This window comes from Mobula hypostoma, chromosome 6 (assembly GCF_963921235.1).
Source record: "Mobula hypostoma chromosome 6, sMobHyp1.1, whole genome shotgun sequence".
NCBI classification, from domain to species: Eukaryota; Metazoa; Chordata; class Chondrichthyes; order Myliobatiformes; family Myliobatidae; genus Mobula; species Mobula hypostoma.
The window spans coordinates 28026144-28158273 of NC_086102.1; the positions used below are offsets into that span (position 1 = coordinate 28026144).

Below are 132130 nucleotides of genomic sequence, written 5' to 3' on the forward strand. Positions count from 1 at the left end.
TATTACTCTTCACAAGAATCATATGTGGGTGCCCATCATATAAAACCATAAGACCAAAAGAGATAGGGGCAGAATTAGACCATTCAGCTCATTGGGTCTGTTCCACCACTCCATCATGGCTGATCCCAGATCCCACTCAACCACATACACCTGACTTCTCGCCAGATCCTTTGATGCCCTGACTGATCAGGAAATGATCAACTTGTGCAGTCTGTGGCAGAGCGTTCCACAGATTCACTACTCTCTGGCTAAAAAAATTCCTCCTTACCTCTGTTCTAAAGGGCCATCCCTCAATTTTGAGGTTATGCTCTCTAGTTCTGGATACCCCCACCATAGGAGGCATCCCCTCCGCATCCACCTGATCTAGTTCTTTTAACATTTGGTAGGTTTCAATGAGATCCTGCCCCCGCATTCTTCTAAATTCCAGTGAGTACAGGCCCAAAGCTACTAAATGCTCCTGAAATGTTAACTCCTTCTTTTCCGGAATCATCCTCATGGACCTCCTCTGGACTCTCTCCAATGACAACACATATGTATGCCAATTGCCTATTCCAATACTTCACTATCTTCCTGTGGAATCCATGAAGATTTCAGAGCTGTTAGGGTCTGACAGTAAGTCATTTTACCAGATGAAGTCAGAATTTACCAATTGCAGAGACAGAAGCTATCAGCTTTTAATTTTCTCTGTCAACTAGATTCTATTCTCATCCACATAACTTACTCAGGGTAACACATAGTGTGCCAGTCCTTGGCAATGTGATAAATTCTGAGGCAAGATTCATCACTAAAAACAACATATTTTCACTTCCATAACATTGCCGGGTTTCACCGTAAGCTCAACTCTTAACTGTTAATTCGTCCAGACTAAATGATTACCAATGTACAGTCCTGTGCAAAAGTCTTAGGCACACTAGATTTTTTTATATGCTTTCAGATGGTGTGACCTCCACACAGCCCTGATCTCAACATCATCAAGGTTGCCTGGGATTATCTGGAGAGACAGAAGCAAGCGAGACAGCCAAAGTGTGCAGAAAAATTATGACAAGTTCTCCAAGATGCCTGGAACATCCTACCAGCTGGCTTTCTTAAAAAACTGCACGACAGTGTATATATGAGAATTGATGCAGTTTTAAAGGCAAAGGGTCGTCACACCAAATATAGATTTGACTTAGTTTTTTTGCTGTTTACTGCTCTTTATACTAATTGTTTGATATATAGGAACTTTGTATTTCATTATTTTTGAAAATGTCTTCACTTTACAGGTATTTTTACATGTGCTTAAGACTTTTGCACAGTTTTTTAAATCTAAATTAGATTTTACCCATTTAGCTTTACAGTAAAAATAAGGAATCCTGCGGTTCTATTTTATACGTATGCTAAACAAGATGTGGATATGGTCAACTTAACACTTTTATTGCTTTCAGAACCAAGCCTTGAAATAGGAGAAGTGTAAAGATCTACTGTCCAAATTGATATTCAAGTTATATATTAGTTTTATCCATATTCATCGTTATGTATTAAAATTATTTTTCAAGAATTTGGGAAACTAACTGTAACATACCTCATCCTTGCCACAGAAGCTGAATCAGAAATCTACTTATTTTAATTGAAAATATACTATTTCACTATTTTCACATAATTATTCATTTCTGCAAATTGTTCAGTTTTTTTAAAATTTGATGTGTGTTTCTTTTTTTCCACATTGTTTGTAAAGTTGCCCTCAATGGAGACCTTCTAAAAGCATACAATCAGGAATTAAATTACAAAGATGCGTGCCAACCAACTGGCTGGAGAGTCAAGGACATCTTCAACACCTGAAATACGATGTGATCACAGCTGCAATGCAATGGTCCCACAGGCTTTAAAAGGGCATCAATCATACCAATGCCCAAGAAGAGGAGGATGAGCTTCCTCCTCGACTATCACCCAACAGCACTCACATCAACTGTGCTGAAGTGCTTTGAGAGGTAGGTTACAGCCAGAATTAACTCCTGCCTCAGCAAGGACCTGGGCCCACTGCAGTTTGCATGCTGCCACAACAGGTTTACAGTGGATGCAATTTTAGTCCCTTTCCGCTTGACCTTGGACCACCTAGATATCAACAATACCTATGCCAGACTGCTGTTTAATGATTACAGCTCAGTGTTCGACACCATCATACCCACAGTACTAATCAACAAGCTTCAAAGCCCAGGCCTCCATACCTCCCTTGGAGCTGGATCCTTGATTTACTCATTGGGAGACCACTGTCAGTGAGGATTGGAAATGACATTTCCTCCTGGCTGACAGTCAACACTGGCGCACCTCAGGGATGTGTGCTTAGCCCACTACTCTAATCTCTCTACACACATGACTGTGTGGTAAGCACAGCTCAAACACCATCTATAAATTTGCCAAAGTCACAACTGTTGTCGGCACAATCTCCAATGGTGACAAGATAGATCAGCTGGTTGAGTCGTGTCGCAACAACAGCCTTGTACTCAATGGCAGTAAGATTGTGTACTTGAGGAAGGGGAAGATGGTAGGATTTTTACACAGAGAGTGGTGGAGCATGGAACACTCTGCCAGAAATGGCGACAGAGGCAGATACATTAGAGATTTTTAAGAGACTCTTAGAAAGCCATATGGATAAAAAGATAATGGAGAGCTAAGGGAAGAGTTGGATTGATCTTGAGTAGGTTATAGAGTCAGCACAACATTGTGGGCCGAAGGGCCAGTACTGTTCTATTTTCTATGTTGTATAATTCTGATTTAAAGTTTAAAGTAAATTTATTAATGAAGTACATAAATATCACCATAACTATTCTTTTTTCTTTTTCAATATTTTTATTGATATTATATAAATTGTGTGAAAACAAATACAAAATTCATAAGGATACAAGTAAATAATACAAATTACATTACATTTAAATCACTGTAGTATGATCACAGTATCCCATATTCCAAATCAATCATGTAGAAAAAAAGATTGAATTATGAAATGAAATAAAATAAAATAATTGTATTTTATTAGAAGAAATCTACCCCCACTACCAAAATGAGCTGGTTGGTAAAAAAGAAGAAGAAAAAAGAAAAATACCTTACCATATGATATTATAAAAATAATGGGTCAGATCCATACTTTAATAATAGTTCAAAGATTGTGAAAGTAATTCAAAAAGGGTCCCCATAACATTAGAAAATCATGTTTAGAATCAGAAATCGAACAACGAATCTTCTCTAGATTAAGGCACAACATAACATCAGATAGCCATTGAACATGAGTGAGCGGGGCGGCCTCCTTCCACTTGAGCAAGATCGGCTTCCTGGCCATAAGAGACATAAAGGCCAATACCTGCAAATTAGATCAGTTTTGTAGCACTATCCTCAACAATACCAAACAAGGCAGTCAAAGGATTGGACTTAAAGCTGACATTGAAAAGTGCAGAAAAAGTTTGAAATACATCTTTCCAGAATTTTTCAAGGCTTGGACATGTCCAAAACATATGAATCCGTGTGGCCACTCCATTAGTACATCTATCACAGTAAGGGGAAATATCTGTAAAAACAGGAGAGCTCGTCTTTAAACATATGAACTCTATGTACCACTTTGAATTGTAATAAAGAATGACACGCACATAATGATGAAGAATTAATCAATTTTAAAATAATCTTCCAGCTCTCTTCAGATATGAAAATCTGTAAATCCTTTTCCCAATCTCCTTAAATTGTATCTCAAGAGGCCTTTTTCAGACCCAACAGTAGACCATAAATGTAAGATATTGAACAATTATCAAAGGGTTTCAGATTAAAAATTGTATCTATTATATACTTACCTGGACTTGTAGGAAATGTATGTAACTATATACTATTCTAAGATTCATTTTCTTGCGGCATTCACAGTAAATACAAAGAAACACAATAGAATCAATGAAAAACTGCACACAAACAAAGACGGGCTCACGACCAATGTGCAAAAGACAACAAACTGCGCAAATACAAAAAAAGACACAAAATAATAATAGCAATGGAATAATAAACACTGAGAACATGCTTTACAATTCTGTATACACTTGGAGGTTCCTATCTGAAAATATAGTATTTGAAAATCCTACATTTATAAATAGCTGAAAAGAAAATGTCTATGCCAAGAGATGCAGCAATGTGAGATGTTCAAATACTGTAATATTGGTTAAAAGATCTTGGCTCTTTCTTTTTCTCTTTGTTCATGTTATGCCAGCATCTATAATTTATTCATTCAACAAGTAATCTTCAAGTATCGAACAAGTCAAGTTTTAGAAACAAGAAAGTCACTGTGAAGTATGTACAGTAAATTGTGTGAAGAAGAGTTTCTCAGCTTTTCATTATTAACTATATTCTGTAGACCTACAAAAGTCTCATGGAAGTGAACGCTAGTTGTTTAATATAATGTTCAATTGAATCTATACTAGGCATTGATTAACACTGACTACCTGTTACTGTTTTTGTTCAGTTCAAAATCTCACTGTGCCTTGTAACAAATGTTTCTTGCTTATCAGCAGTGACCCAACCTCATTAGGAAGGATTTTTCGCCTGTTAGTTAATTGACTCTCATTCTCACCACCTGCCACTCGCGAGCCTCATCTGCACACTAACAGCTCCTAATTGTCATCATACGGACAGCTCACTGCAACAACTTGAGAACATACCAGCAGCAGCGTGTGCAGCCCAGGGTAACGTTTGTTCCACTGAGGTACTGGGAGGCGATAAATGGTAACAGTAACTATTTATCAGGGGACCAGCTGCTTTCCATGGAAAGGAACCTTTCCTAACATGAGGTTATGAATCTTCTTCTTGTTGCTATGCCAAACCTTGGTCTACTTTGGATTTATTCTTTCATGCACTGATAAACAATTGGATAGGGACCACACTGACGTGACAATTAAATGCTGTTTTGAGGGGGGTTGGTGAGAGTGGAAGATTATGTTAATGTTGCTTTATGAACAGTAAATAATACATCTTGGCACCAAGTCATCAAATTTGTACAAGATAAGAACAGGAATCCAACAACAAGACAATTTAAATCTGCTTTCAATATCTACAATGATCAGTCAAAATTCTCAAATAACAATGGCTGATACTATGCTGGAAGAAGTGTACATATTCACTACTTTCTTCTCCTTAGACTTGTGACAGTTTGGAAGTTAGTTACCAGTCGGTGAGCATGTCACATTTCTCATCTCATACGGTAGCACATCACCTGGTGTTCTTGACTTGTACATCATTCACCCCATGTTAAAGAAAGTGTTTTAGAGAACGAAACAAATCATGTTGCAGGGTGTAAGTGGGAGCATCAGAATCAGACGAATTATCACTCTCTTATATGACATGTTGCTCTACGGCAGAGACATACGGCACTACAGTGCAAAATAAATGAACAGTGAAAAAATCTATAGAGGGCTAGGTGTGATGGGACATAGGGGGAGGATACATTTGAAGGCATAGGGTGATCTGGAAAGGGAATGGAAGCAAACTCTGGTTGATAGAATATAATAAAAAAACTGCAGATGCTGGAAATCTGAAACAAAAGCAGAAAATGCCAGATCAGCAGCACCTTGGGCAAGATAAATGGAATTAATGTTTCAAACTGTTGATTTTTTTGACAGATTTCTGCCTGACCTGCTGAGTATTCCCAGCATTTTTTTTTAGCCCAGGTTTCCAGCATCAATACTTTGCCAATCAATATTGGCCAAGTATTGCTGACCAGCACCCTCTCACGTCCAGGTAAAGAGGACATTTCATCATAAAAACATGTAATATAATGTGTGGACTTAAGTATTAAAATCATAAACACAAGAAAGACAGCAGATACTGGAAATCCAAAGCAACACACACAAAATGCTTGAGAAACTCAGCAGATCAGGCAGCATCTATGGAAATGAATGAACAGTTGAAGTTTTGGGCCAAAACCCTTCTTTAGGACTGAAACGGAAGGCGCCAGAATAAATAAGTAGGGGGAGGGGAAGGCGGCTAGCTGGAAGGTGATAGGGGAAGCTGTGACGGGATCCTGAATTACCCCTATGAACTGTGCTCGTTTACCCCTATTAACTGTGTTTTGAAGAAAGAGCGAGAGAGAGAGATGAAGACTAACTGTTGGACTATCACTTTAAGGCACTAGAAGTAACTCCTGGATTTCTGCTGAGTTGGAGACAGCACCGAGCAGCTCGTAAGTTGCTATGGTGACCGAGGGCGTTATTTGATGGACACTCAATGTTATGATTTTCGGCAGTGTGCTGATACTTCTCAAGGACAGTTCGTCTGCTTGTGATTTTCTAACGCAGAGAGAGGAAGGAGGAGTTATTTGAATGACAGTTGATGCTTAGCATGGGAAGATAAAATAGGAGGTCAGATGATAGACCTCAGACACATGTTTTGGACACTGAACGAGCATTGTTGTGCCTGCAGAAAAAGTGGGTCTTGGAGGATCAATCAGGCGGATCGATCCATCGTTCTTGCAGTGGAAAGAGGAAAAGGGTTGACTGGTGGGGAGTTGTCCATGTGTCCACCCTCGCCTGGGTGATAGCTCCACCATAGAAAACTGGTCCCCTTTGTTAAAGTCACAGTCGGTGACTTTTAAAAGATTTTGAAGGACAACGAGAAGGTCGACGGCGTCAGCTCACCTGAAGATTCAAATCTCTCCCTCTCTCTCTCTCTCTCCATCACTATTCAACTCAATACCACGAACTGAAATGAACTGAACTTTACTCATCATCGTAAGACTGTATCTTTTTACCCCTAGACTTAAAGAAGCTTAGTTTTTCATACATATATTTCCACACCACTGATATACTTTCTTATATGTATAATCATTGCTAACCTGTTTGATTTATCTACATTTATATTACTGTATTGCGTAGTTACTAATAAATGTTATTAGTTAATAGCAACACTGGACTCCAAAGTGTTTTCCATCTCTGCTGGTTCTTTATTCCCATCATGGAGTACGTGACAAAGTCAAGTGGGTGAGAAGGGTCAAGGGATGGAGAAGAAGGAATCTGATAGGAGAGGAAAGTGGAATATAGGAGAAAGGGAAGGAGAAGGGGACCTAGGGGGAATTGATAGCAAGTGAGTAGAGGTACAAGGCCAGAGAGGAGAATAGAAAAGAGGGGAGGGGGAGGGAATTTTTCCCACCAGAAGGAGAAATCAATATTCACACTGTCAGGTTGGAGGCTATTCAGGTGTTGCTCCTCCACCCTGTGAATTGCTGTTTATGTTAAAATGAGCTGCGCACGCATGCATTTTTCTCAGGAAATGCTTCTAAAGAAATGTAGTTCTTCAGTTAAAAAGAAGTACTAAATAGACTGTCCAGGCTATCCTTGTGCACTCATAGAATCTAATACCTGCCTTAGATGCAAGGTCTGGATATTTCACATTTCATACTTTTGGTAACACTGCAAATGGTCTACTTCCAAATACTCTTAACTCACACCATTTAAAGTATTTAAGTGTTGGTTTTGTATTTGAATAAAAGACGTGGCTCTTTTGCCCATCACTTCTGTAAGGATCATCCTGTCCTGCTGATATCTTAGAAAATGTTTCTATCCCTGCAGACCAGACCATCTGATGCTTTATTGATACTGATTGATTACTGTCTACAACATTGGAATTATCTTCCCTATGCTCTTTCAGACTAGTACCATGGAATTATTATATCTGGTTGAATCGACAAGGTTTAAAATTTATGTTTCACCCAGAAAAAGTCTTCCTGATAGTGCAGACCTTCCTTAGTACTGCACAGGAACACTGAAATTTTAGTTTAGATTTTGTGCACAATGATCTGGAATGAGATTTGAACACACTAACTTCAGATACGTAAATAAGAAGGTCACCAATTGATGAGACGTGTGATTATATTTTCAAGAACCATGGAGCATGAAGCTGACACACATCAAAATTGCTGGTAAACACAGCAGGCCAGGCAGCATCTCTAGGAGGAGGTACAGTCGACATTTCAGGCCGAGACCCTTCGTCAGGATGTTGTGAGCATGAAGCTGATCCAGTTCTTCATTTAAGTAGAAAATGTAAACTCAAGAAATCCTGCAGAAGTGTGAAATCCAGAACCACACACAAAATGCTGGAGGAACTCAGCAGGTCAGGCAGCGTCTATGGAGGGGAATAAACAGTAAATGTTTCAGGCTGAAACCATTCATCCAGACTTCATCAGGTCCTGATGAAGGGTCTTGGCTCAAAAGGTCAACTGTTTCTTTTCCTCTGTAGCTGCTGCCCGACCTGCTGAGTTGAGGAATTTGATGAGGTCCTGATGAATGGTCTTGGCCCGAAACATCGACTGTTTATTCCCCTCCAGAGTTGCTGTCTGATCTGCTGAGTTCCTCCAGAATTTTGTGTGTGTTGTTAAGCAGAAAGTGCATAGTTTTGAGGTATTTTGAAGCAAATCTTAAATTAAAATGACCAAGAGCATTGCACTGGTGCAGCGTAAAATGAGATGCTGTTACACGCATATTGAAAAGTTCAATGAACGTTGGCATTATAGGCAACATTTTACAGAATCAAGCTAATTGACCTGTGCCATGCTCAATATTAGGCTTTGGCCTGAGGCAACTTGTTAACTTATCTGCAGAGAGAATCGGGTTTCTGCTTCAGAAAACACGTCCCTCAGATAAGTCGTCAGCAATTAAGAGATGCTAAAGAACACGTTTTAGAGCATGCAAGATATCAAGTTAGAGAGTGTAAACAGCAGAGGGGAACAAATCTATAGAGGGGTAGGTGAGTTGGGACAAGAGGTCCCAGGTTTGAAAGTATATGGTGAATTGGAAAAGGGATCAAAGGCAATTCCGGGGCAGATGTATGACTCATCTGCCTTGGAATTATTGTAGCATTATTTCTCCTGGATTCACACACACAGATGTCTTATTTTTAATAGGCAGATTACCCTTGACAGCCTAACACCTGTCTCAGATGCAAATTCTTGATATTTCATTTTCTACCATTAATAATATTGCAGATGGGCTACATTCAGCACAGAATGTGTATGCTATTCACTCACATCATGTTGGATACTTAAATGATCACTTGGCATTTAGATAAGAGGCATAACTCTCTGGACCATCACCTTCTTCAAAGACCATCCTGTCCCAATCCAGGAAAATGTTTCTAAACCAGCAGACTATCTGTTACAGTAATAAATCTGCTATTTTTCCCCTTCCACAATCATTGGTTTCCCTGTTTTAGTCCAAAGGCAGTGTTTATGCATACGTTTCCATAAATTTTATTGTGTTTCTTTATTTTCCTATATATGCCTGCAAGAAAATGAATCTCAGGTTTGTTCATGGTGACATATAGATAGATAGATAGATAGATATACTTTATTGATCCCGAGGGAAATTGGGTTTCGTTACAGCCACACCAACCAAGAATAGAGCATAAATATAGCAATACAAAAACCACAAACAATCAAACAATAAAATGCAAACTATGCCAGATGGAAAATAAGTCCAGGACCAGTCTATTGGCTCAGGGTTTCTGACCCTCCATGGGAGGAGCTGCAAAGTTCGATGGCCACAGGCAGGAACAACTTCCCGTGCCGCCCAGTGTTGTATCTCGGTGGAATATGGCCGAAGTCCAACAGCAAAAAATTCAATATCCGGTCTACAGACACATTCCTCGATCGTAATATGACCCGGATTGCACCAGCTGTTGTTAACCAGAACAGTAAGCACCCAACTCCTTTACGCTTACCGCTCTCAGTGGACTTCCGGTCAGCCCGAACGGTCTGGAAGCCGTCCATGGAGAAGTTTTGATCGGGTATGTCCTCGTGCAGCCCTGTTCCAGTGAAACACATAACGCTGCACTCCCGAAATGTTCTCTGGCGCCTGGCTAGCGCCATGAACTCGTCCATTTTATTACCCACCGAACTCCTCTTCTCCATGAGTCTCTGTTGTCTCAACCCAGTCCTCCTTCCTCGACTTTGTGATCCCCCTCTGCATCCTCTGTGTGTTTTCCTCCAGATTTCAGCAGGGGTGTCCGCTGCTCTGCTCGCTAAACCGGCCGGCATAAACTCGATCAGCTGGTCCCTGGAATACACAACGCGACCATGCTTCTGTCCTTACTTTCTGTCCATATACCTACTTTGATAATAAATTTACTTTGACTTTGACTTTGAAGAACATAGAAAGCAGTGTATAAATTTTTTAACTTTAATAATATCACCAATCTAGGCATTAGTTAAAATGTAAATAACATAATATAATCCATAAAAGATTGGTGGGACATTAAGTTCACTAAATCTTCCCTGCCACCTATGGCTCTCAAAGAAAACGGAGTAGTAGTTTATTTCATTCCTCCATTCACACTGCCCTTACAACAGAGGAGAAGGCAGATTGAGGCTAAGAATTTGGAAGGATTTCAGACATTTCCATATTGCACGGTGTCAGTGACTCTACTCGTGTTACTCTGGAGGCAGCTTAGTTCAGTTTTGCCAGTTATGTGAACCGAAAGAGATTCTCCCGGTCAACATCTATGACCACAGGTAGTACACCATGCAACTTAGTGCTGGCAGCAATTTCTTGCACTCGTCTTGTGGCAATCCTGCATGCCAGCTGTAATTCAACCATCAGAGCCAAGTAAAATTTGGCTACCATATGATGTGATTGATCACAAGGCTAATAATTCCTCCGTGATGGGAGTACAATAAGGAGCAGACAGAGAAGAAGGAGGAGCGAGATGGAGAAGTGGAGAGAAGTTACAAACCAAACAGCCCCCTTGGGCCCATCGGTTTACACAAAAAAAACACATTAAAGAGTTTACAGATAACCTCATGTCCAAAATGTATTCCAACTATTGGCTATTTTTGTAAGACCTGGGCAGATGAAGTAACCTTCAAACAACCTCAGAAACATTTTTTGGAATCATTTCAGAAGGAATCAGGTACAATCCCTGCATAAGTGCTGGCATCACAAGCCAAGACATTTCAATGTCAAATCATTTCAAAAATTATTTTATATTTATATTATAATATAATAATATTTTCATAACATTGAATCACAGTGGATTTAATTTGGCTTTTTTAACATTGATCAACAGAAAAAGACTCTTTCATGTCAAAGTGTAAACAAATCTCTACAAAGTGATCTAAATTAATTACAAATGTAAAACAGAAAATAATTGTTGCATAATTATTCACCTCCTTCAAGTCAGTATTTAATAGATGCACCGTCGGCAGCAATTACAGCCTTGAGCCTGTGTGGATAGGTCTCTATCAGCTTTGCACATCTGGACACTGCACTTTTTCTCCATTCTTCATTACAAAACTGCTCAAGCTCTGTTAGATTGCATGGGGATCATGAGTGAACAGCCCTTTTCAAGTCCAGCCACAAATTCTCAATTGGATTAAGGTCTCAACTCTGACTTGGCCACTCCAGAACATTAACTTTGCTGTTTATAAGCCATTCTTGTGTAGCTTTGGCTTAGGCTTGATGTCATTGTCTTGCTGGAAAACAGAACTTCTCCCAAGTTGCAGATCTCTTGCAGATTGCATCAGGTTTTCCTGCAGGATTTCACAATATTTTGCTGCATTCATTTTACTCTCTACCTTCACAAGTCTTCACTGCAGTGAAGCATCCCCACAGCATGATGCACTCATCACCATGTTTCACGGTAGGGATGATGTGCTTTGATGTTGGGCGATGATCAGCTTACATCAAACATGGTCTGATGGCCAAAGAACTCAATTTTGGTTTTATCAGGCCATAGAACCTTCTTCCAGCTGACTTCAGAGTCTCCCACATGCCTTCTGACAAACTCTAGCTGAGATTTCATGTGAATTTTTTTTCCACAATGGCTTTCTCTTTTTCACTTTCCTATAAGGCTGCAACTGGTGAAACACCAGGACAACAGTTGGAGTCCTGCTGAAGGATTTTGGCCCAAAGTATCAGTCTACTTTTTTCTATAGATGCTGTCTGGCCTGCTGAGTTCCTCCAGCATTTGTGTGTGTTGCTTGCATTTCCAGCATCTGCAGATTTTCTCTTGTTTGTAACAGTTGTTGTATGCACAGTCTCTCCCATCTCAGCCAATGAAACTCCTCCACAGTTGTCATAGGTTTCTTGGTGACCTCCCTCACATCTTGCACGTTACCTCAGTTTTTGAGGACAGCCTGCTCTAGGCAGGTTCACATCTGTGCCATGTTCTTTCCTTTTCATGACGATTGACCGAACTGTACTCCAAGGGATACTCAGTGACTTGGAAATTCTCTTGTATCCATCTCCTGACGTGTGCTTTTCAATAACCTTTTCGCAGAGTTGCTTGGAGTGTTTTTTTGTCTTCATGGTAAAGACTTTGCCAGGATACTGACTCACCAGCAGTTGGACCTTCCAGATACAGGTGTATTTTTACTACAATCAATTGAAACACGTTGGCTGCACACAGGTCTCGAAAACAGATCTCCACTCAACTAATTATGTGACTTCTAAAACCAATTGGCTGTACCAGTGATGATTAGGTGTGCCATATTAAAGGGGGTGAATACTTCAACAATAAATTATTTTGTGTTTTATATTTGTAATTAATTTAGATCGCTTTAATAGAAACTTAGAAACATAGAAAATAGGTGCAGGAGTAGGCCATTCGGCCTTTTGAGCCTGCACCGCCATTCAGTATGATCATGGCTGATCATCCAACTCAGAACCCTGTACCAGCCTTCCCTCCATACCCCCTGATCCCTTTAGCCACAAGGGCCATATCTAACTCCCTCTTAAATATAGCCAATGAACTGGCCTCAACTATTTCCTGTGGCAGAGAATTCCACAGATTCAGCACTCTCTGTGTGAAGAAGTTTTTCCTAATCTCGGTCCTAAAAGGCTTCCCCTTTATCCTCAAACTGTGACCCTTCATTCTGGACTTCCCCAACATCGGGAACAATCTTCCTGCATCTAGCCTGTCCAATCCCTTTAGGATTTTATACGTTTCAATAAGATCCCCCCTCAATCTTCTAAATTCCAACGAGTATAAGCCTAGTCGATCTTTGTAGAGATCCATTTTCACTTTGACACAAAAGAGTCTTTTTTCTGTTGATCGGTGTCATAAAAGCCAAATCCACCATTATTCAATGTTGAAAAACAATAAAGCATGTAATCTTCCAAGAGGGTGAATACCTTTATAGGCACTGTACATAGATAGGGTAATGTCATTATGGTCTTTCAGGAATCACTAGATTCTGGAAGTGTTCCAGAGGACTGGAAAATATCAAATGTCACTCCACTCTTTAAGAAGGGCAGGAAGCACAAAAAATGAAATTAAAAATGCCTGACTTCAGTGGTTGGGAAGTTGTTGGAGTGCATTACTAAGGATGAGATTTCAAGGCATTATTAAGGATGAGATTTAAAGGCAGATAATACAATAGGCCAAAGTCAGCATGGTTTCCTTAAGGGAAAATCGTACCTGACAAATCTGTAGGAATTCTTTAAAAAAATAGCAGCCAAGATAGAAGGTCTTTGATGAAGAGCTGCACATGAGGCTGCTTAACAAGATAAGAGACCTTTTCGAGGAAAGTACTAGCATGAATGGTGGAGTGGGTTAGAAGGTAGAGGTGTTGATCAGCTTTACTGCTTGAGTAAAGTAACTGTTTTTGAGGCTCAAACATGAGAAAAGCTGCAGATGCTGGAAATCCAAATCAACACACACAAAATGCTGGAGGAAGTCAGCAGGCCAGGCGGCATCTATGAAAAGAGTAAACAGTCGACGTTTCATGCCCAAACCCTTCTTCAGGACTGGATAGGAAGAGGAGAAGTCAGAGTAAGAAGGTGGGGAGGGGGTGGAACAAGGTGGCAGGTGATAGGTGAAACTGTAAGATCTTTATTTCACCCTCTCCCTCTCTTCTGGTTTCACCTAACACCTGTCACCATGTACATCTTCCTCCCCTCCCTCCACCTTCTTACTCTGACTTCTCCTCTTCCTTTCCAGTCCTGAAAAATGGTCCCAGCCCAGAACATAGACTGTTTACTCCTCAGTAGGTGCCTCCTGGTCTGCTGAGTTCCTCCAGCATTTTGTGTGTGTTGTTTCTGAGTCTGGTAGTCCTGGCATGGTTGCTGAGTAGCCTCTTCCTCAATGAAATTGAGGCAAGCAGTCCATGAGTAGGGTGAGTAGGATCTGCCATGATAATCCTGGCCTTTTTGCAAATATGTTCCTGATGGTAGGAAGGCTGGTGCTGGTGATGCCCTGGCTAGTTTTAACTACCTGTCGTAAAGCCCTCCTGTGCACCTCAATGCAGTTTCCATACCATGCAGTAATCCAGCATGTTAGGATGTTCTCTACCGTGCATAAGGTTCCCTTGTTGAAAAATAGTAAAGTTTCCAACCTCACTAAAGGCTTCAAGGTTCAAAGATTCTAAGTAAATTTATTATCAAAGTATGTATACAACCCTGAAATTCGTCTTCCTGCAGACAACCACGGAACAAAGAAAACCATGGAACCCATTCAAAGAAAACTTCAAACCCCCAACGCGCAAAAAAAAAGGCTTAAAGGTTCATTTACGACCCATGTATACAACTCTGAAGTTCTTCAATTCTGCAGGTAGCCATAAAACCGAGAAAGAAAAGAAAGGCAGCACCATCACCAACCACCAAATCCCAACACTTGGCAAAAAAACGAACAAGAATTGGAACAGGCACATCAATCCCCCAGAATCCCTCTTCCCGCACAAAAAAAAAACAAATGAAACAGATCAGACACATCAACCCCTCCACAAAAATCCCTCCTCCTGCACAAAAAACAAATAAAATGGACCAGGCACATCAATCCCCAAATCCCCCTTCCCACACAAAAAAAAACAAGAAGGTCTGCTGAAAAGAAAACAGAATATAAAAGCTATGACTGAAATAAAGAGTCTACAGTCCAAAGTCAACATTGAAAACTCAGCAAAACCTGGGGAACGCTCTCTGGGTCCAGCAGCAGGTGTTCCCTCTCTGTTAGAGCCATCAAAAGACGGACTGCCGGCACTCACTCTTACATACTCACTTCGAAGCTTCAATCTCCCTTGTCACCTGAATCGGCAAAAAATGGGAGCTTTAATTGGTGAAATGGAGCCAAACGTCAGCTTGCGCCTTGTCCTGTAGTTTGCCCACCACAAGGTTCCCACACGATGTCTCTGTGTCCCGGAATCCTATCAGATTCAGCAAAGTGCTGGAAGACCCGAACGATCTCCAAGCTTCCACACTCCCCTTGATGTTTCAATCACCCTCATCGCTTTAATCGGCAAAATGGGATCAAACACCAGCTCGCACGCCATCCTGCGGCCTTTTCACCACGAGGTTCGCTCACACTGCCTCTGCCTCCCAGAATCCTCTCAGGGACTGCAGAGAGCAGAAGCACCCAAACGATCGCCAAACAGCAAAACAAGTTGCATAATCACATTCAAGATGAGAAACAAGCATAAGAGACATAAAAGAAGTGAAAAAGATGGTTTTGTGATGTATCCAGAAGATGTCGACCAAAGGAGTGTTGTATACAGGCGCCATCTTGACCGGAAGTCAAATGGCACTAATGAAAAAAAAACACAGAGAAAACATAGAATATGTTTAGACCTTGAAAAGATTCATTATTCACTTCTTAATTCGGACATTAAGTTCCATAAGGTGTGGGGACCTTTTCTTGAACATTTTTGTCATTTCTTTTTAGATTAAAGGTTTATCCTCCTTTTTTTTGTATTTTATTCCCTTACTTTCAGCTTTTTTTTCTGATTAAGTTTTACATTTTTTTTCATGTGAAATATATTACAGTTTAGGTAGTAGGCAATATACTTTTTTCATATTTACAGCTCTGTGGTGACAAAAGTTCTGTTTAACTTTTCTTTACATCGAAATGGTTGGCTTAGAGTTGCGTAGTGGGAGGGTGGGGAGGATACCAACTTTATATGATTTTATTTTGGGTGCTTTTTCTTTACTGTTATAAATTGTATATTAGTCATGCTTGTTTTGCACTGTATAAATCTCTTTTTCGCCGGTGGGGTATTTTTTTGTTGTATTGTAGAAACTCATAAATAAATTAATAAAAAAAGAAAACACAGAATATGAATCACCAACCCTCAAAGTCATCGAAGGCATCCAGACATATTTAGTTTAGCTCAGTTCAGTTCAATCTTGCGCAGTGGCATACATAAACTTCTGGCCGCACAGCCTGTCTGCCTTGATCAAAATTGCACAAGAAAAGGAGTGACCAAATACAAGAAACACACCATAATATGAACTACAGAGATCAGTCCACAAACCGTGCGTGTGTGAGAGAGAGAGAGAGAGAGAGAGAGAGAGAGAGAGACAGAGAGAGAGAGAGAGACAGAGAGACAGAGACAGAGAGACAGAGACAGAGAGACAGAGACAGAGAGACAGAGAGAGAATTCGAGCGCAGACATCTTCCAGTGGGTGCAGGTGATTTTAAAGAATTCTGCCCACCCCTTCACCCTGTTATCCCACCTAACACATTGAAGTGCATGACCAGTGCACCTCTCCCAAATTAAAAATCCCACCCATAGAGATGTTGGGTGCATTATTTGCGATCCTTTACAATGCAAAACTTTGGATAAATAGACTTCATAAAAAGAATTTGTAACACAAGAGGTCAACAAAAACATTAGCGAAGAAGAGAAATTTTAAGGGATTGAAGAAAAATAATGAATCTTTAGACTTCAATGAGACAATTTTAATAAATTCAGTGTGAAGGAGGGTTTATTTATTAAAGCAACTCATCTTCCTTTAGGAATATTGATGATAAATGCAAATAACTGATCTGAATTGTTGCAAGTAATGTTTATATTTGAATCAACAGGAAGTCATGGCACAGATCTAAGTCATTATATCCACTACAGTAAGGTTACAATGTAGAAAATGTAATATTTAATGTTAAAGTAGTTTTTGACACAGCATTAAAGAGACCTGATTAAAATAATTTTGCTTTATGTAACTAATACCGATTAGTAAGCAATGCTAAAAACAATACAATATTTGTTTACCCAGAATTATACAAATAATACTATTATTAGCTGAGATAAAAGTTTTTTAAAAATCAGAATAGCTAGTAATGTTATTCTATATGTACGGTAACATGTTAAATGGCGTGAGTGGTATATGTCAGCGCTGCATTTGAGTCTGTCAGACTGCATTGTCAAATGATTGGCAGGATGACACTGTTTTGTCACTGTTGATTTGGGCCCATCATGTGACACATTGGCTAGTATGCTGCTGATTTGTACCCAATAACAGCTGAAGCTGCATCTGCCATGCTTCATGGGTCTGCCAGTCCATGCTGGGTGACCAGATGCTTCTGTTTATATTTGGCTCATTACTGCCTTCTGGCCAGACTACAGCAAGCCATGGTCTAATATTCCAACACTGGTTTACACATTGCTTCATGTGAATGCACCCATATTGAAATAGCCTTCTGCAATTTACACTGGTTGAAGTATTTTCTTCCATGCAAAAGAAAAGTAAAACAATACATGGTAATATCAGAGAAAGATCATTTGTTTCTTCCTTTACAATAATTCTTTATAATAGATAAAGAAAATTTTATCCGTCATATCATAGAGCACCCACTGAATAGAGGGAAAAATGGCAAGGAGACAGGATTCCTTCCCTAAAAACTGAGAAGCCCTTTAAAGTTCAAGGTACATTTATTATCAAAGTACGTATACATTATACAGCCTTGACATTCGTCTTCTTTCAGACAGCCACAAAACAACGAAACCAAAACAAACCCATCAAAAAAGACCAACAAACACCCAATCTGCAAAGAGAAAAAAAGGAAATCCTGCAAGCAATAAATGTAATAAAATAGAATTTAGAACATAAGTGAGTCCTCAGACATAAAGCCTGGAGCAGCCAGAGGAGTGAAGAGCAGTGTAAAATTTGTAGAACCAGCTCGGCCCTCGCCTCTGGTCGGGACACCCTGCCTTTCCAATTCATTGTTTAAATCATTCACACATCAGTTGTTCCTCGCTCTAGGACCTGGGCTTTGTCACATCAAAATGCTCTGGGCCTGGAGATCACCACCATGTTTCAACCCATACACGATCTTTCCAAATCGGCCTGACACTCTGGACGATCAAACCTTGCTCTCGGTCAAGGTGGATGGGCCTCGAATCCGCCTCTCCTCCACTCTGGCTTTGCTCTGCTTTGCTTGCCCCAACTACGTCTCTAATAAGCCTTGACCTCAGACATTTAGTCCAAAAATGAACAAAGTATAGAAGACAGATTCTAATAGGATCAACACAAAGATTTGGCGTTGATTTTCAAAGAAGTGTGCACAGACATGTGAAACTCAAGGGACCAGTCATGAAAATACAACAATTTGCTTCACACAAAAAGTAGTGCAAGGGAATAGAGGAGTTTTCACGGTGGAGAGGTTAATGGATTAAATTGACCAAAGAATTCCAGAATTCACTCATCCACTGCAAATTAGTGGGAGCTTCAGAGGACGAGCAATGGTATAATCTTTCTGTCTCTCAGAAAGCTATCACTTCAGCATCTTTTCTCTCCTTTCAATCAACACAACTTTGATGTCAAAAAGTCCATGCAATGCTTATTGAGAAAGTAAGGAGGCATGAGATCTAAGTGGACCTTGCTTTGTGGCTTGCCCACAGAAGGCAAAGAGTGGTTGTAGACAGGTCATAATCTACATGGAGGTCGGTGACCAGTGGTGCGTCTCAGGGATCTGTTCTGGGTCCACTTCTCTTCATGAATTTTATAAATGACCTGGATGAGGAAGTGGAGGGATGGGTTAGTAAATTTGCTGATGACACAAAGGTTGGGGGTGTTGTGGATAGTGTGGAGGGCTGTCAGAGGTTACAGCGGGACATTGATAGGATGCAAAACTGGGCTGAGAAGTGGCAGATAGAGTTCAACCCAGATAAGTGTGAGGTGGTTCATTTTGGTAGGTCAAATATGATGGTAAAATATAGTATTAATGTTAAGACTGTTGGCAGTGTGGAAGATCAGAGGGATCTTGGGGTCTGAGTCCATAGGACACTTAAAGCTGCTACGCAGGTTGACTCGGTGGTTAAGAAGGCGTATGGTGCATTGGCCTTCATCAACCATGGCACTGAGTTTAAGAGCCAAGAAGTAATGATACAGCTATATAGGACCCTGGTCAGACCACACTTGGAGTACTGTGCTCAGTTCTGGTCACCTCACTACAGGAAGGATGTGGAAACTATAGAAAGGTTGCAGAGGAGACTTACAAGGATGTTGCCTGGATTGGGGAGCATGCCTTATGAGAATAGGTTGAGTGAACTTGGCATTTTCTCCTTGGAGCGACGGAGGATGAGAGGTGACCTGATAGAGGTGTATAAGATGATGAGAGGCATTGATCATGTGGATAGTCAGAGGCTTTTTCCCAGAGCTGAAATGCCTAACACGAGAGGGCACAGATTTAAGGCACTTGGAAGTAGGTACAGAGGAGATGTCAGGGAAAAGTTTTTTACGCAGAGAGTGGTGAGTGTGTGGAATGCGCTGCCAGTGACACTGGTGGAGGTGGATACGATAGGGTCTTTTAAGAGATGCCTGGATAGGTTCATGGAGCTTAGAAAAATCGAGGGCTATGCGTAACCCTAGGTAATTTCTGAAGTAAGTACATGTTCGGCATAGCATCATGGGCCAAAGGTTCTGTATTGTGCTGTAGGTTTTCTATGTTCTATGTTCTAAGTCAGTTACTGGCACATCACAGTGGTCTTTAGGCTCAAGTACTCAGAAGTCACTGGTCAAGAAATCTAAATCTGAAAGGCAGTAACACACACCAAATCATGGAGGAACACAGTAGGTCAGACAGCATCTATAGAAAGAAATAAAGAGTCTTCATTTTGGGCTGAGACCTTCCAGCAAGCTTCAATCCAAAACGTCGACTCTTTATTCCTCTCCATAGATGCTGCCTGACCTGCTGAATTCCTCCAGCATTTTGTGTGTGTCTCTCTGGATTTCCAGCATCTGAAGAATCTCTTGTATTTATGAAAATCTGCATATTTCTACCTACTTTGTCCCTATCAATTTGACAACATATCAAAGGATTAATAAGGTTTAGTGAAGACTCACTTCCAGAAAACAAAATTAGTTGATCATTTGGTGTGGAAATGATAGGAAGACACCAAGTTTATTATATTTGGCACTATCTAGAGTTCCTGTTAGATATAATCTGCAAATCTTCCATTAAATGGCATTTTCCATGAGCTGATTATTTGGTACATGAACAGTACTTTCTTCCATATAGAAATCCACTGGTGTTCTTTATCTGAGCAACACACATCAAAGTTGCTGGTGAACGCAGCAGGCCAAGCAGCATCTATAGGAAGAGGCGCAGTCGACGTTTCAGGCCGAGACCCTTCGTCAGGACTAACTGAAGGAAGAGTGAGTAAGGGATTTGAAAGCTGGAGGGGGAGGGGGAGATGCAAAATGATAGGAGAAGACAGGAGGGGGAGGGATAGAGCCGAGAGCTGGACAGGTGATAGGCAAAAGGGGATACGAGAGGATCATGGGACAGGAGGTCCGGGAAGAAAGACAAGGGCGGGGGGGACCCAGAGGATGGGCAAGAGGTATATTCAGAGGGACAGAGGGAGAAAAAGGAGAGTGAAAGAAAGAATGTGTGCATAAAAATGAGTAACAGATGGGGTACGAGGGGGAGGTGGGGCCTTAGCGGAAGTTAGAGAAGTCGATGTTCATGCCATCAGGTTGGAGGCTACCCAGACGGAATATAAGGTGTTGTTCCTCCAACCTGAGTGTGGCTTCATCTTTACAGTAGAGGAGGCCGTGGGTAGACATGTCAGAATGGGCCGTGGATAGACATGTCAGAATACAGGAGAATTCCCAGAAAGGGAACACAAACCTATGATACCTGGTTTTAAGGATTATGTATGTGCCAAGACCGTGTACTGAGTTTCTCTTTGCTGCAATGTTTGCAACATACATAAGTGCCTTCTGCTACAACTATATTTCCAGGGTCCCTCCAAGGATGTCCCAATTCATTGAATTCTTCCACCCATCTTCTCTTTATTCAGCCAGTTTCTAGCACAAACCTGCAGAAATGCTTTTAAGTACATCTCCCTTTTAAAAGTTGTTGTCATCTTTAAACCTGATGCAGCCTGTTCCAGATGGCACAGTGCTCCCTATACTCATTAAAAAATACAGGAAGATTAAACTAATTATTTTAGTTAGCTATCCCCTTGGTTCAATTTACAGCCACACTGGGTGTATTTTTATGCATAGCGATCATGTTCCTTATTCTGAATTGGGAACTAGATCTACTGTACCTTTGCTAAAACATGTAATTATATCAAAAGAATTGATTTCATGGATCTTAAAAAAACTTTCATTAATTTACCTAGTTATGATTTTTTTTAAAAAGCTTATATTTTTGAATTTATTGCTTATATTAGTTTCATGTTTTATCTAAATAGGAGTCACTTGTTGTCTATCTTTAAAAATATAATGATATGAAATCCTTTCACTTGCATTTTCTTACTGTAAGCATCATGTTTCACTCTTTACTCCCCCTCTGAACTTTCCACAAACTTCTTCTTGTTCCTGGCATGAGCAGTTCCTGTACTGCTATTTGAAAATATCATGAAATCAGACTATGATGGTTAATAGCCTGTGAAGCCCACGACATCGAGAACCTCTGCAACTGGTTAATGCTAATGCTGCTGGTCACATCAGCAATTCCATACGTCTACTTTCAACAGAGTTGGAAAATGCCTCAGTCCCGTTAAGAGCCTAGAGAGGATGAGGCCAATTGTATCATCCATCAAAAAATGGCAGACTGCTGATGAATTACAATGACTTTATGTGCAACTGTCTTGTCTCACAAATTGCTTTCAGATGGCATTGGATAAGTGAGTCAATTAAAAATTATAAATGGCTGCAGCTGACCAAATATTGTCTTCCTCCATTTGTGTTAGTAGAAGTCAAATAATGTGGAAATTATTCACATTATAATAGTGACTGCTTAAAAAAATACTGTAGTACTAATGGTATGCCCCTTATAAAGTCTGCAACTGCTACTTCTGCCTCTGCACTTAACTATCTCTGCATCTGATTCAGTCCATTTGCTGCAGAAATTGTTATCAAATTAAATCAAGTTTAATTACTTTCAAACCACACATAGATACAGCTGAATGAGACAGTATTCCTCTGGGGCCAAGGTGCAAAACATTCAAAATAGCAAGAAAACATAAAAAATAGTGAGCAAAGAAGCATATTCATGGGAAAAAAATATTAATATAGTCCAAGACCCTAAGCGACAATGTCCGGTGTTACAGTCTCCTGAAGTGTGGAGATGCACACATCCAGACTGTCATTCCACCACTCAAACACAGGAGGGCAGCACTGATGCAAGAGGACAGGCCCCAGCCGAGCTCAGACGCCACACTGTAATACTTCCGCGTCTTCTCACTCGGTCTGCAGCAGCAGGCAAGCCCGAGGCTTGAAGCCTAGTCCTTGTTACAACCGAGGCTACACAGCTCCCATCTCGTCTGCGCTTTGCTCCTGGGGATAGCATTCCATCCTCTATCCTCCATAACCAGAATCAGAATCAGGTTTATGAGAGGCAGAGCAGTAGCGAAGCAGCTAGTACAATTGCTTTTCAGCTGGAGCTGTAAGATCAGGGTTCAATTCCCACCTACAGCCTGTAAAGACTTTGTACGTACTTCCTGTAAATGTATGGGTTTCCTCTGGGTGATCTGGTTTCCTCCGACATTCCAAAGACGTATGGTTAGGATCAGTGAGTTGTGGGCAATCTATGCTGGTATCAGAAATGTGGCGAAATTTGTGAGCTACCCAGCCAAATCCTGACAGATTTTATTTTATACAAATGATGCATATTTCACTATACATTTCAATGTATATGTGACAAATAAAACTATACCTAATCTAATCACTGATTTATATATTCTGCATTTTCTCGCTTTGCAGCTGTCCTACAGTACAAAGACAAAAAACTACTGAAAATGACCTAGTAATTAAAGAGTGTATTAAAAGAAATAGCGTAGACATGTTTATGGGTTTATGGACCATTCTGAAATCTGATTGTAGAGAGGAAGAATCTGTTGCTAATTCATTGACTGCGGGTCTTTAGTCTCCTGTGTTCCCTCACTGATGAGAAGAGGACATATCCCAGATGGTGAGAGTCCTCAATGCTGAATGCCACCTTCTTGAAACATCACCTTCTGAAGATGACCTTGATGGCAGGCAGGGTAAATTGGTAAATGACAGTCCATACAGATCAATTCATTGCAATGATGCACTAAGCTGGTACAAGGTAAAACGTTAGAAGCGTGGAGAAGTTACTCTACATAGAAAGTACAGTGTCCGTAGACAGAAAGGTGCAAGGTCACAGCTAGGAAGATTGTAATGTTCAGAGCTAGAGAAGCATTCAATAGTCTTATGACAGAGGCGTAAAAACCGTCCCTGTGCCTAGTGGTAAATGCTTTCAAACTTTCGTACCTTCTGGCCTATTGAAGGGAGGGAAGAAGAGAGAATGTTTGGCATGGGTGGAATCTTTGTCTGTTTTACTGAGGCAGTGAAAAGTGTAGACAGAGTCCATCAAGGGGAGATTAGTTTCCATGATGCGCTCAGCTGTGTACACAACTCTTTGCGGTTTCTTGCAATCACGTGCAGAGCAGTCACCACACCAAGTTGTTATGCATCCAGATAGGATATGCATCAATAAAAACCGGTGAGCGTCAATTGGACATGGCAAATTTCTTTAGCCTCTTGAGAAAGTAGAGACACTGGTAAGCTTTTTTGCTTGTGGCATCAATTTGGTTGGAACAGGGCATGCTATTAGTGATGTTCAATCCGAGGAACTTGAAGCTCCCAATACTCTCAAACTCTGTATTGTTGATGTAGACAAGATGATGTGCACCACTTCTCTTCCTGAAGTCAATGACCAGCCCTCTTGTTTTGCAGACATGGAAGGAAAGATTGTTGTCATGACTCCATGTTACAAGGCTTCCTATCACCATCCTGTATACTGACTTTGCATTGAGATACAGCCTACTATAGTGCAGATGGAAATGTAGTTAGAGTAGGATCTGTCCATGCAGTCCTGAATGTGCAATTGTGCCTATGGTGAAGATGACCAAGTCTACAACCAGCTGCAGCCTGTTGCGATCCTAAGCATTGGACCCTCCATACAAGACTGGTCTCTTCAATTCCTGCTCTACTTTTCATAATCCCCATAAAACATGAGCTCACTGACCAACTCAGCCCCTTCCATCTTTGCGTTCAGTGTTTGTCTTTTACCCTTCTTAAAGCATTTTGGAACATTTTTTCTAGATTTAAGCCGGTGGTTGGCAGATATGCCAATGTTATACTCATTGTGCTCTCCTCGCTGCCTTGAGAGGATGGTGTTGTGACCATAGTGACTGAATGTCTCATTGGAACATTTCAAAAGTCCACCATGTAGTACGAGCTCTGTACCAGATACAACAGGAAGAATTAGCCTCCACTACTGAAGGGCCTTTTGCAAAATATATTATTTTCATGTCAATCTTCCATATTTAATTTTCTCCTGCTAACAATCATTTTGTCACCAGATTTGTTAAATTACTTGCTGCTTTGTCTGGTAGACTTAAACACAACCTGTGCATTACTCAACCAGTATCTTATACATCACACTATTCTCACCCGCATCTCCTCCATTTCCCAGACATCTGCGCTCAACCCATCATCCCACTACCTTAACAGGGATAGAGTTCTTTTTGTCCTCACCTTTCACCCCATGAGCCTCTGCATCCAACACATCATTCTCCACAACTACAGCCATCTTCATCAGACTCCAACCACCAAACACATCTTTACCTCCCCTCCCCCTGCTTTCCACAGGGATTGCTCCCTCCATGATTCCCTTGTCCATTTGTCCCTCCCCACTGATCTCTTTCCAAGCACGTATCCCACAAGGATCCCACAAGCAACAGAAATGCTATACCTGCCCCTTCTCCTCCTCTTTCACCTCCATTCATGGCCCCAAACAGGTGAGGTAACCCTTCACCTGCAAATTGGGTGAGGTTGTCTATTGTATCCGGTGCTCCCGATCCAGCCTCCTCTAGATAAGACCCAACATAAATTGAGGAACAATTTTTTTGATCACCTCGGCTGCATCTGCTGAAATGGATTTTGCCCGGTAGCTAACCATTTTAATTCCTATCCCCATTCCGTTCCAAAACATCGGTCTATGCCCTCCCTATCTGCCATGATGAGGCCACTCTCAGGATGGAGGAACAACACTTCATATCCCATCAAGTTAGCCTCCAACCTGATGGTACAAATATCAATTTCTCCTTCTGGTAATTTTTTCCCTTCCCCTTCCCTTTTCTTCTATTCCCCACTCTAGCCTCTTACTTCTTTTCCTCACTTTCTTATCACCTCCCCCTGGTGAACCTCCTTCTTCCCTTTCTCTCATGGTCCACTCTCCTCTCCTATCAGATTCTTCCTTCTCTAGCCTTTTACCTTTCCCACCCACCTGGCTTTACCTCTCACCTTCCGAGTAGTCCTCTTTCCCCTTGCCTCATTTTATTTTGGTATCTTCCTCCTTCCTTTCCATTCTAGAAGAAGGTTGTTGGTCTGAAACATCAACTGTTTATTCATTTCCATAGATGCTGCTTGACCTACTGAGTTCCTCCAGCATTTTGTGTTTCTTGTTGTGGATTTCCAGCATCTGCAGAATCTCTTGTGTCACATCACATTATGCCACTTTACATGTGTACAGTGAGAGGGCAAATGGAGCAGAATGATGTCCTTTAATGCTTAAAGGTTTTCTCTTCCGTAATTTTAACTGTACCCAAAAATGGTTGATTATTTTGAATGAGTAATTTGAGAGATTAAGTTTACCGTTTGGAGGATTTAAATTCTAATTTGTAAGCTATCCCCAAGATTTGGAAAAGCTAGAGAAATTCAATGTAAAAAATATCCACCCATTTTATTTTTTGACATACTAGTTTAACTTGTAATATCAGTATGGAATAAATTTATCAAACACAAAATGTTCCATCTGTTTGGAAGCTGTAGCAACAGTTCTTGCCATTCAGTGAGCGGGTATAAATGCCAATGGACTGCTCATCCATCTGCACAGAATGAGGCCACTTTCATATTTGTGTGTGACCGTACATGTTTTAATTTCAGGTCATGCTAACCAAAATGATGCACTAGCAGTGAGCAGATGGCTGCAAATGCAGACTGCCTTAATTAACCAACTGTACAACGCGGGGGCTGAAGTCTTAAGCATATTGCAAATACCCTGCTGTAACCAACTGCATAATATGCATAACTGAAACACACAAGGAAATATCCCACATCATGATACTCGGAGCTGTGGGGGGCATCATCCAGTCTCTCCTGCTCACAACATACAAGTCCATTTCTTTGGCTTGGCTGAGCTGAACTGCCAGCATCTGTAGAAATGGTGGCTGTCAAACCAAATTAGGTTCCACGGTTCATCAGTGCAACAATTCAGAGTTGGCACGCCCAAGGAAATGTTCCAAACAGTGAACTGGGATCAGCCTGTGGCTTCACAAGAAAAATGATGGGCTGATGACTCAGTATGATGCCCAGAATCTTTTAACCTCCACAGTTTCATATTAACTTATTAACACAAACTGATCAAAAGGCAGCTTTTGGAAACAATGCGAGATGCAACCAGCAGGAATTCTTTAAACAAAAGGGCTGCGATTTCTTCAGTAATGAAGGAATTTTCAAGTCAGGGTTTGCCAAAATACAGCTGAACTCTGAGTTTGAAACAGCATATTCGAACTGTATTTTTCACTCATAATTTTTGTTTGAATTTCCATTTTACTGTGATAATTATAATGTTTTCAGTCAGTGGGGAAAGATTACAATAGCTATTTCATTAACCACTTAAGTCTTTTGCAGTCTATTTTCTTCCAGTGTTTCCAATTTTATTCATGATTTATTGCCTTTGCCATCTTCAGTGAAGTTTCCTGGAATGAGAGGGAGCAATAATTATTTTCCCGTTTTCCTTTATCTCTACACGTTGAGAGAATACTACATTAAAAGTGTTAGCAAAGCTTAAAGATAGTGATAAACAGCTCGAAGTAAACTCACTTTGAGCAGATTCTAAACACTGACCCATTTTCCCTCAACTGATTTCCCTGCAATTTTTTCTCCTTTTTTTGAGAAATGCTAACCAAGAAAACAGCTTTTGAAAAGATTTGAGTTTCTCCGCAACACTCCATGCTTGGTGAATTTTCTTTTTCCTTTTACACTTGGGCACAGATGAGTGAGGAGTCACACACTAAGGACTCACAACACCCAATTAACAGTGTGCCAGGAAATAATGATAGAGCCGCTGTCTCACTGATAGGGCTGCTGTCTTGCAGCACCAGAAACGCAGGTTCAGTCCTGACCTCGGATGCTATCCATGCTTGGAGCCGGCTTGCACACCCTGTGACCGTGTGTGTTTCAGTCCCTGGATGCCCAGCTTCCACCCATACCCCTCAATGATGCAGAGTTGGTTGGTTCATCAGCCACTGTTTATCGCCCCCTTAGGGTGCAGGCAGTGGTGGAATCTGGGGGGAGGTGATGAGTGTGTGGAGAATACACTGGAGTGTACTAGCTGGAATTTAGAAGGATGGGGGGGGGCTTGTGGGGGAGGAATCTCACTGGAATCTCACCAAATATTGAAAAGCCTAGACAGGGTGGACATGGAGAAGATGTTTCCACTAGTGGAAGAGTCTCGGACCACAGGGTAAAGACTCGGAATAAAAGGAGGTCCCTTTAGAAGAGAGAGGAAGAGGAATTTCTTTAGCTAAAGGATGGAGAATCTGTGGAATTCAACTGTGGAGGCCAAGTCATTGGGGATATTTAAAGCAGAGGTTGATAGGACCTTAATTAGTAAGGTCATCAAAGGTTATAGAGAAAAGGCAGGAGAATGGATTTGAGAGGGAAGATTACTCAGCAATGATGAAATGGATGAGCAGATTTGATGGGCCAAATGACCTAATTCTGTTCCTATGCCTTATAGTTTTATGGGCCCAGCTTAGTCAAAGAGTTCAAAGAAAGCCTAGAGATATCACACTTGCCTAGTAGAAAAAGATTCATCTTGATGAATAACAATATTAAGAAGATAATCAAGACAGCACTCCATCTCTGCTGCATCTGCTCTTAGGAAGAGGCTTTTCATTCCAGAATGAAAGACATATCCTCCTTCTTCAAAGAAAGGGGCTTCGCTTCCTCCACCATCAATGCTGCCCTAGACCACATCGGTTACATTTTGCGCACAGCTGCCCTCACCCCATCCTCCCACCTCCCCACCAGGGGTAGAGTTCCTCTTGTCCTCACCTACCACCCCACCAGCGTCCGCGTCCAGAACATAATTCTCCGTCACTTCCACCATCTCCAATGGGATCCCACCACCAGACAGATCTTTCTCTCCCCCCACTTTATGATTTCCGCAGGGATTTCTCCCTCCGTGACTCCCTTGTCCATTCATCCCTCCCCACTGGTTTCGCTCCTGGCATTTGTCCTTGTAAGCTGAACAAGTGCTACACCTGCCTCTATACCTCCTCCCTCACTACCATTCAGGGTCCTAAACAGTCCTTCCAGGTGCGAAGAGACTTCACCTCTGAGTCTGTTTGGGTCATCTACTATATCCAGTGCTCACGGTGTGGCCTCCTGTATATCAGTGAGACCCAAAGTAGATTAGGAGACCGCTTCACTGAGCAGCTAAGCTCCATCTGCCAGAAAGAGTGGAATCTCCTAATGGCCACCCACTTTAATTCCACTTCCCATTCTGCATGTCAATTCACAGTCTCCTCTACTGTCACGATGAGGCCTTACTCCGGTTGAAGAAGCAACACCTTATTTTCCATTTGGATAGCCTCCAACCTGATGGCATGAACATCGATTTCACAAACTTCTGGCAATGCCTCCCTCCCACTTCACCATTCCCCATCCCCTTTTCCCTCTCTCATATCTGCCCATCACCTCTCTCTGATGTTCCTCCATCTTTTCTTTCTTCCATGGCCTTCTGTCCACTCCTATCAGATTCCCCTTTATCCAGCCCTGTATCTCTTTCACCAATCAACTTCCCATTATTTATTTCCTTCCTTCCCCTCTCCCGGTTTCACCTATCACCTTGCGCTTCTTCCTCCCCTCCCACCATCTCCTAACTCTGGCTCATCATCTTTTTTTCTCCCGTCTCGGCCCAGAACATCAACTATGCTATTTTCCATTGATGCCACCTGGCCTGCTGAGTTCCTCCTGCATTTTGTGTGTGTTGCTTTGGATTTCCAGCATCTGATATTTTTTTTGCTGAATATCTCTATTTTTTCACGTTTCGTCAATTTTACCGTTCATGATTACAGTATGGTAGACTTCCATGGCCTATTAAAATCTTTGCCCATCTCTATTCATTCTTCAAGCCTAAACCTATACATCAAGCCTATAAATCAAAGAATGGGGAGTAGCTTGCAGAGTTTGGGGTGGGGAAAGAGGTAAAATTACAGATAAATCCTGTATCCTTACATTTATTTGATATATGAGGGGTGATTGATAAGTTTGTGGTCTAAATTTCTGCATAATCACTCAAAGAGTTGAACTGCATGTGCATGTAAGGAGAGCTGTATAGATCATCTCCTTCTACCTTAGGCCACGAAGTTATCAATCACCCCAAGCTGTGGACCACTTTCTGGAGGTCCAAGACACTGACTTCTACAAAGAAGGGATCCGTATGCTCCACGACCGCTGGACTAAGTGTGTAAATGTCGGAGGGGATTATGTTGAAAAATAAATGTGCTGGGCTTTCTAAAATTGACTCCTTCTACTTTAGGCCACGAACTTATCAATCACCCTTCAGATAATAGGATGCAATTTTTGAAATGGTTCAGAAATGGTTAGCTGGGATGATTTCTTTTCTTGAGCAAAAAAAATCCAAGCCGCTGGAAGAACTCAGTGGGTCACGCAGCATCTGTGGAAGCAAAATGATAGTGAACATTTCAGGTCAAGACTCTGCATAAGAACTCTCGTGTCTCTGATTTCATTTTCTCCTGTTTTGGTATCCTGAGGTCAATCATACTGCTCAGCTCTTTCTCAGCAGAGGCCAATTATCTACTCATCCCAAAGAAGTGCAGGGTGGGATAGGTTGATTGACAATTGTAAGTTACCTTTAATGTGGAGATGAGTGTTAGAATCTGGGAAGTAAAGATAGGAATGCAGGAAGAATAAAATATGTTGTTGTAAATAGGAACTTTATAGGCAGCAAATACTCTGTGCCCCAAAGGGTCTGCTTTGGTGCATCACAACTCTATAACTGAGTTCTGACCAGGAATTAAATCTGATACCTTACTGCACCATATTCTTTACTACCATCCAAATTATTTTGCTCACACACATAATATAAAATATATTACTTTTACTTTTCAATGGAAATCATTAGTCTCTGTTGTAGCCAAATGTTGCAAGTAAAAAGGTGTCTCAATAGTTCTTCTTCTTCCTCTTCATGTGCCTTGCCCATTACATGCTTGGGCAATCATGGCTCTCCACATCAAACAATCCCTCGCAGCGTCAATGATATCTCACACATTTAGATTTGTTAGTTCTTTCACAATGTCCATATACTTTCTTCTTTGCCTTCCTCTTCCGCAATTCCCAGGCATATGGCCTTGTAATGTAAGGCATTCTATTTCTTCCTTTCTGATGACATGGCCCAGGAAATTAAGTTTCCCCTCGTTTAATGTTCTCATTAAAAATCTTTTTGTATGGGCACGTTGGAGTACTGTCTCACTAGTTACCCTATCTCTATATGATATTTTCAGCATTCTTGTAAGAAAACACATTTCTGTTGCTTCTAAGTTTCTTTGGAGTTCTGGTGTTGTAGTCCATGTTTCGGAAGCATACAGCAAGATTGACCAGATGTAACATTTTAGTAGCCTAAGCCTTGTTGTCATAGAAATGTGTCTGTTGGTAAAAATAGGTTTCATTCTTTGGAAGTTGGTTTTGGCAACGGCAATTCTTCTTTCTGTTTCTACTTTACTTCTAGCAATTTGTGATATAAAGCTACCAAGGTAATTAAAGCTGGTCTTTTGTTCAATCTCTTGGTTACCAATATATAATTGGCAGTTGGGAGTATCCTGCTGCTTTGATATTACCATACATTTGGTTTTTTTACAGTTGATAGTTAGACCAAAATCTGCACTTGTTTGTACTACTTTGTCTAGGAGGATTTGTAGGTCTTCTGCAGCACTTGCTATTAGGGTGGTATCGTCTGCATATCTTATATTGTTGGTGTTAACACCTCCAATTTTTATCCCATTTAGGTCTTCTATTTCTCTGGAAATCATTTCACTATAGATATTAAATAATTCTGGTGAGGCAACGCATCCCTGTCGAACTCCTCTTTGAATTTTAGTCCAACTGCTTATATTATCAACAATTTTTACCGCCACCGTTTGGTTCCAATATAAATTTTGAAGCAGTTGTTGGTCCCTTCCGTCAATGTTTAGTTTAGCGAGAATTTGAAATAATTATTCGTCCTGAAGGAAAACAACATCAGATTCCAGACCCTGTATCCAGCTCGGCTGAGAGTCTTTTACGACGAAGGGACAAAAACTTACGCTACGGTGGAGGAGGCAACGTCGGACCTGGCGGACCGGGGACTACCTATTAAAGTTATCACCCAACCGGAGTCGCTACTGGAGAGGATTCGGCTGAAGTCGTGGCAGTTAGTGGGGCGAGGACAGTCCACTCGAACCAGAGTGTCAAACTACAAGGAAAAGCTGCAAATATTCAGACGCGAATGTACAGAGAATACAGATTAATTAAGAGAAATGACTGAAAAGAGTAAATCGGACTTAAAAGTAAAATGAAAACTGGTAACTGAAAATAAACTAGGTGGAATAACTTGAATGATAGCAATATGGTGGAGATATAAATAGGAGAAAATTCTCTATGATTATTCAAACTGCTGAGGGCCCTCTAACACAGGGTGAAGATAGAGGTTATCCCTCTGAACTGAGGCGGGTCGGTGCTCAGGCCTCACTGTGGGAAGTCGGGGAAAATTTTCAAATGTTATACGTTCAGAAATGTCTAGGGTGTGGTTATATGTCTTGGTTTACTGTTGAGAAGGGATTGCTTACTGTTTGGTTAGAAAAGGAGAGTGCTTTTTTTCTACTAGAGAAAAATGCAAACTGAATTGGTAAAAATAATTTCCTATAATGTTAATGGGGTTTTGAATCCAATTAAAAGAAATAAGATTATGTCTAAATTGAAAAAAGAGAGGGCACAAATAGCTTTCCTCCAGGAAACACATATGAGCCAATCTGAACATGGAAAATTAAAAAGAATGGGCTTTAAGCATGTATTTTATTCATCATATAAATTGAGTCACAAAAGAGGGGTAGCTACTTTAATATCAAGTACTCTTAATTATGAACATACTTCAGAGACTAGAGACAAAGAAGGACGGTTTGTAAAAATCACAGGAAGAATAGAAGGTACAGAAATAACATTGCTGAATGTTTATGCTCCTCCAGGTAGTGAATGGTCATTTTATAGACACATTTTTGACCTAATGGTCAGTTCTCGAGGGGTAGTAATTTGTGGAGGGGATTTTAATATTAGATTAAATCCTATATTAGATTCTTCAAGAATAGTTACTCAGAATAAACCTCTGACTCGGAAAGTGAATTCATTGATGGAGGAGTTGGGAATTATAGATGTCTGGAGGGAATTACACCCTACTAGTAAAGATCATACATATTACTCTTTCCCTCATTCAGCCTATTCAAGGATAGACTATTTCTTTATCTTAAATACAGATAGACTCAGGATAAAAAACTGTAATATTGCAACAATTGATCTGTCGGATCATAGCCCAGTCTCTATGTCTCTAATCCTGGAAAGGAAAATGAGGAAAACACTATGGAGGCTAAACTCACATATTTTATCAAATCTGGAATAAATGGATTGAATATATAACCCCAATGCGAGCAGACTTTAGATGACTCTCCTAATGATATATATTGCTCTTCTCATCAACACAGTAATATTGCTAACATAAGCACCCCTAGTCTAAATGTTAGTTTTTTTTTTGGAAAATAGAGAATTAACACAAGTAAAGGGAAAGATTTGGGAAAGGGATAAAAAAAAAATGAAAAAATTAAGTAAGTAAGTACATAGGGATTGGATAATTATGTCTGCGGGCAGGAACAAGCACGAACAAATTGGGATATAAACACCTACAATGGTTGGTATATAGGCTTGTATGCAACATTTTGGACCAGTGGAAATGGTCCAGAAGGGTTGTATGGAAACTATTATTACCATTTTTCTTAACAACTAATTTCATTACTTAGCCTAATAGGTTAGATTTATCACAGTACATAATTATCTATTTAAATGTTTATTTTCTTTTATATCATCTCAATGTCTACTTAAGAATGTATAAATAATTGTGGTTTTGTACATATAAAAAAATGGAAAAGGTTATATGTGTGAAAAAAGTACATGATAATTGTGAATTCCTTATCCAAATAAAAATAAAATTTAAAAAAAAGAAATAATTTTTCATGTTGCAATTTGTTGAATGCTTTAGTGAAATCAATAAAACATAAAAAGACATCATTTTGATATTCAATTGCCCTTTCTGAAAGCATTCGTAGTATGAAGTTTCTGGCCTTAACTTGTTTTTAATTCGACTCAGAACAATTCTCAACAAGATCTTTATTATGTGACTCATAAGACTGATTGTTCTATAATTTTCGCAGTCAATAGTTCCAGGAATTGTTGGCAGAGTATTTATATTTCAAGGGATCATCAGGCAATACACCAGACTCATATATGCCATTAAACAGTTCAAAAAGAATATCTATGCCCAGATCTTCTAGGGCTTGTATCATTTCCACTGAAATTCCATTAGGTCCAGTGGCTTTACCATGTTTCATGCTTTTCATTGCTTTAGTTATTTCTTCTTTGGTAATAGGTGGGTCAGAATTAGGGTGTTTATTAGGGTGGAGGATAAATGCGTGGCTGAGGGATTGGAGCAGGGGGCAGGGATTCAAGTTTTTGGATCATTGGGACCTCTTTTGGCGCAGGCGTGACCTGTACAAAAAGGACGGGTTACACTTGAATCCTAGGGGGACCAATATCCTGGCAGCGAGATTAGCGAGGGCTACTGAGGTGACTTTAAACTAGAATGGTTGGGGGGTGGGAATCAAATTAAAGAGGCTAGGTGTGAGGAGGTTAGTTCACAACAGGGGGATGGGAACCAGTGCAGAGAGACAGAGGGGTGTAAAGTGAGGGTAGAAGCAAAAAGTACTAAGGAGAAAAGTAAAAGTGGCAGGCCGACAAATCCAGGGCAAGCATTAAAAAGGGCCACTTTTCAACATAATTGTATAAGGGCTAAGGGAGTGGTAAAAGAGCGCCTGAAGGCTTTGTGTGTCAATGCAAGGAGCATTCGTAATAAGGTGGATGAATTGAAAGTGCAGATTGTTATTAATGATTATGATATAGTTGGGATCACAGAGACATGGCTCCAGGGTGACCAAGGATGGGAGCTCAATGTTCAGGGATATTCAATATTCAGGAGGGATAGACATGAAGGAAGGGGAGGTGGGGTGGCGTTGCTGGTGAAAGAAGAGATTAACGCAATAGAAAGGAAAGACATAAGCCGGGAAGATGTGGAATCGATATGGATAGAGCTGTGTAACACTAACGGGCAGAAGACGCTGGTGGGAGTTGTGTACAGGCCTCCTAACTGTAGTAGTGAGGTCGGAGATGGTATTAAACAGGAAATTAGAAATGTGTGCAATAAAGGAACAGCAGTTATAATGGGTGACTTCAATCTACATGTAGATTGGGTGAACCAAATTGGTAAAGGTGCTGAGGAAGAGGATTTCTTGGAATGTATGAGGGATGGTTTTTTGAACCAACATGTCGAGGAACCAACTAGAGAGCAGGCTATTCTGGACTGGGTTTTGAGCAATGTGGAAGGGTTAATTAGCAATCTTGTCGTGAGAGGCCCCTTGGGTAAGAGTGACCATAATATGGTGGAATTCTTCATTAAGATGGAGAGTGACATAGTTAATTCAGAAACAAAGGTTCTGAACTTAAAGAGGGGTAACTTTGAAGGTATGAGACGTGAATTATCTAAGATAGACTGGCAAATGACACTTAAAGGATTGATGGTGGATGTGCAATGGCAAGCATTTAAAGGTTGCATGGATGAACTACAACAATTGTTCATCCCAGTTTGGCAAAAGAATAAATCAAGGAAGGTAGTGCACCCGTGGCTGACAAGGGAAATTAGGGATAGTATCAATTCCAAAGAAGAAGCATACAAATTAGCCAGAGAAAGTGGCTCACCTGAGGACTGGGAGAAATTCAGAGTTCAGCAGAGGAGGACAAAGGGCTTAATTAGGAAGGGGAAAAAAGATTATGAGAGAAAACTGGCATGGAACATAAAAACTGACTGTAAAAGCTTTTATAGATATGTAAAAAGGAAAAGACTGGTACAGACAAATGTAGGTCCCCTACAGACAGAAACAGGTGAATTGATTATGGGGAGCAAGGACATGGCAGACCAATTGAATAATTACTTTGGTTCTGTCTTCACTAAGGAGGACATAAATAATCTTCCAGAAATAGTAAGGGACAGAGGGTCCAGTGAGATGGAGGAACTGAGCGAAATGCATGTTAGTAGGGAAGTGGTGTTAGGTAAATTGAAGGGATTGAAGGCAGATAAATCCCCAGGGCCAGATGGTCTGCATCCTAGAGTGCTTAAGGAAGTAGCCCAAGAAATAGTGGATGCATTAGTGATAATTTTTCAAAACTCGTTAGATTCTGGACTAGTTCCTGAGGATTGGAGGGTGGCTAATGTAACCTCACTTTTTAAAAAAGGAGGGAGAGAGAAACCAGGGAATTATAGACCGGTTAGCCTAACGTCGGTGGTGGAGAAACTGCTGGAGTCAGTTATCAAAGATGTGATAACAGCACATTTGGAAAGCGGTGAAATCATCGGACAAAGTCAGCATGGATTTGTGAAAGGAAAATCATGTCTGACGAATCTCATAGAATTTTTTGAGGATGTAACTAGTAGAGTGGATAGGGGAGAACCAGTGGATGTGGTATATTTGGATTTTCAAAAGGCTTTTGACAAGGTCCCACACAGGAGATTAGTGTGCAAACTTAAAGCACACGGTATTGGGGGTAAGGTATTGATGTGGATGGAGAATTGGTTAGCAGACAGGAAGCAAAGAGTGGGAATAAACGGGACCTTTTCAGAATGGCAGGCGGTGACTAATGGGGTACCGCAAGGCTCAGTGCTGGGACCCCAGTTGTTTACAATATATATTAATGACTTGGATGAGGGAATTAAATGCAGCATCTCCAAGTTTGCGGATGACACGAAGCTGGGTGGCAGTGTTAGCTGTGAGGAGGATGCTAAGAGGATGCAGGGTGACTTGGATAGGTTGGGGTGAGTGGGCAAATTCATGGCAGATAAATGTGAAGTTATCCACTTTGGTGGCAAAAATAGGAAAACAGATTATTATCTGAATGGTGGCTGATTAGGAAAAGGAGAGGTGCAACGAGACCTGGGTGTCATTATACACCAGTCATTAAAAGTGGGCATGCAGGTACAGCAGGCGGTGAAAAAGGCGAATGGTATGCTGGCACTTATAGCGAGAGGATTCGAGTACAGGAGGAGGGAGGTACTACTGCAGTTGTACAAGGCCTTGGTGAGACCACACCTGGAGTATTGTGTGCAGTTTTGGTCCCCTAATCTGAGGAAAGACATCCTTGCCATAGAGGGAGTACAAAGAAGGTTCACCAGATTGATTCCTGGGATGGCAGGACTTTCATATGAAGAAAGACTGGATGAACTGGGCTTGTACTCGTTGGAATTTAGAAGATTGAGGGGGGATCTGATTGAAACGTATAAAATCCTAAAGGGATTGGACAGGCTAGATGCAGGAAGATTGTTCCCGATGTTGGGGAAGTCCAGAACGAGGGGTCACAGTTTGAGGATAAAGGGGAAGCCTTTTAGGACCGAGATTAGGAAAAACTTCTTCACACAGAGAGTGGTGAATCTGTGGAATTCTCTGCCACAGGAAACAGTTGAGGCCAGTTCATTGGCTATATTTAAGAGGGAGTTAGATATGGCCCTTGTGGCTATGGGGATCAGGGGGTATGGAGGGAAGGCTGGGTCGGGGTTCTGAGTTGGATGATCAGCCATGATCATAATAAATGGCGGTGCAGGCTCGAAGGGCCAAATGGCCTACTCCTGCACCTATTTTCTATGTTTCTATGTTTCTAATATCTGGGGGTTCCCCTCTATTATCTTCAAAAAGCTGCTCTATACAGTATATTGAATCCACCTCTCACATACTTTATAGTAGTACTAGTCATAGTCATACTTTATTGATCCCGGGGGAAATTGGTTTTTGTTACAGTTGCACCATAAATAATAAATAGTAATAGAACCATAAATAGTTAAATAGTAATATGTAAATTATGACTGTAAATTATGAAATAAGTCCAGGACCAGCCTATTGGCTCAGGGTGTCTGACCCTCCAAGGGAGGAGTTGTAAAGTTTGATGGCCACACGCAGGAATGACTTCCTATGACGCTCTGTGCTGCATCTTGGTGGAATGAGTCTCTGGCTGAATGTACTCCTGTGCCCACCCAGTACATTATGTAGTGGATGGGAGACATTGACCAAGATGGCATGCAACTTAGACAGCATCCTCTTTTCAGACACCACCGCAAGAGAGTCCAGTTCCATCCCCACATCATCACTGGCCTTACGAATGAGTTTGTTGATTCTGTTGGCATCTGCTACCCTCAGCCTGCTGCCCCAGCACACAACAGCAAACATGATAGCACTGGCCACCACAGACTCGTAGAACATCCTCAGCGTCGTCCGGCAGATGTTAAAGGACCTCAGTCTCCTCAGGAAATAGAGATGGCTCTGACCCTTCTTGTAGTCAGCCTCAGTGTTCTTTGACCAGTCCAGTTTATTGTCAATTCGTATCCCCAGGTACCGTATTTGTAATCCTCCACCATGTCCACACTGACCCCCTAGATGGAAACAGGGGTCACTGGTACCTTCACTCTCCTCAGGTCTAACACCAGCTCTGGATCTGTCAGTATGGATCCGTCTCCTGATCTTGTGCATCCTGTAGAGGAGGTTTTCTTAATTCCAGTAATTTCCTTAATTTTCTTGTGCATTTCTTTGCTGCTGTTAATATGGCCTTCTATTTCATTGCATTTTTGATTCAGCCATTCTTCCTTTACAATGTTGCACAATTGTCTGGTCTGCCTGTCTGCCTCTCTGTATTGCATTTCATTATTCTTCACTAACCTTCTTTGTTCCATCAGATCTAGAATTTCTTGGGTTACCCACCCCTTGTTGGTGTGGTGGATTTCTTGTACTGGGATTATCTCCTCTGCTGATTGCTGTATAGCATATTTAAATCTGTCCCAAACAGATGTTGTTTCATTTTCGTTGAGGTGTGCTTCTACAGATGTTTTGAATTGTTGCTTAAGTACACCATCATTTTCATGTTCTCCCAGCATGTACTTCTTTGCCTTTTTTCCACGTTTCAGTTTCTTTAATTTTGTTTTAATGGTAGCTATTACTGGATGGTGACCTGAACCACAGTCTGCTCCTGGGTAGGTTTTTGAATTTGTGATATTATTTCTAAAGCGGCCATTGATGGTAATGAAATCTATTTGATACCTTGTTCTATCTCCAGAGCTAATCCAAGCACACAATCTATGTGGATGGTTTTTATACCAAGTATTGGTAATCGCTTGGTTGTTTCTGACACACCAGTCAGTAAACCCTCTCAATAGTTACATTTGAATGGATGAGCATAGATGGTGATATTTGGAAGTTACTTGTAATGTTTGTAAGTCAGGATCTTCATAGCAGCTGCTGATTTTATTAGATTGGCAATAATGAAAATACTCGTTTTGCTGTTGGAAGTACTGAAGTTTACAGTCAATATGAATGATTTGATTAGTTATTTGAAATAATAAAAATAAAGATAATACATATATTTTTTATTAGAAGCAGACTATCTTTGACCTGGTATATTATGCAAATTTAACAAAGAAAATACCTTTATTGTAATGAAATTGTTCCTTAAATCTGATATATACTTAGTTAGAGATAGCGGAACCTGATGTATGGTATGGACATGCAACAGAAGCTAAGGATCTAAGGTAATCAGTGGAGAATAATGGGGAAAGTTTCCTAAAATCGATGACTCCATTTGTAAGCCTGACTTGCCATTGCCCGCCTCCTCAAAAGTTACAGATGGCACTCACAGCCCATTGGATTTCACTGGGACCACAATTCAGGAACAGTCTATTTGGACAAAAGCTGCATGTCCCAGAAGTGCAGATTACTTTTTTTTTGTGTGTTTCAAACCAAGCGTGGACTTTATGTGCATCTGTGTCTTTCATTGAACGGAGGCAAAAGGAGGACATTCAATCAACTCAAACCAACAGGAAACTTGTTTGTTGCTGCTTTTCAGAATGAGGTGACACTTGTTCATTTGATCACTGAGCAATTACTTCCACACTGGAATCCAGTCAGTTTTGTCTTGTATGTTATTGTCGTGCTTTGATTAGAAGATGTATTGCTTGAGTAGGTGTCTGTGGAAGGCTGAGCAGCCACAGTTTCTGTTATTCTTTCACTGATGTTAATGCTTATCATTGCACAACAGACAGATGAGACTATCTTTTTGGCAGCTTCCCTTCCCCTTATTAGCATTGACTTGTGCTGTTTTGGGAACGCCATGCATTTAAACAGCAAGAATTTGCCTTTGGTGCCAGTAAATTAGTTTGCAGAGAGTTAACTCTTGCACTGGAGTCGAATCTGATGATGAATATGAATTTATGAACATGCACAAAATAGAATGTAACAGAATAATGTAACTCAAAATCATAACTGTAATCAAATTACATGGAAATTCTTTCAATAATCTGTCCAATTCGATTGAATGGTGTAATAGAGTAAAGTGGATAATTTCATAATTTCCTAACATGTCCATTTCAAAACATAAGACATGTTAAAGTAAATAAATCCATATTCCAGTTTCTTTTTTTTTGTGTATACTTTCACCTATGCTTGTCTCTCAGAAAGTTTCCCCTGTGGTGGACCTGGAAAGATTCCTAGTACTGCTGACCTGCTACACAGGCCCTCCCTCGGCACTTACCACACTGAATAGCAATCTCTTACAGTAAATCTAAAGGCTCACTCCCTCTTAAACATCTGTTTAAAAACTGAATTATAACTCTGTTGGAGTACTAGCTCACTCCCTGTCGTCTGCAAGCTCTCCCTTCCATGGAACGAAAGAAGAATTTCAATGTTTAACACTGAGAAAATAACAAAAATTACTGGAAGTACAAGAGGAAGCAGAATTAGGCGGCACAGCAAGTCAAGTTTTGCTGCCTGATCGGGCCAGTGACCCAGGCTCAGCTCCGAGCTCCGAGCTCCGAGCTCCGGTACCTCCTGTGCAGAGTCCACACATTTTCCCTGTGCCTGAGCAGATTTCCTCCAGATGCTTTAGTCTCCTCCCACGTCCTGAGGTCATGCAGTTCCATAGATTAATTGCCCATTCTATGTTGCCCCTATTGTTTAGGTAAGTGGTAGAATCTGTAGTTGTTGGGAACGTAGGGAGAATAGATTACAGGGAAAATTGATGGGGGAATGGAATTTCTTCATGAGATTTAATTGACCAAGCACTCTCCTTCTATGACTAAGGATAATTAGAATTGAAAACACACATGGACTAAGATGTTAACTGTCCTGTGCTATCACCAGTGGGATCATTAATCTGCCACCTGTCCTCAGGAGTTTCAGCCCGCTTATGATCAAGACTCCCTCGAGGTGGTGGGCCAGCAGTGCTAAAGCACCACCTCCCACTGGTGAGCTTAAAAACTTGGCATCTACCTCTATCAGAGTTGTTGGTCGCTTCCATCCAACAGATAGCCTACTCTTCGAAAAACATAGAACATATGGAATAGCGCAGGAAAGGAAAACTTAAGGCAAATGTCATCAGCAACACATACAAAATGCTGGAGGAATAGCAGGTCAGGCAGCATCTATGAAGGGTAATAAACAGTCAACTTTTCATTAGAACTGGAAAGGGGGGGCAGAGGCCAGAATGAGGTGGTAGGGTGGGGGGGGGGGAATAGTACAAACTGGCAAGAGATAGGTGAGACCAGGGGAGGAGAATGGGGGTTGCGTGGGGGAGGGGTGATAGGTGGAAGGACTGAAAAGGACGGAATCTGATAGGAGAGGACAGTGGAGGATGAAGGTGGGGAAATAGAGGGAGGTGACAGGTCAGTCATGAGGGTGGGCGAGGGGAAGAGAAGAACTGAGAGGGACACCGCAATGGGGGAAAACTAAAAAAAGAGTGGAGTATCATCAGTGATTACAAACAAATGCCATCAGCTTTGCCTGTTGGTTGGCGGCCGGGGCCGGGGTCGAAGTGCTTGGCAGAGAAGGTGCTCGGTGCTCAGTGTCAGAGAGCTGGTGGGAGGCTCGAAGTTTTCGAACAAAGAGTCGGCTGTGGTTGAGTGCTTCCAGGGTGCTGCATCGGCAAGTTTGTGGCGCTGGAGGTTCACGGCAGGGAGAGTTTTTCTTCCTTCTACCGTCTGCGTGAGATGATGGGGCTATCGGGACTTTGAGACTTTTTTTTACCTGCCCATGGTCTGCTCTTTATCAAATTATGGTATTGCTTTGCACTGTTGTAACTATATGTTATAATTTTGTGGTTTTTGTCAGTTTTAGTCTTGGTCTGTCTTGTATTTCTGTGATATCATACTGGAGGAACATTGTATCATTTCTTAATGCATGCGTTACTCAATGACAATAAACGAGGACTGAGTGTCCTCATAATCTGAAAAAGTGTTGGTGCCAGATGGAGTGCTTTGAGCATCTCAGAATCTACTAATCTCCTGGGATTTTCACACACAACAGTATCTAGAGTTTACAGAGAACGGTGTGAAAAACAAAAAGCAAAATCCAGTGAGTGGCAGATCTGTAGGTGAAAACACCTGGTTAATAACAGACATCACAGGAGATTGGTTGGACTGGCTCAAACTGACAGTAACTCAAATAACCATGATTTATAACAGTGGTGTGCAGAAGAGCATCTTTGAATGCACAACGCATCAAACCTTTAAGCGGATGGGGCTACAGCAGCTAGGAGGCACCTAATAAAGTGGCCACCAATAAAGGTCTCTCAACTTTATATTGATGGAGGAGTAATTAAAGTTTTGAATTTTGAATAAAGAACTTTCATCACATACATGTATGTGTGTATAATGGCTTTAATCAGAGGTTTACCCAACTCCAGAATTTTTAGAATTTTGTTAATTCATATGCAAAGCTGGTAGCCCTACAGTTTCGGTGCCACCTTGCTGTACACGTGAGATAGAACATTTTTCTGTTGATCCTCCTTCATTAGAGCTGTTTTCATATTTTGGATTAATTAAGTCTAAGCTGAACATTGAATGAAATTAATGTTGAGCACCTGGAAATAATTAATAAGAAAATCATATTAGACCCAAATTTTTTGCACTCCGAAATAATAAAATATATTTTATTACAGTATTGCTCTGATCACATTTTAAAACTAACATTGAACTTTCTTAAAATAAAATGAGTGACTTTTCCAAAATAATAATTTAAATACTAAATATAAATTTATAAACACAACAGGTACAATATTATATTTTGAGTTGTTTTTTTCTCTTTCTGGTGTTTAAATCCTTGGACAGAGTTTCAAATATTTTCCCGAGATCTTTAATTCACAAATTATTGCATGCTATATCTTTTTTTTATTATTAAGGAGATTTTGTAATAAATGTCTTGTAATCATTAAAGTGTGAAATATATCTATTCATTACAAGATACATTAAACCTTGTTATAATTACGGGCAGCACAGTAGCGTAGCAGTTAAAGCAATCACTTTGTAGCACCAGTGATCACTGATTGGGTTCGAATCCCACCGCTGTCTGTTAGGAGCTTATACGTTCTCCACGTGATGACACCGGTTTCCTCTGCATGCTCCAGTCTCCTCCCACATTCCAAAGTCATACCTACAGTTAGGGTTGCTGAGTTGTGGATGTGCTACGTCGAGTCCAGAAGTGTGGCAACACTTGCAGGCTGTCCCCAGCACAGCACAAACAAGGATACTAAATGGCGCATTTCACTTGATGTACATGTGACAAATAAAGCTAATCTTTCTTTCTCTTCAAAATTACAAAGAAGCAAACTGCAATGAGCTTGTGAGCTATCAATGAGCTATGAACCCTGAAGCCAGCCTACTATCTATACACATCCAAATAAAACACTGTCTCTTCTCTTGGCTGAAAATGCATTCATTATTGATTTGCTTCTATAAGTTTGCCCATCATTATAAAATAATAGCATATAAAATTAATTTTGTAAGAACAATAGTCATGCTCCATTCTAATTAAGTATTTTAATCTGTCTAAGTGTCTTATTCCCAAGGAAACTGTCCTTTAATTGGAAGATATCGAGGGCTATAGCTAATGAATGCCAGGGTGATCAACAGTCCATTACAGACTGGCGCTTGATTAACTCAAATTACCTTCAGTTCTTTCTTTCCTTTCACCTGTGACACCAATTACCAATAGCAACCTGTGGGATATGGTGCTTTACTCAAACCATAATTACCTCTTACATTTTTTACATGGAGAGATAAAAAATAGTAAACTTAAATAAAATGTTTAAACTCAAGGATATAAGAGTTTGTCTATGATGAGGGTCACTAATTTAAGATAACTAAATTATTCAATTATTTATTGAGATTCTGTCACTGACTACTTGTATGAGTCAATGTGCAAATAAAAACCATGGAATTCAAACCCTGTGCTATCCTTCTAACATCAGAATACTGAGGGAAATTATATCATGCAAGCGTCATGTTGACTCACATTAGCTTACTTTTTGCTATTAATGAATCTAGCTAAGGAATTTCTGGTCTTAATATTCATTTATCAATAGACAGTGCCTTCAACATTAGTTTTAGAAAACATTTATACAGTACTGAAAGACTTAAATATATATATGTGTGTGTGTGTGTGTGTGTGTGTGTGTGTGTGTGTGTGTGTGTGTGTGTGTGTGTAGCTACTGTGCCGAAGACTTCTGCATAGTACAGTTATAATTTTATGTACTGCACTGTAATACTGCCGAAATAAAAACAAATTTCATGTACTATGTGAGTGATGATAGACCTGATTCTGATATGGGTCTCGATTACGGACTGAGAGAGGGAAGGGGCAGGGACAGCACTCTATCTGGCATATACTCATAGAGTCATAAAAATATACAACATAGAAGTCCTTCCGCCCCCTGAGTCCATATTGACCATCAATCACCCATTTACATCATTTATAAGACCAGAAGACATGGGAAGATAATTAAGCCATACAGCCCATTGAGTTTGCTCAGCCATTCAATCATGACTGATTAATTATCCCTCTGAACCCCATTCTCCTGCCTCCTCCCAATAACTGATGATACCATGATTAATCAAGAACATTTCAACTTCTGCTTTCAGTATACAGTAGCTATCTGTGACATTTAATTTCACCACTCTCTGGCTAAAGAAATTTATCTTCATCTCTGTTCTAAAGTGATGTCCTTCTATTCTGAGGCTGTGTCCTCTGGTCCTAGACTCCCCAAGTATAGGAAACATTCTCTCCATATCCACTCTAACTAGTCATTTCGATATTCAATAGGTTTCAATAAAATGCCTCCCCATTCTACTAAACTCCAACAAGTACAGGCCCAGAGCCATCAAATGCTCCTCATACATTAACCTCATCTTTGTCCTCATTACATCTTTTTCCAAAAATCCCAAAATGATAATATGTCATATCGGAAGTTATTTCTTAAATTGTGAATAAAGCATTTATGGTCTTAGAGTGTGCAATGAACTATCTGAAATTTAAATGAATCAATTAATTTATTTTAAGGAATGAATTCCAGGCTTGGTGGATGAATTTCAGTATTTTTATCAACAATTGAATAGAACTTTTGCAACAATGAAAATTATAACATCTGCCAAATTTATTCATTTTTAAATTATATCGCAGAACAGCGTAGCATCTTTTTTAACTTGGTAATTACAAGTAAAGTATGCAAAGACACCAAAATTGATTAGGAATAATTTAGAGGACACCAGGGAACAAGCAAGGAACCAGACTCATTTGATTGCTCTTCTTAAAGCCAGTACAAATTCAATAGATCAAATAACCTCCTCCTGTGCTATGACAATTTTAAATAGAATGAATCTTGCACTTTGGCACTCCAATACAGCTCATTTGTATTGCTTACATATAAACACATACGTCATAAATCATACATTTTGTTGGACAACTTTCATAGATAAAAATTGGTTATTATTACTGCAAGGCAAATGTGCAAAAGTTAAACTAAATCAGATTATTACAAAGTTCTCAACAAAAGGAAAAGATTGGACCATAGAATAATAGAACTGCACCTGTTACTTTTAAGCAGGACAAGAGGGAATTAATTTACTTGATTACTTAATTACTATATTTCTTTCCTAATTCAACACTTTCCAGTGCTTTAAACCAACCAGCATTTCTTCTCACTGCCCAAACCATCTTCCCCACTCCCTCCCCCCTACACTACCCTTCCAGTCCCCAACATCTCACCCAAATACACAACAGGCTTGCAATCACATGGGAGCAATTTAAAGCCAGTGTGATGGATTCTCAAAGGATGCAATTCAATCTCCTGCAAAGTACTGATGCCAGATCCTGTACTACTGGTTGCCAATTTTCTACCTGCTTGATGTAACCTGGTTCTGTACTTAAAGAGAGAAATTACATTTTCCTCCATATGGTAGAGGAGTTAATAATTACTTGCTGCTTCCTTGTGCTGCTAAGTTATTTTAACACAACTATCTTTTTATCTAAATCTATAGCCAGATTTTCCTATCACCGAGATAGCCTCCCGGTGTCATTTAAAGTGTTTACTGAGAGCTAAAGTGACAAGCAAATTGTAATTGCGGACTTGAGCTTCTAGTTACCTCACACTTTAATTTGCCACCCTAATTCCACCCTTAAGTATAGGAAACATCCTTTCCATATCCACTCTAATTAGTCCTTTCGATATTCGATAGTTTTTAATAAAATCCCTCCTCATTCAACTAAACTTCAACAAGTACAAGCCAGGGCCATCAATGCTTCTCATACATTAACTCTTTCATTCTCAGAATCATTCTCGTGAACTTCATCTGGACCCTCTCCAATACCAGCACATCCACCCTTAGATAAGGGGCTCAAAATCGTTCACAATATTCCAGTGACCAATGACTTATCGAGCCTCAGCATCACATCCTTGCTTTTATAGTCCAGTTCCTTCAAAATGATCCTGCACTAATCCCATTCTCATCAACTCTCCCCAGATTCTTTCATTGACCTACATACTAAAGACAGTTTATAGCAAGTCTTCAGGACATGTGAGGATACCACAACATCAAATCACAGGGAAAATGTGCAAGCACCACACAGGCTGTACCTGGGTCTCTGGAACGTTGAGGAAGCTTCTATTCCACATGAAGATTAAAGGATATTTCAATACTAGTGCAACCAAGCTTCAAAGATTCATTTTATTATCAAAGTATGCAGAATGTAACTCTGAGATTTGTCTTCTCCAGATAGCCACCAAACAAGAAAAAACATGGAAGCCATTGAAAGAAAAGCCATCAACACCACCCCTCATAAAAAAGAAACATAAGCTTGCAAACCCCAAACCCCCAACCCTCTCCCTCACAGAAAAAACTAAAATACTAACAGATCACCCACACGAAAAATGCCAACAAGAACATCAACCCCCAAATCTCCGACCCCTCCCTCGCACAAACAAAGCTAACATATTGCCCACCCAAAAAACGGCAACAAAGACATCAAACCCCCACATGCCAATCAGCAGCAAGAAAGAAAACACAGAAAGACCGAGGGAGACCAGTATGAACTACTGTCCGCACCAATAATGACATAACTCTTAGAGTTTCCATAACATCCTCCCTCAGCATCGGCCACTGGCAGAGAACGACTACCGGCACCTTGGCACAGCTGTCTGTAGGGATAGGGATACGATGATCATTGATTAAAGATCTTAACCTGAAATGGTAACTCTCAAAGATGTCACGGCCCCCCTGAGCATTACAAATAACTTCTGTATTTATCTCACTGTGGTGCTTAATGATGGTAGTACTTGAAAAGGATCGAATCTTTCAAAGATGCTGCCTACTGTGACTGACTAAAACTGAGCCTCATGGGAGCAGTAACTGGGAAATATAAAAGTCTTTATTCGCACAGCAAATCTCCAATGTCCGGACGACATTTTAAGTGTCGGGTCAAATTGGAAATGTCAGGTAAAGGCCAAATCAGGGCGGCGGGGTATCAAAGCGACTGAACCCGATGTTTGGACCACGATTTAGGTGCTGGGGAAAACTGAAAAAGTAACAGTGTCAGGACCCGAGGCGAGGAATGGGCCAGTTCAACTTGCTGCTCCTTGACGTTTACTCAGCTCTGTGCTGGACTGCAGGTCTGTGGTCAGACTTTCTTTGGGAACTTCAGTTCAGAACGTTACTTGCTTGCTTTTATTGTTTGCATGATTTGTTTTTTTTTCCCCTCTCTCTGCACACATGGGCTGTTTGACTGTCTTTTAATCAGTTCTTTAGTGTTTCTTTGATTTGTGGCCACCTGCAAAGGGAACAAATCTCAAGGTTGAAAGTAAATGTACATTTAACTTTGAATGGGGGGAGAGAGAGAGAGTCCAACAAAATCCAAGAGAATCTCACTCCCCTGACACAACACAACACAAAGGTAACAATACAAGCAACACAAGGGATTCTGCAGATACGAGGAAATCTGCAGATGCTGGCAATTCAAACAACACACACAAAAAATGCTGTTGAATGCAGCAGGCCAGACAGCATCTATAGGAAGAGGGACAGTCAACGTTTCGGGCCGAGACCCCTCGTTTCATCAGGACGAAGGATCTCGGCCCAAAGTGTTGACCATACCTCTTCCTATAGATGCTGCCAGATTCTGCAGACGCTAGAACTCCTGAGCAACGCACAAAATATACCGGAGGAACTCAGCAGGTCGGGTGTGGAAAAATACGTGATGTTTTGTGCCTAAGCTCTTCATCCAGCCTGGAAAGGAAGGGGAAAAGGCCAGAATAAGAAAGTGGGGAGAAGGAGCTGGAAGGTGATAGGTGAGGGAGAAGCTGTGTGGATGGGGGGGGTGGGGAATGATGTGAGAGTCTGGGAGGCAATAGGTGGAAAAGTTAAAGGGCTGAAGAAGAAGGAACCCAATAGGAGTGGAGAGTGGACCATTGGAGAAAGGAGGAGGGGCACCAGAGGGAAGTAATTGGCAAGTGGGGAGAAAGGAGGAAGTAAGAGGGGAGACAGATGGGGAATGGAAAAAAGAGAGAAGGGGGAGGGTGGAGAGATTATCAGAAGTTAGAGAAATCAGTGTTTATGCTGCAGGTTGGAGGCTCCCCAAACAGAATATGTGTTGCCCCTCCAGCCTGAAAGTGGCTTCCTTGTGGCGGCAGAGGAGGACATATGCCGACACGTCAGAAGGGGAATGGGAAGTAGAATTAAAATAGGTGGCTACCTGGAAGTCCTGCCTGTTATGGTGGACAGAGCAAAGGACTCACAGATGTAGAGGAGGCTGCACCTTGAGCACTGACTACAGCAGATCTGACAGACTCACAGGTGAAGTATTGACCTACCTGGAAGGACTGCTTGGGGCACTGAATGGTGGTGAGGGGGCCAGGTGTAGCACTTTCCCTGCATGCAAGGATAAGAGTCAGGAAAGAGATCACTATGGAGGAACCCTTCATCAGGTCTCGGTTGTTCAGCTTAACTGTGATTAAAATAGCATTTCAGTCTAGGAGTTCTCTTAAAGTTCAGAAACGGATTGACTTTTTTAAGACCATCCATCTGAGTTTCAGACTAGTTCATTGGGACCACACATTTATTATGAATCTATATTTATTAACAGAACTGCACTACAAATTGTACTACTTTATAAGATCAGTTCAGTAGAAACTATCTAGAGTTTCATCATATTGTGTTTGGAAATACGTTACTCATACCAGGGCGACTTTTCTGTTCTACCCATCTCAGATGGATTAGCATTGTGCATCACCTTTTTGGAAGCAGAGTTCCAAATACCTATTTTTTTGGAGTACGTGCAATTTTGTCTATCCTGATTTCAGACATAAAATTAACTTATATCAGTGAAGGCTGGTGGCTTTGTTTCTCAACAAGTTATTGATGGGTTAAAGGGGGTGGAATGCACAGGACAAAATGGTAATTATTTTGAAATGACCTCCCACAGTGTGCATGGGTATTGACAGGGTCAGTGAATGTGGAACCTCCAATGAATGAGAATCTGGTGCCATCTTATGGCCAGTTTAAGAAACACTCTTTTCCTCCAAACTGGCACATCGAAGGTGATGGCGATTTTCATCATTAGCGTCTCCTTTTGCTGGGACATGACAACAAATCTACCATGAGTCCTTATTGACAAAGGGCAATGTTTTAAAGTCGGATCAAGATGGTACCTGTGTCTTATGGATAATGAGTGTAAAGACCATTTACAAGGTTGTTTATTATCATTCTTCAATACACAGCTGTAAAGGAGAACAAAATTACTGTTGCTCCGGATCCAATGTAGCATTTAAAAGAACACATTAAGTATACAGAACAATATAAAACGCAATAAATACAAGTACATAAGAATAGCTTATATGCACCCAGTGGCCACTTTATTAGGTACATCTGTACACCAGCTCGTTAATGCAAATATCTAATCGACCAATCATGTGGCAGCAAGTCAATGCATAAAAGCATGCAGACATGGTCAAGAGGTTCAGTTGTTGTTCAGACCAAACATTAGAATGGGGGAAGAAATGTGTCCTAAGTGACTTTGACTGTGGAATGATTATCGCTGCAAGGCAGGATGCTTTGGGCATCCTGGATGCTGATCTCCTGGGATTTTCACACACAACAGTCTCTAGAGTTTACAGAGAACGGTGCAACAAACAAAAGTTATCCAGTGAGTGGCGGTCCTGTGGGAGAAAATGCCTCGTTAGTGAAAGATGTCAGAGGAGAATGGCCGGACTCATTCAACCTGACAGGAAGGCAACAGTAACTCAGATAACTTCACGTTACAACAGTGGTGTGCAGAAGACCATCTCTGAACGCACAACACCTCGAATCTTGATGCGGATGGGCGACAGCAAAAGATGACCCACAAACATACACTCAATAGCCACTTTATTAGGTTGCTCCTGGAGCATCTGTACATAAGGAGACTCTGAAAGGAAGTGATAAAGTCGTGGCAATGGGGCTGTGGTGGGGTGGGTTTACGAGAGGAGGTGTTGATCAGCCTGATGAATTGGGGAAAGTAACTGTTCTTGAGCCCAGTGGTCCTGGTGTGGATACTGTGTAGCCTCCTCCCTGCTGGAAGTGGGACAAACAGTCCATGAAAAGAGAGGGTGTGAGCCTACATGATACTGCTGGTCTTTTTCTAGCACCCTTCTGTATACATGTCCTTGACGACGGGTAGGCTGGTGCTGGTGATGTGTTGGGCTGTTTTTCACTCCCTGCTGCAGAGCCTTAATTTGTCAGTGAAGTACCTGATGATGGCTTGGAGCTCCCCCTCTCTGCACACAAGGTCCCTCATGGACGCATCATCCAGAGGATTAAGATGCATGGTGACCGCCATTCAGGTGCAAAATTAGCTTTTCCACATAAAATACAGGGTAGTGGTCAATGATTCTTTATTCTGGCTGGTGGTCCATTACTAGCGGTGTTCTGCAGGGGTAGTTACAGTAGGGTCTTTTAAGAGACTCTTAGATAGGTATATGGAGCTTAGAAAAATAGGGGGCTATGCAGTAGGGAAATTCTAGGCGGTTTTTAGAGTAGTTTACATGGTCGGCACAACATTGTGGACCGAAGGGCCTGTAATGTGCTGTAGATTTCTATGTTCTATGTACTGGGACCTCTGCTGCTTTGTAACATATACGGAAGGGTGGTTTAGTAAGTTTGCAGATAGCACAGAAATTGGTGTTTTGCATTTTGTAGAATGTTGCCAAAGGATACAGCAGGATATAGATCAGTTGCAGATATTAGCAGAGAAATGGCAGATGAAGTTTAATATGAGCAAGTGTGAGGCATTACAGCTTTGGAGATCAAGTGTAAAGGGAAAGTGCAAAGTTAGTAGCAAGGCCCTTAACAGCTCAGACTTTTTTTTGTTCTTGGTGATGGTTTTGGGGACAGAAAAGATGTCAGGTTAGGGTTCAGGGACAGGGATGAGGGAGGAGTGGGTGTTTGGAGTCCAGGTTGGGGCACTCTGTGGTCAGCAAACCCAGAGGTTGTGTCGGCAAGCACAGAGGAGACCAGCAAGTCCCAAATCAGAGCTCCATGTGGCTTGGGAGTCACAAGGGCCAGTGACCCCCCCCTCCCCAGGTCACCGGGGTCAGAGGTCCTTGCGAATCTAGAAGTCAAGGCCCAAAGTGCTCCATGGTCATACTAACTCCCTGCACTGTCCCTAACACCATTTCTACGAACCTAAAAATTAACTAGATTGGAGCCATGACCCGATGGACATCGCAGCTCAGAGCCACCTTGATCAAAAGATTTCCTAAGAATCTTCTCTATTAGTTTCCCTACCACTGACGTGACACTCGAGTCTATGATTTCCAGGATTATCCATGTTTCCTTTCTTAAACAAAGGAAAAGCATGATTTTGGTGAAGAATCTCTTCTCTTGGGATATATTTCAACAGGCCCAAGAGACACTTGTCTTAATATTCTTCAAGAGACCCAATGTTGTCTCTTTCTTTATCTCAAAATGCCCTAGCGCAGGAGTTCAAAGGGTCACTTACGATCAAAGTATTCAACTCTGACGGGTAGCCATGAAACCAAAAAGGAAAAGAAAACCAGTAAGATCATGAACTCCCAAATCCCACCTCCCACACAAAAAAACAAACAAAAGTGAAACAGGCAAATCAACCCCCAAGCCCCCCCCTCCTGCACAAACAAACAAAACAGATCAGGCACATCAACACCCCCAAATCCCTTCTCCTGCATAAAAAGTGAACTGTCACTTACCCCGTGACGGGTTAAAGAACCAGCAGAAATGGAAAACACTTTGGAGTCCGGTATTAAACACAAAATACTCTGCAGATGCTGGGATCAAAGTAACACTCACAACACGCTGGAGGAACTCAGCAGGTCGGGCAGCATCCGTGGAAACGATCGGTCGACGTGCAGATATATCAAATAGGTTAGCAATGATTTTATATATATAAGTAAGTGTGGAAATATATGAAAACCAAGCTTCTTCAAGTCTCGGGGTAAATAGATAGTCTTACGATGATGAGTAAAGTTCAGTTCCGTTTGTGGTATTGAGTTGAGTAGTGATGGAGAGAGAGAGAGGAAGAGATTTGTGTCTTCAAGTGAGCTGATGCCATCTATCTTCCCATTGTCCTCCGAAATCTTTTAGAAGTCACTGACTGTGACCATAACAAAGGGGACTGTTCTTCTGTGGTGGAATTATCAACCCAGGCAAGGGTTGGACACATGAATACCAGTCACACCCTTTTCACACTGCAAGATCCACTGATCGAGCTGCCTGATCGATCCTCCAAAACCCACCTTTTCTGTGGGCACAACAAAGCTCATTCCGTGTCCAAAACCATGTGTTTGTAGGTCTATCAATTGACCTTCTATTTATCTCACCATGCTGAATACCAACTGTCTCTCAAGTAGCTCCTCCCTTCTCTCTCTGTAAGAACTTACAAGCAGGCAGCGTCCTTGTAGAAAGTATAAACAAACTGTGAGCAGTCTTCGCTTCTCTTTCTTTCTCTCTCTTTTTAACAAGGTGTCTGTGTTCCACAACTCTCTCTCTCTCTTTTAAAAGCACAGTTCATAGGGGTAATTCAGGACCCCATCACAGAACAAAAACAGAACAGGTGCATCAACCCTAAAATCCCCCTAGCCACACAAAAAACTGAACAAAACGGATCAGGCTTCTAAATCCGTCCTCCCACACAAAAAAAACAAACAAAATAGATCAGGCAACACACATCAAAGTTGCTGGTGAACGCAGCAGGCCAGGCAGCATCTCTAGGAAGAGGTACAGTCGACGTTTCAGGCCGAGACCCTTCGTCAGGACTAACTGAAGGAAGAGTTAGTAAGAGTAAGAGTTGCTGCGTTCGCCAGCAACTTTGATGTGTGTTGCTTGAATTTCCAGCATCTGCAGAATTCCTGTTGTTTGCGAAAATAGATCAGGCACTTGACCCCAAAACTCCCCCACGACCCACAAAAAAATCCAAGAAGATCAGGTGAAAGAAACAGAATATAAAAACTGTAAGACTGAAAAATAGAGCCTAGAGTCCAAAGACCAATTCCAAAACTCTGTTAAAAAGAAAACCTGGACAATACTCTCCGGGCCTGGGCGCAGATCAGGCCTTTCCCTCTCCGGTACAGAGCAACCAATCAAAAGACAGGAAGCTGGCATTCACTTCGAGACCTGCTGAAGGGACTCCAGTTCTGCTGATGGGACTCAACCTGAATCGTCAGCTGTACTCTTTTCTATAGCTGCTGCCTGGCCTGCTGAGTTCCTCCAGCGTTTTGGACATATTGCTTGGATTTCCAGCATCTGCAGATTCTTTCTTGTTTGTAAATGGAGCCAAGTCTCAGCTTGTGCCCCGTCCTGCAGCCTGCCCATTACAAGATTCACACATCTTGCCTCCCAGAATCCTCTCGGAGTCTGCAGAGCATTGGAACACCCAAACCATCTCCAAACTTCTGCACTCACCTCGATGTTTCAATCACCCTCATCACTTTAATTGGCCAATGACGGAAGCATTAATCGGAGAAATGGGGTCAAACATCAGCTCACGCACCACCCTGCAGCCTTCTCACCTGAGGCTCATTCGCACTGCCTCTGCCTCCCGGAATCTCAGGGATTGCAGAGAGCAGAAGCACCCAAACAGTCTCCAAACAGCAAAACATGGGCTCCAACGGTTCCAGAATCACATTTAAGATGAGAAACAAACATAAAAGATATAACAGAAGTGAAAAAATGGGTTATCCAGAAGATGTCGATCAAAGGAGCGTTGAACGCAGGCACCATCTTGACCAGGATTCCCATCCTGGGGTCCATGAAGCCCTCAGTTAATGGTCGGAGTCCATGGCATAAACAACGTTGGGAACCCCTGCCCTAACATATCATTATGACCCACACTGGTCTAACTATCCTTCATGTTCTTCTCCTTGGTGGATACTGATGCAAACTATTCATTTAGGACCTTACCCACATTCTCCTCATCCAAGTACATGCTCCCTTCTTTATCCTGCCTGCTCCCTAGTTACTCCCTTGCTCTTGATGTGTGCAGAGAATGCCTTAGAATTCCCTTTAATCTTTCTTGCTAAGGACTTCTCGTGGTCCCTTTGGCTTTCCTAATTCCCTTCTAGAGTTCCTTTCTCGGTTATTTATACTCTTCAAGAGTTCCATCTGATCTTAGCTTCCTTTTTTATCTTGATTATTTCACCACCTCTCTCAACAGCCTTATCTCACAACCATGTCCTTCCTTCTAATTAGAACACACCCATTGTGTACTCAGTGCAATTGGCGTTAAAACAACTTCCACATGTCAGATGTAGTTAGTAGACTTGCCCAAAAACAGTCATGTCCAATTAACCCTCCCTAGTCCCTGCCTAACACTCTCATTATTTACCCTGTCCCAAGATCCGTATTTACCCTTTCTCATTGCTATCTTAAGATTGAAGGAATTGTGATCACTGTTCCCTGGCTGCCACTGTACCATAGCGGTTAGCTCAACGCTATTAAAACTTAGCCCATTCCAGCATTCGGAGTTCAACTCCGGCACCGTTCTCTAAGAAGTCTCTGTGTGTCCTCCCCACAGATGGTATTGGTTTTCCCCAGGTCCTCCAGTTTCCTCCTACAGTCCAAAGACCCACGGGGTAGGTTAATTGGTCATTGATAAATTGTCCTGTGGTTGCTGGTTCAACAGGCCAGGAGGACCTACTCCATGCTTTATCACTAAATAAATAAACAAACACAAATGTTTTCCCACCTGACCAAGTTCACGTCCCAATATAAGGTCCACTACAGCTTCTCCTCTAATTGGACTATTCATATCCTGTTTCAAGAACTTTCTGTACAAATTGTACCCCAACTAACCCTCTTGCACAGAGGATGTCCCAGTCAATACTGTGGTAAGTAAAATTATCCACTACAACAACCCTGTTGTTTTTTTAACTTCCCTTTTCTGCATGTACAACTGTTCCTCATTGTAGCAGTGGCTATTGAGAGGACTATGGTATCACCCATCGTAGATAGCACCGTTTTCATTTTGAGTTTTATCCATATTGATTCGATAAATGGGCCTTCCATTATATATCCCTCTGACTGCAGCTGTGAAATTATCCCTGATTAGTGAGGCAGTTCCTCCCCACTTTTACCTCCTTCTCTCCATCGTATTTGTCCCCCAAATTGCAGGAGGGATTCCATTCACCTAGAGGCATGGTGACAACTTTCACTGCATAAATATCCCAAGAGAAATGCAGGAAGCTGCGACAGCAACTGTAGGTGGCCACTCTGACCTTTTCAACGCAAACAACAGGAATTCTGCAGATGCTGGAAATTCAAGCAACACACATCAAAGTTGGAGCCAAGAGCTGGACAGATGATTGGCAAAAGGGATACGAGAGGATCATGGGACAGGAGGTCCGGGAAGAAAGACAAGGAAGGGGGGGGCCCAGAGGATGGGCAAGGGGTATATTCAGAGGGACAGAGGGAGAAAAAGGAGAGTGAGAGAAAGAATGTGTGTATAAAAATAAGTAACAGATGGGGTACGAGGGGGAGGTGGGGCCTTAGTGGAAGTTAGAGAAGTCGATGTTCATGCCATCAGGTTGGAGGCTACCCAGACGGAATATAAGGTGTTGTTCCTCCAACCTGAGTGTGAAAACCTGAGTCTCAAAGCTTTACACTTCTTTTTGGATTCCAGACCTAATCAGTTCTCAAAGCTCTACGCTTCTTTTTGGATTCCAGACCTAATCAGTTCCCCTCTACCACCACTCTGCTCCGTCTAGCAGAATTAGTCCTTACTCTTAATAATTTCTCCTTTGGCTCCTCCCACTTCCTCCAAACTAAAGGTGTAGCCATGGGCACCCGTATGGGTCCTAGCTATGCCTGCCTTTTTGTTGGCTTTGTGGAACAATCTATGTTCCATGCCTATTCTGGTATCTGTCCCCCACTTTTCCTTCGCTACATCGACGACTGCATTGGCGCTGCTTCCTGCATGCATGCAAAGCTCGTTGACTTTATTAACTTTGCCTCCAACTTTCACCCTGCCCTCAAGTTTACCTGGTCCATTTCCGACACCTCCCTCCCCTTTCTAGATCTTTCTGTCTCTGTCTCTGGAGACAGCTTATCCACTGATGTCTACTATAAGCCTACTGACTCTCACAGCTATCTGGACTATTCCTCTTCTCACCCTGTCACTTGCAAAAACACCATCCCCTTCTCGCAATTCCTCCGTCTCCGCCACATCTGCTCTCAGGATGAGGCTTTTCATTCTAGGACGAGGGAGATGTCTTCCTTTTTTAAAGAAAGGGGCTTCCCTTCCTCCACTATCAACTCTGCTCTTAAACGCATCTCCCCCATTTCACGTACATCTGTTCTCACTCCATCCTCCCGCCACCCCACTAGGAATAGGGTTCCCCTGGTCCTCACCTACCACCCCACCAGCCTCAGGGTCCAACATATTATTCTCCGTAACTTCCACCACCTCCAACGGGATCCCACCACTAAGCACATCTTCCCTTCCCCCGCCTCTCTGCATTCCGCAGGGATCGCTCCCTACGCGACTCCCTTGTCCATTCGTCCCCCCCATCCCTCCCCACTGATCTCCCTCCTGGCACTTATCCGTGTAAACGGAACAAGTGCTACACATGCCCTTACACTTCCTCCCTTACCACCATTCAGGGCCCCAAACAGTCCTTCCAGGTGAGGCAACACTTCACCTGTGAGTCGGATGGGGTGATATACTGCATCCGGTGCTCCCGATGTGGCCTTTTATATATTGGCGAGACCCGACGCAGACTGGGAGACCGCTTTGCTGAACACCTACGCTCTGTCCGCCAGAGAAAGCAGGATCTCCCAGTGGCCACACATTTTAATTCCACATCCCATTCCCATTCTGACATGTCTATCCACGGCCTCCTCTACTGTAAAGATGAAGCCACACTCAGGTTGGAGGAACAACACCTTATATTCCGTCTGGGTAGCCTCCAGCCTGATGGCATGAACATCGACTTCTCTAACTTCCGCTAATGCCCCACCTCCCCCTCGTACCCCATCTGTTACTTATTTTTATACACACATTCTTTCTCTCACTCTCCTTTTTCTCCCTCTGTCCCTCTGAATATATCCCTTGCCCATCCTCTGGGTCCCCCCCTCCTTGTCTTTCTTCCCGGACCTCCTATCCCATGATCCTCTCGTATCCCTTTTGCCAATCACCTGTCCAGCTCTTGGCTCCATCCCTCCCCCTCCTGTCTTCTCCTATCATTTTGAATCTCCCTCTCCCCCTCCAACTTTCAAATCCCTTACTCACTCTTCCTTCAGTTTGTCCTGACGAAGGGTCTCGGCCTGAAACGTCGACTGCACCTCCTCCTAGAGATGCTGCCTGGCCTGCTGTGTTCACCAGCAACTTTTATGTGTGTTGCTTGACCTTTTCAACTATGGCTTTTCGGATTGAAAATGTCTGTAGAGTGTCCTACTTTCCTCAGAAAGTTGTTTTAGAGAAGAGGCACGGAGAACTTCAAATCTCTACGGAAGAAGCACTGTCACACAATTCATGCACCCATCTGCTTTATCAAGTACATTCTACAGGTTTCAAATTTTCCCTGTCAACCAGAATTTACAGAACTGAACGCTAAGGACCGACGGGGAACACATTGCTATGCAATCCTGCTTTCAACACTGACTCTAGGATGGTGGACAGGTGTCTTTCCAGACTCTGGGAGCTGTGTGTTGTGACGCCACTCATACTGGATTTCGGGAAACGTTACCAATCCCTCCATCTCGGACTCTGGGAGGCGCTGTAACTGGGAATCTGCCCGGATTCCGGGGGGGGGTGGGGGGCGCTGCAGCTGGATGTCAGTTTGGACTCCGGGGGGAGGGGTGATGCGGCGGGGCGCGCTGTGACTGGAATTCGGCCTGGACTCTGGGGGGCGGTGTGTTTGGGACTCGGTGGGGGGGGTGGAGGGGTGGTGGCTCTGTGATTGGGACTCTGCCCAGACTCCAGGGGGCTCTGTGGTTGGGACTCGGGGGGCGGGGTGGTTGGCGCTGTGGTTGGGACTCGGCCCAGACTCCAGGGGGCACTGTGGTTGGGACTCGGGGGGGGTGGGGGGCGGGGGGTTGGCACTGTGGTTGGGACTCGGCCCGGACTCCAGGGGGCGCTGTGGTTGGGACTCGGGGGGGCGGAGGGGGGTGGTGGCGCTGTGGTTGGGACTCGGCGCGGACTCCAGGGGGCGCTGTGGTTGGGACTCGGGGGGGCGGGGGGGGTGGTGGCGCTGTGGTTGGGACTCGGCGCAGACTCCAGGGGGCGCTGTGGTTGGGACTCCGGGGGCGTTGGGGGGGGGGTGGCGCTGTAGTTGGGACTCAGCCCAGACTCCAGGGGGCGCTGTGGTTGGGACTCCGGGGGCGTTGGGGGGGGCGGGTGGCGCTGTAGTTGGGACTCAGCCCGGACTCCAGGGGTCGCTGTGGTTGGGACTCGGCCCGGACTCCAGGGGGCGCCGTGGTTGGGACTCGGCCCCTCCGCCGGCTTCTTGAGGCTGCATCGCTGCCTAGTCGCAGCCCTTCATTTCACCGCGACAATGTTTAAGAAATCACGCAGAAACTTCAGACGGCGGAACGATTCTGAAGAGGAAGAGCGGGAGGATGGGCCAAGCCAGGAACCGGCCCAAGTCAGCGGGGGAGCCGAGGCCGCGCTCATCAACAACAGCCACGAGAAGAGTGGCGAGCCGCCGCCAAACCTGGGTATCTGCGAACCTGGCGTTGGCCTACCGCTACTCCCCAAACCGGTCCTCTGCGCCCCGGTGCTCGGCCCTGTCAAGTTCTCGCCGGGCCTAGATCCTGCCCAACCCCTACAGGGCCTAGTCGCCCCCAAACCTGTGGCTGGCGTCGGTCTTGTCAAAACCGCGCCGCTCCTCGACCCTTTCAAAGCCGCGTCAGGCCTCGGCCTCGCCAAAACTGCGCCCGCCCCCGGTGCTGCCAAACTTCCCGGCAAGGACAAGAAAAGAAACCGAGAAAAGGAGGTGCCGCGGGCGGCATTACTCAGCTTCCAAGATGAAGAAGAAGGTGAGCATTCCCCGTATTCAGTCCTGGAGCTCCGATTGACAGCCATGAGGGGTTTGCAAGGCATTGTAAATATAGTACTGTACTTAACGGTTACAGATTCTTGACTGAAACCTGTAGTGCAGTTCATCACCTAGGCCAGTTTAGTTTCATTGCACATATGTGGAATATTATATCTATCCATAATATGGATCTTGTAAGAAGTGGCTATAACAAAATTTTACAATTCCTACTCAAGTAGTCAAGAAGATTGGGATCTACCTATTCAAACTAGTCCTTTTGCTTTTAAGGTTCTGCAGGTGTTAATGGCACAGCACAATATGTTGCAAGATAATTTGGTCTGTAACTCGCTAAGGGTTTTGGAAGCTAGTAGCAAGTGAAGTTTGAGATGATCATTAAATGTTAGAGTTTGTTATACTCTAAATACTTGGCACATTTAGAAAGCTTTACTCTTATGTTACTCCAAATCATCTCAAAAACATATATACTATAAATGAGTATACTCTACATATTTTCGGTTAAAAAATGATTTGTAAGTTCGTTCAAAGTTCCCTAGCTTCTTATTGTTACTGTTAAATTTCCATTATTCAACCCAATGCACATCTTGTTACTGGATGATTTTAGTTTTCTATTACCTCCAGGTCAGTAGCTTCACAACAGTTGAAATATTCTTTCTGATTTACTGTCTCAGTTTACATGGTATCTCACACAGAATGTTCTTCCATTTTCCCTGATATTATGTGTAAGTTAAAGTCTTCAACTGGTACTTCACTTTGCATTTTGTTGCATCACTCTACAAGAATTGCTTGGGTTTCTCCTTAAAATTTCATCTTGAAAAGAAAGACAATTGATTCAATAATGTTGGTGCTTTATTGAAGAGGTGGACAGCAGGATATCTGCAGAGATCCCACTCATGAGCAGATTGTGGTTACACATGATGGACAATTCCATTCATTGTGAATGCAGACATGCTACATGTCAGCAAATTATTCTGCATACACAGGTGCCTTGACTGAGAAGGCTAAGAAGACTGCCCTAATTGAACAGAGATGTGGCTTACATAAATTCATAAATTACATAAATGTGGCTTACATATGCAACCTTAACTTCACACCCCAGTCTTTCTGACTTTCTCATTGTGATCAGAGCTTCCACAGATTGAGAAGAATGACAGTAACACTATCAAAATACGTATGATTTAGCACCGCTCATCGCTGGGTTCAAAGATTAATGCAATTTTGGTGTCTGCCAGATCTTTGTCTAGCCGTTTCCCTAGGAGGTGTACAAGTTTTAGGATATCACAAGATCAAAAATTAATATCTCACCAAGGCTTCTCGGGTAACATGCTTGATGTCCTAAAGCCAGCCGCTCTGTAATTTGGGTCAGCTGGCTGGAGGCAACAATCTGAGGCTGAGCTTCTCAAGTAAAAGGTTGTTGTCTTCCTGGAACCGGGCTGCAGCTGCAAAGGAAAACAAAGTGCCAGGAGTGAGAGAGTTTAACCTGATAAAATTACAGTTTTGTTTTATTTCTGTCTGCTAAGAACAGTCAACTGTATTTTCAGGGCACATACAGGTGTCTCCCACTTTTCAAACGTTCGATTTACAAAACCTCACTGTTACGAAAGACCTACATTAGTTACCTGTTTTCGCTAACAGAAGGTGCTTTCATTGTTACGAAAAAAAGCAGCGCACGCCCCGAGCAGCCACTCCCCCACCAGATTCGGAATTGCATTTTCGCCGGCATTGCTTAATCACGTGCCTGTGAGCAGCCGTTTGCAAGATGAGTTCTAAGGTATTGGTAAAGCCTAAAAGAGCTCGCAAGGGTGTTACACTTGGCGTAAAACTAGACATAATTAAGTGTTTCGATTGTGGTGAACAAAGTAAGGACAAAGTGAGTTTGGCTTGTGGAAGTTGACAAAGATGATGTTGAAGAGGTTTTGGCATCCCATGACCAAGAACTGATAGATGAAGAGCTGATGCAATTGGAAGAGGAAAGGATAACAATCGAAACCGAATGCAGTAGCGAACGGACCGAAAGTGAAGTTATCCAGGAACTGAACGTGAAGCAACTGCGTGAGATTTTCACTGCAATGATAAAGTATGACTTTAATTTTGAAAGGGTATGTTGGTTTAGGGCAAATTTGCAAGATGGTTTGAGTCCTTACAAAGAACTATGTGATAGAAAAATGTGCGAGGCCAAGCAGTCAAGCAAGCCTTCCACATCAGCCACAGCAGACGACGAACCTCGACCTTCGACATTGAGGCAGGCAGACATAGAAGAAGATGACCTGCCTGCCCTCATGGAAACAAACCACCCCAACCCCCGGGCCACGGAGAATGCAGCTGTAGCTGGGAGGCATCCAGCACATCTTTAAGAAAAAAGCCGAAATAAACAAGCTAATTAATTAGGTGCCGCCCGACACGTAAATGTCGGCCCAGATCAGAGGCGACGCAATCGGCAATTGCCTCTGATCTGGGCCCACATTTACGTGTCGGGCGGCACCTAATTAATTAGCTTGTTTATTTCGGCTTTTTTCTTAAAGGTGTGCTGGGTGCGTCCCGGCTACCTGCTGCATCCCGGAATGCTTTGCGGATCGGTATTGGTCAGCGGCCCGGAGGGTGGGGGCCACTGCACCACCCCAACCTCCGACTCAGCCTAACACACCATCATCAGTGTACTCGATGTCTTCTGGATTCCCGTAAGTGATACATTATTTCTACTTTATATCGGATGTGTATTTTTGTGTTATTTGATATGATTTGGCTGGCTGGCCTCATAGCTTAAAGGTTACTAGAGAGCGCTTGCACCGTGTTTTTGCTGAGAGCGCCTGCGTGAGATATTTGCTGCAGTGAACAGTACAGGCAATGATTATAGAAAAGTATTTCTACTTTATATAGGCTGTGTATTTATATCATTCCTGCTTTTACTATATGTTACTGATATTTTAGGTTTTGTGTTATTTGGCATGATTTGGTAGGTTATTTTTGGGTCTGCGAACACTCACAAATTTTTCCCATATATATGAATGGGAATTACTTCTTCGCTTTACGACGTTCCGGCTTACGAACCGTTTCATAGGAACGCTCTACCTTCGGATGGTGGGGGAAACCTGTATCATAGAACATAGAATAGTACAGCACATTACAGGCCCTTCGGCCCACATGCTGTGCCGACCCTCAAACCCTGCCTCCCATATAACCCCCCACCTTCAATTCCTCCATATACCTGTCCAGTAGTCTCTTAAACTTCGCTAGTGTATCTGCCTCCACCACTGACTCAGGTAGTGCATTCCACACACCAACCACTCTCTGAATGAAAAAACCTTCCTCTAATATCCCCCTTGAACTTCCTACCGCTTAGCTTAAAGCCATGTCCTCTTGTATTGAGCAGTGGTGCCCTGGGGAAGAGGCACTGGCTATCCACTCTATCTATTCCTCTTATTATCTTGTACACCTCTATCATGTCTCCTGTCATCCTCCTCCTCTCCAAAGAGTAAAGCTCTAGCTCCCTTAATCTCTGATCATAATGCATACTCTCTAAACCAGGCAGCATCCTGGTAAATCTCCTTTGTACCCTTTCCAATGCTTCCACATCCTTCCTATAGTGAGGCGACCAGAACTGGACACAGTACTCCAAGTGTGGCCTAACCAGAGTTTTATAGAGCTGCATCATTACATCGCGATTCTTAAACTCTATCCCTCGACTTATGAAAACTAACACCCCATAAGCTTTCTTAACTACCCTATCCACCTGTGAGGCAACTTTCAGGGATCTGTGGACATGTACCCCCAGATCCCTCTGCTCCTCCACACTACCAAGTATCCTGCCATTTACTTTGTACCCTGCCTTGGAGTTTGTCCTTCCAAAGTGTACCAACTCACACTTCTCCGGGTTGAACTCCAACTGCCACTTCTCAGCCCACTTCTGCATCCTATCAATGTCTCTCTGCAACCTTTGACAATCCTCTACACTATCTACAACACCACCAACCTTTGTGTCATCTGCAAACCTGCCAACCCACCCCTCTACCCCCACATCCAGGTCGTTAATAAAAAAATCACGAAAAGTAGAGGTCCCAGAACAGATCCTTGTGGGACACCACTAGTCACAATCCTCCAATCTGAATGTACTCCCTCCACCACGACCCTCTGCCTTCTGCAGGCAAGCCAATTTTGAATCCACCTGGCCAAACTTCCCTAGATGCCATGCCTTCTGACTTTCTGAATAAGCCTACCGTGTGGAACCTTGACAAATGCCTTCTAAAATCCATATAGATCTCATCCACTGCACTACCCTCATCTATGTGCCTGGTCACCTCCTCAAAGAACTCTATCAGGCTTGTTAGACACGATCTGCCCTTCACAAAGCCATGCTGACTGTCCCTGATCAGACCATGATTCTCTAAATGCCCTTAGATCCTATCTCTTAGAATCTTTTCCAACAGCTTTCCCACCACAGACGCAAGGCTCACTGGTCTGTAATTACACGGACTATCCCTACTTCCTTTTTTGAACAAGGGGACAACATTCACCTCCCTCCAGTCCTCTGGTACCATGCCCGTGGACAACGAGGACATAAAGATCCTAGCCAGAGGCTCAGCAATCTCTTCCGTCACCTCCTGGAGCAGCCTGGGGAATATTCCGTCAGGCCCCGGGGACTTATCCGTCCTAATGTATTTTAACAACTCCAACACCATCTCTCCCTTAATATCAACATGCTCCAGAACATCAACCTCACTTATATTGTCCACACCATCATCAAGTACTTTCTTATTGGTGAATACTGAAGAGAAGTATTCATTGAGGACCTCACTCACTTCCACAGCCTCCAGTCACATCTTCCCACCTTTATCTCTAATTGGTCCTACCTTCACTCCTGTCATCCTTCCATTCTTCACATAATTGAAGAATGCCTTGGGATTTTCCTTTACTCTACTCGCCAAGGCCTTCTCATCCCCCCTTCTTGCTCTTCTCAGCCCTTTCTTAAGCTCCTTTCTTGCTTCCCTATATTCCTCAATAGACCCATCTGATCCTTGCTTCCTAAACCTCATGTATGCTGCCTCCTTCCACCTGACTAGATTTTCCACCTCACTTGTCACCCATGGTTCCTTCACCCTACCATTCTTTATCTTCCTCACCTGGACAATTTTATCCTTAACATCGTGCAAGAGATCCCTAAAATCGACCACATGTCCATAGTACATTTCCCTGCAAAAACATCATCCCAATTCATACCCGCAAGTTCTAGTCTTACAGCCTCATAATTTTCCCTTCCCCAATTAAAAATTTTCCTGTCCTCTCTGATTCTATCCTTTAACATGATAATGCTAAAGGCCAGGGAGCAGTGGTCACTGTCCCCCAGATGCTCACCCACTGAGAGATCTGTGGCCTGACCTGGTTCATTACCTAGTACTAGATCCAGTATGGCATTCCCCCTGGTCGGCCTGTCCACATACTGTGACAGGAATCCGTCCTGGACACACTTAACAAACTCTGCCCCATTTAAACCCTTGGAACTAATCAGGTGCCAATCAATATTAGGGAAGTTAAAGTCACCCATGATAACAATCCTGTTATTTTTGCACCTTTCCAAAATCTGCCTCCCAATCTGCTTCCCTGTATCTCTGCTGCGACCAGGGGGCCTATAGAATACCCCCAATAGAGTAACTGCTCCCTTCCTGTTCCTGACTTCCACCCATACTGACTCAAAAGAGGATCCTGCTACATTACCCACCCTTTCTGTAGCTGTAATAATATCCCTGACCAGTAATGCCACCCCTCCTCCCCTTTTTCCCCCTTCTCTATCCCTTTTAAAACACTGAAATCCGGGAATATTGAGAATCCATTCCTGCCCTGGTGCCAGCCATGTCTCTGTAATGGCCACTACATCATAATTCCATGTATGTATCCAAGCTCTCAGTTCATCACCTTTGTTCCTGATGCTTCTTGCACTGAGGTACACACACTTCATCCCTTCTGCCTTACTACCTTTACACCATTTATTCTGCTTCTCTTTCCTCAAAGCCTCCCTCTGGCTTTACTCCATGCACTTCTTTCACTGCTCTATCGCTCCGGGTCCCACCCCCCTTGCAAATTAGTTTAAACCCTCCCGTTCCATGCTCGCAAACCTACCTGCAAGGATGTTGCGCCCCCTGGGGTTCAGGTGCAACCCAACCAATCTGTACAGGTCCCACCTTCCCCAGAAGAGATCCAAATGATCCAAAACTCTAAAACCCTGCTCCCTGCACCAACTCCTCAGCCACACATTCAACTGCCATCTCCTCCAATTCTTACCATCACTGTCACGTAGCACTGGCAGCAATCCTGAGAACGCCACCCTTGAGGTCCTGTTCTTCAGCCTTCTGCCTAGGTCCTGAAACTCACACTTCAGGACCTCATCCCTCTTCCTGCCTATGTCGTTGGTACCAACATGTATCACGACTTCTGGTTGCTTCCCCTTTCGTACCAGGATGTCGTGCACCCTGTCAGAGACATCCCAGACCTTGGCACCCGGGAGGCAACAAACCATGCGGGTATCCTTCTCACGTCCACAAAATCTGTCTGCTCCCCTGACTACAGAGTCTCCAATGACGACAGCTGTCCTCTTCTCTGCCCCACCGGGTCAGACTTAGTGCCAGAAGCCTTGCCACGGTGGCTCACACCTGGTCGGTCGTCCCCTCCAACAGTATCCAGGACGGTAAACTTATTCAGGGGAATGGCTACAAGGGTGCTCTGCATTACCTGTCTGCTCACCTTCGCTTTCCCCCCTCTGACTGTCACTCAACGACCTGCTTCCGACAGCCTCGGTGTGACTACCTCCCTGTAGCTCTCATCTCTGACTGCCTCATTCTCCCTTATGAGTCGAAGGTCATCCAGCTGCTGCTCCAGATTCCTCACATGGTCTTCCAGATCGCCCAGCCATATGCACTTCTGGCAGATGTGACTCTGCAGGAGAGGGGCGTTCCCCCAAGACTGCCACATCTCAAATGAGAGGCACATCACCGTCTCAGGAGGCATTGTAAAGACTAACTGCGAGCAAACTTGTCCTCCGCCTCTTCTCGTCAAAGCCTCAAAGCTCCACTCCTTCACTGGCCCACTCACTCACTAGCCGTTTTCCACAGGCCGCTCCGCTTGAGCTACCCTTTATTTATGTGTTTGAGCTTTTCAAAATGCTTAGTCACCTGACCTCGACTGCCCAATCAGCTGCTTTCTGTTGAGTCTGAGCTATTCAAATCTTGATTGTCTAATCAACAGCTTTCTGCTGATCTATTCAAATCTTGATTGACTTGATTACACAGACCAACTGCCAAAACTGCCAGAATCTCTCAAGTCAAAGCCTCAAAGCGCCACTCCTTCACTGGCCCACTTACTCACTGGCCGCTTTCCACATTTAGTCCAAAAGTATCAGCAACAGCATCTCCTCGCTGACTGTCAACATAGCACACCACAGGGACGCGTGCTTAGCCAACTGTCCTACTCCCTCTACGCTCATGATTGTGTGGCTAAGTACAACTCAAAAGGCATCCGTAAATTCGCTGATGACACCACTGTTAAATTGGTAAAATTCTCAGATGGCAATGAGACTTACAGGATGAGTGGTGTCACAACATCATCCTCGGGATCATTGACAAGAAGACCAAAGTACATTATTATCAGGGCACGTACATGTCACTACAAACAACCTTAACATTCTTCTTAGCCCAAGAAATAGTGGATGCATTCGTGATAATTTTTCAAAACTCGTTAGATTCTGGACTAGTTCCTGAGGATTGGAGGGTGGCTAATGTAACCCCACTTTTTAAAAAAGGAGGGAGAGAGAAACCGGGAAATTATAGACCGGTTAGCCTAACGTCGGTGGTGGGGAAACTGCTGGAGTCAGTTATCAAGGATGTGATAACAGCACATTTGGAAAGCGGTGAAATCATCGGACAAAGTCAGCATGGATTTGTGAAAGGAAAATCGTGTCTGACGAAGCTCATAGAATTTTTTGAGGATGTAACTAGTAGAGTGGATAGGGGAGAACCAGTGGATGTGGTATATTTGGATTTTCAAAAGGCTTTTGACAAGGTCCCACACAGGAGATTAGTGTGCAAGCTTAAAGCACACGGTATTGGGGGTATGGTATTGATGTGGATGGAGAATTGGTTAGCAGACAGGAAGCAAAGAGTGGGAATAAACGGGACCTTTTCAGAATGGCAGGCGGTGACTAGTGGGGTACCGCAAGGCTCAGTGCTGGGACCCCAGTTGTTTACAATATATATTAATGACTTGGATGAGGGAATTAAATGCAGCATCTCCAAGTTTGCGGATGACACGAAGCTGGGTGGCAGTGTTAGCAGTGAGGAGGATGCTAAGAGGATGCAGGGTGACTTGGATAGGTTGGGTGAGTGGGCAAACTCATGGCAGATGCAATTTAATGTGGATAAATGTGAAGTTATCCACTTTGGTGGCAAAAATAGGAAAACAGATTATTATCTGAATGGTGGCCGATTAGGAAAAGGGGAGGTGCAACGAGACCTGGGTGTCATTATACACCAGTCATTGAAAGTGGGCATGCAGGTACAGCAGGCGGTGAAAAAGGCGAATGGTATGCTGGCATTCATAGCGAGAGGATTCGAGTACAGGAGCAGGGAGGTACTACTGCAGTTGTACAAGGCCTTGGTGAGTCCACACCTGGAGTATTGTGTGCAGTTTTGGTCCCCTAATCTGAGGAAAGACATCTTTGCCATAGAGGGAGTACAAAGAAGGTTCACCAGATTGATTCCTGGGATGGCAGGACTTTCATATGAAGAAAGACTGGATGAACTGGGCTTGTACTCGTTGCAATTTAGAAGATTGAGGGGGGATCTGATTGAAACGTATAAGATCCTAAAGGGATTGGACAGGCTAGATGCAGGAAGATTGTTCCCGATGTTGGGGAAGTCCAGAACGAGGGGTCACAGTTTGAGGATAGAGGGGAAGCCTTTTAGGACCGAGATTAGGAAAAACTTCTTCACACAGAGAGTGGTGAATCTGTGGAATTCTCTGCCACAGCAAACTGTTGAGGCCAGTTCATTGGCTATGTTTAAGAGGGAGTTAGATATGGCCCTTGTGGCTACAGGGGTCAGGGGGTATGGAGGGAAGGCTGGGGCGGGGTTCTGAGTTGGATGATCAGCCATGATCATAATAAATGGCGGTGCAGGCTCGAAGGGCTGAATGGCCTACTCCTGCACCTATTTTCTATGTTTCTATGTTTCTTGTGTGGGCACATCCATAGAACAGTACCTGTAAACAGGATCAATGGACAACAAACTCTGCAAATGCAGATATAAATAACAGCATGAAATAACAAGATAGAGTCCTTAAAGTGAGACCATCAGTTGTGGGTACACCTGAGGTAGAATGAGTGTAGTTATCCCCTTTTGTTCAAGAGCCTGATGGTTGAGTGGTAGTAACTATTCTTGAACCTGGTGGTCCAAGTCCTGAGACACTTGTACCTACTACCTGATGCCAGCCGAGAGAAATGAGCATAGCCTGGGTGGTGAGGATCTTTGATGGATGCTGCTTTTCTATGGCAAGGAACTAGTTGTAGGTTTAAGGAATAGGTAGTCAGGACACACATCCGTCCTCATTGAGAGGTCAATGGTGGAAAAGGTGAGCAGCTTCATGTGAACCAATCACAGAGAAAACCTGTAGATGCTGGAAATCCATCAACACACACAAAATGCTGGAGGATCTCAGCCCAAAACGTTGACTGTTTTCTATAGATGCTGTCTAGCTTGCTGAGTTCCTCCACCATTTTGTGTGTGTGTAGCTACAAGTGAAGATTGAGGTGAGTGAGGCTGCCCTCCCCCACCCCCACCCCCATTTTGAGCATTTTTTTTACAGGAGTACTATTGAGAGTGTCCTAACCAGCTATATCACCGACTGGTATGGGAATTGAAAGACATCTTACTGCAAGTCCCTATAAAGCATTGCAAGGGGATTATTGGGGTGTCTCTTCCACCCATTAGAGATAATTTTCAGGAGTGTACACAATGCCCTTAGCATTGTCAGTGATCCTTCCTATCTGTCTAGTAATCTCTTTCCTCCCCAAGGCAGGAGGACAAGAACTGTTAGGATTGGAAATAGCTTCCCCCCCCCCCCCCCACAAGCCACAAGACTACTGAGCTCCCTGCCAGTACCCAGGTCTCATCAAGTGTCAGTACCTTATGTATATGTACCTTATTATTTGTGGTGATATTACTTTGTTGTATGTTGAGTTATAAGTACTGTGTTGTGCACCTGTGTCTGGAGGATATTGTCTTTTTTGGCACTATACAGTTAAATGACAATAAACTTGAACTTGAAGTTCTTGGGTGTCAACACCTCAGAGGGTATTTCCTGGGTTCACCACATTGATGCGATCACAAAGAAGGCAGCCCCTTGGCTGTACTTCATTATGAGTTTGAGGAGAGTTGGTACATCACCATTAACACTTACAAATTTCTATGGCTGTGTGTGGAGAGCATCGCGACTGGTTGCATCATGACCTTTTATGGAAGCTCCAATACAACTAGCTGTGGAGGTTAATAGATTCAGCCAGCTCTAATGTGGACGTGACCCTCCCCCACCCCATTGAGGACATCTTCAAGAAGTTGTGTCTCAAGAAAGCAACATATTATTAAGAATGCTCATCTTTTGGGACATGACCTCTTCTCATTACTACCATTAGGGAAGGCGGTATAGGAGCCTGAAGACAGAAACTCAATGACTCAGGAACAGCTTTTCTTCCACCTTCATATTTTTGAACGTTCCATGTAAATGACCTCATTATTCCTTTCTTTTGCATTTTTTTTTGTAATTTATACATTTTCATGTCTTGCTGTCACAAAACTACTTTCATGTCCTATATCAATAATAAATCTGATTCTGATATATCACATTGGCGTGGCAGCTGCTGGTGATGCTCCATGCTTTGTGAAACATTAAAGTTCATAATGCTCTGCAGTTCATTTTGAGAATAAAACCTTAATTGCTTTGAGATAGAGAAGTATACTTTTCAAATAAAAATGATTGCCTCATTGTAGTGGAGTAGATGACAGAAATAAATTGCAATATCATAGCAGCCATATTATTCTGGAATTAGATATGTATGTTTTCTGTTGTGATATTGACTCCTGTCTTCCATACCTTTATCTATTCCAATGTAATGGCAGCCTCTGAAGTAGGGACCCCTAAGAGACTGAAACAAGAATCTTGCTTTAGATTGTATGTGATTGTAACATACTCTTTGCAATCCCTTGAACAATATGGCTAATTATCAGGGTGCAAGATCAACATAGTTAAAACCCAACTACTTTCATATAACTATAGCCCACCAAGAGAAATTGAAAGTAGATACCCTTGGGCATGGCAAACAGTCTGTCAAATATTTGGGCATCATTATGCCAAAAGAGCTGACAATATTATCAGAATGCAATTATCAGCCTATATATAAAATAAAATTAAGATATAACAAAGATGGAACCTAATTCCTTTTCTTGGTCTCAGTTCAAGGATTGAATCTATTAAAATGAATATACTGCCCAGACTACTTTATCTCTTCCAGACCCTACCAATAGAGATTAACCAAAATCAATTCAATGAATGGAACAAGATGCTATCAAGATGTATATGGCAAGGTAAAAGGCCTAGAATTCATCTCAAAACTTCGCAATTAGCCAAGGAAAAGGGGGGATGGGGCCTACCTTCTCTTAGAGATTATTATTTTGCAGCACAGTTGAGAGCTGTGATATGCTGGTGCAACCCATCATATGACGCTCAATGGAAAAACATTGAGGAGCGGGTACTTTCCATCCCCATACAGGCAATTTTGGCTGATAACGACCTACAAAGTTACATAAATACTATTGATAACCCATGGGTGAAATGGACCCTTAAAATATGGAAAACTATTATAAAAGAATATAAACTAGAGAGAGACATTGCAATTCTTAAATGGTGTGCATATGACTCGGATTTTATGCTGAACAAACTAGATGCTAGATTTAAGGACTGGACAGCTAAAGGAATAACAGCTATTTGCAATATTGAAAGAAGGAACACTGTTCAGTTTTGAAATGCTCAAAGAGAAACCCTTATTAGAAAAGCAAGACTTATCGATATTTACAGATGCGACAGTATGTTAATAGGATAGTTAAAAATGTAACCAAGGGCAAGTACATGTTTGATAGAACTATTTAGAAAAGCGTATAATTCAGACAACGGTAGTAGAATAATTTCAAGTGTGTATAAGGGTTTGTCAAATCTTAAAACACGTTCGACTTCATACATTAAAACAAAATGGGAGAAGGAAGGAGGGATAATATCTGAGGAAGAATGGACAATAAAATGGAGGTATCAATGGAAGTGTACCAGTTCACAGAAATGGAGGGAGTTCTGGTAGAAAAACTTGATAAGATATTTTATTACACCCTCTCAAAAATCCCATTATGATAGTAACCTCCCTGTTTGCTGGAGAAATGGTGGAAATCAAAATGCAAATCATTATCATATTTTCTGGGAATGCCCCATTATCAAAGACTATTTGAGTGGGATACACAATGCCCTACAAGACATCTTTGAATGTGAAATACCCTTAGAAAGTAAGACCCATATATTTTGGGTATATACCTCAAGGATGGTTGAAAAGATAAATATTTAATGAACATACTACTAGTGGCTGGTAAAAAGACCCTTATCAGGAAATGGCTATCACAGGAGAGCCCAACTTTAAATGTATGGATGGAAATTACAATGGACATTTACAAAATGGAGAAGATAACCGCATCTGTTAATCATAAGTTGGAACAATTTCATTCATACTGGGAAAAATGGTTTAACTACGTAATACCTTGTAGGCCTGATTTTATTCTCACAAGTCAATGAATATGTTGTAAAAAAAAAGATCACTCCTTACTTTTTACATAATTTTCTTCTTTTGATTGTTCTTTCCTCTCCTTTCTGTAAGTACCTCAGATAAATATTATGTGGAGATTTGTGACAAATATGACTATGATATCATATGATATATCATATATGTACAGTATCTGAAATACATCTTATGGAAAGTTTTGTTTGATGAACCTCAATAAAAAAAATTACAAAAAAAAATTGTAAGTGACTGGAGACACTTCATCAAAAGTGATCGTAGAGGGTAGCTTGTCATTATATCTATTGTTAACAGAGAAGTATGGTGCTTCCACAACTAAGCCTTCCTCGTTTCTTCCCCATTGCGTACCTTGAAATGAATAATTGTTCATAGAAAAAAATGGGAGTATTATGCTATTTGGTCCTTGATTTCTGCTCCACTATTTGTCAAGATCATAGTTGATCTATCTCAATGCTATTTTGCTGAACTATTCCCATATCCCTTGATTCTGTAAATAGCCAGAAACCTGCCAATTTCTGTTTTAAATAAACTTAATGTCTTCCATTTCCTTCAGCTGAGGATTGAACAAAACACTGCAGTCGGCATTTCTATCCCTGCCTCTTTCTGTCCAACCCAGAACCAGTGCCTTTGTTTACTTCTTCAACTCTACCATTGATACATTTGATGGACTTCTCCAATGCTGAGGAGATCCACACCATACTTTAATTAGGAGCAGAATTAGGTCACTCTGAGCCCCGAGATTTCTCAGCAATTTCGTTAAATCATACTGATCTGATTGCAATTTCAACTGTCCATTCCCTTTTATCTGCTGTAATTTTTCACCTATTACAAAAACATACAAAGACTGTACTTCCATTGCCATTTATGAAGGAGTGTTCCACAGGTTCACAACCCTCTGAATAACCAAAAATGCCTCATCTGTCTTAAATGGATGACCCCTTTTTTTTAAAGAAAGGTCCTCTACTTGTGGCTGAGGGATGTAGTCTCTCTGCATCCACTTTATCAAGGCGGCTCAGCATTTAATGTTCAGTTAAATCCCCTCACTCTTAAATTTGAAATGTTGTAACTTCTCTGAACAATTTAAGGTCTAATTTGAAACTTCCCAGTACTTAGATGTGATTTTACCGATGCCTTATCTCCTGAGGCATAATTTCACTACTTATATGTTTATTTCTCCTAGCAATAATTGATGGTAAACCATTAGCTTTCTTAATTACTTTCTATACATGCGTTCTAGCCTATAGTTGTCATGTATCAGGATACATAGAATGCACTGTATATCAGATTGCTGTAATCATTCACAATTTAGATAATGTGCTTCTTGCCAAAATTGACAGCTTTGCATTTTCCCATATTGTACTCCATTTGCCGGATATTTGTCCACTTATTTCCCCACTCAATATTCCTGTTGAAATGTGACCATCACTCCCCTCATCCATCAATATCCTTGTCCCTTCCACATCCAAAGCAAATATAGAAAATGCATCATCAGTCTTTTCCTCATCTCTTTCCCCACTCAGACTAATTTCCCTGTGAAAGAATTCATTTCTACCACTAATCATTTAGTATGTTTGCTGCTGACAATGAGGAATCCACCTCACTGGTAAATCAACTGAATAGTTGATTTAGCTGAGCACCTGTACTTTCTGCAAGATTAACCTTGTTTTATTTTGTCTCCCAGATATGTTGAGGAAACTTTCTGTATTTTTCAATAAATACCAGTGTTGTATTTGTACAAGAACAGCTTGGCAAAGTTGAAGGTAGTTCTGAAGTCCTTATTTTTTGTGGTCATAGCCATTTCCTGATAGTACATTTGGAGTACTGTATTTAATGACTCACTGATTCATTTGATATGGGGGATCTTGGAAGGAGGTAACTGCAGATTATTCACCCAGCATTTTGGCAGATGTCTTTTGTATTCAGGTGCTGGGCCCTGCAGTCATTAAGAGATTACCTCATGTTTAGCTGTTTAGTTATCTACTCTGATTCATAACATTGTAACAAAAATAGAGATTTAATCTGATCCATTAGTTCTTTGATTATTAAAATATATTCTTACAATGTAGCTTTTATTGTTTGGCATTCATGTGGGCCTGTGTTACGGCTTTTAGGTTACTACAATTTAGTTATGTAATGTTGCTTCTGTTAAGTTCTGTTCTCATTAAATCTTTACAGTTCCTGATGTTTTCTGTTACAGATCCTAATTACAGTTACTGTTTTATAGATTTGCTAAGTATGCCTGCAGAAAAGGAATCTCAGGGTTGCAGGCGGTGACATGATTGTACTCTGATAGTAAATTTTACTTTGAACTTTGACTTTTTAAATAAGTAAGAATGGATATGAATTTAATGTTAAAGATTATGACTGTATGTAATTCTCCTGAAGTTCTAAACCTCGTAGTAATTCATTTTTTTAAATAACAAAGAGCTCTCAAGAATGGGTGCTTTATTTCCCACCAAGTACTTTAGTTAACAATGTGATGGAAATTTAATTAGTCATAATTTGATAACTACGGTTAGTACAATTCTTTAATTAAATTTTCTCCTTTCTGTGGACATTTTTCATGTTAGTTCAAATATCTGGATTACTTATCCAATGAGGTAAGAAATCTGCGCCATGGGCACTCTGCTATTGATTTAATCATTCTTGCTATTACCTTCTAATAGAGCTTGCATCCCTTTCAAACCTCCCTTCTCATGGCACCTCTCATACCTTTATGCCTGCCTTTGTGCTTGTTTAAATCTCTTTACCATTGGTAATATTTATCTTTTAACAAATCTGAAACACTGAGTAGTTCTTTCATCAAATAGTCTAAGCTTTATTGAATGTTCCTAATACCTTCTATTTTAAACCTTAGATCTTCAACAGTAGAATTATTGGCATAATTTAAGAAAATTATTAAAAGCAAACATGACAGGAAACAGATTGTGTGTAACATTAGAATTTTTATAACAAGGAAAAAGTTAATACATTGAATAAATTTATGCGCTAATACAATCCAGTGTTTAACTATTAGAAAAGGCAAAATTATGCAGACCAGAAATCTAAAATACAACCAGAATATTTTAGAACTATTCAGAAAGCCAGTCAGTAGTTTGCAAGCAGAGGTTTGAAGCAAAAGGCATTTCCTAATATTTAAAAATTTTTCTCCTTAAATATTTCTTGGCATTTCCAGTATTTTTTGTCCATTTCTTATTTTAAAGGTGCAAAGTTTCAAATTAGTATCAGAAAAGCGTGTTCTGCATTATATCGAATGTGGTCTTCAAGGAAAAAATGTCATGCCTTACTAAACGCTTTGGGAGAGTGGCTAATGTAGCTATAAAATTCAAATCTCTGTTTAAAGTGCATCATTTGTTTTGTGTCTGACACTGGTCTTGTATCAATAGAAAGTCACACCTTGTTCTTTGATTTTGTTTTGTTTTTGCTTGTCATCGTTGGATTATGAAAATTAATTTTTTTTAAAAAGGTCAAACTCTAAAATTAGTATGTTTTCCATTTGGAGAATTGATGTTTGTAAATTGCCAATTCATGTTTTATGTTTTATTTCCTTCAACAGAAGAAGAGGTCTTTAAAGTGAAGAAATCAAATTACAGTAAAAAGATAGTAAATAAACTCAAGAAAGAGTACAAGGAGGATCTGGAAAAATCCCTGGCAAAAACTGAAGGGAACTCTCAGGGTTCAAGTAAGTAGTAACATTATAGATGTTATGAGTTTTATAATTCTTTAGCTAGTATTGGAGCACAACAGATTCGTATATGTTAATTTGGTTGCTTCTGCAAACCACAAATCATGAAATTTTACTTGTTGGATCTATTTAAACCCAGTGTATTCCAGAAAAAGTAGGTATTCTGAGAGAAATTCTTACTTTTTCCAAATCCATGTTTTCTAATAACAGTATCAATGTCCCTTTGGCTTGTTTCCCATGCCCTTAATAAACTTTATCTCATCCTAGACAATAATGTCTGACTCTGAACACACACCAAATCACATTCCATCATAATTTTGATGATCAGTGAGGAGTTTTTTTGCTTGGTGAATAATTACAATGATTTCTGGTCATGCATCTTCTCAACTTGAAACTGTCATTTCTATTTGCAGCATTTTATGTCTCATTGTATTTATCTTTCTTGTGTTTAAATCTTTCTAAGCCCTAATCTCCTCCCTATCTCTATAGTTCTTAAAACTAAGGACCAAATCTGAGTCCTTCCACATCATCAATTTTATTTGCTTCACTATTATCAGATTTCCTTGGATATCTGGAGCGCATGCTCTGAAAGTTCTTTACTAAATCTCTCTAAATCTGTAATTATCATTCTTTAAATCCATGATGTACTTTGTTTTCTTGATATTTGGCATTAAAAATGTGGCACAGTGTAAATTGATAAATTCCCATTTTCAAGCTCAGTAATGTAATAGTAAGTTGTAAGATTCACCAAGATGCTGGCATTATGATCTTGAAAAAGTGTTGTCTCTACCTGATCAGGGTGTGTTTGGTACCAAATAAACTGGAAGAATATCTGAGTATCATCTTCCACCATGATTTAAAAATGTTGGATCCAATTTGTAAAAAAAAACAAAAGGGCTGCTAAAATTTTGGGGAACATGCTGCTGAAGTAATGGGAAGGGAATGTGAGACAAAAGTAGATACAGATTCTTTCTACCTGAGCAAGCTGCTTGAAATCTAGGCTGAATGCTGCTTTGCAATTTGTATTCTAATTAATTTTCAAATCTCTGCACAAGGCAGATAATTGCATATTTTAGATAATATAAGAAAACCATTGCTCAACAATACCATTAAGGAAAAATGTTTTATGGAATGATCCATTTAGTAACTGCTTTGTTTCTAAACACAAAATACTCTGCAGATGCTGGGGTCAAAGCAACCTACACAACACACTGGAGAAACTCAGCAGGTCGGGCAGCGTCCATGGAAATGAACAGTCAACGTTTCGGGCCGAGACCTGACGAAGATTCTTGGCCCGAAACGTTGACTGTTCGTTTCCATGGATGCTGCTCGACCTGCTTAGCTCCAGTGTGTTGTACGTGTTGCTTTGTTTCTAAATGTTTTATTAAGTATTTGCTCTAAAAAGTGAATGTACAAGATAGATTTTGGCATAAATGTGAATATTGTGTAGCAATAACACAAAATACCAAAATTAATATCTTTGTTGCATACTGGTGTTAAATGTGCTGAATTTTCACGATGTTGTAGAATTAGACACCATTGGTATCTGATTGTTTTTGAATAAGTTGAAGTTATTTTTTTTCCTTTACTACTACCATCACCTCTCTCCCACTCTTCACCACCCTCCCCATCTGGTTAATATCCTGTATGTTGAGATGCACAATTCATGTTGGATTGTCACGTGTTCAAGGCTTTTTACTTCCTTGGCAGTTACTACTGCAGAGAAACCTATTTTGGTGAAGGAACCTGCACAAGATGATTGCCAGAGTGATAAAGGAGAGGAGGAGATGGAAGTCGATAGCGATGAACAGGATGAAGAAGGCAAATCCAAAACTGTGGGAGCGTTTGGTAATACTCTGTCTACACTGAATACACTTCGACCAGGTGCGAAATACGTAAAACTTGAAACATTTCTACAGAATATCATTTTGACATCCAGTATCCAAATACCTGGATTTCAATGTGTGATATAATATATTTTGTTTGTCAGTAAACTGAAATTTCAGATAAAATGTTCTGTAAACTAATAATTTCCTTTTAAAATGCTGAATAATAGCATTTTTATTTCCAATCTTTGTAAAATTGTCTTTCTATAATGCAATATAAAATCTTTATTTGGAATTAATAACATGTCTATGCCTTTAAACAGACTTTTAATTTTTTTTTGTATCATTTGCTGATTATATATTTATATTAAACATATTAAATTATAAGGATTAGTTACCTGTAGGCAAAATTCTATTGTTAAAGAAATCATTAAATGCTTCTATTTATGTTAATGATTTAAATTATCTCAACTTAATGCTTTGTATGCTGTCCTAGTATGCAAGGAGAAGCTTTTTTTAATGAACAAATGCAGTTTCATAAGCACTTATCCAATTAGCTGACTTGGTTTCTTTTAGGAGAAATTCCAGATGCTGCTTTTATTCATGCTGCTCGCAAGAGAAGACAGATGGCTCGTGAGCTTGGGGATTGTCCAGCTGTAGAAATTGAGACAAGCACTAACCGACTTGTACGTGAGGATGAGAATGATGCTAGTGATGATGATGATGAAAAACGCAGAATTGTTTTCTCAGTAAAAGAGAAAACGCAAAGACAAAAGATTGCTGAAGAAATAGGTCAGTAATTTTCTTTGTGATAATAATGCACAAAAAGTCAATTTAATGGTTTAGGCTTTTGCAGTCAACACAGTGTCAGCTGTTAGTAGACTTGCTCAAAACTTTTAAGTCGTTTAAGCACTGGAGCATGTGGTAATTTGATTTGTCAACAGGAGATTTGAGGCTTGTGAAAAGAATCAATAACTATGGATCTCCTTTACTAATCACATTGAAGAATATTTATCATACCATGTGGAGTCTGGATCAGAAAATATAATTGGAATAGTTAAGTCAATGACAATTATATATAGGAATTATATATAAAAATAAAGAAATAGAAAGAAAATAGAACTCAGATTGAGAGGTTAAAACAAAATAAAGAAAAGGATTTTATAAATTGATTTTTAAATCTTGAACTCTTTAATATTTTGAAGAACGTGAGAAATTTTAATGGAATTAATACTTGCATCGTAGATAGTTTACTGGAATGAATAATCTCTAATAGTCTTTGCAACTGTAGTGCATACTTAGCTTGTAAGACCAACAACTTCTCAGTATTTGAATATCAAATCTCACAGCAAGATGCTGTTCTAGCAGTTCCTGTGTACCAAAGAGGGTAATTCAGTTTTTTGCACAATGGAAACCATAGACGAACTCCCTACTGAAATTCAAGACTGTGGCATTCAAATTGGATGACCCTGGGCTATACAAGAAATTGAAGTATAACTTTCATATCTCAGTCAAGGATGCCAAGAGGCAATACCAGTCCTAAGCCGAGACCTATTTCAACCATCAGTTCTAGCAGGGCTTGCATGTTATTATAGGCTACAAAAAGAAGTTGGGCAGCATTGCTGACAACACAAAGTATCCATTCCTAATGAGCTTAAAACATTCTGTGCACATTTTGAACAGAAGGGAATTGGAATGCCACCACCCATTCTGACATCCTCCAATGTACCTGAACCCACAGTCACCATTGCAGATGTATGATCAATCATCTGGAGAATGAACTATGGAAAGCACCATTCCTGGATGGTGTCCTTGGTTGTGGCCTTGTATCCTGTAGACATCAGCTTGTGGGGATATTTGCAGACATTTTTAACCTCTTCCTGCTTCATTCTGAGATTCTCACCTGCTTTGAAGACATACTTTTTCTCAACGTCAGCAAAACAAAACAGCTAGTCATTGACTTCAAGAAGGGTCATGGTGTACATGACCCTGTTTATATTAATGGCGCTGATGTCGAAAGAGATTGAGCTTCAAGTGCCTTGGAATAAGCATCACCAATAGCCTTTCCTGGGCCAACCATGTAGACAATGTGGCCAATTAAACTCACCAGCACCTCTACTTCCTCAGGAGGCACACGAAATTTGGCATATCCCTTTGACCTTCACCAATTTTTATCAATGCATCACAAAACGTTCTATATGGATGCATAATGGCTTGGTATGGCGACAGCTCTGCCTGTGACTGCAAGAAATCGCAGAGATTTGTGGACACAGTTCGGCAAATGGACTCTTGACATCACAGTCTACCTTGTTTTGTCCTTGCACCTGGTTGTCTGCTTGCACTGAACTTTCTCTGTAACTGTAACATTTTATTCTCCATTGTTACTGGTTTACGTCATACTACCTTCAATACACTGTTACAAAGGAATGATCTGTACGGACAGTATGCATGAGTTTTTCATTGGTGCATGTGACAACAGTAAACCAATGTCTATCTCAACATCTGGCTGCTCACCCTCCTCTTTAAGAATGCTGTGTACCCCATCTGAGCCATCCCTGGCAGGCAACGCACCATCTGGGAGTCTCTTTCACATCCACAGAATCTCCTGTCTGTTCCCCTAACAATTCAATCCCATATCGCTACTGCTCTCCTCTTCTCCCCTTCCACCTTCTCTCCTGAGCCTCAGTGTCACAGACCTGGTTGCTGCAGCTTTCACACATTAAAGTTGCTGGTGAACGCAGCAGGCCAGGCAGCATCTCTAGGAAGAAGTACAGTCAATGTTTCGGGCCGAGACCCTTCGTCAGGACTAACTGTAAGAAGAGCTAGTAAGAGATTTGAGAGGGGGAGGGGGAGATCCGAAATGATAGGAGAAGACAGGAGGGGGAGGGATGGAGCCAAGAGCTGGAGAGTTGATTGGCAAAAAGGATATGAGAGGATCATGGGACAGCAGGCCTAGGGAGAAAGAAAAGGTGGGGGGGGGAGAAACCAGACCTATTCTGGTATGTCCCCCCCACTTTTCCTTCGCTGCATCGACGACTGCATTGGCGCTGCTTCCTGCACACATGCTGAGCTCGTTGACTTCATTAACTTTGCCTCCAACTTTCACCCTGCCCTCAAGTTTACCTGGTCCATTTTGGACACCTCCCTCCCCTTTCTAGATCTTTCTGTCTCTATCTCTGGAGACAGCTTGTCTACTGATGTCTACTATAAGCCTTCTGACTCTCACAGCGATCTGGACTATTCCTCTTCTCACCCTGTTTCTTGCAAAAATGCCATCCCCTTCTAGCAATTCCTCTGTCTCCGCCGCATCTGCTCTCAGGATGAGGCTTTTCATTCCAGGACGAGGGAGATGTCTTTTTTATTAAAGAAAGGGGCTTCCCTTCTTCCACCACCAACTCTGCTCTCAAATGCATCTCCCCCATTTCACGCACATCTGCTCTCACCCTATCCTCCCGCCACCCCACTAGGAATAGGGCTCCCCTTGTCCTCACCTACCACCCTACCAGCCTCCGGGTCCAACATATAATTCTCCGTAACTTCCGCCACCTCCAACGGGATCCCACCACTAAGCACATCTTTCCCTCCCCCGCCCCTCTGCTTTCCGCAGGGATCGCTCCCTACGCGACTCCCTTATCCATTCGACCCCCCCCCCCCATCCCTCCCCACCAATCTCCCTCCTGGCACTTATCCTTGTAAGCAGTATAAGTGCTACACATGCCCTTGCACTTCCTCCCTCACTACCATTCAGGGCCCCAGACAGTCCTTCCAGGTGAGGCAACACTTCACCTGTGAGTTGGCTGGGGTGATATACTGCGTCCGGTGGCCTTCTATATACGACGCAGACTGGGAGATCGTTTTGTTGAATACCTGCGCTCTGTCCGCCAGAGAAAGCAGGATCTCCTGGTGGCCACACATTTTAATTCCACATCCCATTTCCATTCTGATATGTCTGTCCACGGCCTCCTCTGCTGTAAAGATGAAGCCACACTCAGGTTGGAGGAACAACACCTTATATTCCGTCTGGGTAGCCTCCAACCTGATGGAATGAACATTGACTTCTCAAACTTCCACTAATGCCCCACCTCCCCCTCGTACCCCATCCGTTATTTATTTATATACACACATTCTTTCTCTCTCCTCCCTCTGACCCCCTCACTATACCCCTTGCCCATCCTCTAGTTTCCCCCCTGCCGTTTTCTTTCTCCCTGGGCCTCCTGTCCCATGATCCTCTCATATCCCTTTTGCCAATCACCTGTCCAGCTCTTGGCTCCATCCCTCCCCCTCCTGTCTTCTCCTATCATTTCGGACCTCCCCCTCCCACTTTCAAATCTCTTACTAGCTCTTCTTTCAGTTAGTCCTGACAAAGGGTCTCGTCCCGAAACGTCGACTGTACCTCTTCCTAGAGATGCTGCCTGGCCTGCTGCGTTCACCAGCAACTTTTATGTGTGTTGCTTGAAATTCCAGCATCTGCAGATTTCCTCGTGTTTGTGCTGCAGCTTTCCCCTGGTAGATCGTTTCCCCCCACACCCACAGTATCCAAAGCAGTATACTTGTTATTGAGGATAACGACCACAGGATACTTCGCACTGTCTGCCCATTCCCTTTCCCTTTCCCTCTCCCGACAGTCATCCAGCTGCCTGCCTCCTGAACTTGGGCATGAGTACCTCCCTGTCTCCTATCAACTGTCATTCTTCCAAATGAACCGTAGGTCATCCAGCTCCAGCTTCCTAACATGGTCCGTAAGCAGCTGCGCCTGATGTAGCAGGCAGAGACACTGTGAGGTCTCCCAGATCTCCCACATCTTGCAGAAGGAGTACACCGGTGTCGCTGCTCTCGCTAGGCAGTAATAAAGAAGTGGAAACTTGACAGAAACCTCAAACTATACAACTCCTTCTCTTGTTGAAAACTCTTGAGCCAGAGCTTCAGTAACCCACGCTAATTGTCTACTCCAATAATGGCTTCTCCGCTTAAATTTCATTTTTTATTGACCTAAGTGACACTCGTATGTAACAACTTACTTTTTTCAATAGTTTTTAATATTGATAGGAAAATAATTTTTTTCCTCTGTTTATTTCAACCAAAGGAAAATAACCACAAATGGTCAAAATATAGAGGAAATCTGTGATAAATTTTGTGTAGATTTTACTGGATGGTGGTGTCAGATATCTCAGTTACTAAATGCTGTAGTATAAACAACCTCAGTGTAACAGGGAAATTGCTTTTCTAGAAAGTGGACCATATTGCAATTTTTTTATGATGTGAATTCATGTTATCTACATGTGCCAAGATATGTAAGATGAAGAAAATGTTCGTTTATTTCCTTTATTTACACATAACTTCAGTATCTTGAATTTTGTGTAGTGATTTATGAATTCCATTTGTTACCCTTTTGCAATATATTACAATAACAATAATGCTCAACTTTTCAATTCAGTTTAACATGGATTCAAGCAGGACTTCAGTGTTTTTCAAGATTGTTTATGTTATTGTAAAGGAAAATGAAATGACTTACTCTGGACTCAAAGCAGCATTGGAAAAACATAATAAGCATGAACAACACTGAAAACATAAATGTAAATACAAAACCAATCCTACAAAACAAAATATACAATTAACTGTTATATACCTAGACTGATTGTATATACATAAAGTGAAGTTAGGTGAGGTGTATGTATCGGTGGTGGGGTGGGTTAATGGGTGGGTGTTGAACACGTTGATGGTTTGAAGGAAATGGCTGTTTTTGAGTCTAGTGTCCTGGTGTAATGTAATAGTTCTACTGTAGTAATTTGCACCTATTTCTGTGTGAGAACAGGGATTGAAGGAAGTGATGATGAAGCACTTGACACAACAGATCAGGATGAAGAATTAAAGATGTGGGAACAGGAGCAAATCAGGAAAGGAATTAGTGTCCCTCAGGTAACTTCTTGCTATATAAACAAGGTGTAAGTAATTAAGATTATTTTCAATTAACCTTTTTTGAATAATTCTGTAAATTTTTTTTGCAAGTGAATGACATTGCAACCATTTATTTGTCACCACCTAAGTATTTCAATCCTGTTGATAGTCTGTCAATCCATATCCTATGGTTAATATGATAGGTCCAATCATAGTCTAATTCTTCACAATACATTTAATACAAAATAATATTTTGAATCTCAAAACTTGTTATAATATTTTGGTGGATTACAAGCATCTCATTGAAACCTATATGTGCCAATGCATTTTTAAAAAATTCTTGGGGAAGAAAGACACATGCATATTTTTTATTGTATATGTGTGAGATGTCAAGTAACTGTAGATTGCAACAATTAATATTCTTTTGCTCCCTAGTTGTTCCTATTATGTGCGATCCTAGCAAATATTTGTCAAGCTTAGTCTATGAATCTACAGTAAATATTTACTTCAAAATATTGTGATACTTGATCTTTTTTTTACATTTGTTCAATTTGTAGATGTAGCAAAATGTGTTATGTCTATTCAGGAATTTGGCCATTTGAAAAAAGTTTACAGCTTTATCTTTTTGTATAGGTGCCAAGCAACCATCCTACAGATTCGGCTAACATGTACTACCAGAACAGTTACCAGGCTATTCCATATGGTTCTTCATACAACCTTTCTTACACATATAATGCCTATGGAGCAACAGAGTCCAAATCTATCAAGACAGATAATGCTATTCCTTTCAAACCTTCCATTAATGAGATGCCTCCTGTTACTATTGATTTGGTAAAGAAACGCCTTAAAGACAGGTAGGGCAGACCAGCTCTCTCAAACAGGCTTCTGAGACCTGTGCTGTAGCTTTCTATCCTTCAGGCGCAAAGCAGCCTGGTGAAGAAGTGACAGAAATGTGTCGTGGGACATTTACTAAACAGCACACATTCTACATAAGAAGACATCAGCCAGTACTCGATGTCGTCTTGGAACACGACATCGGTCATGACTGTATGACTACAGTCTGTGTTTTAAGAATGCAATATCATATTTGCACTTCTGAAACTGTACCCACTAACTTTTAAAGAGCTGGATCTTAGAGATCTTGTGCAATGGTGACATAAGGCAAGATTTAATTGACTGAAAATTTATTACATTTTTATACTGTAAAGTACAAGTTTACTTGACCATTTATGTTGAATTTGGTAGAAAGATTGTTCATTTCAAAGGCTGCTGCTGTTACTTTATTGCTAATGATAAAATTTGTACAAATTATTTATGAGGCCCACTATAAGGGAAAACAACGCTCTTTAATCCAGAAGTAATTTTGATTGTAGACATCTTACCTCTTTGCAGCTGCAGTCTTAAACTAAATGTTGGTAAGTGTGATAATAAGGGTTTTTTATTCCAGTAGGGAAGAGTATCGAAAGAGGTTGAAATCTGTAAACAGAATATAGGTGTAGTACAGTGGAACTTCATCAGATTCTGATCACCTCTGAACAGAAAGTTAATATCAGCATTTAGGAAGAACACAGGAAATAGTGGCTGCAGTAAACTTAAAATCATCAACTTAGACTTTTTAAGAACCATAAAAGTATTGCTTTGTTTAAGATTGTTGCTTTTAACCAATTGAGTCCATTTGGGTTAATTCAAAACTCTTTATTTAATGCTGAATGAGAAAAGAATTATATCCGGAATTTGTAATCAATGGCAATTCCCACATGCCCATTAAATCATTTTAATCTTATAAATTGATTATTTTCTTTACTTTCTGGTATCTTTTCCATCAGCATTATCCGAGAGATACTTTTGGGTCAGTTTCTCTAATTGAATTTTTTTTTAAAAATAGAATGGAAGGTAATAGTAAGGGGAGATGGTTCATGCCTAAAATGGACTTAAATCTAATTAGTTAATATTTTATAAAGGTGTGATTGAACACAGATTAAGTTGTTCAGCTGTTTCTGCACTACCACAAACTATTTTCCTCCATGACAATCTGTTCCTATCCTTGGACTTGACAGCTGATAGACTATAAATCTTTATGGTATTAAATCAAATTTTAAAAGTGCTTGAGTTTATTGGACTTCAGAGCTTTTTATAAACCAAACTAGAGGTTTAATTATTTGAAGTCACATGTAGATGCCTTGCTTACAAACATTAAAAATTTATCGGGAATAACTAGAACTCTCCATAAACCTGCAATGAATTATGTGATCTGTACTTCTGGAATCAGGGCAGTTGTGTATGCTTGCATGATACCTTAGGGTTTGATGGTTATGATTTCATCTTTCAACTTGTCATCTTAAATCAGTATTACAGCAGATAGGTTTATTTTCAATATTAAGTAACAATGGTATGTCACTATTGATACAAAATGAAATATGATAGAGATTTGATGCTCAAATTTTATTTTGTGGTATATAAAGCATTCCTATTTGTTCTTTAAAATCAATGCTTAAAATAACTTCCATGGATTGCTGTTGTTGTTAGGTTGGACTCAATGAAAGAAGTGCACAAAACAAATCAACATAGACTGGATAAACTTCATGAAGATCTGGAAAACTCTTCTAAAACAATAGAAAGACTTGAAGGCATCACCGATGATAATGGACGGTATCGATTCTTTCAAGAAATGCGAGGGTATGTCCGAGACTTGCTTGAGTGTTTCAACGAAAAGGTAAGTTGAAGTAGTTGTTTATGGACTTCCTGCTTGTAAGTAAAAAAAAAAGCAACTTTCATGTGCTATGTATTAAGGGTCCTCACCACAGGTGCTACTGTACTGATGGAGTAAACTGATGGTAGACTGATGGTATTTGCAATTTCTTGATTCGAGTAATTGATATTCCATTTGCCATCCACCATATTTCATTCACATAACGTGAATACTATGCATTTCAATATATACATGTTGGAAGAAAAATAAGTAGGTAGGTGTTTTCCTCAGTGTTTAAAGCTAGTGACAGATCAATGGACCATCAAGAGTGATTACCTGCATTAGGGGTGCAAAGACTGGAAGTTATGATTTCATTAATTCTCTTGTATTTTGTAAAATTAGACATTCACTTTTGGTGTATAACTCTTTCACCGTGATTTAAAAGTAGACAATGTTTTTTATCTGTAAAAGTGAAATGCTGTCCAAGAAATTATTTAGAATATAAGTCTCATTTTTTTTCAAAATTACTTTCTATTCCCTGATGTTGAAGGGTTTCTGTTGTATATTGTGCATTCCATATGATGGTAAGATAAAATACTGCAGGGCGGTAATAGCATGTAGGAGATTCTTATTTAATATCCAAGTTAATTAATATTAATTATTTGTTTATAATCTAATGACTGTATAACACACAAAAAAAATGTGCTGAATCTTGGTGAACAAGCATGTATTTGAAATCCACTTGGGTTGTTATTCTGGTGAAAATGCACCTGGAAGCTAGTTACTTGCAAAAGAAGAAATTGCTGTCATAGCTCCAAACACCTAACTCAGGGGTCATTGGTGAATGGCCTGCAATACATAGAGCCACCTTGGTAAGAGTAAAGAAGAGATGAATTTGACAGAGGAGAAATAAAAGGGATGAAAATCTTCTCTGTGACAAAACTGTTTAATCATTTCAGAAGACAGACAGCTACATGTTAATGTTTTGCAATTAGTAATCTCTATAGGCATAGCCAGTGATATTCAGCTTTGTAGAGCTTAGGTTCAACTTCTTGAGAAATATAATTCCAGAGTATGAAGCATTAACAGGTTAAATATCATTACATTTGTTTCTAGCCATTCTTGACTATCCTCTGGGAGCACATGCTGTACAGAACCAGGCCTTTCTTAAGGTCTTGCACAAAGTATAAGTTGTATTGTTTTGTCACTCAATTGTACCTTTGTTTTCACGGTGTATTGTGAATCTCCATATTAAATCTTGGAGAGAGGTGGGTGTTAACAATTGGTTGACTTAAAACTAAACTATTTTCTACATTGTCAGTTTTTCAGTTCTCTTGCGCGAGTTAGGAGAGTAATAGTTCATTTCAGTTCTTGTAGCATTGCATGTTGTGTGCTGACGTGATTGTATTGTAAAATTACTGGCTGTTTACTTGCATCTAGAAATCTTCATGAATTTTGAAGTTTTTGTTTTTAGTTATCATACCCTAGAATTTGGAGCCACATAGAGTTCTAGATCATGTGATGGCAAAAATACCTCCAGTGGAAAAATTGCCATTTGTCAGTAGTGTGGTGAGAACTCTCAATACATTTTTTGGAAGAAGTGAACAGTGAGGATGTGCAAATGGTGTAGCAGTAAAACAAGGAGAATTTGATGTACCCTGACCCCATCATTTCTGTCCAATTACACAAGTTTTTCTTGTACCTGATGCATACATTCCAGTGAAGACTAATAGAATAACAATTAAAATTTTGTTTTAATTTTAAACTCAAAATGCATCTTGTTTGAGTTTTGGCTTTAATTTCGTTTGTCATTGGTCAAGTATTTGTATTGATGCGCTCCAGGAATCATTTAGTGTGTTTTTTTTCCAGTTTGAGCTTGGGTGTCAGTGGTCAAACTGGAAATCTCAATCTAGCTCTGTTAATTTTTAAATTCAAACTATTTTGTTTTGAAACTTAATACATTCCATAGAAAAACTACAGCACAGAAACAGGCCTTTTGGCCCTTCTCTGATGTGCCAAACCATTTTCTACGACCTGCAGACGGACCATATCCTTCCATACACCTCCCATCCATGTATCTGTCCAATTTATTCTTAAATGTTAAAAAAGAACCCACATTTACCACCTCGTCAGGCAGCTCATTCCATACTCCCACCACTCTCTGTGTGAAGAAGCCCCCGCTAATGTTCCCTTTAAACTTAAACAACAGGAATTCTGCAGATGCTGGAAATTCAAGCAACACACATCAAAGTTGCTGGTGAACGCAGCAGGCCAGGCAGCATCTATAGGAAGAGGCGCAGTCGACATTTCAGGCCGAGACCCGGTCTCGGCCTGAAACGTCGACTGCGCCTCTTCCTATAGATGCTGCCTGGCCTGCTGTGTTCACCAGCAACTTTGATGTGTGTTGCTTCCCTTTAAACTTTTCCCCCTTCACCCTTAACCCATGTCCTCTGGTTTTTTTTCTCCTGTTGCCTCAGTGGAAAAAGCCTGCCTGCATTCACTCTATCTATACCCATCATAATTTTATATACCTCTATCAAATCTCCCCTCATTCTTCTACGCTCCAGGGAATAAAGTCCTAACCTATTCAACCTCTCACCGTAACTGAGTTTCTCAAGTCCCGGCAACATCCTTGTAAACCTTCTCTGCACTCTTTCAACCTTATTAGTATCCTTCCTGTAATTTGGTGACCAAAACTGAACACAATACTCCAGATTCGGCCTCACCAATGCCTTATACAACCTCATCATAACATTCCAGCTCTTACACTCAATACTTTGATTAATAAAGGCCAATGTACCAAAAGCTCTCTTTACGACCCTATCTACCTGTGACGACACTTTTAGGGAATTTTGTATCTGTATTCCCAGATCCCTCTGTTCCACTGCACTCCTCAGTGCCTTACCATTAACCCTGTATGTTCTACCTTGGTTTGTCCTTCCAAAGTGCAATACCTCACACTTGTCTGTATTAAACTCCATCTGCCATTTTTCAGCCCATTTTTCCAGCTGGTCCAAATCCCTCTGCAAGCTTTGAAAACCTTCCTCATTGTCCACTACACCTGCAATCTTTGTATCCTCAGCAAATTTGTAATCCAGTTTACCACATTATCATCCAGATCATTGATATAGATGACAAATAACAATGGACCCAGCACTGATCCCTGTGGCACACCACTAGTTACAGGCCTCCACTCTGAGAAGCAATCCTCTACTACCACTCTTTGGCTTCTTCCATTGAGCCAATGTCTAATCCAATTTATCACCTCTCCATGTATACCTAGCGACTGAATTTTCCTAACTAACCTCCCATGCGGGACCTTGTCAAAGGCCTTACTGAAGTCCATGTAGACAACATCCACTGCCTTCCCTTCATCCACTTTCCTGGTAACCTCCTCGAAAAACTCCAATAGATTGGTCAGGCATGACCTACCACGCACAAAGCCATGTTGTCTCTCCCTAATAAGTCCCTGTCTATCCAAATGCTTGTAGATTCTGTCTCTTAGTACTCCCTTCAATAACTTACCCAATACCAACATCAAACTTACCGGCCTATAGTTTCCCAGATTGCTTTTCGATCCTTTTTTAAACAACGGAACAAAATGAGCCATTCTCCAGTCCTCCGGCACCTCTCCCGTTGGCATCGACATTTTAAATATATCTGCCAAGGCCCCTGCAATTTCAACACTAGTCTCCTTCAAGGTCTGAGGGAATACCCTATCAGGTCCTGGGAATTTATCCACTTTAATTTGCCTCAAGATAGCAAGCACCTCCTCCTTTTCAATCGGTACAGTTTCCATGATCTCACTACTTGTTTCCCTTAATTCCATAGATTTCATGCCAGTTTCCTTAGTAAACACAGACGCAAAGAACCCATTTAAGATCTCTCCCATTTCTTTTGGTTCCACACATAGCCGACCACCCAGATCTTCAAGAGGACCAATTTTATCCCTTACAATCCTTTTAGTCTTAATATACCTGTAAAAGCTCTTTGGATTATCCTTCACTTTGACTGCCAAGGCAACCTCATGTCTTCTTTTAGCCCTCCTGATTTCCTTCGTAAGTATTTTCTTGCACTTTTTATACTCCTCAAGCACCTTATTTACTCCCTGTTTCCTATACATGTCATACAACTCTCTCTCCTTCTTTATCAGAGTTGCAATATCCCTTGAGAACCAAGGTTCCTTATTCCCATTCACTTTGCCTTTAATCCTGGCAGGAACATACAAGCTCTGCACTCTCAAAATTTCTCCTTTGAAGGTTTCCCACTTACCGATCACATCCTTGCCAGAGAACAACCTGTCCCAATCCATGCTTTTGTGATCCTTTCTCACTTCTTCAAATTTGGCCTCCTTCCAGTTTAGAACCTCAACCCTGGGACCAGATCTATCTTTATCCATGATCAAGTTGAAACTAATGGTGTTATGATCACTGGAACCAAAGTGCTCCCCTACACACACTTCCGTCACTTGTCCTAATTCGTTTCCTAATCGGAGATCTAATATTGCATCCCCTCTAGTTGGTACCTCTATGTATTGATTTTAAAAAACTTTCCTGAACACATTTTACAAACTCTAACCCATCTAGATCCCTAACAGCATGGGAGTCCCAATCAATATGTGGAAAATTAAAATCCCCTACTACCACAACTTTATGTTTCCTGCAGTTGCCTGCTATCTCTCTGCAGATTTGTTCTTCCAATTCTTGCTGACTATTGGGTGGTCTATAATACAACCCCTCTAATGTGGCCTTTCCTGTTTCTCAGCTCCACCCATAAGGACTCAGTAGACAAGCCCTGTAATCTGTCCTGCCTGAGCACTGCTGTAACATTTTCCCTGACAAGCAATGCTACCCCCCCTCCACCACCTTTCACTCCTCTGCCTCTATCACATCTGAAACATCGGAACCCTGGAATATTAAGCTGCCAGTTCTGCCCCTCCTGTAGCCAAGTTTCACTAATTGCTATAACGTCATAATTCCACGTGTCAGTCCACGCCCTTAACTCATCTGCCTTCCCCGCAATACTCCTAGCATTGAAATATATACACCTCAGAAGATTTTTACCACCACTCACAACCTTTCTATTTGCGGCTTTGCTTGAACTTTTAACATCATTTATTTTCACTCCAGCCTCACTGTTAGCTCTGGCACTCTGGTTCCCATCCCCCTGCAAATCTAGTTTAAAGCCTCCCCAATAGCACTAACAAACCTTCCTGAAAGGATATCGGTCCCTTTGTAGTTCAAGTGTAACCCGTCTCTCTTGTACAGGTCCCACCTGCCCCAGAAGAGGTCCCAATGATCCTGAAATCTGTAATCCTGCCCCCTACACCAGTTCTTCGGCCACTTGTTCATCCTCCAGAGCATCCTATTCTTACCCTTACTGGCAAGTAGCACAGGTAGCAATCCTGAGATTACCACCCTCGAGGTCCTGCTTTTCAACTTCCTTTGGACAACTATAAATGTAGTGATGAAGAGTTCACTGCTTCCTTTCTTTGGAATTAGTCAACTCTTCATCACTACATTTATAGTTGTCCATAGAATGTGATATTTGGGAGTGTGTAATTACCTTTTAAGCTAACAAACTACTGTTTTTTTTATCTCACTCCATGGTTTCTCATAATATCTCTCAGCCTAGTGTTGCCCCAAGAGTATCATGTGGTTATTCACTTCTTTCCTTAGTGTATAGTTCTGTTGTTCCTAATTCTATTTTCCATATTTTCTGATCAGTTAAAAGCAGTATATAACTTTCCATCAGGTACAACAAGGATACATTCATTTTGGGTCATTTTTTTAGTTTCATATTGGAAGAGGAGATGCTCAATTTTCTTTAACTTTTCTAAAGCTTTAATAATAATGAACAAAATTCACTGTTCCTTTGAACTTCTCTGTAAACACGATAAAGCAAACTTGCCTAATGTAGTAAAATAGTTGGAAATTGTAGCCTGGTAGAAACTAAACTTTTATCAATCTCTAATGGTATACTGAATGTCCTTACTGAATTTTAGTCATCGAGTCCCAGAGTCAAGCAGTCCTTCAGTCCGCCATGCCCATGCTAACCATCAAGTGTTTATGGAGATACAGGTTGCAGATTCTAGAAATCTGGAGCAACAAAGGTGTTGGAGGAGCTCAGTGGTCAGGCAGCATCTATGTATTCTGTCCATGGATGCTGCCTGACCCATTGAAGTCCCTCCAGCAGCTTTCCGTGTTGCTCTACCTATGCTAATCCTATTTACCAGAATTTTTAGTCTTTAGCCTTCTCTGTATTGACATTCAAGTGCCAATTTGGATATTACCTGAATGTTGTGAGTGTCCCTGCATGCAACACCATTCAGAGTTCCAGAATCCAACCACCACCTGGATGAATTCTTCCTCAGATCCACCCTAAAACCTCTTCCCCCTTAGTTGATAGCTTTGTCCTTTGCTGTGTATATTTTTGCTTTAGGAAAATGTTTCCTATTTTCTTTCCCATGTACGTCTCCCCTCACCTCTTCCACCTCAAAGTACCACCTTAAAATCAAGTGCTTTCCTGGTGTGCTTTCTCGGGCTTCTAGCCGGGTACAGGTATCAATTATAATGGATGATTCAGTGGCAAACTCTGCCATCGTCATCAGGGATGATGCCAGGGCATGTCCAGTCCAATGGTATTTATACCCTCCCCCCTCCCCCCAGAGTCAGTCTCTCCTGATTTGTTAGTCAGGAGAGCGAACAACCTGATTGGATGAAGAACTCATCTGTGTCCTATTCTTCGGACTGTAAATGAACAAGATTAGTGCAGACGCATAGTGCGAATAATTAGACTACCTTCATATTCCGTCAACGATTGCACCCTCCAAATCTTCACTTTCATTGCAACATTCAAGATGATAGTTGGTGCCTTTTAATTCTTCATAGTTCGTAACTTGCTAAAGTAGTGAAATCATTTCATTTTCACTCCTAGCCTTTTCTGGCATCTCTAAGCCTGAATGCTTGAAATTGCTGCTTTTTGAAGGCAAACACACAAAACTGGCGCTGTTTAAAAACTGTTCACTCTAAGCATGGCATAGTGACTAACAGCCATGCAAGTGCATGCATCTGACACGAGTCAGAAACTGTTCAACATTTCCTGTCCCAAGTAAACAGCATCATGTTCCAAATAAACAGTGGGAATCCTGGTTATTTTTTCACATTAATTTTTGTTCTTAAGAGTTATCACAAACAAGCAATGGGCTAATTAACTGGAATCCACTATCTATTCTGAGAACCCAGAACTAAAATGAAGTAAAATTCAGCTTGTTCCGTACCATTATTCCAAGGGGCGATTTACCACTTATTGAGAGTTTAATACAGATGCTGAATTATGAGTCGGAAAATGGCATTATTACGAGAGAAAGTAAATCAATAAGCTATGTACTTGTTCAAATGTAGATGTGCAGGCTTTAGAGCAGGTGTTCTCAACTTTTTTTTTATGCCATAGACTGCTACCATTAACCGCGGGGTCTCTGGACCCCAGGTTGGGAACCCCTGCTTAAGAGGAATATTTAATCTCAAATAACTTGAATCCTTACAAAGTAGAGTTGTAGACAGTTTTGGAAGGTCGAATAATTACTGCTTAAGGTTCATAATCGGAGGAGGAAGCAGACTTAGTAAACCATATTGAATGAGTTGGTGAGGTAAATCACAAGTTGTTGCAAGATGGTGAAATAATTAACAAGCTTAGATTTAATTCATGTGAAATATTTTTAATTCAAGTTTTGCTGTGGAAGTTTGAACCTGACTCTGTAATGGGCACGGTAATTCAATCAAACAGGAAAAAGTCTGCAGGTGCTGGAAATCCAAAGCAACAGATGCAAAATGCTAGAGGAACTCTGCAGGTCAGGCAGCATCTATGGAAACAAATAAGCAGCTGACGTTTTGAGTGGAGACCCTTTCTTCAGGACAGCACATCATGCTATTGAGTCCTGAAGAAGAGTCACGGTCCTAAACGTTGACTGTTTGTTCATTTCCACAGATGCTGCCTGACCTGCTGAGTTCCTCCAACATCTTGTGTGCGTAATTCAATGTAGTGTTCTATTTATTACTAGACTAAAATAACTAATTTCAAAGGGTTATGTGAAAGGATACTTAGTTTTGGCTGGCAACCTAGGAGGCCTTTACTGTTGATAACACAAATGGTGTCCATTGTATGTTTAAGCCCTAGCTACTGAATTAAATAACTGATCGTCCATTCACATTTCACGACTGAGGTCATAGATGATTTCATTTCAAAGGTAATTCTGGCCAAGAAATGCTTCAGAACTTCCTGAGGATAAAAGCATCCATGAACCTCCCAGGTTACAAGTTATGGCAATAATCAATGATGATTAATGCTAGAGATACCTGGTAAATTTAAAATAAGAGTTTTTGCTACCAATTACGTTAGAGAGAATGAAATGCACTCAGTGGCCACTTTATTAGGTACATGAGTGGATCCATTGTGGTCTTCTGCTGCCATCCTTCACCCACTTCAAAGTTCAACGTGTTATGTGTTCAAGGATGATCTTCTAAACACCACTGTAGTAACAACGTGGTCATTGGGATTACTGTTGCCTTCCTGTCAGCTTCAACCAGTTCAGTCATTCTCCTCTGACCTCTCTCATTAATAATGTTTTTCCCCACAGAACTGCTGCTCACCGGTTATTTTTTATACCATTCTCTGTAAACTCTAGAGACTGTTGTGAGTGAAAATCCCGAGAGATACTCACATCACCCTGTTTGGCACCAGCTGTGATTCCACAGTCAAAGTCACCTAGATCACATTTCTTCCCTATTCTGAGAGTTGGTCTAGATGACAGCCAAACCTCTTGAACATGTCTACATGCATTTATGCATTAAGATGCTACCACATGATTGGCTGATTAGATATTTGCATGACTGCAAGTATACTTAATGAAGTGGCCACTGAGTGTATATTTGAAGTATGTAAGTATTGACTTGAAGAGATGCAGTATATGACTATGGAAAAAGGAAATGCTTACCTTGCTAGTCTTTTTTTGCATTCATCATCAGAATAGCTTCCCCTTTGGGAGTGGGGATAAGATTGAAAGCAAGGTTAAAAATATTAAATTATTTTTAATTTCTTGAGAAGCGATGCTAGCTGGATCCTTATTTTTAAAGTGATTTTGTTATTTATTTGTCCCCTTAAAGCACTTGGAAATCTACAGTTCCAAGCATGTTAATAAAAAAATCATTACGTCAAATGCATTTCAACAGTAATGTAATATCTTTCTACCTCTTGGAATCATCACTTTCAATGTTCTTGACAATTTTGCATTCCTCAAACACTGCTAATTGTAATTAAATTTAAATATTTTTCATAGTCTACAATAAACTGATCTATCAGGGAGTATTAAAGTGGTGCAAGGATTTTAAAATATATTTCTATGGAAAATCTTTATACATGTAAGATTACTTAACTTCTGGTACTTACGTTTTTAGTCTGTTTGTCTTTTGCAGGCTAGCAAGCCTTGCTTCGTGGTACTGCCCACAATTATAACAATTGGGTCAGTGCAATGCTGTTTATCTTTAAGATCATGTAATTTCAAATGAATTAGGTTATGGGCAGCATCATTCAAGATATTTTTATATTGACAACATTGAATCTGAATTGTTATTTTTGGTCATTGGGGTGCCAGCTATCTCAATATTGTAACCCTTGGCGAAACCTTCATCTTCAGCATGTCTTTCAACACAGAACAGCACACAGGAAAGCCTTCCAACTTCCGATGTTTGTGCTGACTAATGTGTCAGTGTAAGTTAATCCCACCTGCCTGCACATGAGTTATATCCCCCATCCCACCCTCATTCATGTGCCTGTCCAAAAGCTTGTTAAATATTGTTGTATCTGCTTCCACCACTTCCCCACCCTATTATTTCAGATTTACTGGGTTCCACCGTTGGACTGCTTGTGGAATTCAGTGGCAAAGGATAGTAGTAGTTGCAGCAAGAGATTTGTGTGGGATTTCTGTGAAATCTAGGTAACCACCAGAACTCTGAAATCCTTCTTAACCAGGGGCCATAGCCAAAAAAGATTCAGTTAATGATTTTTGTTAATAACTAAACTTTGAATTTTCCCAATTACACATGGCTGTGTGCCTGTGCATTGCAAATAAGCACCAAAGTGCTTGGGTGTTTATAAGTTTGTGATTCTAAAATTTAGAGATGCATACAATGCCTTAGTGACTCGGACACCTTTATCCATACATATGAATACTGAAGCTGTATATGCAGTAGGTAAACTGGAATAGTGTAAAAAATTCAAGATGAGAAGTTTTTCCATTTGCTTTAACCTGCTTTCTTTTCATGCACATCTACTGGCATTTCTTTGTCAAAAGATTGTGTTAAAAATGAATGCATGAAATATTGTACCTGTTAATCTGCAAAGTTTTGGTTTCATTATGTACTTTTAAAAAAAAACGTTGATTTTCAATTAACATTTGACTAAATATTTGGCAGCAGACTGAATGGAAGTTGACTCAGCAAGAAAGTATATGACCTTATCTAAATCTTGTTTCATCGGTGCTTTGGGCACTTTGGTTGAAGATGTGCAGGGACTAGCTGGAATTTAAAACTGTTTCCATGGTGTAATTCGTGCTGACCAGGGCCTTTTATGGAGGGCCCAGGTATTACCTTGTATGTTGTATTTTTCAGGTACCTCTGGTTAATGAGCTTGAAACTGCCATGCACCAGCTGCTGAAACAGCGGGCTACCCGGTTTGTCCAGAGACGGCAAGATGATATTAAAGATGAATCATCGGAATATTCAAGCCATTCAAGTCAGTCCATCTTGAAGGTTTTTATTATTCATTGAACAGCCTTGTTCACTGTAATACATTAGATTAATAAGAATGCATATTAATCCAGCAGAGTGGTTTGAAGTTACCATGGGAATCATTTGATATATTTAACTTAGTACAAAAAAGAGGAACTAAATAGCTTATTTGGAGGAAGTAATGTCTTCTGATTACATGGCCAAATTATGATAATTATCTGTGGTACTGTTACATGACAGATGGACCATTTTGCTTTGGATCAGATATGGTTTCTGCAGATAAATTTAAACTCAATAAGTATTCCTAAAATTCAGTTAGGGGTAGGGAAGAATAGTTTTAAGGGTTTATTTGTGTTTGCAACACGAGAGTTCATTCTTATTATTCCCCATTTTGTTAGGTTATGATCTGAACAGGAAGAAACTCGTGGAAGAGTTTGACAGTTTCTACTGTCTGCATGATCTGCTGATCTCCATCAGCATAGTGCCACTAAAATGCAAAAAAGCCAAAAAAGCTCTTAGGTGCTGCCTCACACTCAAGTGTGTATATATATATATATATATAAAAAATAAAGATCTACCAATGGTGGTTCAACTGGGAGTAAAATGTCTCAAGTTTTCTACATATCTCACAGCTGACCTCAATAAAATATTTCTAAGAACAACATGCATATTTCATAGCACTTACTAATTTTTGCTACTTAGATTTGTAAATTCATTAATTGGTAGATTATTACATTTTCTGCAAAATTGTATGCTGACAAGAATTCAATCATCTTTTAGCAATAACTGTATTTTTACTATGTAATTTTACTCTCTCTTGCTGGTTCCTAACTAATTTTATTGCTGGTTGCATTAATTTCTTACTCAATTTACAAATTCCTAATAGTGTGGGTCCCAGTAGGTTCAAATTTTGTGTTCAATGCAAATTAAAGATTGTTTTACTGATTATCTTTTTAAGATGACTTCTTGGTAATTGTAAACTTTATATTTTCAGGCAAAACAGCCATGACACCAAGCCTCGATGCATTTGGTCGTGACCGTGCTTTATATCAAGAAAATGCCAAACAGCGAAGGATTGCAGAGAGAGAGGCCCGTAGGTATGATTGCATGCTCTGTCAATCATTTTGCATCTTAAAATGCAGATGCTCTTTAAATGCATGTAGCTTCATTGTTCATTACTATTTCTTGCCTGAGTATTTTGTCACTTATTATGGTGATTCCACTTTTGTTGCAATTTTTATTTTAGTTTGTGTTGTGTTAAGATATTCACTGACAATAGTTGTGTAGCAGAATATGCATGCACTTGGACCCAATGAGTTAGATTTTGTCCTCATTGCAAATTAGAACACAAGTTGACAGTGTTTAGCACAGTTAATAAGCATGAGAGTGAAACAATTATATTTTATAGCTTTACAAGAAAATATTTCACTTGGAAGAAAATAGCATTATAAAATTATCAATAACTAACTGTTTATTATTTTAGAGCCCGTCGAAGATTGGCCAGAGAGCAAGCAGGCAAGATGAGTGAACACCATGAAGGGTTATCAAGTGATGATGAAGAGACGTCCACAGACATCACAAGCTTTAATATGGAAAATGGTATGCTGTTTGAAAAATAAGCTAATATATTTGTAATATTTGATAAATCAAGGAAAGCTAAACTGTGGTAAATTGCTGACAAAGTGCACCATATGGGGGAAATTCATATTTTTATTCTGGGAGTGATAAGATAGTGGGTGTTTTGTAGTATAGAGTGACCTGGAGATAGCTAGTTTCTTGAAAATGGTGACAGGTAGACTGTGCTGAAGATGGCTTTTGGCACACTTCTTTTCATAGGCTATGATATTGAGTGCAGGAGTTGTGTTGTTATTTTACACATATACAAGATATGGGTATGGCTGCATTTGGAGTGCTATGTACATTTCTGGTCACCCTGCTATAGGAAGGACATCAATAAACTGGAAAAGTGCAAAGAGGACTTGCAAGGACATTACTGAGATTAGAGGGTTTGGGTTTTGAGGAAAGCTGAATAGGCTAGGACATTTTTCCTTGGAGCCTAGCAGGGTTTATAAAGTTATGAGGGTGGTAGGCCATGAATATACAGAGTATTTTCCCCAGGTTTGGATAGGAGATATAGGTTTAAAGCGTGAAGATTTTAAAATGCACCTGCAGATCAACTTTTTCCAAATGGGGTGGTGCATATATGGAATGGGCTGCCACTGGAACTGCTAGTGGTGGTACAATTATGACACTTACAAGACATTTGGAAAAGTACATGGATAGAAAGAAAGTGGTTTGAAGGATGTGGGCCAATGCAGTCAAAATAGGACTAGCTCAATTAGACTTCTTAGTGGGCATGGATGACTTGAGCCAAAAGGCCTATTTTGCATGCCATGTACCTCTGACTCTAGGTACAAAGTATGACATTTTTAAGCCAATTCAATGGTGATTTTTGTTTCTGTTGTGGAATAGATTGACCAAAGATAGTTCAACTTGCAGTTTGTGTACAAGTCATCCAAGTAGTGCTTAATGAGGACACCAGTGATTCAGCACAGCTTCAAAATTTGCAAATGATTCCAAGCTTAGAAGCAGCAAAGGGAATAGTAATAGACCATGCTAAGGGCAGGCTTATGAAATACACAAACATGTGCCAGATAAAATTTAAGGAAAGTGTAAGGTATTACATTCTGTTGGAAATAGGAAGCAACTACAACTAAAAGACACATTTTTTAAAAGCATTACACAACAGGGAGATCCTGGGCTGCATGTACCTATATCATTGGAAGGCTTACAAATTAGGAACAGGAATAGGCCACTCAGCCCCTCAAGAATGCTCTGCCATTCAACAAGGCTGTGGCTGACCTGATCTTAACTCCCCATTTCTGTCTCTAGGTTGTCATCTTGGTTATTAAGTCTTTACCTTAAAATATTACAGGAATTCTTTCCTCTGCCCTTTGAGGAAACAAATCTTTGAAAGTTAACTCAATTCTGTGAGGGGGATAAATACTTTTCCTCTGTTTTAAATGGGTGATTCGTTGTTTTTAAACACTCATCGAATCCTTGTTAAGACCTCTTGGGGTTTTTGTATGTTTTTGTCAAATCATGTCATTCTTTTCAAATTCTGGCATGCTACAAGCTTTTCTTGCCCTTTACCTGATAAGACATGTCAAGAAGCATATAATGGATCCTTGGCTCTGTCAACAGAAGCATAGAATTCAAAAGCAAATTCACTAATTTTTATTCTATAAAACATTAGAGTATTGGGTCCAATGCTGAGAATCCTATATTAAGGCCTTCACACTTCAGAGTGCAGAAAAGAATTACCAAAATAATTCCATGGAAGTGATGTGGATAAACTGTAGAATCAGGTTTTGAAACAGAAGTTTGAAAGGTTATCTGCTAGAGGTATGTAAAATCTGAAGGAATAAAGACAGGGTAACTAGTAAAACTATTCCTGTTTGTAGAGGGTCAGGAACGAGAAGACCGAGTTGTCAACAAGTCTCCAAAAGTCTGTGTACTGTCTGAAGGTTGATTTATACTTGTGCGTTAAATGTATGCCACAGGTATGACGTAGCCGCGCACCCTAGGCTGAACCCTACACCGTAGCCTAATGCACACCTCTCCCAAAATGTAACTACGCGTCGCAGACCGCAACAACTGTGGTCGGCTTGGTAGCGTCGCATTTCATCCTACGATGCAATAGCTTGCCATTGGGTGACTGAAGGGCAGGGAAGGAACTCTGGCTGCAATGCTTTCCATAAAGCTTTACAGACCTCCGAAATTATGGAGGACCCTGTGCTTGACGCCAGTTTGTAGCTAGCTGCTACAGCCTGTTGACTTCCACCTGAAGCTAAACCTCAAATGGTGATTGCCAGTCTCCGAGTATACTGTACATACACTGATGCGAAATAAATGGTTGGAGACGATGAACCAAATCATCAAATCTACCTGCCGACATCCGAAAATATTTGAAATGCATTTCCTAGTCTCTCAGTGGCTGGACAAGCGCAGAAAATTCACCCTCCTTCAGTTTCAGTCGCCATTGTTTGAAGTTTGAGTTTCTTCGTGTTGAGTTTCAACACGAAGAAACTCAACACAGTGGCATGGAAACCCCACCACCAACTAGCGTTTTGGCGGTGAATTGCAGAGCAACGCAGACACACCAACGCACAAGTATAAATGCTCACAACGGCATAGCCCACTTACGTATGCTGCGGCGTAAGTTAGTACGCACAAGTATAAATCAGCCTTAATACTGTTAAATGATTTTAAAGTATTGACACCAAATTATGTGTTACTGTGAATGTAATGCAGAAAAAAATGTTAAATGAAAACACAAAATTCTAATATCTTTTGTAGATCGCATTGTTAGTGAATCCAGGAAAGTGTTTGAAGATGTTTTGGACGATTTCTGTACACTTGATTCGATCAAAAACCGATTTGAAGTCTGGCGGCAATTGTATTACACACATTACAAAGATGCATATATTGGCCTCTGCCTTCCAAAACTCCTCAATCCACTTATTCGATTACAACTCATTAAATGGAATCCTTTTGAGGTGAGTCCTGATGCTGAGTTTCACCCCAAATTGTTGACAGTTCCTTACCTCCAAATAAATGCTGTGTGGCCTACTTTATTGCTCCTTTTGTAGGTGAGAGCTGATATTAGTTTATAAATGTACCTGTGATTAAGGTGATTGATGCTTTTTAAAGAATTATAGAGTATTAAATGCTGGCTTTGTGAACTCAATTTTCCCCATCAGCTAATGCTCCTATCTTGGCATTCCCATCAGTGGGATAAAGAGTTACTTAGTGATCAAATTTGTTGTACTTCAGTAGTCTCAAGAGGTTGACTAGCAAACAGAACAGCTGATCTATGTTGTCCTGTAAAATAAACTGTGTCTGACTGGAATGGAATAAAAATACTGTGGATAAGTAATATATTTTCTTATCAATACAAGTAAATCCTCTGTTGATTAGAGGAAGAAGACAGATGAAGAGTGAAAAATTCCAGTGATGTAAACTAATAGAATAAATCTGGAATTAAACCTTTTTTTTTATTAAGGTTGTGATGCCACCCCTTCCTATTTGTCTCCCCCTTCCTCAAATTTCACCCTCTACTGCCCTAGTATTTGCCCTCCTATCTTTTTTTCTCTTCCATCTCTCCTGTCTGTCTTCTCCTTATCAGACTTGCTTTCCCATCCCTAGTCTAATCCTAAACCCTTTTTGTGTATCTTCCCCTCCTCCATATCTCTCGCCCCCCCCCCAACATAATTTAATTTTTCCCCTTCATGCTCAGGCTACCTTGTTCCTCCCCATCCTCTGTTTTACTGTCACTCTATATTCCTTTTTGAATTTGAAAGCATGAGTGAAACTGCTCACGATTTTTCCAACCCCGTATGATTGGTCTCAAAATGTTTTGTTTCAACTGTCTAGTCAAAGCTTGATAAAGTAAGTTTGTACATGTAATTCTAAAACCAAAATCTTAAAAGTGTAGTGAAAATTACAATACTTTGACTGTGAAATGAAAAATTTTAAATGCCTTAGGAGATTCTGGAAGAGGTGAGTGCAGAGGTTTTAAGTTCTTTTTTTGGGGTGTTGCAAAAATGCTATGAGGTGCTCTAAAGTGGATGGAAAAGTTATTGTGTTGCTATTTTGAAATAGAATGTCCTACCAATGTTTATGCCTTAATTTGCTTAGCTAATACAAGTAATTTTTTAATTATCATTATTGCCTGAGAGCTTGTAGTGACAACACTTCAGAAATGCATTGGCTATAAAGCACTTTGGGATTCTGTCATTTTGCAGAAGGTACTATTTGAACACAAGTCTCTTTACTTAAAATGTAAAGTAACAATCACATTGTGAAAGCACTATTTTACAGATTGTTTGTGTGTTGTTTGTAAGAGCTAAGTATGCATTACACGTCTTTCTAACAGCCAAATTGTCGTGACTTTGAAAGTATGCTCTGGTTTGAATCTTTACTGTTTTATGGATGTGAAGAAGGACAAAATCCACAGATGGATGATGTGGACACATACTTATTACCTGCAATTGTTGAAAAAGTGGTCTTGCCAAAACTGACAGGTAACTATTTTTTAATAGACTCATGACATTAATTAATATTCTCTTATTTGCCAAAATTTCTGTTGTGGCATATATATCAAATCATTCCAACATACAGTTAGATATTTTACCATTTCGTTATAACTTGCTACAAGTAGTTTAACTATTTCGTAATTGGTGATCTATTTTTCTGGTTTTGTTTCTTGCGCATACATAGAAATATTCCAAACAGAATATTTGGTGTATATGAAATATACACTAATGAGCTGCCTTTGCTTGTATAAAATTCTTGCTTCCTCGTAATGCTGGGTATTTAAATTGTAATGCAGGGTTTCAAATCAAAACATCAATAGTTGCTTTCCTTGCACAGAATCTACTCAACCTGTTGAGTTCCTCTAGTAGATTGTTGATTCATGATTGCTACGTTTGTGCAAAATTTACTATAAAAATAACTGAGACAAAGGGTAATAATGCAGGAAGAATGTGTCTCTCTTATTTGTTCTCATCAGAAAGTGTTGACAGAATTTGTTAGCTAGTTCACAGGAGCTCAATATGACATCAAGCCTAAGAAAATGAATGAGAAAATCTGAGGCATTGCTAAATATTTTTCAATTCTTGCTGTAGGACTAGCAGAAAAAGTTTGGGATCCTCTGTCCACATCTCAAACATCCCGGCTAGTCAAATTATTACTGAAGTTAATTGAAGGATATCCTTCTGTTGTAAATGGAGAAAATAAATATGCACAGGTATGCTGTCTTACATTTTGTTTTCATTCTGGTTGTGTCCAACCTTTTTCTGTTATTTACAGTCCATTTGAATGTAAATTAAGATAATTTAATCATTGAGTTTTCAAGGTCATGATTATTTTGGGTAAATAAAAATAAACTTTTTCTGTTGACAGGGATTCAGTAACTCAAAGCTGGCCAGAGAATCAGATTCAACAATATTTTTATTTGAAGGAACTGTTTAAGAAGTAGTCTTCCATAGTGAATGGGATAGGTACATTAGGGTATAAAATTTACAAACTGTGAGGCAAGAGTAAGTGAATAGGATTAGTTGGATAGTTCTACCAAAGAGCCATCATGGATACCCTAGGCTAAATAGCTTTATTCTCTGCTGTTTCGTTCTGTGATTCTCTTTAAATTTTAAGTATCAGCTAGAATAAAAGCTATTATTTTTGAAGGGGTTTTAGAAATCATCTTTACGAACCACGCTGGTTAACTAGCTATCCTCTCTGTGTCCAGTGTTTCCAGAGGAGTGAATCCTTTCTGATAGTTCTCTGCTATTCTCAATTAGCAGCTTTTGAAAGAAACTGAACATTAAGCTGTGAACATTTGAGATTGATTTTTGGGCGGGCAAGGCAGTTTACTTTGTATGGAGAGGAATTGTTTGCATTTGGCAACACTAACATTGGAAATGTACTCATATGCCAGTTTTCATGTGTAGCCTTCTCACTGGGACTCGTATGCAAACTTGGCTTGTTAGCTAACTCTGCTAACAGCCACATGAGTCAGCAGTGAGAAGGCCACCTTTCACTAACAACATATGGATAGGGTTGATATGATTTGTGGTTGAACCAAACAGGACTGTAGCAAATGCTGTGTAAATGCTGCTTGCCCACAACTATCGGTCACCAAGAAATGACAGATCATACACCTGCATAAAATTATAAAGAAAATATACTTGACAATTTTTAACTTCAGCAGTTAACAAGAAAAGATAAAGAGATAAAATGGTGCATTACAGTTAAAGCAGTCCAATGTGCACATAAATGTTGGAGCTCATTTCGGAAGTAGTTGAGTGTATTGCTGAGTTACAACATGTACCCAGACAATCCTGATTGGCTGACACAACATTACTGAGTTGGACAACATGACTTCTTATCTGCAGCTGACGCCAAAACGCTCTTACTAGCAGGACACACTGCTTTTGCAGAATACAGCTAAAATAAAAAAAATACCTCCATGTAGCCGCAGATGTTTTAACCAGGGCATTACACATGAATTGAGAAAAGAATATCAGAAAATTTCATCCTTGAATAGTTTTGCGGGATCTTCTAAGTGAACCTTACAGGGGAGATACTATTTTTATGGTCATTCAGTTACTAAAGTTGCCTGCTTTTTTGCTATATATAAAATGTTGGTCTGTTGTGATTTCCCTTTTTAAATTAATTTTTAAAAATTCTCCCTCAGAATTTATTAAAGGTCATCATCTTGAGAATTCGAAAGTCAGTGGATGAAGATGTGTATGTACCACTTTATCCAAAAAGGTATGTGTTTCCTTATTTTATGTATTTCAAAGTTTAATGTTGATTTATTGTCAAAGTACATATATGTCACCATATACGACACTGAGGTTCATTTTCTTGCAGGCATACCCAGTAAATCCAAGAACCATAATAAAATCAATGAAAAGCCACACCCAACAGGGTGGACAAACAACCAATGTACAGAAGATAACAAAGTGTGCAAATAGATTTTTTTTAAAGTATTAATAAATAAGCAATAAATATCTAGAACATGAGATGAAGAGTCCTTGAAAGTGAGTCCATAGATTGTGGGACTAGTTCAGAGTTGTGGGTGAGTGAAGTTATCCCCAGTAGTTCAAGAGCCTGCTGGTTCAGGGCTAATAACTGTTCCTGAACCTGGTGGTGTGAGTCCTGAAGCTCCTGTACTACCTTCCTGATAACGTGAGAAGAGGACATGACCTGGGTGGTCGGGGTCCCTGATAACAGTGTTCTCTGTAGATGTGCTCAGTGGTTGGGGAGGCCTTTACCCATGATGGACTGGGCCATATCACTACTTTTTGTGAGATTTTCTGTTCAAGAGCATTGTTTTGCATACCAGGCTGTGATCCAACCAGTCAATATACTCTCCACCAGACATCTATAGAAGTTTGTCAGAGTTTTAGATAGGAAGTGGAGGTGCTGCTGTGCTTTCTTCATAATTGGACTTGGGTGTTGGGCCCAGAACAGATCCTCTGAAATGATAACACCGAGGAATTTAAAATTGCTGACCTCTCCACCTCTGATCCCCTGATGAGGACTGGCTCTTGGACTTCTTGTTTCCTCCTTCTCAAGTTAATAATCCTCTCTTTGGTCTTGCTGACATTGCATGAGAAGTTGTTGATGTGACACCTCTCAGCCTGATTTTCAATCTTCCTCCTAGAGGCTGATTCATCAACTTCCTTGGGTAGTTATTAAAGATGTTATTTGTACAAACATGATATAGTATTTCTTTTCAATGTTTTATTTCTATGAAGTTATCTGTGCAACAGAGTTTTATAACATTCTTTCTTGAAAGGCAAATTAGATTTTATGGGTGCGATATTTCCCAAATCTTAATTTATTTGATGAGCGCCAACACTGACAGGTCAGGGCCTTGCCTTGCTACTGGTACCACGTAGCCCAGTACTACCTGTCTCGAGTCGGGTTGTTGACGACTCAACCAACACACCCCCTGGTGCACTTCGGTTAACCAGGGAGGAGGGTGTGTACGCACCCAGCAGGACTAAAAACAAAACTTGTCAAAGGGCAGATGAACTCTTGGTGAGTCAACAGCCACCTACTGTCTGTGTGAGGAGAGGCGCACCACACAGTCTTTCGTTTCGTGCCTTGTAAGGCATTAAAAAAATTGCCCGACGCCAGCCCCCTAGGCCCGAGTCGACGTAGTAGTAACATTGTTCTGTGCTGATTATTACAGCAACCTTATTTGTATATTTAATAGCCTGAAATGTGCACTGTACTTCTAGTTTACACATAATGGAATTTCTAATGGATCACAGGTTTTATTATTAATTTTTAGCTTTTGGTGTATAATTTTCCTGAAATCAGTACTAAGTTTAAAATAAATGAACAATATAACCAACAAGATGCAAAAGTGCAGAATGCTGAATTTCCAGAATGCCACTGCTACCATAGATTTATTCCAGAAATTAGATAGTTAATATAGTTGATAGTAATGAGGAAATTCTTGTGATATAACTTAGTTAAGTGATACAAAGTTAGCTGGCAAGCTGCCCATGAAAATTCCAAGCCATTGAATAATCTGACTAATGTTTGTCTTGAAGCTCCATTTTAGTATTGTTAATCAGCTACTGATGAACATAAGACATAGGAGCAGAATTAGGCCATTCAGCCCATTGAATCTGATTGTCCAGCTCTTGGCTCCATCCCTCCCCCTCCTGTCTTCTCCTATCATTTTGGATCTCCCCCTCCCCCTCCCACTTTCAAATCTCTTACTAACTCTTCCTTCAGTTAGTCCTGACGAAGGGTCTCGGCCTGAAACGTCAACTGTACCTCTTCCTAGTGATGCTGCGTCCACCAGCAACTTTGTGTGTTGTTTGAATTTCCAGCACCTGCAGTATTCCTATTGTTAGCCATCCATCATGGCTGATTCCGTATCCCATCAAACCCATCCCATACATCTGCCTTCTCAACATAACCTTTGATGCCCTGACCAATCAGGAAACTATCAACTTCCACCTTAAATATACCCAGGGGTTTTGCCTCCACGGCAGTCTGTAGCAGAGCATTCAACAGATTCACTACTCACCGCTCCATTTTGAGACTGTGCCCTCTACTTCTGGGAACCCCCACCATAGGAAACATCCTTTCCACATTCACCCTATCTAGTCCTTTCAGCATTCAGTAGGTTTCAATGAGATCCCCCCACATCGTTCTAAATTCCGGTGAGTACAGGCCCAAAGCTGCCAAACGTGCCTCATATGTTAACCCCTTCATTCCCAGAATCATCCTTGTAACTGATGGCAAAATGTTCCAGTTGTATACTTTTAAAATACAAGTGCCTTTCTGATATTTGATGAGCCTAGGCTGTAGGGTACATCAATGAATAAACTATGCCATCTTAACTTATTCTAATGATAATTGTAATGGAGCAATGTTAACATGGTAGAAGTGACTTGAGAGCTTGTAAATGTGTGCGTCTTGCTGCCATTTGATGTGTAAAAGAAAACTTTGTGTTTCTTTCATGGTGTTTAGTCCTTTCTCCTGGGGTGGAGAGAACTTTAATTTTTAACACATCAGAGCTTTTTGTGTTATTTGCATAAGCTAAACATTTTGTGCGCTATGAATATCTAAAATTAGTAGCCTTTTGAATTTTCCCCACAGACTTCCCAAAAATCAATTTATTAACAATGAAACTGATTTTGTGAGAATTTCCTGTGTTCATTTTTATCTGAAAATATTAGTATTTTGTAAGACAGCCATTTGAGTAGTTTTTTTGTTGTTTGAACTCCTTCACTAAACCTTCTATTACAAGTTGGCTCTTAACTATAGGGGTACTTATTCAAACCAAAAGATTTTGATCAATACTTGCTTTGTAGCTTAAATAGTTCTGCCACTTACAAAATGTTACATCCTTTTTAAGCAATTGAAGATTGCTCTTTCATTTCTCCAAAGTTCCCCCGGGATCAATAAAGTATGACTGTGACTATGAAATGACCTCAGGCAGTCATGAAAATTGGAGGAGGAAGCTCCTAAAACATTCCTGTCCTCAATAGTGGTTGTTTCAAGCATGTGAGTGCAAAAGATAAAACTTGAAGCATTTTTGGCAGGCAATGCTGTCGTCAACCAATTTGATCTTCTGCATGTGAGATCAAGAAACAGCTGGAAGTACAATGTTGGATGCAGCAGTGGACAGCATTCCAGATGTAGCACTGAAAGCCTGCACTCCAAAACTGGTTATGCATCTATCCAAGCTATTCTAGTTAAAACACTGGCATCTAACTGAAAAGATGAAGGGTTAGCCAGATTTTATCAATAAAAGACAAATACAGTGCAGCTAATTGCTATCCAATCAGTCTGTACTGAATCATCAGCTAAGTGTCGTCATTGGTGCTCTGAAGCAGCACTTACCAACGTAAAGCAATAACCTTACTAGTGCCCAATTTGTAGTTTCATCAGGACCACGTTGGTCCAGACCACAACACTGCTGTGATCCAAATATGGATAAGTGAGCTGAGGTGAGCTTGACTGTGTTTGACATCAAGGCAACACCTGAATGAATATGGTCAATGTGTATCAAAAGAAAAATACTCTTGATTAGAATCGCATGTTGCACTAAGGAGAATGGCTGTGGTTGTAGGAAGTCAGCCTCAGGGCGTCATTACAAGAATTTCTCAGGGCATCGTCATCACTGGGATGCATCTGATGCACTAGTGCTTGCACAATGTTCAAACCATTCGCAAATCCTCAGCAAATGTAGATGTATGTGTCCATCTGCAGCAAGGCATGCTAAGTGATAAGTAATATTTGTAGAAAAATAGTGTCGAGACAATGACCATGTGTAACAGAGAGAATCTAACCAATTGGCTTTGACGTTCAAAGGTATTACTGTCACTAAGTCCCCCACCATCAACATCCTGAGGATCAATTGAATCAGTCACATAAATATCGTTACTACAATTTCCTGGGCTCGCATCCCAAACCTTTTCTACTATCTACAAGGCATGTCACGAGGGTAATGGAATATTCTGCACTTTCTGGGATGATTGCAATTCTTAGAGCAGTAACAAAGTTTGATTCCCTCCAGAGCAAAGCAGCTTGTTTAATTCATGCCCCATTTACCAACTAAACATTAATTTTCCCTACCACTGGTGCAGCAGCTGCTACGTGTATCATCTAGATAATGCACTGTAGTTATTTGTATTGTTTAGTCCAACAGCACCTCACCTAACCTGTAGCATTATCCCTCAAGGAAGATAAATGCTTCAGACACCTACGAATACCACCACCCTGAACTGAAATATGCAACCATTTGTTCATCGTCAGTGGGTGTAAATCCTGAAAGTCTCCATCCAGTGGCAGCATGGGTCGCTTTCAACAGAAAGATTTCAGCAGTTCAAAAGGGTGGCCCACCACAAACTCATTCAGGGGCAATAAATACAAGCCTTGCTGGGAATATTCAGATCTTGAAAAATGAATGAATAAGAGGAAACCTGCCCAAATTTAACATCGTCTTGCTATACTGTGTTCAGGTTGTTTATTCTATGAAGTGACACCAGAACAGATGAAGAATTGGACTCTGAATGGGAGAATTAATTTCTGGTATCAATTCTGGTTTGACTGTACCAACAGCAAAATGTGATACTGGTAAAGAACTAGATCAGGAGTACCTTCATGGGTGATGCCTTCAAGATTGATACCATGGTCAGGTGTTAACATCTGCCCATTGTGTGATATGTTGATTACCAGCCTTGACCTGGGCTTTGGAGTGCCATTATGGGGTATTAACTTTAGTTTTACTGTGTCAGTGCCTGGACGAAACGTCCTGCAAAAGTTGGGTCAAGTTGGGTGAAGAAAATGCATTGTCATCTTAAGATGCAAATTAGCTTTTAATTTTATACCTCAGCCGATAATGAGGTTGGATCCATCGGAAGTTTTTGTCCTGACATTTTGTCTACCACATCTGCTTTCCTTTCAACTGCTTTCATGAAGTGAAAGAAGTGACCATCTCTGAGAGCTATCCACATTTAATCATGAGGTCCATACACAGTCATAGAGTTACAGACACATAGTATTGTGACTGCACTGACTTCAACCACCTATTTACTCTAATCCTGCACAAATCCCATGTTTTAAAATCTATTTCGAATTAAATATTGTATGCCTTATCCTTAATTTTTTAGATGTCATCAATGAAATTATTTATCTTCTTTTTAGTATGCTGGAAAACAAGAATTCAGGGCCTTACCTGTTTTTTCAACGACAATTTTGGTCAGCACTTAAGGTGAGAGTTTGAAAGTAACATTTTTCATATTGACATGAGATTCTGCAAATACTGGAAATCTTGAGCAGCACATGCAAAATGCTGAAGGAACTCAGCATGTCAGGTAGCAGCAACGGAGGGCAAAACAGTCAACTTCTTGAGTTGGTTTCCACAATGGAAGCCTTTCTCCGATTTGGGAAGAGATGTATTAATCAAAATTCATTGATTGCTGCTAATCAAGAGGTTACAGTTGATACTTTGTTTTAACTAAATGGAATGTTTAAGATTTGTACTTAGATGAATAGAAAGTTGAATGATACTAATGTTGCCTACTGAAAGGAAAATATTTGGATATTTATGAAGACAACATCTATTAGCTGCAAAGCATGGTGCTATCTTATATGTTAAAGGTGAAATTATTAAAATTACCAGTAGATGCAGGCAACCAAAATAGAATTCTTGTGGCAAAATAAATTAAGCTGAAACTGTAAAAGAAAATTCTATATTACTTTTCCAGTTATTGGACAACATCTTGCAATGGACTGGCATAATCTCAAATCGTGTGTTGCAAGAACTAACAATCGATAGTCTGTTAAATCGCCACCTTCTTCTCGCTCTACAGAACTCAGACCCAGGCGATGACAGCCTGAGGAAATGTCAAAGTGTAAGTAGCCAAAAAACAGGTTGAAAAAGTTCCCCGACTTTTTAAACCCAGATATTAAAATGTTATGTAGTTATGCCTCACTGGTTATTTCAGTGAGAGATACTAGACGAATTCTAATCTTTGCACCAAAAGTTGGATATTGTGAAGTGTGCAAAGACAAAATTTCAGAGTTGTTTCTTTTCCATCTATACAGTACTGTGCAAGTCTTTGTCATCCTAGATTTTTTTAATGTAAATTTTGATTTAGATGTTTATTTTGTCTTCTGCTGTACTGTGTCAGCAGAAAAAGCAAATTATAGATTTCCAAACATTCATTTCCCAAAAAAATTAATGGTATAGAGAAATTTTTTTGTTTCATTAAAGGAAGTAATGTATAAAGTAATAGGCCACTTTTCAGATAAAAATTTGATTACTTTGTAGGTATTGTATAAAGATTAAAAATCAGGTGCTAATGATCAATGACATAAGAAGTTAAATGATCTAAACTGATTAACTGAAACAAAAACGTGTGTAGAAGGTATCAAACTGGACAAAGGACAACCAAACTAAAAGGTGAGGGTGTGGCAGATGTAACAGTAGCCTTCAAATCATCAATTCTTATATTATGGCAAGAGTAACCATAGCAACAAGATACAAGGAGGCCATCCTGCATCAGCAAGGTCTCTCCCAAGCAGAAATCTCAAGTAGCCATGAGCTTCAAGATGTGTTGTCCAACCCCCTTCTGAAGAAGCACAAAGAAATAGCCATGATTAAGAACCAGAAAAGCAGTGGGTGGCCATGGGAACTGAGTGCAGCAGCTGAGAGATGCATGAAACTGACATACTTTCTGTATCAGCTTTGAACTCACAGAAATCTCTGGAGTCCAAGTCCGGAGAAGTCTTGTCAGAAGTGATCTTCATGGAAGAGCTGCTGCCAAAAAGCCATTCCTCCGAGGAAGTAGAAACAAAGCCAAGAGACTTGTCTGTGCACAAAAACACAACGACTGGGGTGCTGAACAGTAGCACCAAGTACTCTACTGATGAGTCAAAATTTGAAATTTTTGGTTCATACTGGAGGAAGTTTGTTCACAGAAGAGCTGGAGAGTGCTACATAGATGAGTGTCTGCAGCCAACAGTGAAGCACAGTGGAGGTTCCCTGCAGGTTTGGTGATCTGGTCAGAATTAATGAAATCCTCAGTGCTGAGAAGTACAAGCAGATTCTCATCCATCACACAATACCATCAGGGAGGTGTCTGATCAGTCCCAAATTCACTCTGCAGCTGGATAGTGACCCCACATATGGCCACGGTCATAAAGAACTACCTTCAGCGAAAAGAAAAACAAGGAGTTCTGCAACAGATGGTATGGCCTCCACAGAGCCCTGATCTCAACCTCATCGATTTGGTTGTTGCCCATTATGCCACTGGCGTTTGGGACAGCAATGAAGGTGCTCCATCTGTCTGTCCTTAGCTATCTTCTCTATTGTGCCCCAAGTGTGGTTTAGGGTCCTCATTTCTGCCTCTACGAACAGTGCCACATTGACTTTGGTCTCCTGAGTTTCCTCCATCCTTCAGGGGACCAATGAAGTGCTATCTTGATGCTGGAGTTGGCCTCTTCTCATCGTGTGCTCAATCCATCTCCAACGTTTCCTCATGATTGTGGCCATGTCCTCTTGATGACACTAAAGCAGTATGGTGTGGTTGGAGGTCTTTGGTCAGAAAATACAGAGGATCTTCCTAAGGCTCATGGTGTAAAATGATGACAGCCTGACAAGATCACTCTCTGTTGTGTGGCAGTATTCTGACCCGTACAAGAGAGCGTACAGAACATGGCTCTGGTCTGGTTCACCTTGGTGTGGACGCTCTGTTTGATTGATCGCCATTTGTTGCTCTTTGATCTGAAGACACTTCTAGCTTTGCTGAGTCTGCACTGGATGTCATCCCTAGTCCCACTATTCTGCCAAATGATGTTGCCTAGGTAGGTGAATCTGCTGGTGCAGGGTAAGTTGATGCCATATGCCTTGATGGGGTTAGAGGGTGGGAGAAATACTCTACATTGAGGGTTATGGTCTCAGTCTCTCTCTGGCTGACGCTGAGTCCAGCCTGTCCACCAAAGGTACACAGGCGCTAAGTTTTCTCTAGCGTGTGCTGGTATATAAGTGATAGTAAGGTGCTATCATCCGCAGTCAAGGTCTTCTAAAGTTAGAGGTCTTCTAAAGAATAGAGTCCATCTAATGCCTCTCTGCTTATCTTTCGTTGTTTGCCTCATAACCCAGTCATCACCAGGTTAAGTGATATCGCCAACATCACACAGCCTTACCTGACTCTCGTCTTGACTTCAAAGTTCAAATTGCAGTCCCCGACTCTGCAGATGAAATTAGCACAGAAACTCTGATTAAGCTGGACCATTTTGGAAGGGATCCCATATGATCTGAGAATTTGCCAAAGGCTCTCCAAAAGCTTTGGATGCTAACAAAGGCCTTTTCAAAGTCCATGAAATTCACATACAGTTGTGTCTGCCACTCTGTGCACTGTTCTGTGATGTTACACAGTGTGAAGATCTGGTCGACAGCCTCTGTTCCTCCTGAAACCTGCTTGCTCATTCTTCAAGCACACATCGTCAGCATCTGTAACCATTAGACAATGACTTTGGTAAGAGTCTTGCTGGGCCCTGACAAAAGTATGATGCTGCACCAGTTGTCGCAATCCCTTGGTGCCCCTTTCTTGGGGATCCTAACAATTACTCCCTTTGTCCAGTTCTTGGGTACTTGTTCCTGTTCCCAGGTTATAATAAAGAGTGGTTGCTGGACGGCTGCTGCAACTTTTGGTTTAGCTATGAACTGTTTGGCGCTCAAATTGCCATGTCCGGGAGCTTTGCTGCTTTTTAATGATTTAATCGCAGCAATAATCTCTTCTTTCTTGGATGAATGTGTGTTGATGTCAAGGTCTTCTGCTGCCTCCTGTCTGTCTTCTAAGGCTGTCCATGTTTCCTGTTGTATGCATTCTTTGTTTTTTCCAGCTCTGTATCCTAGACAAGCCTCACTGCTCTTCTTGAAGACTGAGGCAATTTATTTCCACTTTGTGTCGATCCTGTCTACCGGTACATTCACGTCAAGGCCTTGCAAAGCCTGGAATCTGCTCTTAAGCTGAATGGTGAAGGCAGATCTCACACTGGTGTTCTTGAGTTTTTCAACATCAAGATGTCTTTGTATATGTGTTCTAGTCCCAGTGCTTCTCAGCTTGAATTTCATTACTGGTACAACTTCATGGTCAATTAACTTAACATAGGACATGAGGTTTTAAAAAAGCAGCACACAGGAAACCCATGCAGTCACAGGGTGAACATACAATCTCACGTAGACAGCACAGGAGGTCAGAATTGAACCTGCATTGCTGGAACTGTGAGGCAGCAGCTCTATCTGTACCACTCAGCTGATTCAAGTACTACTACTTACATAGAAACATAGAAAATAGGTGCAGGAGTAGGCCATTCGGCCCTTCGAGCCTGCACCGCCATTTATTATGATCATGGCTGATCATCCAACTCAGAACCCAGCCTTCCCTCCATACCCCCTGACCCCTGTAGCCACAAGGGCCATATCTAACTCCCTCTTAAACATAGCCAATGAACTGGCCTCAACAGTTTGCTGTGGCAGAGAATTCCACAGATTCACCACCCTCTGTGTGAAGAAGTTTTTCCTAATCTCGGGCCTAAAAGGCTTCCCCTCTATCCTCAAACTGTGACCCCTCGTTCTGGACCTCCCCAACATCGGGAACAATCTTCCCGCATCTAGCCTGTCCAATCCCTTTAGGATCTTATACGTTTCAATCAGATCCCCCCTCAATCTTCTAAATTCCAACGAGTACAAGCCCAGTTCATCCAGTCTTTCTTCATATGAAAGACCTGCCATCCCAGGAATCAATCTGGTGAACCTTCTTTGTACTCCCTCTATGGCAAAGATGTCTTTCCTCAGATTAGGGGACCAAAACTGCACACAATACTCCAGGTGTGGTCTCACCAAGGCCTTGTACAACTTCAGTAGTACTTCCCTGCTCCTGTACTCGAATCCTCTCGCTATAAATGCCAGCATACCGTTCGCCTTTTTCACCGCCTGCTGTACCTGCATGCCCACTTTCAATGACTGGTGTATAATGACACCCAGGTCCCGTTTCACCTCCCCTTTTCCTAATCGACCACCATTCAGATAATAATCTGTTTTCCTATTTTTGCCACCAAAGTGGATAACTTCACATTTATCCACATTAAATTGCATCTGCCATGAGTTTGCCCACTCACCCAACCTATCCAAGTCACCCTGCATCCTCTTAGCATCCTCCTCACTGCTAACACTGCCACCCAGCTTCGTGTCATCCGCAAACTTGGAGATGCTGCATTTAATTCCCTCATCCAAGTCATTAATATATATTGTAAACAACTGGGGTCCCAGCACTGAGCCTTGCGGTACCCCACTAGTCACCGCCTGCCATTCTGAAAAGGTCCCGTTTATTCCCACTCTTTGCTTCCTGTCTGCTAACCAATTCTCCACCCACACCAATACCTTACCCCCAATACCGTGTGCTTTAAGTTTGCACACTAATCTCCTGTGTGGGACCTTGTCAAAAGCCTTTTGAAAATCCAAATATACCACATCCACTGGTTCTCCCCTATCCACTCTACTAGTTACATCCTCAAAAAATTCTATGAGATTCGTCAGACATGATTTTCCTTTCACAAATCCATGCTGACTTTGTCCGATGATTTCACCGCTTTCCAAATGTGCTGTTATCACATCCTTGATAACTGACTCCAGCAGTTTCCCCACCACCGACGTTAGGCTAACCGGCCTATAATTCCCCGGTTTCTCTCTCCCTCCTTTTTTAAAAAGTGGGGTTACATTAGCCACCCTCCAATCCTCAGGAACTAGTCCAGAATCTAACGAGTTTTGAAAAATTATCACTAATGCATCCACTATTTCTTGGGCTACTTCCTTAAGCACTCTGGGATGCAGACCATCTGGCCCTGGGGATTTATCTGCCTTCAATCCCTTCAATTTACCTAACACCACTTCCCTACTAACATATATTTCACTCAGTTCCTCCATCTCACTGGACCCTCTGTCCCTTACTATTTCTGGAAGATTATTTATGTCCTCCTTAGTGAAGACAGAACCAAAGTAATTATTCAATTGGTCTGCCATGTCCTTGCTCCCCATAATCAATTCACCTGTTTCTGTCTGCAGGGGACCTACATTTCTTTAGTTTAGATTATCTGCTAAAGTCAATGATGTATAGGTTAAACACACCAACCATCTTGGATGCAACAATGATATCTGTTTATAAAAGTGGCAATAGTTTACTCGGTTATGAGAACCATATCTAATTAAAATCATTTCAACTTCACGACTGAAGTATTCTTTTTATGAAATTATAATTCTAATAGAAATATCATAATTTAAATTCTAAACCAAGTTAACTCAGTGGTGGCAAAGCTAAATCAAACTAATTTTGCCCGTAAATCAAAAACTCGAGAGTAGGCCTTGACAAGGGTATTGTTGATAGTTCCAAGCACAGCACATTTGAAGAGATGTTGATTAGTGATGATCGGTTAGCATGTTACAGTGGAACAGCTACTGGCATTTTGAGGCAAGTTGGATCAGTTTGTTCAGAACTTTCAGGAATACAGATGATCTGGGGGTGACCAATGGAGGTTTTCAGAAAGAGGGACTTTGCATGCATATTGCCTAACATACAGTATAAAGTATAACTCATGTCTGTGTGTACTTGAAACATCACTAATAATTGAATTTACATAGATCTTGGAGGCAAAAACAAAACATGTTTCATGTTACACACCCAAAAAACGCTGGTGAACGCAGCAGACCAGGCAGCATCCATAGGAAAAGGTACAGTCGACGTTTCGGGCCAAGACCCTTCGTCAGGACTAACTGAAAGGAGATCGTAAGAGATTTGAAAGTGGGAGGGGGAGAACCGAAATGATAGGAGAAGACAGGAGGCGGAGGGACGGAGGGGGATATACCTCCATCCCCCATCAGGAAGGTCTCAAAGGTCTCCGCTTCTTTTTGGATTCCAGACCTAACCAGTTCCCCTCTACCACCACTCTCCTCCATCTAGTGGAATTAGTCCTTACTCTTAACAATTTCTCCTTTGGGTCCTCCCTTTAGTTTGGAGGAAGGTGTAGCCATTGGCAGCCGTATGGGTCCCAGCTATGCCCGCCTTTTTGTTGGCTTTGTGGAACAATCCATGTTCCAAGCCTATACTGGTATCTGTCCCCCACTTTTCCTTTGCTACATCGATGATTGCATTGGCGCTGCTTCCTGCACGCATGCTGAGCTCGTTGACTTCATTAACTTTGCCTCCAACTTTCACCTGCCCTCAAGTTTACTTGGTCCATTTTTGACACCTCCTTCCCCTTTCTTGATCTTTCTGTCTCTGTCTCTGGAGACAGCTTATCTACTGATGTCTACTATAAGGCTACGAACTTTCACAGCTACCTGGACTATTCCTCTTCCCACCTTGTCTCTTGCAAAAACGCCATCCCCTTCTCGCAATTCCTCCGTCTCCGCCACATCTGCTCTCAGGATGAGGCTTTTCATTCTAGGATGAAGGAGATGTCCTTTTTTAAAGAAAAGGGCTTCCCTTCCTCCACCATCAACTCTGCTCTCAAACACATCTCTCCCATTTCATGCACATCTGCTCTCACCCCATCCTCCTGCCACCCCACTAGGAATAGGGTTCCCCTTGTCCTCACCTACCACCCCACTAGCCTCCGGGTCCAACATATAATTCTCCATAACTTCCACCACCTCCGATGTGATCCCACCACCATGCACATCTTACCCTTTCCCCACTTTCTGCTTTCCGCAGGGATCGCTCCCTACGCGACTCCCTTGTTCATTCGTTCCCCCCATCCCTCCCCACTGATCTTCCTCCTGGCACTTATCCTTGTAAGCTGAACAAGTGCTACACGTGCCCTTACACTTCCTCCCTCACCACCATTCAGGGCCCCAGACAGTCCTTCCAGGTGAGGCGACACTTCACCTGTGAGTCAGCTGGGGTGATATTCTGCATCCGGTGCTCCCGATGCGGCCTTCTATATATTGGCGAGACTCGACGCAGGCTAGGAGACCGCTTTGCTGAACACCTACGCTCTGTCCGTCAGAGAAAGCAGGATCTCCCAGTGGCCACACATTTTAATTCCACGTCCCATTCCCATTCTGATATGTCAATCCACGGCCTCCTCTACTGTTGAGATGAAGCCACACTCAGGTTGAAGGGACAACACCTTATATTCCGTCTGGGTAGCCTCCAACCTGATGGCATGAACATTGACTTCTGTAACTTCTGTTAATGCCCCACCTCCCCTTCATACTCCCATCCCTTATTTATTTATTTATTCTTTCCCTTTTTTCCTTTTTTTCTTTTTTTTTCTCCCTCTGTCCTTCTCACTATAACTCCTTGCCCATCCTCTGGGTTCTCCCCCGCCCCCCTTCTTTCTCCTTAGGCCTCCCATCCCATGATCCTCTTCCTTCTCCAGCCTCGTATCCCTTTTGCCAATTCACTTTCCAGCTCTTAGCTCCATCCCTCCCACTCCTGTCTTTTCCTATCATTTTGGATCTCCCCCTCCCCCTCCCACTTTCAAATCTTTTACTATCTCTTCTTTCAGTTAGTCCTGACGAAGGGTCTCGGCCCGAAAAATCGACTGTACTTCTTGCGTTCATCAGTGTTTTTTGTGTGTGTTGCTTGAATTTCCAGCATCTGCAGATTTCCTCGTGTTTAAATGTTTCATGTTGCTACTTTTGTTTTACAGTTGATCACTTGTTTACCAAAGAGCTGGTTTACCAACCTAAAAGGAGATAAGAGTATCCCACAGATGGAAAATTTCTGCTGTTACCTTGTCCACTTAGCCAACACTATTTATAGGTTGAGCCTTGGATGCTCGGATGTGGAAAAACGTACAGCCAGGTAAACAAGTTGCACAGGAAAAACAATTCAATTTGGCAACCTCATTAACAGCTATATCTGAAACAATTTCTAAGAAAGACTGTCTGATCCATTACTAGGTGCATGAAGCAGCTTCCAGGACGCTGTTTGTGTAATGTGATTTCAATAAAACCCATCTCAGGGAAAAGTAACTGGATACAAATTTACCCTCTTAGATATGTCTGCACATCCCAAATCTTCCATTTTTTTTGTTTTCATTTTCAGCCCTGAATTATTAAACGTGTGACCTGTTTAATGGCTTCTGGTCACGTCCATTTAACTGATTCCTTCCTGTAAGCAAGTAGGTATTTAATTGTTGCCAGACAGCTCCACATTGAACACAACAGGGTTTACAAATTAAGTATGTGGTTGCAGCAACATGTTCTGTTACTCACAGGTATCTTACCCTGTATATTCATGTACCATGCACAATTTTTTCCTTCAAATCATATAACTTCGATAAATTCTTTGCAAATATCAGTTTACACCATAAAGTACTTCCTAAGTCTTTAAAAAATTGAAAATGAAGCATTTCCTAAATGAATGGCATGTGTCTAATGTTTTCAGATAAGCTACAGGTATCCTTTTACAGAATTTGTGTTCTGCAGCAGGTAACTCTATTAGATGGGTGTAAGGAAGTGCCAAGTTATAAAATAATAGAAAATTAATATGAAAAGTTAATTTGCCCATGTCAAATTATCAGTGCAATAGCTTTGCGGTGTGCTGTGAAATATTAGGTATTGAATGTTAGGAGACAAGAGTAAGCATTTTATCTACTTTCGTATAATCACAGTTGAGTGGTTTGAAGATGCTGTGCAATAGTTATTGCACAGCATCTTCAAACCACTATTTAACTATTTATTTATGGTTCTATTACTAGTTATTATTTACTGTAATGAAAACCAATTTCCCCTGGGATTAATAAAGTATGACTATGACTATGGCTAATAATTTTGTCTTTTTACTGCGTGAATGTAATTTTCTTTTTTCAATCTGATTTACTTTGCAGGGAGAGTATAAAACAAGTGATTAAGTTTCTGGCTGTCATCCATGCTTTAGATCACGCAACAGCGGTGGCAAATGAATATGGTGTGAAGGACATCAAAGCGCTACTTGATGGGAAGTGAGATCATGGACAGAAACATGAACATTCCTGCCATTTGTATGATTTTGTATATATGTACAGCGGCTTTGTAAAAGAAAATTGGCGTCAAATTACGATTGTTTGATATTTAATATTTTCCATCTCTATTGTGCTTGAAGGTACAACTAAACTGAAAAACTTCAGTCAGCAACCCTTGCACAACAAATCAAGAATGTAATTTTTTAAAAATCCATCTTGATTGGATTTCTACTTTTTTGAATATCTGCTGATTCAGCTTAAAAGAAGCAACTGAATTAACAAGAGTTTGTTTTTTTGCCATGCAAATATTTGTGGACTATGACTCAAGGTTACATCCAAGCAAGCACTGGAACAGACTGTGAAAATACAAGTCCAACCTTCAGATAATCTTCAAGTATCCTGGGTTGCATTTGTTTAATTTAGTACATGATGAATTCCATATGTTTTGTTTTAAGAATATAATAAAGTAAACAGGCTATTCATTGTATTGAAATTGTGATATTTGCTCATGCAGCTTTTTGCATAGATTTTTGACAACTGTTTGTTAGATTTATTTAAAAAGTGCTTTACAACTGACGCAGATTTTCTCCTTTTCCTCCCCCTTACCTTTCACTGGGTCATTGCTTTCATGTTGTTATTGCATCATAATTGGAGTAAAGAATAGAATGAAGAAGATATCTGCATAAACCATTTCCGTCATATATAATCTGTCACGTCTTGCACTTTAATAACCCAGTAATCTGGGCCCCTGAAAAGTTCTGCATAATTTTCAAAACTGAGAAGATGAATAGACACTAGAGTGCCTTCTTGTATGCCTAATAACTGTGGATCCCCAGAAATGCCATCACCATTAGTTTAGTACATCCTTAGATGTGCCACGGATGTCTGAAATATGGGTAAAATAATTCATAAAGCAAAGTAACTTATAGCATCAGATTTCCTTTGTAAGTAAGCAATAGAAAGTGTGCAAAGAAAAAGTGGCTGTAGTAGTGGACAGTAAAGTTGGGGACATGGGCACTGTTTATTCCAGTTTAAGATGGCACTGGTGAATCTCAACTACTTCCGACTGGTGGCTGGTGAAACAAGAAAAAACACTAAATACTTTGTTAATCACTCTTTTTGTGTTAAATAATAATCACCAGCAATAGTCTGTAACTTCCCTTTGGACTGAAGGTCTTTCGATGTGGTAGAATCGAGGCGAGGAAGACCCGATCTATTTAAGCGCCAGGCTGAATTGGAAAGGCCGGGTACAGGCTGAGTTTTGACAACAAGCCCCAGAGCCAGACCGTACCGAAGCGTCTGAACCTGAAGTTTGGACAACAATTTAGACCGGCCAGAATGAAAAGGTCAGGATGTTGGAGCATGAGGTGAGGGACAGGCTGATTCAGCTCACTGCTCAGCTCTGCGCTGAACTAAGAGTATGGGGATGGTCTCTCTGTGGACTTCAGTTCAGAACCCTATTTGCTTGTGTTTTTATTGTTCGCACGACTTGGTTTTTTATCCTGCACATTGGGGGTTTGACAGTTTTTTATGGGTTCTTTTAGGTCTCCTTGTTTAGTGGCTGCCTTTTAGGAGACTAATCTCAAGGCTATATAATGTATACATTGATAATATACTTTCAACTTTGAAATTTGAAGTTTGCAATCAAAGCAAGAGCCCTAAAAGCTATGTTGCCTACCCAGTGCCAGGGTAGGAGGCCTGTGTGGGCTGCAGGATGTGCCACTTGTGATGCCATGAGAGGGCGAAATCCACTTAAGGTTCACATAGATACCAACCCATGTAAAACTAAGAAAAGTAGTCCAAAAGAAATTGAGTAGCTAAGAACTAAATTCAAAGCCAGAATCAGAGAAGATACCTCCTGGATTATTACTGAAGCTACAAGCAAGTTGGCACAGTGCTAAGAGGATGAATGACAGGAATACATAGATTGGTGTGGTATTATTGCTATTCAATTTATATGGCACTAATGTCAGTATTGAGAAAAAGAGAAAGCAATTCTGTTGGAATAGACTGCCCTTTTAAAACACTGGTATCAGAATTCAAGTGAATCACATAATTTCAGAAATGTGGGCAAGATAGAAACACCAAGAAGGTAGGTCGCCTCCCAGGTCCCAGAATCAGGGATGTCTTGAATCGGGTTCGTCACATTCTGCATATGGAGGAATTGAAGGTGGGGGGTGTTATATGGGAGGCAGGATTTAAGGGTCGGTACAACATTGTGGGCTGAAGGGCATGTACTGTGCTGTACTCTTCTATGTTCTATTGTTTATTCTAAAGGGGAAGGTGAGTAGCCAGAAGTCTTGGTACATAGTGGCACAAATGACACGGTGAGGAGCTCCTGAAGAGAGATTTTAGGGTGCTAGGTATAAAGCTGAAAAAGGAGTCCAGAGTAGTAAACTCTGGTTTGCTATCTGTGCCACACACCAGTAAGGGTAAGAATAGGATAGTTTGGTAGGTGAATGCATAACTGAGGGACTGTTGCAGGGGACAGTGGTTCAGATTTATAGATCATTGGGATCTCTTCTGGGGACCTGCACAGAAGAGAAGGGGTACATCTGAACCGGAGGTCATCCATTATTCTTATGGGCAGGTTTGCTAGAGCTGTTCAGGATGGTTTAAACTAATTTGGCAAGGGGGCTGGGAACTAGGGTGATGGTGCTGAGGAAGAGGTAGTGATTTACAAACAGAGGCAGTATGTGGTGAGACTGTTGGCAAGGAGAGGTTGATGATACAGTAAAATTGTAGTCAACAGGATGAGCTGCAATGTAAAAGGTGGACAAGTACAGACTAAGGTAAATGAACTTGTAGCGCATTTACAGACTGGCATGTATGATGTGGGCATCACCGAATCGTGGCTGAAAGATTATAGGCATATGCTTAACATCAAAGGATACACATTGTAGCGAAAGAATGGGTGTTGTGCAATGAACCCGAATTTAGAGCTTAAAGTAAAAGAACCCTTAGGGGCAAGTGATCGTAATATGAACAAATTCACCCTGAAATTTGAGAAGGAGAAGCATGTATCATTATTACAGTAGAGTAAAGGGAATTCCCAAGTCATGAGAGAGGAGGTGATCAAAATTGAAAACACCAGCAGAGGTGATGGCAGACCAGCAATGACTGGAATTTCTGGGAGCAATTCAGAACGCACAAGATGTGTACATCCCAAAGAGGAAGATGTGTTTTAAAGGCAAGATGACACAACCGTGGCTGACAATAGAAATGAAAGCCAAAGAGAGGGCATATAATAGAGGAAAAATTAGTGAGGATTAGGAAGCTTTAAAAACCAACAGAAGGCAACTAAGAAAGTCACTAAGAAGGAAAAGATGGAATACCAAGGTAGGCTAGCCAATTATTAAAGAAGTTACCAAAAGTTTGTTCGGATACATAAAGTGTAAAAAGAGAGGTGACAGTGGATATCAGACTGCTGGAAAATGATGCTGGAGAGGTAGTAATGGACAACAAAATGGCAGACTAACTGAATATTTTGCATCAGTCTTCACAGTGGAAGACACTCACAGTATGGTGGAAGTCCCAGGTATCAGGGGTCATGAAATGTGTGAAGTTACCATTACTAGGGAGAAGGTTCTTGGGAAACTGAAAGGTCTGAAGGTAGATAAGTCACTTGGACCAGATGGTGTACATCCCATGTTCTAAAAGACGTGTGGTGATCATGAAGGTATTAGTAATAATCTTTCAAGAATCGCTATATTCTGGAATGGTTCCAGAAGACTGGAACATTGCAAATGTCACTCCACTTTTCAAGAAGTGAGAGAGGCAGAATAAAGGAAATTATAGGTCAATTAGTCAATGGTTGGGAAGATGTTGGAGTTGATTGTTAAGTGTGTGGTTTCAGAGTACTTGGAGGCACATGATAAAATGGGCTGTAGTTAGCATAGTTTCCTTAAAGGAAAATCTTTGAAGAAATAACAAGGAGAATCAGTGGATGTTGTGATCTTGGACTTCCATAAGGCCTTTGACAAGATGCCACACATTAGGCTGCTTAACAAGTAAAGATTCCATGGTATTACAGGAAAGATACTAGCACGGATAGAAACACACATCAAAATTGCTAGTGAACGCAGCAGGCCAGGCAGCATCTCTAGGAAGAGGTACAGTCAATGTTTCAGGCCGAGACCCTTCGTCAGCATGGATAGAACATTGGCTGATTGGCAGGAGGCAGAGTGAAAATAAAGGGAGCCTTTTCTGATTGACTGCCAGTGACTAGTGGTGTTCCGCAGCTGTCATTATATGTCAATGACTTGGATGATGAAATTATTGACTTTCTGGCCAAATTTGCAGATGATACAAAAATAGGTGGAGGGACAGTTAGCTTTGAGGAAGTAGAGGTTACAGAAGGACTTAAACCGATTAGGAGAGTGGCAAAGAAGTGGCAGATGGAATACAGGGCTGGGAATACACATTGGTAGAAAAAATGAAAGGGTTGACTATTTTCTAAATTGAGAGAAAATTGAAAAATATGAGTTGCAGGATACCCTAAAGGGTAATTTGCAGGTTGAGTCTGGGGTGAGGAAGGCAAATACAATGTTAGCGTTCATTTTAAGAGGACTATAATATAAAGGCAAGGATGTAATGTTGAGGCTTTATAAAGCACTGGTGAGCCCTCACCAGTGAGCAGTTTTGGCCCTGAAAATGATTTCGGGATTGAACAGCTTGTCACAAGGAGCTTTTGATGGTTTGGGTCCTCTACTCACTGGAATTTAGAAGAATGAGGGGTGACTTCATCGAAACCTATCAAATGTTGAAAGGCCTTGATAGATTTTTGCTATAGGCAGCTGTGGAAGCCAAGTCTCTGTGTATATTTAGACAGAGGTTGATAGATTCTTGATTAGTCAAGGCATGAAGGGATATGGTGGTGAAAGCAGGAGATTGGGACTAGAATGAAAAATAGATTTGCCATGATGAAGTGGCGGAGCAGACTCGATGGGCTAAATGGCCTAATGCCACTGCTATATCTTATGGTCTTGTAGGGACTTCAAGCTGGATGTTATGGGGAGGGTGGGGTTTGTTTCTGGTGGAGAGAAATGTAAAATGCTAATGAAACATGATAAGGAATTAGAACAGGAAGGCAATTGAGGTATAGGTAACCAAACTGTAAAAGGAACATACAGTGTAGAAATCATAATCACATTAACATACGGTCCTGGTAAGTTAAAACATAATTAGACCTGCACACAAGGAAGAAGTTAACACTAGGGTATCTAAAAATGTTAAGACAAACACAAAGCTGTTATCTGAAAGCACAAAGCTTTAGTAGTGAGATAAATAAAATGATCTCGTTGCCATTATGGAAACATGACTGCAGTGTGACCAAGACCGGGAACATGAATAAACAAGGATGTTCAATATTAAACATGAGAGGTTCTGCAGATGCTGGAAACCCAGAGCAAGACATACAAAATGCTGGAGCAACTCAGCAGGTGAGGCAGCATCAATGGAAATGAATAAACAGTTGATGTTTTGGGCTGAGACCAGTCATCAGGAAGGAGAAAGATACCAGAATGTGGTGGGAGTGGGGGTGGGGGAGGAAGGGAGGGAAAAAGCACAATTTAGAATGTGATAGTTGAAGCCAGGTGGATTGGGGAGTGGGAATGAAGTAAGAAGTTAGGAGGTGATAGGTGGAATCTGATAGAGGATAGTGGACCATGGGAGAAAGGGAAAGAGAGGCATCAGAGGGAGATGATAGGCAGGTGAGGAGAAGAGGTAAGAGGGCAGAATGGGGAATTAAAGAGGAGAGGGGGAAAATTATGGGAAGTTGGAGAAATTAATGTTCATGCTATCAGATTGGAGGCTACCTAGATGGAATATGAAGTGTTGCTCCTCCAATCTGAGTGGCCTCATCATGGTCAAGGAGGTGGCCATGGACCAACTTGTTGAATGGCAATGGGGGAAGGAATTAAAATGGATAGCCATGGGGAAATTCTGATTTTTGGAGGTGCTTGACAAAGCGATCCCCCAATCTACGTTGGATCTCACCAAGAAAACCTTCTTTAGAGAATAGAATTACCCTTCCTCCACCATTGATGCTGCCCTCTCCCACATCTCCTCTATTTCCACTATCTCCACACTCACCCCATGTTCTCACCACCTTAACAGGGACAGAATTTCCCTTGTCCTCACTTACCACCCCATGAGCCTCCACATCCAACATAACATCCTCCACAGCCATCTCTAACTTCAACAGGAGCCTACCACCAGATTTTCTGTGCTTTCCACAGGGATCTTTCCCTCCATGACTCCCATGCCCATTCATACTTCCCCATTGATCTCCCTCCTGGCACCTATTCCTGCAAGTGGCAGAAGTGATACACCTGTCCTTTCACCTCCTTGCTTGCCTCCTTTCAGGGCCCTAAACAGTCCTTTCAGGTGAGGCAACACTTCACCTGTAAATCTGTGGAGACATATTCTTTTTCTGGTGCTCTCAGTGCAGCGTCTACATTGGTGAGACACAATGCAGACTGGGGGACCACTTTGTAGAGCACCGCCACTCCATGTGCAAAAAAACAGTATTTCCTGCTGGCCAACCATTTTAATTCCTATCCCCAATCCCATTCCAACATGTCAGTTTTCGGTCTCCTTTTCTGCCACAATGAGGCCACTCTCAGGCTGGAGGAACAACACTTCATATTCTGTCTAGGTAGCCTCCAACCTCATGACATGAACATTCATTTCTCTAACTTCCAGTAATTTCCCCTCCCCCTTCCCTCTCTTCAATTCCGTGCTTTGGTCTCTTATCTTCTCCTCACACGCCTATCACATCCCCCGGTGCCCTTCCTCCTTCACTTTCTTCCATGTTCCACTCTCCTATCAGATTCTGTCTCCTCCAGCCCTTTACCTTTTCCACTGATCACCTCCCAGCACCTTACTTCATCCCCCTTCACCACCCACATGGCTTCACCTATCACCTTCCAGCTGTCCTCTTTCTCTCCCCCACCATCTTATTGTGGCATCTTGCCCCTTCCTTCTCAGTCCTGCTGAAGGGTCTCAGCCTGAAACGTCACCTGTTTATTCATTCACATAGATGCTCCTTGACCCACCGAGTTCATCCAGCATTTTGTTTGTGTTGTTCAGTAGTAAGGAAATGACAGGCAACAATGAAAGTGAGGTGGAGTGTGGCACTGTTAATAGATGAAGAAGTCAGAGTACTATTGAGCAGGAAGGCTATTGGCTTCATGATGTAGAATTGGTCAGCTTGAGTTATGAAGCAGCAAGGGCAGAAAAGACTGATGAAAGTTGTCTATTGGTCACCCATGTAATGTAGATATGGCGTCAAACTGTTCATTAGAGATGCATGGAGCAAGGGTACGATGGTAATGGGTCACTTTTTAGTTATTCTAGAGGGTGAATTCCTAGATTCTTAACGGAATGCTTTCTATAAATCAACCAGGGAACAGGTTGTCCTAGCCTGGCAGTTGTGTAATGAGATGAGAATAGTAAATTATCATGCTTTTCAGGGTTCTCAGAATCAGAATCAGAATCCTTTATTATCACCAAGTATGTGGACATATACAGGGAATTTGATGCTGGTTTCCCTGAGCTCTCGCGTACAAAATCAAAAAGCAAACAAAACAATAGTGCAAATAATCATGAACTATATACAATGAGGTATACCTGTGTATGTACAGGTGAATTTGGTTTATAATAGACTAAAATTGAAGTGTTCATAAAACATAGAAACAGAGAAACATAGAAAATAGGTGCAGGAGTAGGCCATTCAGCCCTTCGAGCCTGCACCGCCATTCAGTATGATCATGGCTGATCATCCAACTCAGAACCCTGTACCAGCCTTCCCCCCATACCCTATGATCCCTTTAGCCACAAGGGCCATATCTAACTCCCTCTTAAGTATAGCCAATGAACTGGCCTCAACTGTTTCCTGTGGCAGAGAATTCCTGTGTGAAGAAGTTTTTCCTAATCTCGGTCCTAAAAGGCTTCCCCTTTATCCTCGAACTGTGACCCCTCATTCTGGACTTCCCCAACATCGGGAACAATCTTCCTGCATCTAGCCTGTCCAATCCCTTTAGGATTTTATACGTTTCAATAAGATTCCCCCCTCAACCTTCTAAATTCCAACGAGTATAAACCTAGTTCATCCAGTCTTTCATCATATGAAAGTCCTGCCATCCCAGGAATCAACCTGGTGAACCTTCTTTGTACTCCCTCTATGGCAAGGATGTCTTTCCTCGGATTAGGGGACCAAAACTGCACACAATACTCCAGGTGTGGTCTCACCAAGGCCTTGTACAACTGCAGTAGTACCTCCCTACTCCTGTACTCGAGTCCTCTTGCTATAAATGCCAGCATACCATTTGCCTTTTTCACCGTCTGTTGTACCTGCATGCCCACTTTCAATGACTGGTGTATAATGACACCCAGGTCTCATTGCACCTCCTCTTTTCCTGATCGGCCACCATTCAGATAATAATCTGTTTTCCTGTTTTTGCCATCAAAGTGGATAACCTTACATTTATCCACATTAAATTGCATCTGCCATGAATTTGCCCACTCACCTAACCTATCCAAGTCACCCTGCATCCTCTTAGCATCCTCCTCACAGCTAACACTACTGCCCAGCTTCGTGTCATCCACAAACTTGGAGATGCTGCATTTAATTCCCTCATCCAAGTCATTAATATATATTGTAAACAACTGGGGTCCCAGCACTGAGCCTTGCGGTACCCCACTAGTCACTGCCTACCATTCTGAAAAGGTCCTGTTTACTCCCACTCTCTAAGACTGATGGTATACGGAAAGAAACTGTTCTTGTACCTATCTGTCCTGGCATACAGTGATCTAAAGCGCCTACCAGAAGGAAGGAGTTGGAACAAGTCATGTCCAGGGTGTGATGGGTCTACAATAATGCTGCTTGCTCGCTTCCTGACTCTAGATGCATATAAGTCCTGGATCGAGGGCAGCTTCACACCAATAATCCTTTCCGCAGCCCTGACGGTTCTTTGGAGTCTATTCTTGTCTTGTTTGATAGCGGATCCAAACCAGACAGTGATGGACGAACAGAGAACAGACTGAACTATTCCTGAATAGAATTGAATCAGCAGCTCCTGAGGCAGGTTGTACTTCCTGAGTTGACGTAGGAAATACAACCTCTGCTGAGCCTTTTTGATAAGAGTGTCTGTGTTGGCTGTCCACTTCAGGTCCTGGGAGATTGTGATACCCAGAAACCTGAAGGTCTCCACAGCAGACACAATACTGTTGAGTATAGTGAGTGGGGGGGAGTATTGGGGGGCTCCTCCTGAAGTCCACTGTCATCTCCACAGTCTTGAGCATATTTAGCTTCAGATTGTTCTGACCACAGCAGAGGGCCAGCCGTTCCACCACCCGTCTGCATGCAGACTCATCACCGTCTCGGATAAGGAAGAATGACCTTTACATGAAATAACATACATCAAAGTTGCTGGTGAACACAGCAGGCCAAGCAGCATCTATAGGAAGAGGTGCAGTCGACGTTTCAGGCCGAGACCCTTCGTCAGGACTAACGAAGGGTCTCGGCCTGAAACGTCGACTGCACCTCTTCCTATAGATGCTGCTTGGCCTGCTGTGTTCACCAGCAACTTTGATGTATGTTGCTTGAATTTCCAGCATCTGCAGAATTCCTGTTGATTACATGAAATAATTCATTTAGAAAGAGTGGTTCAACCTTTAACACACAAATCTAAAAAAGGAAGCCACAAAGTGTATGTTGGCTATTATAGATTAGAGATCTTGATTGAAAGGCCTAACAATTGGCAAACAATGGCTAGCATTTTGGGAATGAATACAGGAATTGCAATGTTATACATTCCAGTCTTGTGCAAAAGTAAATGGAGAAGTGAGAAAAATATGGCTTTACAAAAGCTAAGGATTATATAGAACCCAAAGCACAGTCATATACAGTTGCTAGAAATAGAAACAACCTTAATAGTATTGAATTTATTTCATCAAAACTACCCAAGAGATTAGTTTAAGTAAGAAAAATTAGAGCATTGAGTAAACTTGTAAGGATGATAAAAGGTTTCTATCTATATTTATAAAAAACTGCAAGTCCCATTCCCTCACGATCAGAAGAAGGATAAGTTACAATGGGGGAACAGAGAAAAAGAGCACTTGAATATTTTGGAAGGATACAAATAACTCCGCAGAAATACAAGGGATGAAAAGTCTGATTTTTCAAAAGGAGGAATCAAAGGAAATTAGTATAGGTAACAAAAAATCTTATTGAAATTAAAGGGACTGCAGGCTAATAAACTCCCGTTGCCTGATAGTACTGAAGGAGATAGCCATAGAAATAGCAGTTACATTGGTTATCATTTTCCAAAATTCTGCAGATCTTGGAACCGTTTGCAACCAGCAAATGTAACATAACTATTTAAAAGGGAGAAAGAAGATGGGAGTGAAGAACTGATGATTGTTATGGGGGATATTCTGGATTCTATCATAAAAGTTATGATTACTAGAAAACCAGAAAATATCTGTTACTTTAGTCAAAGTGGACATTCATTTATGAAAGGGAAATTTTGTTTGTCAGACCAATGAATTTTTTAAATAAGTTAACTGGTAGAGTAGATAAATAAGAACCAGTGCATGTGATATATTTGGATTTTAGAAAGAACTTTGATAAAATCCCACAGGTGAGATTCATGAGAAAAATTTAAGTTTATGGATTGAGGGTAATTGAAAAATATTGGAAATTGTTTGACTGATAGAAAACGGAGTAGGAATAAATAGTCTTTTTGAGAATGGTAGGTGGTGACTGATAGGGTATCAGAAGAATTTGTGCTATTTACAACACGTTAATAATTAGGATAAAAAAATAAATGTAACATTTGTAATTTCAGAGCACTTGTCAGAATGAGGAAAGATTTCTTCACTCAGATCGTAGTGACCCCATGGAATTTTCTGCTCTTGGCACAAAGGATGTGCTGCTGAATGAAGAAGATCAGTTGATTTGTAAACACAAAAGGTATCTCTGTATGCTATATAGAGAGAGAATGGTTACGGTATGAAGGTAAAGGATCAGCCATGATCCTATGGGCCAGTGGAGCAAATTGATAGGAGTAAATGTCTTGTACCTGCATTGTTTCTGTGTTTCTATGAATCTGGTTTAAACTTAGAATGTAACGGTTTGGTGAGCTCACTTACATTACTTATAATGCACAAAACACCACTCTACTGTATTTTTTAAATCAAGCTTCTGCTCTAAACTTAATTTATTAATTCAAACATGACACCGACACCATCTTATTGCCCATTGGTTTCTCATTCTCTAAAATCTCTCTACCTAGTCCTATTTTATCACCTTTTCCAAGATTACAAAACTGCCTTGTTCTTTATC

General features: G+C 41.1%; 1 protein-coding gene across 1 annotated transcript; it reads left to right on the forward strand.

Moving 5' to 3' along the window:
* The first annotated feature begins 58882 nt into the window (after positions 1-58882).
* Positions 58883-121394, forward strand: paxbp1 (PAX3 and PAX7 binding protein 1). The gene is made up of 18 exons (XM_063050468.1): positions 58883-59457; positions 75902-76027; positions 77741-77914; positions 78433-78648; positions 83669-83772; positions 84385-84605; positions 86278-86464; positions 97105-97228; positions 98219-98321; positions 98708-98823; positions 101584-101783; positions 103163-103310; positions 103914-104035; positions 105482-105558; positions 110971-111037; positions 111534-111680; positions 119485-119639; positions 120667-121394. Exons 1-18 carry the CDS (start codon positions 58974-58976, stop codon positions 120782-120784), a joined length of 2889 nt encoding a protein of 962 aa, XP_062906538.1. The 5' UTR covers positions 58883-58973; the 3' UTR covers positions 120785-121394.
* Positions 121395-132130: the final 10736 nt, after the last annotated feature.

What these genes read in the sequence shown, in the direction of transcription:
- paxbp1 (XM_063050468.1), top strand. Translation starts at nt 58,974, where the DNA reads ATGTTTAAGAAATCACGCAGAAACTTCAGACGGCGGAACGATTCTGAA. An exon ending in CTTCCAAGATGAAGAAGAAG is followed by an intron (nt 59,458 to 75,901) that starts GTGAGCATTCCC and finishes TTCCTTCAACAG; the next exon opens with AAGAAGAGGTCTTTAAAGTG. An exon ending in TTAAATGGAATCCTTTTGAG is followed by an intron (nt 101,784 to 103,162) that starts GTGAGTCCTGAT and finishes TCTTTCTAACAG; the next exon opens with CCAAATTGTCGTGACTTTGA.